Raw genomic sequence first — 140,591 nt, 5'->3', positions numbered from 1 at the left:
TTTGGCCTCATGTAACTTTCTGCAGCTGGATACCTGCAAAAATTGGTGCTGGCACCCTTCTGCATATAGTAGTGCCGTTTTGTGATAAGTTCAGCAACAGAGGTGCTGCATTGCTTTTTCCAGGGGTTTTATATGGATGGGAAATAAGATCTTGTGAATAGATGATTTCTACAGTAAATATTTCTTCTAAGGCTTAAGTGATGTCTACAGCATTTTACTCTGGGTTAATTTTCACCTGAATTGTTACCTTTCACTACCCTCTTATCTCCTATCTTCTTTTTCTTTTTTTTTCCCAAGCATATATTTTCTAAGTAACAGTTGGTCAAATTATAAACTGCTGCAGAGTACCAGAAAGTCTGGAACATCATGGTGCTGCTTGCTCTGAGGCAAAGAGAAGCTGTAGCTGGCTCTATGTGTTATGGCTCTCTGCCTGCTCATCACTCCTCCTGCTTTGTACCTGAGCTACCTGCTTAGTCTCAGCAGAAAGCAAGGAGAGAAAAAAAAAATTTAAATCAAAATAAAATGTTTCCAGAGGTCTACAAAACACATGGGCCTGATAGCTAATATTCTGATTAATATAGAACCATAGCAAATTTAAGAACACTATAGGTGAATGAATCACCCTGTGGAATATATTATGTGATAATATAATAAATATGTATAATAAATAAATACATAAATAATCATTTTTTTCTGTATTATAAATATATATTATATCTAATAATTGGGTTGCAAGACCTGACAGCACTGTGCCTAACTTAAGTTGTAGTAATGAAATGTTTATTCCACATCATTAATATTTGAGTTCAACGAGGGTCCTAAGATGAAAGTTACACAGAGATTTTCCAGATAACAATATTTAAGCAGACATTTTAAAGAGGATGGACTGTTAGCTTTAAGAATGCTGTCTCTACCAGGACAAGTTCTTTTCTTTTGTCAAAACCATAAGTCCAAGGATTAAAACCACACTAAATATCTAAATGCCTACCTTTAGATGCTTGGTGAGCCTAGGGAAACTATTAATCTCTCCATGCTCTTTATCCACCAAGTCCTACAAGATGGCCCAACTGCTCAGCCTGTCAAAAGTTTGTCAGTCTTCCACTTCTCTTGCCAGTGTCATAAGATTTCCATTAAAAATAAAAACCTCAAATGTTCACTGCATGCTTGAAATACTCTTACATGGTGAAGCAGAAGCCAGAGGCTTGTGAATTGCCCCCATCACTTCCATCTGACTAGCAGGGTCCCGTTCTCCCTTCCTGTGTTTTCACTACAGGCATTACTAGACCCTGCCTGTACTTGGCCAAATCTACGTACTGTTAACTACCACTATTTCTCTTCTGTTGAAGTTTCCTTTTGTTGTGTGTCATCCTTCTTTGGCTTTTTCCCTCAGCCCAAATAATATAAAGTTACTTTCCCCTGTGCAAAGAGTGTCTTTATGTGTTCCTCTTGGTGCACCAATCTTCTGAACTAACCTCCATCTATTGTTTTAAACAATTGATCTACAGCTAAAATGGGAAAACAGAATAATCCCTCATTTAAATGATCAATGGAAAGGAATGACTAGGGGGAAATGTTGATCGCTGCTGCAGCCCTAATCATCTAAAGTGTTAGTGCAATTCGGAGGGGAGGAGGGGAAGAGATTTACAACATTGGGAGCTCCCAGGGAAGGAGATCTGTAAGGAATGGCTCCCATATGGAACTGGAATGCTTTGTACACCCTGGCTTAGCAATTAAATTTACAAGGTGTTGCTAAGTAGCAGTACCCCTGTAAACTCAGCAAACGTTGGAAATGCTATTACAAAACTAGGGACTTCTTTTATTGCTTCTCACATTTCAATAGAGAGAAAGTCATTAGCAGAAGGCAGTTCTTTGTACAGACTTCCCATTTGGAGAGTTGGGAGGTGTATTCTGATAAAAGATTTGTGAGCGGGTACAACATGGCCCATTGGCAAAGGCAGGTTTTTCAGCAGGGAGGACAAAAGATAGAAGAAAACAAGTATTTGGACCTAAATTAGAAAGTATATGTCTAAAATGACTGTGCAGTCATTTACTTACACACACACATATATACATATATATATGTGCATTTCCCCTTGGAACAAAAACTGCCTTTTAAATTCTTCTCAGTCAAGTTTCACTGACAAACTTGCTTGATGGGCATCAGGGACCTGAAGCAAGCTTCAAGGGAAAAAGTAGCCATCACTCATGCTTCATTGGATTTCTATGACAGAATGATCAAATCCTGTAGAACCTGGCATAAGCACATCATTATCAAACCCTGCTTTAGCATTTCTTAACTGATCACGGAGGCTGAGGTCCTTGGTGACTCCTGTTTTCTGGCACTGTTTGTAGTTATTTGACCTTTTCTCAGTGGATAATCCACACAAAAAGCCCTAATTACTTCCCCAGCTTTGAGCGGTCCAGCACTGTGAATAATCAATGACACTGATTTAGGTATTGCACAATCAGATGCTTATGGTGTTTAAAGAACATTTTTCCATTGACCTGCCACAGCCGTAGGACAATACCAAGCGCTGAAGTTGCTGTTGTAATCACAAGCTGGCCAAGTGACCTTGGGGGTCTGAAGTTGATTACTAGGGCCTTGATTTGAACAGATACAACACATTTTTAATGATTTCTTTATTTTTATTTTCTTAAAACAGCACTTAGTCAGGATGCATCTAACAAGATACTGGTGCACTGACAGAATATCAGAGCAATATTTGTCTATAAACATAGATGAGTATTTTTTTCTTTCTTAATATCACCTTAATTTTTGTTTTGGCTGTTAGAAAGAACAGTGCCAGGGATATTATTTCAACATTTTATTTTACATTTGTCTTTAAAAAAAATAACACAGTTAGGCACTTGAATATCTACTTACTTCAGAAGTATTCAAGGATGAAACCAGGACAGGAGAAAAGGAAAACAGAAGTTGCCTAGAAACTGCTATAGACTGAAATGTCTGTGAGAGGAATAGGGTGAGGATTCTTAGAAATCAAACAGTCTCTCATTTGCTGGGTCTTCTTCCCTGTTCACATAACATGAAAATGCAGTTTATTAGCCTGGGTTATTAGGTTTAAGTCCACCACCTGCTCAGTTATTTCAGCTTTAAAAACTAAAAAGAGGGAGCAGTCCAGTTTTTGCCCTAGTTTTATTTAGAATTAAAGCTTTGCAGAGATTTTTTGTAAGGAGCCATTTGCCCAGGCAAAATTTATGACAGCATATCAGATAATTTTGGGGTAACTTTAAATTCCACCAATGAGATAGAAAATAAAAAGTGTTTGGTGGAGATAGGCATAAAAAGAGAAAAAAAAAGGGATCCTCTTCCCAGAAGAAATTTCAATCAGTCAAAAGAAAACTTTCCTCATGCGTTTTTTTTTAAACGAAACCTATTTGTCCCATTGAAAGGAGTATATTTCAGCAAAAGACTTAAAGGTTTACTTAACTGAGAATTTTGCAAAAATCAACGTGCTTCCTCAGAGAAATCAAAAGCAATTAGAAGCAAACACAGAACAGGGGAAGCACAGCATCTGTACCTGCACAGTTTGAAGGAGGTCTGTGGATAGCTCCACCACCTTTCCTCTTCCAAAGCAGGGAGGAAGCCAGGGGGATCACTCCTAGCATGAGAGCCTCTGAAGCAGAAGCAACAGGAAGAAATACTTTTATTGTGGAGTTTTTTGTTCTTCCAAACTTCCCGCCAGGCCATGAGGGGGAAGATAAACAGAAGCATATAATAGGAGCTAACATAAAGTTTATCAAACAAGAACTTGTGTTTGTCTCTTCTATAGGAAAGCCAATTTCCTAACCAATTTCCTCTCCTTGGAGGACACTACTGCACTTCTGTCCTCCCTCAAATAAAATCTCTTCTTAAGACACCTCCTTATGTTTGCATCCACCCTGATCAAGCCTAAGCAATAATGTCTGAGAGAGTGGTTGGGGAAGCACTTGTTGTAGAAAGTTTATATTGTGGAGGCATCATGTGGGCACAGCCTGCTTTGAGCCCACTTTGGTAGATGCTGGACAAGCAGCATAAATACAATAACTGCCCTGAAGAGCTGGAGCTCTCCACCTGTGTGGGTCTGCTGCAGATGGCTGGGGAAGAGGAACCAAAGGACAGGCTTCATCTTTTTTCTGAGAGCTTTTTCCTCACTCAAAGACAGAACAGGAAAGAAAACGCTTACCGCAGAAGAGGAAAAACATAATGCTGAAGTTAGTATGGGTAGTGAAGTGAAAACAGGCATTGCGGTAAGCTCATAAAGAGGGTGAAGCAGAGTTGTTGGGGCAACCATCTTCTGTCCTGCTACATTCACATCCTTTCAGGTTACATCATAGTCTCCTTAAATATACAAATTGCTGTTGGATGTACTTGTGTGATCAGAGACTACACAATCCAGACAGGCGTTGCAGGATGGCAGGAACAGAATGGCACAATTTATAGGCAGAAAAATCCTGGAAAGGAGCAGTAGAAAGTGTTTTGAATAACTCAACGTTCAAGATTTATAATGCTCCTGGTGATTTCAGTTTGCATACCTAAGCTCTTGAGGCAAATAAACTATCTTTCCAGTGATCTTTGCCAGTTTAATTTGGTAATATTTTTAGAACAAGCTGGCTTTGAACACTGTCTACAATGAACTGGACACAAACATGCAAAGTATGCATGACTGTTTCATAAATATTTTCTACATGAAGAATATTTAAGCTCAACAAATGTTTTTTTTTAGGGTGTCACAAACAGTACTAAAACTTTTTTTTTTTAATTGCCTCAAGTGGTCAACACACTAATTACAAATGGGTTTAGTCTGCAGTCAAAATTGCCTTTTTTTGGAAAAGATCTCTCTAATACTAGTTAATCTGAGCTGAAATGGTGTGCAGCAGCGCAACCTCTTTTTTCTAATGATTGACTGAATCTGCGTGCTGTCAGCCTGCTAGGATATCGGTAGACTTCATTTCACCTCTCATTTGACACAACGTCCCTTCAGATGGTTGTACCATGGGCAGAGACCAACTGTGCCCCAGATTCCCCGGAGACGTTCAGCTCTGGGTGAGGATTAAGCTGCACTTGCTTTTCAGCAGTTGCTAACCAGGGAGAGTTTGAAAACAGGCTGTTGATCTTTCTCTGCAGTGACTTCATTTCTTTGTACCATATGGTTATGTTTATGTGCTCTGTTGAGGGAGCTTTTAAGTCGGCAGTGGTGTCAGTGCCAGAGAAGGAGCAGTTTTCTAATCAGGCAAGGGGGCTGAGCTTGATTTTGGAGAAATGTCGTTGTTTCTAAATGCCATTTGCAGTTCTTAAAGTCTTCTCACTTGGAAACTGCTCAGCCTAGTATTACAAATAGGGGATGGTTACAGTAGTTAGGGTTGACTAGGTGAACCTTTTCTTTGTTAATATATAGACAAATTGTCTTTCTTCTCTGCTGAATTCACTGCTATTAAACCAAGCTGAGCTGAAACTTAATTGAAATAAGTATTCCTCCTCCCAGTCTCGCAATTGTTCTTTTCTCTTCTAAATCAGACAAAAATGTGAATGAGGCACTTTTAGCCTTATTTCCTCCAATATCAGAAATTCTCAAGTATTTTAATTTCTCATGTCTTCAAATTATGGGTAGCCCACCACCTTCAGTAATTTCCTGAGATGAAAGAAGAATTAGCTCTCTCACAGACTGCCGTGGTGGGTGTTGACCTGAACATCTGAGCAGCTGAGGACCAGGTGGCTGTTCAGCAGACTTCCTTAGGAAGGGTTTTTCAGAAGGTCTGAAAATCAAACAAAACCTTGCTAATAAAAAAAAAAACCACTTGCCAAGCTGTGAGTGGTCTTCTCCATGTAACTTTGCTATTAAGGAAATGATAGCTAAATAGCAGGCACTTCACGATCACATTCTGTGTTAGTGGTCAAGAGATACAGTCGCAGAGTGTTTACATACACTGATAAGACTGTTGATTCTGCTGAAAAATAACATGTTAAGTAGTAACTCAGATGAATAACATATTTTCGATTTATTGATTCCAGTCAAATAAAAGCTGTGTGATTCATAATGGAAATGCAAATACAGTGGTACATCTCGGGAATTCACGTGGGGTCAGATCCGAACTCTTACGCAGGTCGGTAGGCACCCTGAGGTTAGATGATGGCACTTCATTCTGTGATAATCCTTGTTCATTTACACCATGATTCTTAAAAGGTGAAATAAAAGGTGCTGTTTGGATTTTTCAAAATTGTCGTGCAGTTAAACATACATGGAGACCCTGGCCCGCAGGAGTCAGAGGGGAGTTTATGCCTCTGTTCAGTGACAAAAATCTGATGGAAGAGCCAGCTTTGTTATTTTATACCAAAAGCAAAGACAAATCTCTCAAATGCCTCCTTCCCTTTACACCTCCTGTCCTCTGCTTTGTTCTGCTTTGAGTCTTAATGGAGAACAGCACGTGTCTTATGTCTCGTGACACATCTACAGCTGCTGAAAAAGGCCTTAAAAAAAGCCTTTTGCCATTTTATGCCTAATTTACATTTCTAAAAAATGCTTTTGAATCCTTTCAGAAAATAAATACTTTAAAAGAATGCATGCGTCCTAAATGCAACATTAGGAAGTATATGCTTCCTAAATGTAATATCCTCATTTTTCTCCTGTGCATGAAATTTATTGTATCATCAGATCTGACTGAAATTTACAGTTACCCATAATGTTATTTTGATATATTTGATTTTTTTTTTATTGCATTGTGGAATAGAAAATGTGTTTATGGCTTTGTCCTATGAATATTTTCACAGAAATTTAATCAATAAAGATTTTAACCAAGAAAGTTTGCAGTTCTATTTTGACAGTCATCTCCCCAAATGCTTAATCATCTTGGCAAAAATAATTTTTCCTCCAGATAAATTTCCCTTTCAAAGCTCATATAGCTGCTGCTTACTCAGACAAACCAGTCCTGAGAATCATTTCATTTGCATGAGAATTCATATACATTTCTCCAACATGAGTTTAAGTACAGACTTGCTGTGAAAGATTATTGTTTGTATGCCTTTTTAAAAAAGCAAAATGTACTTAGCAAGTGGCCTGGGCTTCATTTCTAGTTTAGTTGATGTTGAATTTTTTAATTTTCTCAGACAGTAAAAAATCCCTTTTTCTGTAGAGATCAGTTTCTGTCTAAAATTAGACAGTAGAATTTATAGAGCATTTATGCTACAATGTAAAGGAGAAAATCAAAGGAAAAGAGCTGTATAGCCCCTCTCAAATCCAGAGTATTGTAATGGTTGTTATTGTGGAAACCCATGTAAATGATCCAAGCAAGACTGCTTACTACTGTCGCACAGGGATGTCCTTCAGCACAGACAGGATCATTCTGTGAAGATTTTAAATCAGGATAAGGCCATGTATTAAGGCTGTAATGAAAAAAATTTTAAAAGAGGGAAAAAAAAGAGAAAAGCTCATTACTTCAGAATTCTTATACATTTTTAAAAAACACATTTTTAATATTATAATTTGGGCTCTTATTTCTGACTCTTTTACTCACATGGGTAGCCATTTATTCCACAGGCATTGAAATCAATAGGACCAGCTGTATAATATTTTTGAGTTGGGCTGTTGCCAGGATGCATATAAATATTTTATTGTACTCAAAGCTTGGGGAAGGAGACGGAAGTAATAAGGCAATTTAGAGAGGGACTATTCAGTTTATCAGTGACTCCAATCTTGGAAACTTCCTTTTCGTAACCAAAGATGGGAAATTCCTGGCTTTTTATTAGTTGTACTTGCAGAAATTCAGAGAGAAACAGTCAGGTTGCAATGCCACTTCACAAGCTGGCTTTGAGGGAAGCGGGACAAAGAAAGAGCTGTCTGTGGGGTGATGTATACCTTCTAGGCTTGTGCTTTGAGTTTTACTCACTTTCTAATTATGGCTTTTCATTCCAGAATTTCTTTTAAATGTACCAATAAAAATACATCTCAAGAAAAATGGTGCAGGTTTAATGCAATCCAGCATTATTCCATATAATGTCTGCTTTGCCTTCAGCAAGGTTTGCTCTGCCATTTTTATTTTTATTCGTTATGGCCAATTTTTACATGATACTCTAGGACACACCATTCTTTTCAGAGTTGTAGAAATTTATAGTAGTGAATTCAATCTGAAGCTTAAGCTAAATTTAGTTTTAGGTTGGGGGTACTTCTTTAGTATAGCAACATGAGAACAGAGAGAAGCTGAGGAAGATGGACATCAGCGACACAGAAATAGGGCACAACTTACTGGCAAGGGGAGAACAGTGAGTGCCTTTTAGGATAAATGGTGGAATTGTTGTATGTGGCTGGTTGTCACGTGTGGTGCACTGATCCCAGATGATTGCTAGCATGTCCATGAAAAGAAGCTAAAAGAAGCGAATCATGTTTTCTGTCTGTCGGCTTACTGGTCAGCCCCCCATCTGTCTGTCCTTCCTTCTTCTCTGAGCTCCCCAATTAATTTCATCCAAATCTGAGAGACAGATAAAGGTCTCAAAGATAGTAAATTCTTGAAAGACTCCTGAAAAGGATCAATCATGTAAAGGAGGGAAAACACATAACCGCATCTGTGTGAGGAAGGGACATGCTCAGCCCTTGTTAGAGAGCCCAGGCACCAGCCACAGGGCTGTGGAGCAGGAGGGCTCAGCTGTCTTGCAGGTCATTGCTGTTATCCACATGACGGGAACTCACAGCTCATTCTCATAAAAAACATTCACAGATCCTTGACAAGGTCGTGCCTATATTCTACTATGATGCTCCCAAATCACCACATCATTCTCACACTGTATTTGACTTGCAGCTTACTTATGACCAGCCATATGTTGTGGATTCCTGGTGACTGTGCATTTTACCAAAGGTAGCTGGAAAAAACAGCCAGCGAACTAATACTAACTCTCTTTCACCTGTTAAGTTATGCAATGCCAATGCCTCCTGGATCTCTCTTCCATCATCCCATACCTATTAGTCACTCTTTGCTTGCTCAACACTACTCGCCAAACACCATTTTTCTGTATTCTTGAACATATCAGGATTGTTCATTTCTTTCAGGGAGATCTTCTTTATCGTGTTTTATTAGTAGAAAGAGCACCGGCAGGTATTCGTGTTAATAGAGCTAAGAAAACTGATTTTACAGTCTGCAAGCTGAATGAAAATACTGCCTCACCCAAAAGTGCTCTCAGTTTTCACTGTGAAGTTACACCCTTCACCCTTGAAAAATAAAAAATGCCAAACAAGAATCGACTTTGTATAATTAAGATGTTTCATTTAGACACCAGGGTTCAGGGGAGAGAGGATTAGACCTTCTCTTTCCTTGTTAAATTAAGGCAGAACAGTCAAGACAACAGATAAAATGTCTTCACTGTTCTGGGAAAAGAAAAAACTTGGCACGAATTTGTCAGTTTTTTCAGCTGGACCAAAACTGCTTTTTGTAGTGAAGAAATACTTTCTTTGAAAATTCTGACCGGTTGTATTCAGTGCTTCACTCTGTAGGAGCATCAGGCCTTGATGGCAATGGTATAACTAGCCAAACCACTTTCTGTCATTATTGGGAATGATAGCATATGGGCGGCTCAACCCTGGTGGTAAGCTTGCAAGGGAGGGAGTGGTGCCTAAATGCACCAGACCCCAGATATCTGTCCTAGCCAGATATAGGGAGGTCCCAGATAAGCCTGTCATCCTGACAGGGCAAATCAGTGCTGAAAAACCTTTGCACTCAGCCAGGCTCAGGCTGGTTGATAGGACAGACTCATCTTCTGATAAGCAGAAGCACTCTGCTTCCTCTGACTCCCCAGGGCCCCGCTCGGACCTCCTGCACCTCATCACCCCAGGGTGGGCCACTGCACACCAGCAGGCATTGCTGCCGCTGCTGGGCTATGATCCGGCATGTTTATGCAATGGTACCGATTCTGACAATATTTTATATTGAAATGGCTAGGCTGGCATGCTCCCTGCTACTGATGCAGAAGGAGTGTTGCAGTCCATTCCCTTTCCTGACTATCAGTCATTCATATCAAAATGAAGCACTTTTATCCTAATAAAACTACACCTCTGTTGGCATGAGAAGGGGAGGTGGACTGTACTGCATTTTCAGTAGCAATATGGTTCAAGTGACACATGTTTTCTGTGTGGTCAAAACACAGAATGTGCAATGCCAATGCATTACTCTTACTCAGTTCACACTCAAGGTTATACCTGTTTAACTGGAAAGGCAGATGCAAAAACTGTGTCTTAAACAGACCCTTAATGTCTGGAACCTGTTAAACATTTCAGGCAGTGGTAGTAATTAAACTGCAAGTTTGAAAGGTTTGCATGATTTCAATAGAGAACAGGGATTTGTAATCCTGTCTGTAAACATGAGAGTAGTAAAAGACACAGCCTTCTGCATATGATCTTCTTAATGGTTGCCTATATTAAGAATACTTTACATGTCTTCAAATGAGATACATTTAACTTCAAAAGGGCCTGATAATGGTGATCACTTTGACTTTTTTCTCAAACTGTTATCATCATTGTGAATTATTTTCTAGCATTTTGAACAGAAGCATTCCCAAAGGGATGACAAATTAGTTGATGGTGCTGCAAGAGAGGCTTTGCAGTCCTCCTCTTTTGAAGTTCCTAATGATGTGAGTTCCTCGGTGTTTCAGTCCTGGCTGCTGCTCACCCCATTCATTTAAAAGTTATGTGAAGTGAAAATTATCCATAGGCTTTTCTTCCTTTATGCCTGCTCCCCAGTGCTGTGACCAGATGCAAATGTGATGATGTGCCTGTGCATGCCACTGTTGCTAAATTGTAAGCAAAGCAAGAGGAAAGGCTGATTTAGAAAATAAACCCAAGGTGCTTGATGAGTGAAATGTCAAGTAGATTCATGTCTGGCAAAGGACTCTTCCTTGTCCATCATCATCCAATCAATGACACTTGAACCTGGGTTGACCAGGTCACCATGCCACCTCTGCTCAAAGCAGGGGGAAATTTATAGGTCACCTTTTTGAATGACAATTAGTACAAGAGGATATGGTAATCCTGCTGCCTTTTCAAAGTGTTATTGTTTTGCCATGCAAAAGTCTCAGTGTACCATGCACAGCAGCATACCTGCTCTCTGTGTTCTTTACATGAGGAGAAACAAAAGACCTTTAGGAAACTATCTCCCTAGTGGCTCTTGTCTGATTAGAAAGTCCTCAGGGGATTAACAGTATGAATTTCACAGTTTGCCCCCACACACTCCCTCCCACCCCTCTGCATTAAGGTTAGAAGGATGTGCTTAGATCAAATCAGAAGGAGATTAAAGGAAAAGAAACCCCAAAGCAATTCTCTTTTGCATTTGAATGAATATTTGTAGTCTATAGTCATTTACCAGTTCTTTTTAAATATCCTTGAGTTTTAGCGAAACAAAGTTCAAATGCTGCCATAAGACAGTAATATCTTATACTTCCATTTTAGATTAGTTATATCATTTACAGTTAATTTGTTATACTTGTACATATTTGCTGTTGCATGTAATCCTTCAATTTGCTCAAGAGATTTCATCAAGTCCCCAAGAAGATCAAAAGCTTTAAAGGTTTTGTTTGCATTTCCATGTAAGACTTACTACTTTCTCACTGCAAAATGGCCTAGAGAGCATTCTTTAAACCCATGTTAACTGCCAACAGACAGAGCCTGCAGGGGACATCTTTGAGGTGTGCACGATCAAACAGAAATAAATTTTAACCTTTTGTACAACAAAGTGAGGAAAAAAATTCAATTTCCTATGAAACCCTCACTACATTGCCTGTGAAATCTATTTCACCAAAGATGGTCTTTAAAGAGGCAAATGATGCAGATGGGTTTCCTTAGCAAGGAGTTGTAAAGGATGTTTTAAAAAGCACAATATGGTACTAAAAGGAGAAAGATGGGAAAACGCTGTTCTAAGGTATATTCATTTATATCTGCATCTGTTACCAGATTGCTGTAATAAGAGCTGGTCCCTGCACTAGCATCATCATGCTAAGTAATATCATAAGTCAAACCACTGATTCTTCACAAAGGGAAAAATAAATCCCACTTAATGCAAGCAGGGAGAGTCATGGCTGCAGGACTGATATGCAAGTAAAACCACTCTGGATTCATTTTTGCTCCCTTCTACAGCTGGGTAATGCTGTTTCTGTGACGGGGTACAAATGAAAACCAAACTTAATCCAGCACTCTTTAGAACTTAAATAATCAGCTGGTGTAAAGGTAAAATAGAAGCATAGATCATGGAGCAGAAGGTGCTCTGAGAGTAGATCAGATTTTTGAAAGTGCTTGCCTTTCCACACAGGCACCTAGTGATATTGGCCACTTTCCAATGGGAAATGCTCAGTTGGAAGCACTATGTGTATTTTATTATGGGAGAAATCGCTAAAGGAAGCCTTTAGAAATAATGCATGCAAACAGCAAAGCAATTGTTTATTGCAGCCTTCCTAACTCAGATGTGTGAAGTTAGTCCATTAAGTGCTTTGCCTCACCATGGGTTGAGCATGTAGCCCACCACAAAAAACAAAAACAAAGTGATGGTGTATGCAGTGCTTAAAATAGTAACTCACACGCAGCTCTGTATCTATAAGTCTGTAGCGACCAGAGTAAGCTTCAGACATCTGAGGGCCTTTGGAAAGTGAAAAGTCCCTCTTTCTCTGGCAGCCACCACCAGAGACTGGCACAGCTTCCTAACTTGGTGTGTAGTTATATAAACATTTTCCCTGGCAGTAAAGCCTGCTAAAGAGCTTTCTGCAGCATCTGTTTCTCCCTCTTTTCCTGCTCCCAGAGGTCAGTGGTCTCTTAACGGTGCTGTTTTAGCTGTTTGTGAGATTGTGTCCTAAACTGGATCAGTGCAATGACTGGAGGAGCTTGCTGTTCTTTCTGATTTTCTTTGTTAATGTTGTTTTTGGAGGTATTTAATCTAAAAGAACTCACCGATTGACCATATAGCAAAATTGCACTAATGGCTGCCCTTAAGCAACTGCTGGAGTGAATAACAGAGAGACAAAGGAGAAAATGAGCAACGAGGCTGGAACCCCTCAAACTGCCTTTGCTGCCAGAGAAAAATGCTCCCCTTTCACATTCCTAAATTTAGCAGTTACCATGATTGCTCGCCTTTAACACCGTCTCTGCAGCAAACATACATCTGCCTACAAATAACGTTAGCAATATGGCTTCCAGCTAGTGTTCAGGTCAGATAGGAAGCACGGCACAGCAAACAAGTGCAATCAATGCAGATTAATGATGCCTGCTTTCATTCATGTCTAGGTATTTCAGAGATGCCGCTGATAGCCAATCTTTCTTGCTTGTATTTATGCAAGCCACATTTATTTGGTTAGCTTTTGGTTGATTGATTTTGTACTTCTGCTTGTTTGGGTTTTGTTAGGTTTATTTCATTTCATGACAATATGGCTGATTTATTTCTGACAACAGTAGCAGTTTAATGCAAAACATTATTGAAAGCTTCATATAACTTATGTTTTTAATTTCTGCAAATACCACCTAGATGCTGTAGGGAAAGACACTATATAAATCTTAAAGTTAAATAAATATTTACTGTACAAGTGACTTGTGTTAATGAATATTGCAGAGGGAGCAGAGCACACAGATTCACCAGGAAACAACTGCACAGTATAAAATATCTTCTTTGGGTGAGAGCAGATTTGACACACGTTCAGACTCTGTATGGCTTTATTTGCTCTGCTAGTTCCAGCTGGGTGGTGGTGCTCACTGGCATTCACTGGTGGGTGATGGCAGGACAGCCTTCACCAAAGGATGGTCATCATGAAAGGTCGAGTTCACATCTTAAAAGGAGAAGTACAGAGAGCGGCATGGAAGGAAACAGTGGGTAAAGTCCTCTCAGTAAAATCAATACAAAGCAGACCTGTAAAAAAAATTATGGTTGAAGTACAAGACCAAACGTACAGATCTCCTTTTCTTATGAACGTTCCTGCTCATTTGTCTGTCTGTCTGCATTTTGGTACCCCATTCTGCAGTGAAGTATCTTAAAACCTTCCATAAGTTAAGAGAAAAAAACCTGATTTGAGTTATGTATCTCTTCTCTCATCTTCATCAGAGGAATGAAACAAAGAGGCCTAAACTGCTGAGTCTTGTTTTCATCAGTCTTGTTTCATAAATTATAGCCTGTGTGGCCAGTACCTCAAAAAATGTTCCATTCTCTTTTTTTTATCCTTTGTGTGCTTTTGTTGCATGGTTATAGGGAATATAATACCCTTTCATTCAATTGCTCAATCTACTAACAGTAAAACACCTGAGTTTATGTAATTATCATTATTTTGAATTTTATTGCTCCACTTCATTTACCCTCAATTTATCTGAATTTCTTCACTTCCTTGGCACATCCTTCCCCCTAATTTAGAAGATGAATAAAATGTGATTCTTGTGGGGTTTTTCTTCGCCCTTTCATGTGCTTTGAACTTTCAACAACGAACAACAAAAACTGGGGCATTTTTGTTACCTGTGCCATTCTCTCACATGTCCCCTGAGGTTTGGTTGGTTGGTTGGTTGGTTGGGGGTTTTTGCCATGCTTGCAGGTGAAGCAGTGTATCTAAATGATTTAAAATCAATCACTAAAGTCTGGAGTTATCTCATGACTAGTAAAACTGTACATTTCATTATTTCATTATTTAGTCTAGCAATACTCAGAAGTGAGATTTTTTTTTTTATTGGTACATGAAGATACAAAATAAAAGATCATTCAGTAAAAATGAAGGTTGTAAGGTGTGAGGATTTTCATCTTTGAAAGCATTTTGTGGAGCCTTTGTTCCAAGACCTTGCGTTTCTGGTGTTAATTTAGTGGAACAAACAATGGTAAAGTATTTGTGAAGTCAGAGGGAGTCTAATCAGCAGCTTTTTACATGCCCTACCATGAGAAGTAGTTCAAAGTATTCGCTGCCATTGTCTCAGATTGGAAGCTGGCATTGGGTAGGTGGTGAAACATCCCTTGGATAAAATTTGGCCTGTATCTGCATCTTTGATGTAGAACTTTTATGACTCCTGTAATGCTGAGTAACAAGCTCGATTTGCATTCCAAGGCACTCAGCCCTGCTGCTGATATCTCAAGTAGGAGTTCAAGCCCCATTGAAGGAATCTCACTTAACATCGGTGTGAGCTTTAACATGCATTCCTTTTTCCTGTTGACCTCCTCTTGGGGTTAAAGTTGAGTAGCTGAACTTTAGCTGCTGCCTAGATATGTGCTGAGTGTTTGATACACGTTGTCATCATAAGTCCATAAGGAACAGTTGTGCGCATTGTCTCTGAGTATTTTTACACATGTTTTCTGATAAGTTATTGAGGATGCAAACACTTTTCTAAGCTCCTTTACCAGATACTAGGTGTAAGGGTAAGTAATACTTGAAGCAAAGCTAGAGAACCATTTCCTGAAAAATGTCCTGAAGATTTTAAGAAGCACAAGTCCCCCTTACATCTTTGTATTTTAAAAGTCATGGTTAAAAATTATTATTTTATAATTTTAAACTATGTAACACATTTTTAAATTGGTCTTTTGCACTAGTTTGATTACAAAGGCCAGATCAAAGGCATTTTCCACTTCTTCAGACATGTTGATCCTGAGAATGTCTCAGTATTAGTACAAAACCCAATTTACTACTAAAGAGTCAAGCTAGTTAATTAACTACAGCAGTAGCGCCTTGCAGCCCTGACCAGTGTAGGTTCTGTTATGTTGTTCTACAAACACATAGTGACATTCAGACTTGAAGCATTTTCAGCTATATTGACAAAATCTACAAAGGGACTGGGAAACACAGAGCATCACAGGTATAAAATTCATACCAGGTGAAAGCTGCTTATGAGGGGTGGTGGGAGAGAATATTTTGAAGGTGATAGAGGCAGGAAGAAAGGAAATAAGAAGATACTACTTTGCTACAGCTATCTCCCATTTAGGACCAGGCACTTAAAGGGGTGAATAGTTACTGTCTACTGCATCCCAGGTAACACCTTTTGTTAGAACTGGTACAAGAATTTAAAGACTTGCTTAAATAATAGCAGACATTTTCAAAGGTCCAGGGAAAGTTAGACCCAATTTCCTGAAGATCGGTAAGAACTCAATACCTCATCCCCTGTGAAAGTCCCAGAAGGGGAAAGCAGTACAGCAACATGTTAAATCAGCCACCTTGGTAGCCAACCTCTTAACATTTATCACCTACAGTTATGCAATAAACCTCCAACAGCCCCCTCCCCCCAGTCTATGAGATTTTATGCCCACAGCTTACTCACTGAAGTTACTAGTTACTACTACTATCTTTTTCAAGGCCATCTGAATCTTGGATGTTGGGAAGAGCCAGATGCTGATGCTGCTTCTCCAAACTCTTGCCCTGGGAGCAAATGAGAAGAGCCGAGAGAAGAATTGCCTGTGTCAGAACAACAGAGGAAGTGGAAGTATCATGAACAATGCTTGGAAAGAGGAAATGAGGATGAAGGAAACAGTGAATTCTTAAAGTAGATAAAACTCATAAGTGAAGAGAGGCAAACTGGAGAGAGTGATTAAAAGTTCAGGGTTCAGGAGTCAGAAAGCAAACAGCCATGCTCTCAGATATGTCCATTCCCATCAGTAAAGCTCTCTACAGACAGATAAAGTATCACTGAGAGGGCTTGTTCATCTGAGCACTACAAAGGTTTTCAGGATTGATCCTGAAGAAATTTATGCCTATAGTGATATAAGGCTACCCTGCCATTCAGTGGCCTCTAGCACTGAATTGATGTAATTGGATTTTTTCTAAGTGTGGAGCAATTGTTGCTTGAAGTGCTATGTTTGATTTGAACCATTGCTGCTTATATGTATGGGAAAACAATATTCTGTGTTAAGTGAGAGAGCACATTTAAACCAGAAAGGAAGTGGGATTTCCCTTAATCTTATTGTCCCATCTGATATTCTGCCAAGAAGCTATGCTATAAGAGGTACGGCATTTTCTTGAGTTGCTGAGCATCTTGACTCCTTATTGGGATAGCTTCATTCTCATTTAGACCAGTTTTCCACTGGTCTGACTTAACTGGCTTCAACAGAGTTACACTACAGTGGCATTGTATAAGAGCAGAGAATTTAGTTCATTGACCTGAGTATCTGGTGAAATCATTCAGCTCCTTGCATGCTGAGTCCATTATAAGGAAGAAATGGAGTATCAGGGGAGGGTTTTTTCTTCTATTGAGACCACTCCTCTGCCCCTGCCTTGGATGAAGTTAATTTATTCATTGCAATGAAATGTTAACTATGGAATCTAATGAGCTTCTAATTTGCTGCTGATCAGTTAGATAAAGCATGTAGCTACAGAGAGACTGGAAATGGAGTTGGAGTATTATCTCTTTATTTTCCAGACTTATCCCTGAATCCATTATGATTTGTGTAATTGTTTTTCTTACTCTGGTCCACATACTAGGCTCCATAAAGCCCATGGCAGGACAGTCATTAATTTCAGTGCTGATGGTTTCTCTTTTTGTTTCCAATTACTTGCTAGAAATCTCCCTTGTCATTCTTTCATTTTATCCCTTTAAATGCACACATATTGTCTTATCCCTCTTCACTTAACATAGTTCTCAGTAGAAAAAGTCATGTAAACATGAACAGATATTTTTTGAGCTTATGGACAAACAAGATCAGTAAGCAGAAATGCAAATATTAGTTCAGTTTTCCTTCCTGATCTTTACAGAAAGCTATGACTTCACTGTTGTACAGCTTAAACACAAAAAAAAAAAAAATCTAGGAGATATACTATGAATATGTTAACATTAAATAACAAAGGTGGAAGAGGGGCTTCTCCTTTGAGTTTCAGGTGGATGATGGATGATGCTCTTACTATATTTCCCAGTTAATTCTAAAATATCTTCTAGGTTTTTTAAATAAGAAACTACATATATTGCTTGCACTTTTCATCATTAAAGGCTTATAATGTAGAATGTTATTCTTTTCTCTTGCCTGTAAAAGAGGTTTTCCAAATTAGACACTGAAGACTTCAACATATCTAGAAAGATATGGCAGTTTTTATGTCAAAAGAGGTATAAATCTTTCCACTCTGAGCACATTTGTTTATATCATGTCCAGTTGTAGCCATTTTGCTTCAAATTTATCGATACAACCTGGCTAAGTTACTCATTTATTACCTTTGGCAATCAAAACCACAATAAAATCAATTTGTGAGGTCATCCATCTGTGATTCTCACTGTTGTAAAGTTTTTAGGAGAATGTTACCATTCTTCTACCGTCTACTTCTGTCGTGATGGTAATTATAAACCAAAATTATGTTATGCTTGGACAAAGAGTATAGAACAATAGGACTTCTGTCCATCACAGAGCTTATATACACCACAATATTCTCAATAATAATTCCACCACAGTATCCTAAATAATAGTTCCAGATTTATTTATTTAGTGACAAATGAGACTGTACAGATACTTAGGCCAGAATTTTGTAAGGCCTTCATAAAATCTGAGCACCTGTAATATATATCTTTCTTAAAACTGAGCCCGAGTTTGAAGATGCTTAATGTTAATCTAATTGGTATATCTTGTTGCCCTCCATTCAAACTTTTAATTTTTTTTCAGCAAAGGAGAGGATACCTAAGTATATTGAAAACAGGTTTGGTTTTTAGTAACCTTTTATAGGCACTTTAGAAGTAGTCCAGAAACCTCCAGAGGCCAGTGGGCAAGAGCATGAAATCCACCTGTCTAATCTAGCCTTTTCCAAACATCTGCACTCTAAGATGCACATGCCTTCTAGACTGTGAGTAAGCTAGTTTAGTCCTGGGTGTAGATGATCATGAAATTGTTGACTTTCATAGAGCTACATATATTTTTATTTGTGGCAAAGATGATCTCATGCCTTTCATTATATCTGTGTGTACAATTGCAACGTCTTTTAAATTACATTGTAGGTATATCAACCAGTTTGGCTTTGGCACAGACTATAAGGGCTTTTAAAGTCCCTTCAACAAAGACATTCATAATCCAAAAGAAAACTCTTCCTAAATCTCATACAAGATACAACCCTGAGCTTTAATAGCTTGAGGAAGGAGGAGAAGATTATAATGATGTGACTGTAGTTAGTCATCCCAGTGTAGTCCTAAGGACACACCTGCAAATTCTGCACACGCTTCTTAGTAGCTTCAGGTAGCCTTTACGACAACATCTGTACCACTCAATCAGTGTTCTTTAGACAACAGTCACCGAACAAGACCATACCAGGGACCTTCTAACAATTTATCAGTAGTGCTAACAGATGTCCAGTGCTGGGAACACACCCAGCGGCATTTACACATCTAGCAGTACATTGTCTCTAAAAACTCACCCATGGGAAAACAAAACAATTCCAATAGGATTTCAGTGTTGTCCAGCAAGGTGCTACATTACTGAGTTCCAGTGCTGAGATTCATTTGAGAGATGGAAGAGAGCTTTCTTTGCTTGCTGTCCACTTTCAGCTGTTATTAAATCTTCTTATGTTATTTAGTCTATTTATATCAATCCCTACAAGCACAATTCCAATCCATAAAAAGCCTGTATATTATCTAAAGCAATTTCAAACTGAAAAGCTTTAGTCTTCATAACATTTATCTGAAAGTATTATGAAAACTGTGATTATTTTAGTATCTGATTTTTCTTAACATCCATTTAGTCATTTTACAGGGCTTCTTGTTTCAATTAATAGCAATTTTTTTTATTATTGATTAAGGTGGTTGTGAATTCATCAACAGAGGACAGATTGTAAAGTTATGCCCTAAAGGAAAGCTTTAAAGTAGTGGGATTATATTATGCAGATAATTCAAAAATATTTTTAGGCAGGCATTACTTCAGCATTTAGATATTGGCTAAAGCAGCTTTAATATGCAAGACAGGATGTTAGGTGCTTAGCTGATCCAAATGCCAGTCTATAGATTTGAAAGACTAAAGATCACATCCCTGGGAGGTTGACAGAAGTGACACTTTGCAAAGTGCCAATGATTTATGCCAATGTCTTGCTTGATGATACTGTTATAGACAGCACTGTCATTACAAAGTCCCTAACGACTTCAGTCTACATTTATGGTGCACAAATTATAGGTGAGCCCAAAGATCGAAACCTTCCTGACTTTTAGATTTCAATGACCAAGTAATTCTCACTAGGTTCGCTTCTTCTGTGTTGCCTGATGCTTTACACTCACTTTTCTGTTTCAGCATTGTAATTAAATCGCCTCAACAAGGGCAAAATATACATTCATTATACGTTACCAAGCCTTTCTTAGCCTTTTTTAGCACACACCATGCAAAATACACTAAACTTTATACTTCAGCAGTGAGCAGGAATATATCTCTGGCTTTTTCATCAACAGAAATGCTGCAGCCAGTTGGGCAAGGTACCAAGGGCCTCATGTAAGATGTCTGGGTCCTCTGGTTCCCAGTTATGTCAGTGCTGGGGAAAAGGGGTGCTCAAGGTCAGGAAGGACTACACGTCCTGCTAAAGAGTGCCTGTTTGGCTAGACTCTAGAGAAAGCTTTCCATGCTGTTATAGACTGACCAGCTATGATCCTGTGATGTGTATAACGTTCTGATTTTGTACATTTAAAATACTATTCCCGTGCAATATTATTCCCCCTTTAGTCAGGCCTGAAATGATTGCTGATACTAAAGCAAATTACAATGTTTGGGTTTGTTATTCTCCTCCATCAATTCTGTTACTTTAAGAAGACAAAAATCGAGGAATTAATTGCATGAAACATACAGAAGCTCCCACGTAACACTGACAATATCAGAGGATATCAGTTTAAATCAGGAGATAAATTAGTTTCCCGTGGCCATTTAAAATGAAGGAGTAAACCTTCCTGAGCTAGTCCTAGCCCTTCTTCTACTCTAGCACTGACAAAGCCAACCACAAAGGGAAAGAGAAGCAGCTGGGACCCTTGATAGATCTAGAAATAGTGGGATGGTAGGACACGGAGGGAGGCTTCAGAAGCAAAGCTACAGTTAGGTGAGCCATAAGATTCCACACCTCCCAAATAAAGTTCTCTCTGTTATTCCAAATCAGACATATAATCTTCCTGAGGGAATAATAATTTAAAAACATTGAGTGAAATTCTGCAAGTTATTTTAAAATAAGTCAGTCCTTTCTGTGCCCATCCAGCAACCTACTGCAGTGTCTAAGAGCTGCCTAAGAGCTGAACCGGAGCACGTATGTCCTACTGTAAAAGCCATTCAGTGCAAACATGCTAGAAAGCGTCTTGTGGTTTGCTCTGTAACCACAAATCCTCCAGAAAAATACAGCCTCATATTACACAATAGGATATATTCATGTCTGAGCTAGGACTTCCTTCAGTTTCCATCCCAGTCACTGCAATTCCCTCCTGACTCTGAGGACATAAATGTAACACACAAAACCAGCCAAGCAAACATATAAATGATGAATGTCTAGATAGAAACAATGTCCTTCTCAGTGAATTTTTGTGGTGCAGCTGGCAGTATTCTGCAAATTGTTCACTCAAACAACATGTCATCCCAAGGTCAAATTAGAGTTTAACCAGAAAGTTATGTGTCCAAAAACGTGTTTTCCTGACTGCCCTGAATAAAGCTTGTGTGTGTCAAGCTTATTACTATCCATAGCAATGTTAAATATAGGGTTTGACTGCCTGTTTAATCTGCAAGAGAAATGGATTCCCTAGGAAAAACAGTATAAAACCGAGTGCACTGGTGTCTTTAGATCCACTTCAGGAAAGGCAGATAAAAAAGTAGTCATTCAGTCAAGAAAAGAGGATCATTGATACATGAAGTCTTCTCTGGCAGACTCTGGCAGACAAATAACTTCATAAAAGCTTTGATTCAACAACCATCCCTTATACAGATCTCCTTTTCAGTTCAGACAGGAGTCTCAAGCAGTGTGTTGCAAGCATGCTGTGTTAATACAGTTAATAGCATAATTTATATAAAAAGAAATATCAAAAAATGTTAATTAGCTATTCTTGCTATAGTACATATGTATAAGTTTAATGCTGCTATTCAGTCAGATTAAGGAGTATTTAAAGCATCTGTAGTGTTTGTATTTTTTAAAATTTCTGAAAAAATATAAAGTCACCAGTTGAAATTCTTTATTCTTATATTCTGGTAACTTCATAAAAGGAAGTTCTAGGCAGTTAAGTTAATCTTTGCAAGACTAAAAGCTTAAAAGAAGGCTGAAAAGACCATTGAAGGTCAGAATTTACATATTGATCAAACTGTAAGTTTATACTCTTGCAAACATGTAATTAACTTTGCTGTTATTGAATTTTTGCTCACAACCAATTTTATTAGTTATAGTTTCACCAGTAATTCCACTGGACTGAGTCATGAGTGACAGACATCCGTAATAAGGTAGAGTGCATACTAAAGGTGTTATGTTTAAAAATAGATATAAACCATCTGAAACATTTGTTATTTTGAAGAAAATGTCCTTCATAAAAACACAACTCTTGGCAATAAAATGAAGCCATCTTCTGAGTACTGTTGATGAGAAATTGAAATGAAGACTTGTATAAAAGTTATGTTTCAGAATTCCAAACTACTGGACCTTTCTCTATGCAATTTAATTTTGTAAGCTAATAGTCATAAATTCAGCAATAAAACAGCTAAAGGGGTTTTTAACCCTTTGTTTTCTGACCACCAAATAGCTACAAGCTGATAAGTTATCTGGGAGGTTCAACCTCAATTGTATTGAAGGGATGGTTCCTGTCCAGACAGCAAGCAAAGCATGTGGGTGAATACATGTTGCTACATTTAAGAATTGCTCTAGAACAGTTGATGAACAACCTGGGATCTGTTCTCATTTATGCATCAGCAGCAGAAATGGTCATTTATATTCCAGCTGGATGAGCAAATGCAAGATTTGCTCCCTGAGACAAGAGAATACACAGGAATCAACCATGTCATCTCAAAGGACTATTCCTTTTCATCCTATCACCAAAATTGCACCACAGCCAGGGATATTACAGTCATTTAAATGAAGATTAAGGTTTCACATTCTTAAAGTTAATCATAATGGATAGTAACAATGGTCAATCATAAGTCACTGATCTCAGTGGTCCTTTCACCTTAGGACGAAGAAAGACCAGAGGGCAAGGTTTGCCCTTCAGTGTCTGTCTGAACTGACAGCCTTCTGCACAATCAGGATTTCTGTGCCATGTTCCTGCTGGTGGACACACAGTGAATCTGGATCCTTCTTATCAGATCTTGTCTATCCTTCTTATCTGGGTACCCTGGGAGCTGGGTACCCAGAAGAAGCAGTAGTTTCTCCCTTCTTGGAGACTAATGATGCCTTTTAGATAATGGGAGATCTGAGTTTGGACTTTGCTGCATACTCACATGCAGGGGACTCACATGCAGGTGGACTCGCGCTTTTAGGAAGAGAAATCCCACACAGCTTGAAGCCAAATGTAAAGATGATGCCTTTTCCACTTATTTTGCTGAGTAAGAGGACCTGGATACAAGGAAAAACTTCAGGAGTCTGCACATGTGCTCTTCATGTCTAAAAGATGTATAAAACAAAGCTAGGTTCAGACCTGAACTCTTGAAATTATGACATCTTCCAACCAAGCATGTCCTTGCTTGACAAAATAGTGAAAAATTTAAGTTTATATCAAGCATTTCAGGAATGACTATCACCAATCTCAGCAGGCTGCTGTGCCTTCAATACACATTACCCTCAGCCATCATCTTCATGTCAATACAACCATCAGCAGCGAAGGCTTCACTCTGAGAAGGGAATTCCTGATTTCACTTGTTGTAGCAGGACCCAGAAGCACAATATCATACAACACTCTGGAAAAAAATGACAGGATCATTGACAGTATAAGCAAAGCAATGTTATGTCTAGTGGCAAAATGTAGCTGGTTGAAATGTGTTTTATTTCTGTTGAAGACAGGTAAGTTTACACTGCAAGACAGTGTGTCACTGGATAAATGTCTACTGAAAACTGAATAAAAACATAGAAGTGTTATGGCCTATCATTAGGCAGAGCTAACCAGAAATGGCAATATTGCTCAGTGTTCATCTGACCACATGCTCTCTAGATGCAGAGAGGTGGTGTGTTTAGTTAGGCTTCAGTTCCAAGATACGAGCTGTTTGCTTGTGGCTTCAGTGGTGGCAGTGGCAGTAGACTTCTTGTTGTTTTAGCATTTGGTTTGAACAAATTACTGTGTCCACAAGCAGCTGTCAATATTTATTATTTTTTTTTATTACAGAGAAAATGTGATATCTGGTTACATCAACTACCATGTTCATCAACCATCACATCTGAAATCACTGCATTTCATTACAATCTCAGGCTAGAACCTTTTATTTAAACTTCCCCATACCTAAACACATGAAGCAAGCCAGCAAAAAGAGAGGACAGTCAAGGATACCTCTTTTCTCCATGTCTGAGCTCCATCTTACCATCTTTCAGAAATTACTCAGTGTGATAGCTGTGAAAACTGCGTGGCTGCCCCAGCTATTATTCTGAACAAACTCCTAGTAAAAACTAGTTTGCTGCTGCAGCATCTATTTACACTCCCAAAGTGATCTACCAGCCTAGAGCTGTAGCAAGAAGTTTTCTTAATTATGTGCTAGCTGTAAGCATTTGATTAGTTATAACTATAAGGTGTTTAAAATTATTTAGTAGCTATTGTACATTTCAGAACTCATTCTACAACTTTAGAGTACCAAGAAATCCAAATTCAGAGTACAGTGTAAGATGACCTTTTGTATGCAAGCTAAATCAATTTTATACTCCTTAGAATTTGGCCCACTGAATATAAAAGAGTCCAAGCTGTCAAAAAGAGAAAGCTATATTAAAAAAATAAAGGGGGGGGGGGGAGTATCTCAGCAGTGCCTTGTAAATAGGTAGTTCAAGAATCTCTGTGAGGTTATAGCATAGACCTTCCTCCCTTTCAGCAGTTCCCAGTTAGTATGTGGTGCCTGGCTTGTGAAGTGAGAGCACTTTATGGGTGAAGAACAGAACCCAGTCTAACAAGCTCTGCTGAACCTCTCTGGAGACAGCAGGAAGGCAGTGGAGGCGGCTGGTGGAAGGCCAGCAGCAGGGAAGGAGCTGAACCTAGTCTTTTCTCACTTTTCTCAAGTGAGGCTTAAGCGTGGTAAATTAAGGAACGACTGTTGCAACTCCCTGCTTCATGTTATACTTCATGGTCACCTCAGTGATTTACACTACACTGGTGGGAACTGTCTTATACTGGGAATGCTGCGAACTGGCTCATTGAGCATCTGATGCTGGAGCATGCTTTCTGATGGCACAGCTCAGCTCCTGCAGTTGAACCTCTGGCTGCTAGGGGAAAACAGCTTTACATCTGCCACCCTAGAAGCCATTTGTATCCCTGAGGATCCCTGTAGGAGCATAGGGTGTCCTTATACTGTGGATTGCCCATCACTTGCCCATCCATACTGCGGATCAGGCCCATCACTTGCCTGGCAGAGTGTGCATAACACTGGTAAATAAGCCCTGGAAGGAACTTACCCTATACTTATGCCTTCAGCAGAAAAGCCAGATCCACAGGGTTGTGCTGTGTCTTCTAAGCTTCTTTTTCTCTTTTTCTTTTTAGTAGAATCAACAATAGATGGCAGGAGCCAGAGGGGATGGTTTTATTTAAAAGTTCCATGAAGTTGGAAGAGCTGGGATTTTTATGACTTCATTTTTACAAAATTCAGGATTAAATTCTTCTTTTGGTAACAATTGGGTGACTTCAGAGGAATCAGCAGGCATATCAGAGGGCTAAATCTGGTTCTTAATCATTAAAATATTATGTAAAGGAACATGAATAGAAACAAAGGCAAGAGAGTCTCCACTTCCATATCAATGTTCCAGATACTTTGCATTCATACAGAGCAGAGTTCATGAACTCTCTCTAACCATGTTAACAATCCTCTGGGTTTCTAAAGGAGCAGCAGGGGTTGGAATGAGAAGTCTCCCTATATACATCAATAACATCAGTCTTGACACACTGATGGGATTTCCAGGGGGTTCTTTGCTAACTGTGCTTGCTAAATCCTCTGCACCACTCAGCAGTGGTAGCTCAGTATGCCTCGCAGGGAGAAAAAAAACTCTGAAGTTTGTAGTTGAAAACAGAATGTGCATCTGTGGCATGTGATTTCTTGTGCAAAAGCAAGTCAGAGCCTAGACATTTTACATGCATTCTTTTCAGTGACTGATGTCACTTGGAGTGTCTTAAATGGATATTTTTACAGAAAGTAAGTACAGCAATGTTTTGCACCACACAATACGTATTTGACAAGATATATGTAAATAAAGTTAAGCATGGCTTCATTTGAAAATCAGAGAAATACAGTAGTCTCTACGATATGAAAGAGATCTGTGTGACTGATGATAGCCAGCATGTTGTTAGTTTTGAGGAAGTAAAAAGAAAATCAGAGTGACAGAACTGTGCCAGACCAAGTATCCACGTAGTTCAGTCCAGTCTTGCTCGGTGTCTGACACCTAATGATTGGAGAACATTATCAGAATAGGACAAGACTACTTTTATTCAGTAAATCCTTTTAGTACCTAGAAATCCACAGTATAAGGACACCCTATGCACCTACATCCTTTTTGTGGAATTGCTCTTGATGGCCCTTTCACCATGATTTTTTCTAATTGTTTTTTGAATGTATTTATACTTTTTTTATACTGGGAGATTGCATTCAGGATCAGATTGTCAGCTGCAGTTGTTGTGATGTTGGCATGCCAGTTTCTATTGAATAAGGATCCATCCCTTAGAAAACTGAACATTAACGTAACAGCAGCTTCAGCTTCATAAACTTTTTAACTGACTCATCTTTCAATGTAAGCATTTTTTTCATAATGGAAAAATAACTATGTGTTGAAATCTGGCATTTTGATAGAGTTTCCCACAGTGATTCAACAGATTTTTTTGAAAAATAAGCCTTTGTCTTGAAAATAACTTTAAAGTTTTCTAATTCTGAATTTTTAAAAAATTAACCAAATGGTAGATTTTGTAGATCTATACATTGCAAATTTGACTGATATAAAAGAAAATGTCTCAGAATAGCAGCAGTACTCTGTAAGTTTTATGTGCTTTGAAACTAATTCTGTATATCTCTGTATAACTAATTTATGGGCTTTGAGATTCTAATTCTGTATATCTCTTTTAAAAAATTCCAGTATTACCAAAATCCAAAAGATAGTAACAAACTAATACAATCTGCTGTAGGCACATCCAATAAAGTTTTCTTTGTGACATTTTCACAAAGCTGAAAGTGAAGCAAAACTTCACTGTGCCTGTGATTAGGCACAAAATAAAACTTAATGCAGGTAGTGCTATTGTAGCTGATGCTTTTCTGCCTTCATCCTGGACACATGAAATTCCATGCTGGACCACCTAATACAAAGAAGACATCAATAAGCTGGAGCGAGCTCAGCAGAGGACCACTGAGGTAGTCAGGGCTGAAACACTTGCCCAGTGAGAACTGGGCTTGTTCGGCCTGGGGAAGAGGTAGCTATGGGAGGACATAAGGGCAGCCCCTCAGCCCCTCGGCATCTACAGGGAAGTTGTTGAGAAAATGAAGTTAGGATTTTCACAGAGATGCGTGGCAGCAGAATGAGGAGCAATGGTTATGAATTGAAACAAGAGGTTCAGAACGGATGTCAGCTTTTTCACAATGCGAACAGTTGAATACTGGAAGTCGCTGCCCAGAGAGGCTGTGCGGTCACCATCCTGGGAGGTTTTCAAGACCCAGCTGGATAAAGCCTTGAGCTATCTGATCTGCTCTCATAGCTGACCTTGCTGTGAGCAGGAGGTTGGACTGGAGCCTGCCTTTGGTCTCTTTCAGCCTCAGCTTTGCTATGATTCTGTGATTCTACATGTATCTGTGGTGCCAATGGGATTTTACGTAACATGGACGCTCCATCAGCTCACTTTACTAAGCCCAGCCTGTCTCCCGCACATACATGGCAACATCGTGGAGAGCACTGGGTTGAGCTGTGAGGGGAAATTTCCTTGTTGTGTCTTCCACACCTTCAGTAGAAGTCCCCAGGAGAAAGGGACCACTGATTACACCCACAGTCTCCTGGCCATTTTGGGGTGTAACAGTTGCATCAGCCCCACATGTGCAGGCAGGAAGTGACTTGCCCACCAGCACCTTCTCCACCCTCCATCCTTCCGCTGAAGAAGCTGGCTTGTGTGCATCAGAGCCAAGCTGGAGAAGGCTGTGACATGGTTAGAGAGGACAAACAGAGGCATCTGGGGCTCAACTATGGTCAGGAGCACAGTGGTGTGACAGTGCAGACATAGCTTGGCCTGCTGAGGGGGGCAGGCCTACAAAGGGGGACCTGAAGCACTCCAGCACGTGAGCAACTCTGCTGTTTTCTCCCAGGCTCTCTCTGGAGCTTCAAATCTTGAGCCTGCAAGAAGCACCTTGTTTTCTCAATTCCTGCAGTCACAGGGACAGCCAAGGACATCAGGGTGGTACTGGATAGCCCTAAGAGCTCACCTGCTTCAAAGTCTTTGCAAGTTCACAGCTTAAGCAGTAGTCTCTTCTGTCACCTTCATTTTAATCATCTTCACTTCTCTAAACACACCAGTGACAGGGTAGAAATGCATCTCCGCAATCTCCTCCTTGGTTTGCTGTGCAGCTCTCTGAGCTACTTGCCAGAACGTGACCAAATGCCAGGATTTCCACTTTGCTTTGCCTTAAATGCTTATTTAAACAAACAGAAACAATCTTAAGTAAAAAGTGAAGGAAGTCCTCAGGCTCTGGGTGACTACAGTGGATTGATTGTACATATGGGAAATGTTGTCATAACAAAACAGGTGTTATATGGTAATTGTGCTAAGTATCCTAACAAACAAGGTTCATCTGGCACAATTCACCCAAAGCCTTCAGGGAACTTACAAAATTTATTTATAAGTGAGAAAGAAAAAATATTCTCCTTAAGCTAAGTCAGTGTGGAAAAATGGAAGCCAGCCATACGCATCCTTCATGTGATGGCAAGCAAAACTATTTAAACAGAGGGTGATCCTCCTTGGCACTTCTGCAGAAAGGATTGGCCTCTGTGCCCTACCAGGTCTCCTGTCCACACACCCTGGTTGGAAACTGGTTCTCTTAACCTTAAACAACAGGGAGGAGAGAAAGAACTGGGGAAAAAATTACAAACCTAACTTCACCCTGGTGAGTCTCAGCAGTGTGTTTCATGTAGATTTGGGGTAACTCAGTAATGGGGTGTATGAAACAGGTGACCAAGGGAAATGTTACGAAGGAAGCAACTTTACAAGTAGATGTGGAAAAAAATATTTACAAGCAAAATATGTAACAAGTGAAAGGAGAAATAAAGAAATTCACCAGCTCAGGGACAAAGATCAGTAATGTAGATAGATACGTTCGTGTTTGTATATTTTCTTACAGTTAAAACCCAAAATGTACTCAGCAGCATATCATCATAAATCCTGACTGGATCAGACAAGTGTTTTTCATTGTTCGATCACCCTTCCACCAAAGAGAGTGCTGACAGCTTTTGTAACAGGTGGCACTTGCTCTATTATGTGCTACTAAAGAGTGAAACGGTATGGGCTGTCATCCTATTCCCAAGTATCATGCCTTAGATGTGAAAGGGCTTTCAGTGTCTGACTCGAACTGGCAGTGTGATCTTCAATCTTACATCATAAACCTGCCTAAAAAAACATTTTGGACTAAGTTTAAATAGGTGTATTTTTATAGATGATTTGTGGGTCTGTATGTCCACAGTAAAATTCTAGCTCTGCTGAAATCAATGATAAAATTCATACCAACTGTAATAAAGCCAAGTTTTACTGAACTTTTATAAAGCCAGGCATTTTTAAGTGTCAGAAATAATGCATTCAGGAAACATTAGTACCTCTGCTTAGCTGAAAGTGGGAATCTCACTCACAAAAGATTTGGCTGTTCTTCCAGCTTCACTGGTTGCTGAACATACTTTGTTGACTCCTACACATCACACAGCAGTGTTGAAACTGGCAGAGAATAGGATCTTTCTTTCCCTCCTGAAAGCTTCACATGCCCGTCCTCCTGGTGAGCCCAGGGTAACAGCTGGGATCTCAAAAAACACATCGCTGATGGTAGATTCAATCAGCAGTGCTCAGGTTGTTGGACACTTGGAAGCGGGTTGCTGGAGCATGGCTAGACTAGTGTTGGATCTGTTCCTAGGTACGGGTTTGAATTTGCTCTCCCGGGGTAATGAACCCTTACCCTGTCATGCAAGAAATGCTGACATCGCCAACAGTGTCTGTGGGTAAAATACCATCTGAATTAGAGTCATTAAACCCAGACATATCTCTTTAGGGTCAAGGAGGCAAGGAATTGCAATTCATACTTATGGGTGAGTGAGCACATAAATTATAGCTATTTAACTAATTCCTTACCTTACAAAGATGAATTGGACAAGGCTTTCCCAGAAACCAGAAACCATTTTGGACGTGTTTTGTATATGGGAACACTTTCCCAGTCCTCACTCAAAACGCTACAAGGTCATTTCTCATTACCTAAACTTTCCGAACTATTTCAAGCTGTTTAATGGACCCAGTATATCCACTGCCTTTCTCTATAGCAAGGATAGTACAATTCCTTGTGGTTCCCTCAGAGATGCAGCAGGCTCTCAAATAGCACAGGCAGCAGCCTTGTGGATTGGCATAGGAACAGTTAAGGACCACATAAATGAACTCTGGTCCAACCTCTAGTTAAGTGAAACTGGGTGTTCCCCATCCAGTCCAGCCCTGGGGACAAACTACAAGACACTAAGCCAGTTCTCTGTGGCTGTATTTCCCTACAATATTTGTATTTTTCCAAACCTAGTGAATTTCCATAAGAATAGGACCTGCCCCAGATGACAGGAGTCAAGAGTTTGTATTTTATTTTCACAGGAACTGAGCATGAGAAGTTATTTACTCTAGAAGGTGATGTGCAGTAACGGGTATGAACCAGCACTACTTAGCCCCGGGAAGAAAGTATGAAGTCATAAGTTCTGAATTTAAAAGAAGAAAAAAAGCTACAGGAATCAAAGACTTTATTTGTGAACAGAGGACGCCTGCCAGAAGCAGAAATAGTTCTGTTGCCTGATGCTTTCTTTCCTCAGGCTCACAAACCCCAGAGGTGTCTTGGGGAGTGGGTGGAGTTGCAATGTTTTAATAAAGTACTCTGGAATTTTATTAATGTGAAGGGTTGCAAATGCCTGCAGTTCTGGTCATGTGAGCATCTGCATTCAGCTGTCCTGGATTTTAATGAGGTGGTGAAGATCATTAGCTATGTAATTCATGAGGCTGTTCTTTTGACCTATAACAGGGTTAGCAAGGTTAACATTATGTTCACATTCAGATTTTAGTGTTTGGCTTCCTGGAAAATAAAAATAAGCAAAAAAAATTCCTATGTATCGAAGGGGATCAGAAGGACACTTGGAAATTAAAGGAGTGGTTTGCAAATGTAGAGCTCATGGAGTGCAGAGGAAGGTTAGCCAGGAGAGACAAGGGACAGGGTTTTAGAGTTTCATACTGAGACTTCACTGCGGGTCTCAGACTCAGAGAAAGCGATGACTGTCCTATTTCATGCCCAGTTAGGAAGAAATGAAAGCTGAAGTGAGTTTTTCCTTTCAAGAGCAAATTAGGTCAAATATATTTCTCAGAAAGAAAAAATGCATACTGTCTGGGGGTTTCTTTATTAGGACATATAGTTTGCTCCTGGTCCCAGTCCAGCTCTGACTGGAGATCAGTCCCTGTGAAAGGTCTGCCTGTGCATTGATGCCTTCCTCGGAGAAGCCCTATGTCAGCCCAGGAGCAGGGCACTGCTACAGAGGTACTTCTTGCAGCCCAAAGACAGCAGCTCCCTCCCAGGAAGCAGATTTAATTCCTCTGTGTGCCACTGTTCAGATTTCTGGCCATAAATATGGGGCAGCCTTCAGAGTATGGACTGATCAGTTGTCCCATATTCTGAAGTTGTATCTGTGCTCCTTCAGCATACTTAGAAGCGGGAAGAGAGCAATTCCATATGTGAATCCTACTCTGTACATCAGCTTCCTTTATGGCTACGGTCAAGTTACATGGCTTTTCTGCCCTGGTTTTCTTCCTCCCCCAAAACCCAGCCCCATCATTGGATCTGATGTAGTGCTCCTTTCCTGCTCCCAGAGGAGTACTTGGCGTTCAAAAGGAAGTACGCTGTGAAATCATTCAGCACACAAGCACTCATCCACTGCATACAGCCCTTACTCTGGTCAGTTATCTGTTCTCAAGTGTTTTGGGGTGGAGAGAGGTCCTAGCCCACTTCTGCCACTGCTTGCTGAAGAGTCATCACCCCAGTCACAACATGTGATACTCCAGCAGACGTGCCAAGGACTCCCTCTCTATGGCAAGACCGTTAGAAGGGTCTGGTCAGACTTTCAAGATCAGGCAAGGGTATCTGTTGAATACTTCTCAGAAATTGTCTTTCCAGCTTCTCTCCAGCTCCTCAGGAACTGGGGTGTCACAGCTCAGGAGAGAGACTAGGCAAGCCAGGCCAAGGCTGTTGTGCAGTGCCTCTCCCGTAAATGCAAAAGCCAGCTTGCCTGTGAAGATACTTGAATAACATTTTTCCCCTGTGCCAGATTGTGAGCTGTATGTCATGCTGTCAAGGCTAGCAATCAGCCTGATTGTTGCAGACTTGACAAACACGCTTATTTTTAGAACTGCTAGATATTACACATTGCACCAGATCTCTCTTTCATGTTAAAGACTTTAATCTTCTGCTGGAGTTTCTTATTGGACATCTGCCCAGAATATAAAGACTGATCTTTCTTCCCTCGCCCCTCTTTGATAAAGTGTCAGAGCCTCACTGAAAGGTGTAGATGGCAGTCAAAGGATCTCAGCTGAAGTCATGCCTCTCCCACCTCTCATCCAAATTATATGTAGGGCTTATTGGCAGTATGTTGAAATAACTTTACCTTGGGATAATAGCCTTTTGCTTATCTTCCATCTATCTGTCACACTGTCTAACTTCTGTATTAACAGAGTCTACCTTTGGGCAGCTCACACAGTACAGTAGCTGTCATTCTGTCCTCACTCCTGGGTATTTAATGTAAACTGAACTAAAGTATGTTAAAGGTGTACCAGGAAAGACAGTCATTTTTCCATCTCTCTCCCCAGCAAAGTGAGAGGTAGCCAAAAGAGCGGCCCTGCAGCACTCCAGATGTGAAGTAGCACAGTACATATCATTACAGAAGAAACATTTTCTGCCTCGGGGGTCTATTAGTAATTTTGACAGCAGAGGCACTCTAATCCCGCACAGAAGAGAACAAGAATAAAATAAACTGGGACCTAGTGAGTTCCCAAAATCAAGCCCTAACTGAGAAACTCAGTCCCTGCCCTCAGACCAGAGATTGCTGCAGACTATATTCCAGAGTGTAGGACTCAATATTGCCTGACTGTGATGGCTGAGAATAAAGTGAGAGTTGAAAAGACAGGGAAGTTCACTTAAAAGGCTCATTTCTTTCATCTCGAATGTAAGGCTAGGTGACAAATGGCCCACAAGGACAATGTACTCTGAGAAGCCGAGGCCACAGGAGGCATGTGAGCACCTCCTTGATCAGCAAGCTTCCCCCTCACTGCAGGAGGTCCTATCCAAACACAACAAGAGGAGGCAGAAAGGAGCTGACACAACAAAAAAACCTGACTGAAGCACCAAGAGTAGCCATTTCTCAGAAGCAGAGATCCCAGCAGCTCAGCGTCCTCCTCCCCAGGCTCACTTCTCCTCTGCGCTGTGCAACGAGCTCGATCTTTGTCTTCTCTGAAAGTTAAAAAGAAGGTATCTAAAAAGAAAAAGTGTTTCACGTAAGAATAAGCGAAGATGCTTATCATTAGCTTTCATAAAATAGTTTTTCCCCTATCATTTCCACTCTTATTTTTTTCTAAACATCATTCATTTGTTGTTCTATTTTTTGCTCCATGCCCTTGTTCGGTGGGGTTGTAGACTTTTGATCCCTCTTTATTACTTTGAATTTTAAAAGGGGGATATGTACCAAAAGTCTGTGGCATTTGAGTGAAAATATAAATCTATCATGTTCAAGGGAGTCTAAAAATCAAGGCAAAAACTGTCAAAACATGGCATAGCTTTTCCACAGGATAGAATATGTCCAGTTCTTCAAAGAGGAAATACATGTAACTCTCCTTAATGATGAATCATTATACCTTTACAAGGTATATGATCTTTAGTGCTGCAAAGCTAAAACCTCCTAAGCCTTTGTGCATTTAATCATATTCAAAACTCACCACAACTGTATCTGTCCCTCCTAGCCTGCTGTCCAACTGATCCAGCTGGTGGCATGAGCTGCCAGGACATGCTCCACACAGAACAAAGATCAGTGCATTGCCTCATGAACAAGTGTGACAAAAGGTAGGACAGCCACAAACAAGAGGGAATTGGCCTGAGGCAGTTCTGCTTGTTAGCAGAGAGAGTGGAGCGGCCCTGAAACAGATGTAACCAACACCCTTCATCTGTAATCACTGTACAGTTCTCATGTCAGGAGAGTCTGGGCAATATGAGGATCTCAACTGCTGTCAACGTCCAGTCCATGAGAAAACAGAAGATGTGGCAAATCTCCAAGCATAGCTTGGCTCAGTGGTCCAGCAAGTTAGTGTTATACTGGAGAGACACTTGCTTTCCAGCTACTGAGCTCAGTTCCACCTTTTTTTTTTTTTTTAGTGACAGGTGGGAATTAGTGTAACTAGCCAATATATTTAATCTCTGGAGAGCAGGAAACATTTTATGCCACTCAACAGGAGGCTTTACGGATGCTAGAGGTCAAATTCACAATGATATCTGAAAACCTAAATCCTACAGGGGTACTTGACTTCCCTCTGGCCTTGGTGGGAATTTAACCACTGGAGAGTTAGACCTTAAATACCTTTGGGAAACTGAGCCTAGACAGCTGACGTTTAACCAATTTCTTGGGGAGTTACTTCTTGAGCTGTTCTCAAGTTTCAAGAATCCCTACTTCAGTTATAAAACTGGGGGGGAACAGATTATAGCAGTATTTACACAGTGAGTCAGTAATCCTGCAAGTAGCAAGACAGCTACCTGATGTAGAAAAAGTACTGGCAAGTTTGTACTTTTAACCATAGCGTTGGCCTTTCCCCCTTAACTGCATAGCTGGGAAGCTGTTTAGTGAGTGATATACCTGCAGTCACAGACCCTGAGAGTCTAATAACCCATTCATTCTGTTTAGCTGTAATGGCATTGAAGAAACTGAATTTTATATCAGACCTGTCAATAATTCCGCAACACTGGCATTTTTCCACATTTGTTAGTACCGTGCCTCTCTCATATACCACAGGCATTACTTTAAAATGTTTGCTATGTCATCTCACCTGCAGGAAAAAAATGAGTCCTGGATTTCACTTTGAAATGAGGATGTCCAATATGTGTCAAAACATGTTGCCTCTTTTATTAATTCCTTCCCATAAGCATTTCAACCACCATGGTTTAAATTAAAATTCAAGAGTGAAACAACTTAGAATAAGGTATCGCCAGTACCTGCAAGGACACTGTCCCTTTAAGGCCTTGCAGTCGGCCCCAATTAACATTCCAGTTTTATTGCATGTACCTGGTCTGAAGAGAGTCGGTAGCCACTGGGTATGGCATAAATTGTTGGCCTTCAGCAAAATGAACAGCTGAAACGCATGCAGTACCTGACCATGCTTGTTAGGCTATTTGCTCCTTTAATCACCTGCTGCAGTCACGAATGCCTGCCATTCAATTATCTTCAAAACCTTCATCATGTCGCTAGACAATAAAACGTGACAAGACACGTCACGTCACATCAGATGTGTTAAGGTCATCTGATATCTAGAAGTGTCTCATTATTCCCTTCAGTGATTAGCTACAATTGATGCTTTAACCCAAGTATTTAAGACCATAACTAAGTATTTCAAATATTCATCATAGGATGCCTTATGAGCTGGAGGAGTGTTCATGGAGGAAGGACCAGCGGTTCCCAGCTGACTGTCCCCAGAAGAGCAGCAACCCCAGAGAGGGTGCTCCCAAAATATTTTGAACCCCAGTTTGCTCCTAAGATGTGGCACTTGCTAGCCTAAGGATAGGCAGCCTACATCTTGCCTGTACTGATTGCAAGTGGTACCAGACCTTTTAGGAAGGATCCGTGTGTGAGACCAACCTTGAGTCATCTTTCTGGCCCTCAATCACTCCAGGCAGGGCTGATGGGATAGTTGGAGGCCAGAGATTAATCTGAAGCACTCAAAACATCTACCACAGGAGGTGCCACAGAAGCTACTAGAAGGTTGCACCTGTATATGCAGGCTACGTTGGTCACAAGGAAGTAATGTTACCCCTCTCTGCTAACACAGGCACACCTGGCCCCAAAGTTCCTGCAGTTTCTGTATTTCAGTTGAGAATTTGCAGTTAGATTTAAGATTAGGCCATCTTGTTTGTTAAACCAATGCAGTCCTATCCTAACAAAGCCCCTTCAACCAATTTAGGACCAAGACAAGTTTTTGTTCCTGACGCCTGAAAACAGCAAGTTGTGAGAGTCAGAACCAATAAAAGATTATGCAAACCCACATTCCTCGAGTTTGGGTAAATTAGGTATTACCCTGAATTCAAAATATTTGTTTCCTTCAGGCCACACCATTTATGGTGAGCAATGGGCAATGGAGAGTTCCTTCCAAGAAGGGAGAATCCTACAGGCAAGCAGAGATGAATGAGGCAGGGCTGGCGTTGGCGCAATAGGAATGATGATTGTCAAGGAGAAGGCAGGACAGACCTAGGGCTTAACATTTGTCAGTAACGCTAAATTACATCCAGGATCAAACTAAGGCTGCCTCTATCCCTTTCACCCTGTCCAACCTAAGTCAGAGTCTGGTGAAAGGGAGAATTTATCCTGATCTTTGAGTTCAAAGGCAAGACACACATTTCACAGTGGTGCTGCGGGAGGTGGAAATAATACCTGCATAAAGTAGTAAACAAGAACAGCCACTTTCACTGGGGGAAAGGCAGTTTTACAGGCTCATTGCCAATCGAAACCTCTCTCCCACTGTGGCTCAGAGCAGCCCTGGTATTCACTCTGCCTTCCACATTGCAGTCAACAGGACAAACTAATAACCACAGCTGGCACCGCCGCTGGCAAAGTCAGCAGTTATCTCAAGCAAATGACTAGTAGGAACGGCAAAATAGCTTTTGCGTTACCTACCAGCAGAGCCCTGGAAAGTCAAATAAAGGGATGTGGCAGATGTCCCACCCCGGTGGCGCGGAGTAGCAAGCCTGGCTCTCCAGGACTCGCCTCCATTCCAGCCCTTCTTCGTCCTTTCCCATCCAGCATCAGAATGAGCCCAGTCCTCCAACTCTGGGACTGTGAAATTCAATCCTGCCAACAGTGCTGAGAAGCTTTGAGCTGGCCCTGCAGACAACGCGGCTCATTGCAAGAGAATGAGTTGCCAATTTTGTTTCTTGTGGTACAATGAAACTTATTTAAATAAAATCCTGATTAAGACAGGAAGCCATGGATTTGATTCACAGCAGGGAAAGCTGAAAACTGCTTGCTACATGCCGTTAAATTACCGATTTCTACCATTTTATTTTTAAAGCAGAGTGCTGTTTCTTTGAAATAGGAACAACACGGCATGCACAACATTTTGGATAATGTGTATGCAAGGTCACTTTGTTCATTTGATGCTATTGAGCCCAGAGTAAGCAATGTGGGGGATTTTTTCCTCTCCAGTTGAGGAGTGTCTTTTTGTATGTGGAAGTCAGTGACCCTATGGCAGCAAAAGACCTGTCCCAATCTGCAAATGGTAAAGCAACGTGGCCCACCCCACTGTAAGGATCATGCAGCTTTCACCAGTCATTGTCCTATGCTAGGGATGCATCAGTGACAAAAAACAAACTTTGTAGCTCTCTCCTCTGTTCCTCTTATTTAAGTCATCACTTCTACAGGACACAGTATTTGCAGATCATTGCTTTCTGTCTGAGTTACAGAGGACCTGTTACACATACCAGGCACAGCTGGCAAAAGTTCAATTAGACACACATTAAGATAGCCTATAACAATGTACCAAAAATTTAATTTAATGCTAAGTGTGAATAATTTGGCTCATTTTGGCCATATTTCCATCTAAATCTTATTCAACTAATCACTTATCGAATTTTTCATTGCCTGGCTGTGACTATTCTCATGTTAGTCCATGCAGCTATGTAGTAGTTGATCATTTCAGATCATTTCCATTTCCTATTGGGATAAGTATGTGAGCAATCCCGAAACAAATACTCAAGTGTACTTCATATGGATAGTTGTATCCCCATAGAGATAGGAATGCAAGAACTTCCATGGAAAATGGCTATAAATAGAGCCTGGTCGTGATAAAGAAAATACAGTTACTGGAATTCGTATTTGTTCGTCCTTTGAGCTCTTTTCCTAGATCTTCTTGAAGGAAATATTTTATCTCCCATCAGCTAACCCAGCTATGAGTTTGGGGCACTATATCAGCTTACACCACCTGAGAATCTGGTCCTTTTTGTACTGCCTGTATTCAGCTATGGCAGAAAGTCACAGAAAACATGTCCAATACTTAACTGCTTTGTGTTCATCTGCAGATTGGAGGAATGTGTCATATATATTAGCCACCATAACTGTTGTGTTTGTTTTCAGTACCCAGACAGAGATTTAATGGCATTGATTTTTAGGTATCTACACTTTAGATGAGGGTGCACTGCACAACATAGATGAGTTTGCATCATTGTGAGAATGAGCACTCGCCCATTTTAGAGCATCCTTTTGAAATTTGTCTCTGGCCTTCTATAATGACAAAAGCGTATATATGTAGCTGTATCCTGTAATAACAATTTTCAGTGAAACCAACTTCTTTCAGCAATGCCTGTTTTAAGGGATCCAGCTATGCTAGCCACATTCCCTTCCTCTGCAGAGCTGCAAGGGGACGGTGATAGCCCACTGTCACTTCTCTGCTGCAATTCCTCTTTAGGCTGTGATGGAGAATCATCAGACCTGGCAGCTGCCGCCAGGATAAGCTTTCAGGTTTCAATCATGTTAGATCTTTCAGCAGTTACATCCAGGGTTGCATGAACAGCACTGATAAAATGCTGGAGAAATCTAAGGCAGATAGATTAAGAAGTGCTGTGCTGAAACTGTTTCAACTTATCAGGGTTTTTTTACTGGATTCTGGGGAGTATTTGTACATCTCTTCTGTGATGCATGTCATTGCTACCTGCCCGCCCCCAAGCGCTTATCTCCAAACAATCTTACATAGCCGTTAGTGCAAAATACCATTTATTCCACAACATAAGTGCTCAGGTAACATGCAGCTACGTGTCCATCACTACCTAGGAAACCCTCTCTTCATCACCAAAATGTCCCTCCTCTTGTGTGAGATAAGCAGACAGATGGAGGTATGAGAACATAAATGTTGAGCTAGGAAAGCAGGGACAGTGAGGTAAAGAAGGCAGGTGAACTTGCCAATGCATTGGTCTCTTAGTCCAGAGGCCAATAGGGCATTGCAAAGCCTCCAGGTCCTACTAGACACGTGGATGCACATCACTACTTAATGAGGAAAGTTGTTTTCAGCTGACTGCACTGTGGCTTCGTCTCTTCACCATAAGCATCAGTATAGTAGCAGCAGTAGAGATTATTTCAACTTCAATTATTTAGTTTCTGTGGCCAGGTGTTTGGCCATGATGAAGCTTTGTGCTTGCTGCACCTGGTCATGTGAGCCCCCTGGACAGACCAGAGGGTGCTTAGTTTCCAAAGCAGGCCACAATCAAATTCGTTCAGCTAAGGCTTACTGAATTCGTTATTATAGAAGTCCTTCAGTGGGACCCCAAAGCTCTAAGTGACTCCCACCTATGGACTCTGCTTATATGTCACTACTGAGACTTGTATTACAATAATAGGCCATTGGAGAGATTATTCATTATATGTAATTAAGATGTTGGTTAACCGTGACACCCAGAATTAACATTAGAGCAAAGACACTTTGTTAAATCTGTAGCAGTATTCCAAGCCATCAAGATATCAGTTTGACTGACAGATCAGATAATCTCTTTAGTAATCCTCTGAATTCTAAACACAGAAACCCATAACTCATCATCAGATACAAATATGCTGTGGTTATACTCTACAGTAATGGAGAGCAGTTTCAGTTGGCTGGGTTTATCCACTCACTGTTTGCACAAGGTTCTTAGAGCATCTCTGTTTCAAAATAAAGTTTATATTTAAATTTACTAACATCACACATATTCGTTAATGGCAATGATGAGTTCTTGCAGAGGTTCTGCTTTTTTTTTTTTACAAGGCACTAATGATGTAATAAAGATTAATTAGTGTAAGTTATAGTGTCTGAAGTGTATACCTTCAAGCTGTTAAATGTGTCAATGGAGATCCATTATGACGACAACGGGCATATTATTCTCAATGGGGATTGCTCTATTTGCCAGTTTGAGATGTGCACTCATTATTAAAACAAAACCAGTGAGAAGAGCCCAGATTTGAATGCAGCTGAAATAAGAGCCTTGCTTTACGCAGCATGATAAGCCTTGATTTTCTAAACACTATTACTTTGCTTTCATTACATATTCCTGCTGGTATTATTTCATGATATCAGCTATTTTACAGGTTTTTATTTGTCATCATACAAAATCGGGCCAACAGAACATGGTTAGCACTTCACAGTTTAAAAAACCAAAATAAACTTGGTGATTTATGAAAGATAAGTACTTGGATTTCAGATAGAATCTCTGTATCCTTATCAATATCTGCCAGGTCTAGATGGCCCATCAGATGAAAAAGGTTAAAGCTCACCAAATTTCTACACCAATAGCACACAAAGGAGCGTTGTGGCTAACAGCACATCTATATGCTTGGACATGTCATAGTCCAGTTAAGCAGGCATCCACTCACTACTGGATCAGAGAGGGGTGATTACCACTGCAAAGACCAAATCCATCTGTGTCTATGGATCTATACTGACAATTGAGATATACTCCCACCATCTCTTCATTCAAACACCTCTTTAATTTGTTAGAAGATTTAAACTGATTTTAAGGCCATTATCAACATATTTTAAAATAAATGTGAAATGTAACAGTAGGATATTTGCTTCAAACTTACTGTTTAAATGTTACAAACAGCAGTAACAAAGGCATTGCTTGAAACATTTTGAGTGCATAAACCAGTTATTAAAATTCAGTGCTTGAACTGGTTTTCAAAAAGGCCAGTTGTTGCATGGGATGGGCAAGTCCCCACTGTGCTGAGATGGGTACATCTGAAGAAACTTCCAAATCCCCCACAGCAGCTTGGCCCCAGTGTGGTATTCCAGCCAAATGGAATAGACAGCTCTTCTCACTTCCCACGCTGTCACGCTAGAGGGTTTTCCTTTGATTGTATTTCTTAAAGGAATATTTTTCCCATGCACACTTAGAAATCGTTTCTCAACATTCTGTTTTCCAAACTTGAGATTTTACCCAGGATTCTTATGTGCATGGCATTCCGTGAATTTTGTGCGACTGCAGCTGGGCTAGGACATTGGCCTTTACAGAAGAACATTCAGACATCAAAATTAGATATCATTTTCTCCAGGGTATTTTTGTTTGCTTGCTTGCTTGCTTGTTTTTAAGTTGTAGCCTGTAAGAAGGTCTCACTCTTCTGTGACTTAAAGTTGGATCAAAGAATTTTCCTCAAAACTTCAGCACAAAAAAAGGTCTTTTATGAGCTGAGATCAAGCATCAAATCTTTCAGCCCTAGAAAATCTTGGAAGGAATTTACAAGTAGTTGAAATTGAGGAAAAAAAAAAAAATGCCAAGAGTGACTTCTCTGACATCCAGGGAAATGCAGTTCCTCTCTTCCTGTCATGGCCTCCAGTTGAATCAAGCTTCAACTTTTTCAGAGCAACTTGAGTAGGGCTCAAGGCTAGATCTTCCACTCACTTTTCACTGGCTTTCTGCTAGCTGTCTCATTCAGGTTCACCTTAATACAAGAGAAGGAAAGCAAGGAGAGAGATATGGGAAAAGGAAAGATCTCTCCTTCCTCTCTTAAATGTAAGTAAATGATGGTGCTGAACCTCCAACACAGAAATTCTCATCTCATCCACTCTGATGTCCAAGGGAACTTTTCAAGAAACTTGAGGGGTTCACAACACCCCATGCACACAATCTCTGCCTGAAGTCTTTTGCTCTTGCAGTCATGCTGGCCCAGAGCTGGGCTCAGCTGTCACCTGAGCATTCAGCTGGCACTGAAGCAGCAGGGGATGACTGTTCATAGTTTTGCTCTGATCCTAGAAATCCAGAGTAATGCCTATGCTGAGCTTTATACACCTGGGACAGAATCACAAGTGCATGCAATGTCAGAGCCTAAGCAAGTCAGTAATATCAAGTAGCACACCAAAAACTGTTTCCCATTGCTGTCAGGGATTGAAATATTAGTGGACTATGCCTCAAGAGAGGCATGAAAATGCAAAACATTGTCTGTATATCACTGACTGTGATCTGCTTGTTTGATTAAGATCTCAAGATTAAAGCTGGATAAGGGAGAAAACCCTTTCCACAAAACCTTCAATTTCTCAGAAACAAAGAAGATATTCTGCCCAGTATGTAATAAAATCACAATTTCCTGAAATAACATAAAGTGTCAGGACAACCCACCCTACACAAGCACAGACAGCTACACTGAGGGAGTAGGCAGCTTTTGTAGGTGAGGGGCCCTTCAGTCGCAGCTCCTGCTGATGACCCCTATACCACAGATCAGGAATTCTACCTAAGTGCCAGTGTCTGGTTTTGCTTTCTGTAAATGAAAAACAGTAGAAATTACTACCGCGCTGTTGATCAGCATCCCCTTTGTGGAAGGTGTTGAAAAAAGACCTAAAGAGCCTTTGCTTTATAAGTTTGAATTCAGAACTAAGACTAAGCTGTCATAAGGTTTCCTGCCTTGGAATCCGAACTCTGGATCTTAACACATCTAAACTACAGCTCATGTTACTTTCCATACATTAATCATTCCTAGAGTTCAAAATATGTTCATTTGCTTAATATGAATCCATTAATGTGTGGTATGAACATGTATTTACTGAAGATCACATCTGTGCTTTGGCATATTTATAATTGGATGCACAGTTCATCAGGCAGTTACAGAAGATATGTATCTGACTGTGACCCACTTAAGGATTCCAGCCATGTAATTTTCTTTTTTTTATATATATAAACTAATTACTGCTACTATTTGGAACTATATATTAAAAATTACTCAATTATGTGTGTTTCACTATGAATGAACCTTTTTCTAATAACAGCATTGCACCTGAAGTAATTAAATAGCTGTAGAGCTTATAATCACAACAGAAATTGAATTCTCAGTTAACATTTTTAAAGTCCTATTGATGAAGATTCCTACTGATTACGATTCCTATTGATTGAAAGTGATTTTAATCAGTTCAGTTGTTTTTTTAGAGGATTGATCACAAAATAAATACTCTTTTCCCACATGAGAATATTTGCATTACTAGGATCCATACAGGGATGAAGCTTAAAATTCGTTGTTGGTTTAGTTTGCCTATATGCCTCCCCTGAAAAGAGAAAAACAACTCTTGCTTGAAGACACTCTGCACCATAACTTCAAATGCATGGGCATATCTACCTTTATGGGTAAGACTTCAGAAAATTTTTAAAACTCCATTTCTGAGACTGCCATATAGCTCAGCCCATTCAAACATCTACTTGCTTGAGTTCTTAAGCACTGAGAAAGCATGAGAATCAACTGTAAAAAATGAAAGTTAACAGTTTATCAAATGTAAAATCTGAATACTTAATTTCACTACATAACAAATTAGCTTTCTAAAAGACTATTAATTTGTTCATATTATGTACCTGTAGTATTTTCCATTGTTCTTTTTTTTTCTGAGATATATAAACCTTATATTCATGGCAAAATTAACCAGTGGTGTGAAATAAGTAATATGAGCCATTCAGACTAATTCAGCCTTCAGAGGGGTTGTGATCTAGGATTTCTCAAACCTCATATCAGTGACAGCCTCAGCCAGATCAGCTGCCCCTATCCATGTTTCCACCCCATAGTGGTTATTGGTATTTTAGCACAGATTTTAATGTCCTAAAGGAGAATTTCAGTGGGGAGAGCATGAGCTAGTGACTCTGAAAGCATCTTTGTGGCATTGCACAAACCAAAAAACTGCCTGGGTGGGGACTGTGAGAAAACTCAGTGACTGGCTCCATTTCAGAGGCATGAATTTCACTCCAGGAGTGGAAGTCCTGCCACCAGGTATGCATGGCAATGAGCTTCATTAAAATCATTAAAGAATCAGCACTGAAGCCTCCATCCAAACAAAAATTCAGTTGAAAGTCAGTCAGGTCTGACCTATGTAAGTATAGTATAAGTTAAGAGTATAAGTCGTATCTAAGTCAATATTGTCCTAAACCACAACACCTTCCTCATTTTTATATGATCCATAAGAGCACAGTCAAGTCAAAAATTCCATCACAGCAGGGAGTACTCACTTTCTCTCACTGTCATGCATAGTATGGACAGGCTTACAAAAAATGGCCGTAACTGGAGCCCTGAACACCTGAACTTCAATAAAGGCCAATTGTGAAAATACTGCAAGTTCATCCCCAAATCTAATATCCTAAATGGTTCCTTTCTACAGAAAAGTATCTTTGTTTAGGCATCATAATGTACAAGTCTTCCTGGAAGGATCTTGGTTAAGATGAACTGATGTTCTATCTTTTAATCTTTTAGCACCTTGACTCTATGTTGCTATTTACTGTCAGCCCCAAAATCCTACAATATTGTGACTTCATCTTAGTGTCTAACATCAGGTGGGGGATGCACTTTGCTCCCCTGGCATTGTAAAGCTATAGCTGAGGACCAAAGGTATAACATCTGCAAGTGTTTTGATAAAACAGATTGCCTAAAGATTTTTTTTTAATTAAAAAAAAAAAATCAAGTGAATTGAAACCATTTGGATAGTGTGATAGATAAATTATCAGAGAAACTTCAACATACAGAAAAGATTCAGAACCCAGAGTCTGGCAATTTCTTTAAAATTTCACACCAGTCGAGATGACAAACAGATGGCACAGTTAGGAAAATCTAGAAGGCAAAATATAGCCCCCATGTCACTTTAATGATGCCTCTGCTTATCACAGCCTATATTTTAGATCAACTTATAAAGTATTTTTCTAAATCATAAAACTCTCTTGAGCTCTATTTTCTAAAGACAAACTGGTCTGTAAAGATGCATCAGTCAAGCGGAAGATTAATTCCTGTTGTACCAAGTTGTTGTTTTTGGCACAGAAGTCAATATTTATAAGACAGAAAGCAGCTGTAGTATGCAAGTTAGCATAGTGCATAAATCTTTGCAGCAGGTTATAGCAAGATGATGATACTATCCACAGGTAACACGATGGAAGCACTGCCACAACAGAGCCTTCCTAATGGTGGTCATCCATTTACCAGTGTGAGCCAGGCTAATGAGGTCACACTGATTCACTTCATGTCATTTCCCCTTTGGAAGCAATCAGCCCAAATATAAACCAGTAATACATTAGAAAAGGTCACCCAGTGCAGTAGCTCAGTAAAGAGTGAGCTGTTTGTATAGGACTCAGAGCCAGATCCAAGCCTGCCTGGAGCAATAGGGTGTGCGGCTACTGACAACAGGGCCTGGGAAGCAGATTAACCCCCCGTCCCCTCGAAAGCTGGCTGAGGTAAAGTGCTGCTCTCGGCTTCGCCTGTGGTGCAGTACTTCATCCTGCCTCTCTCATCACTCCACCACATCAGCCGTGGGGGCAGCAGGGAAGGCGGGGGGTTAACTCTCAATTTTCCTTCTGCTGATTGAAGCTTTGGCCTCTTGCCCAGTGATGCTGGACAGCAGCTTTGGGACAGCAGAGGGATCAGGACATACCACTGCTAGGAGCTGTGGCAGATGTGGTACTGCCTCCCTCGCAGGGGGACAAGAGACTTGTCCTCTGACAGACATGCTGCCTCCCTTCCCCATCTCTCCACCTCTTGCCCACCACACGAGCAGCTTAACCGCTGGAGGCTGGAGGGAGTGTTACTAACCACTCTGGTTTGGGGGTTGGGTTTTTTTTCAGGAGACAAGACATGATGTGAAGCCCGCTGAGGACCACAGGACCATTCCTGTGCTTGCAGAGGGTTTCTCACCAGTGCCATTGCTCCTAGGTTCAACTGAGGGGCTTGGTGGGGACCATGCAGCACTGCATTCCCCCTCAGTGCTGAGTGCTGCCTCTGGGGCAATGAGACACCCATCCTCCCTTTCCTCCACATCAGAGACCTGGTGTGGTCAGCGGCAGGGTCAGGGCACAGAGGCTGGTGACTGACTAGCCAAGTGGCTCAGGCAAGCCCCTTCCCTGCCCAGCCTCAGCTTCCACATCTTCAGACCAGCAATCATACAATGAGCAGAGGAGAGGCTAGAGCTGATCTAATTTTTGATGCACAGTGTTAAACAGATTACCCGTATCTCCATCAGCCTTTTTCCCTGTGCTGAAATTGAGGATATCAGATCTCTTGCCACAATGTTATCCCTAAGACTAGATGTGAAGGAAGTTCAGCCTGGAAAGGTATTCAGGTATTTCTCTCCCTTCTTGAGAACCCTGTCACACCACATTTTGGTCTCCTGGCACTGTTCACATGCGTGCGGTTACTCACATACAAGACTGTATGCAGTTTCAAGCCCGTGGCTTTCTCTGTAACCACTGCTGCGCTCATTCTGACATTTCCAGCCTCACTTGACCAAATTATATGTGGTTTTAGGTGAAGATGTTCAAAATTCAATGTCGAATAGATGCAGATTGAGCCCACATGGGAAGCAGGAAATACAATAGAAATGTACAACTCCATTATATGAATTTATCACTGTACATTCTGCATGCTTTATAAATTTCACTAGCATGATCATCTGTTTCGTTCCTAGAAGAGAAAAAGCTAGCAAATGTGAGTTTCCTGAAACAGGCAGCAGAAAGAGATTGACTTGAAATAAACAAAATAGTTGAAATTAAATTTTCTTGGCAAGATTTGCTTGTGTTGTTCATCAAATAAATGTACATTATGTCTTGCACTGTTACTCAGCTGTGATCCTATAATGTGTTCTCTGCATCCTGTCAGACATATGATCCTTTGTCCCATAATAGACCCAACTATCTCACAACCAGCTGAGCTCAGGGTCATCCCAGGGTCAGGCTGGTTAAAGATGGCTGTCAGTTCACTGCCTGACTCACAGACGCACTTTAAATCACCTTTATCTTACTTGTTCTGATGCTTTCCAGCCATCACTGTAGCAGGAGCTGTAGCGTCTATGTACAGTGTAGGGAAATGTCTTGTAGCATCCCTGAAAATTTCTCCGTGGATATGTAATGTGCAATGTACCCAATATAAAGAAAGTGCAGCTTGATGTATAATGTGAAATGAGAACTGTTTCAAATACCTTTATGCAAGGTAGCTAACAATATGGTTCTCATCCATCTTGCAAATGAAAACAAAAATTCAGAGGATGAAATATCACCTTTCAGATCCAAAATATAATTATTTCTCAGCAAATTTCCAGCAAAAAGAATATTTGCATAAGAAGGACAGATAATCTGGGAAATGCATCACCTGATGTTTTTATTGTGATAAATACCTCCCTTCAGCTCCTGATGCTATACAACTTCTTAATGTTTGTCACTAGTCTCCAAGGTATAGAAGAAAGACAGGCCTTAATTGTAAATTTACACATGCTTTATTGCCGGTGCAATGGCATGAACACATTTAACAGGATTGTCATTCCAGTTAATTATGCTGATTCTGACATGTACCTATCACGTCTAAAATTGATAGTGCCTTTCGACCAGTTAGTAGCATCACAATATGTTGTGTCTTTCTCTCTAAGGTTAAGCATGTTAGGGGCCAGAGAATGGCAGGAGAAAAGAGTCCCTGCATACTAAGTAAGTGCTGCTAGCTCAACAGCCAAACCTCCTTTTAAGAGAGCTGTAGATAGCTCAACCCCAGCACATGTTCTGCATTTCTATGTGTGCTCCAGCCCCAGCCCACCTGCCCCAGGCAAAGACAACCATCTTCATTATGCCTAATAGTAAACAACACTGTCCCAGCCCCTCGGAAACTTTTGGCCTTGTTCATGTAATACCAGGCACCCAAGCAGATGGTAACACTTATTAAAGATATTAAAGCAGAAGAAAAGAAGGCAGAAAAGGAGGCAACTATTAGAAAACACTTTGTGGCAAGGGAAAAAACAATTTCCATGTTTTCCCTGCAGCAGAAGTCTGAGTCTGTGAATTCCAGACTGAAGAAATTGGGGGAAGACTTGAAATCAACAGCAAACCACAAATGAATATCAAATGAGAGTAAAACACCACCCTTACCCTCAGCAGAGTTATCATTGCTCAGATCAAAGCTTCACTTTAAAACCTCACACTGAAAAGGCAGATAGAAATCTGGGGAAACCATACATCCTCCTTTTCTTCCCACACACCCCAGTATGAATCTTGTGGGGCATTTCAGAAGGGAAATGGAGGTACATATATCTTACAGTCACACCTGGCTGACAAGGGCAATATGTTTAGATTGTCTGGAAGGAAGGAAGGAAGGAAGGAAGGAAGGAAGGAAGGAAGGAAGGAAGGAAGGAAGGAAGGAAGGAAGGAAGGAAGGAAGGAAGGAAGGAAGGAAGGAAGGAAGGAAGGAAGGAAGGAAGGAAGGAAGGAAGGAAGGAAGGAAGGAAGGAAGGAAGGAAGGAAGGAAGGAAGGAAGGAAGGAAGGAAGGACATGTCTGCTTTTGTAAAAATTGATTTAAAAATCTTCAAGTCATTCATTTTCTATCCCATGACCCACGTACCTTTTAAAGAAAAACAAGCTTTTGTGCTACACCCAAAAGCACAAAACCATGGGTGATGGGATCCAAGCTAGAGTAAACAGTGCAGAAACCTGGAAGAAAGAACCTAGAGGAATTATAAAATACATTAGAGAATAGCAACTCTGTTGGATGGTCATATGAAATGCAACTTGGAACTGCATTATAACAATTTCACGTTGTACCTGGGAAAGGAAGAGATATCACCAATGAAGTCTTTCTTCCTTGTGCTGTCCCCCTGCTCCTGCCCCGCCTGGGCAACAGTCTCTCCTTCCAGCTACCCCACTGCCCTATAGCAAATATCCTTGGGGACAGTGGCAGCAATGGCCAGCAGAGCCCCTGCACGGCTGTCCCTCTTCTTTCCTCACATCAACCTTGCCCTTTTGACCACCCTCATCCTAACCCAGATTAAAGCAACAGAAGGGCTGCCTGCACCAAGGAGTGGAGAATGTAAGTTCATGGAGTGTGGAAAACTGGAAAGGCTTGGAGCACCAGTGAACAGATACTGAAGAGCTTGTCTCATAGGTGTGGATAAGCATCTGGGAAACATCTAGATAAAGCTTTATTTTTTAAATTCTTAGAAATAAGAGAGTAAGCTGTATGCAAGGAAGAATTCCTTCCCTCTGTTTTCCTAATATGAACTTTTGCAGCTCTTCATCTTTCGAGCATGTCCAGAATTCATTGTGTTGTTCAAGAAAAAGCAGTATTTTCAGTAGTGGCATTCTGGCTAAGTACACATACTCCTACTCACAAGTAAAGGGACGTTCACATGTGACAACTCGAGGAATGTCCTTCAGTTCAGATCTAGCTGACAGGATCTCTAGGGCAGAGCGTGGTGCCTGCTTTCAGACAAACTCAGATCGAGCAGGTATGTCTCAAGACAGAGCTGCTGACAGGCTTCATTCCTTTCTCCTTTGAGCTCAGACAGTGTTAACCCCACAGGTAGTGACTTTTGGGGCTACTTCCACAATCCTTTTTCTGAGAAACCCTCCATTGAAACTGCTAGGGCATTTATACAGCATAAATATGGCAGGAGTTAACCTTTTGTGATGAAAGGGAATTTTCTGTTTGATGCCTGCTGGCATTTTTTTACTTTAAAGGTTTTACTGCAATAAAAAAAAAAAGTCCTACTCTCTGAGATGTGAACAATAAATCTTAGATTATTTAATCTTCACTTAAATGCAGATTGCTTTTTTTTTCCAAAGGCTGATATATATTCCTTGCCCTGGAGAATACTGAGAGACAAACAAACCTAATTTTAAGGCTCAGGCTGGACTCCATCACCTTTAGTGCTGCTGCTCCAAACTGATGGGGAGTTGCACTAAACAAAAGACCTGCTATAAGGATTAAAAACATGAAAAAACGTGCCTCATTCTCATGAATCCCATGCACCCATACACCACTCTCTTCCTTCAACATGGACACTTCAGACATGTTAGCACACAAGGCAGCTCTCAAAGGTGCTTCACCGAGGAGAATGGATGTTTGAATTTCCTATATGAAGTAACAGCATCCTTCTGACTCTGAGGCTACACACTGCGTGCAGGCACCAGGGGTACAGGGGACCCCGTACAGCTGTGCAGTGGTCGCCGTCCCACGTGGCTGAACACGCATGCTGCCCTCGAGGAAGGGGCCGGGTTCCTGTCATCTCCTCTCAGCCAACACACACCTGAATGCAGTTAATATTGCTCAGCTCTTCCATTCATCTCCTGGATGTTTTTTCAGTCTCTAAGAGGAAAGGAATTTTATGAAATAAAGATCTAAGGGTTGAAAATGTGTGTACAAAAGAGGGGGGAGTGTGACAAACTTCCCAGCCCATGTGAAAGGTTGTTTTGCTTCTAGACCAAAGGGGAGGAGGCCTGATCCTGCTCCCGTGCTAGATAAGCAGATATCCTGCAGGCAAGCAAATCTGGCAACAGGCTGAAATCGTGGTGAGAGTTGAAAAGCTTGTTTTTCTATATGCACAACAAACCAGAAATGTTGACAGAAAAGCAAAAGAACATCTGCTCGTGCTGATCTATGAATGCTTTCCCTGGCTCCATTAACGTCCCTTGTTTCTCTGTCTCTCTTTTTTTCCTAAACTGAAAATTACAATTTTAAATGTTCGAGGCTTTCATTTCTCTATTAATCAAATTAAATCTCCTTAGACACAGTTAAAATACTCTGTGAGGTGCTTCGACCAGAGATCATTTGCCTTGCAATTAGAACTCATTTTTAATACAACAGGGGGGAAATAGAGAACCACAGCTTTAGAATCAATATAGCTATAAATTACATGGAAAAGGAAATGGTAGCATCCTAGCTTGAAACAACAGATTTATTATCCAAGTGGGTAGTATTGTATCGACAGAGTACATAAGTTTTATAAAGAAAGAGAGAAGGAGACACACAGAGAGAAATCAATGTTAACATGGGCTCACTGTTGCTTTAAATGCTGCATTTGTGGTAACTAATTTTCACTTATTATTTTAAATTGTAAAATGTCATATTGAAAAATGGTTAGTGGCTAAAAAAAAATCCTGTCTGCAGTATTTTCTGAGGCAAAACTCCACTGATTTTAATGAAAAAGGTCTGCAGAAGAGAGTCCCATTATGTGTTCTGTATTTAATCCTGGTTAAGACGGGTTACTAAAGGGCCTCCTCCATTCCTGTATTTCGAACAGGATCATAGTTAAGGTTGCAGCTAAGATTTGTATTCAAGCCTCAATGGTTTGCATTTAATTTGATTCACACCTACTGGTTAGGGTGAGCAAAATTGTTCTTTCTGATAGCCGCAAATATTTTAAACATGTCATCTTCCCCTTCCACAAGCAGGATTCCCCTGTTTGCTCACATATACAATACAAAAAACCCTTGAATGTCTGACCAGAAGATTTCTTGTTAGGTTTCCACTGCTTTCAGCACACAGTCTGCCCTGCCATCTTCTCAGTGAAAAGCAGAGGGGAAATTTTTGCCCACTGTTGAACAGAGTTTGCAGTTAGGGCCTGATCCAGAGCTCAGGGTAATGGGTGTGCCTCCTTCTGTTTCAGCTCCAGCAAAAGTGGGAGTCAACCTGTATGGTTGACCGGTCTCAAAACACATCACCGTGTTCAAAAAGGGGATTACATGGAGATTATCTGGGTTTCTAGAGTCTTATGTCTGATTTACAATGAAGCCGTTTTGTTAGTGGAGCCTCAGCAGAATTTTCAGTGGGTTTTGCCTATGTTCTCTATGTGCTTTACTATGCTATTCAAACCCTGGGGTGAGAAAGGTGTGGTCTGAAGAGAGAAAAGTTATCTTTATTGGTGGATTACCAGGTTCAATGAGCCTAATCTTTTGATTTGTAGACCTGTGGGTCTCAGATGAGCTGAATCTCCCCAGGCAATGAGCTGCAGTAGGTCACACTCAAAACCGATGTATGCGTCGAGTCAGCTACAAGCCTCTGCTAACACTCAGGTCTTCCAGTTTGTGAGCTGACTTGAAAGAACCTCGGGTGATGCCTCTTTAAATGAATCTAAGTTCTAGGGTAACATACATGTTCCCGTGAATAAAGACGTTGCGTGTTTCCTGTGCAGCATGAGCTGAGGTGTGTCACTGAGGATAAGTCTTCTCAGACCCTTTTTGCCTCACCCTCTATTTTTGTGATCATTGCCTTGCCTCCTAGCACTGTCAAAAATACGGAAAATAAAATATACAAGGGGGCATGCAATAAACTACAGACCCCCACGGGGTCCTGCCTGCCTGCAATACCCAGTTCCATGTCTAAACATATTGTTCATGCTAATGCTGTTTGCTGGAAGGAGTGTTTCTCCAAGATAACATTTTTGCACAGTGAAATATGTGTGGCTCTTCGATGGCTCAGCTCGGATGGTATCACCTTTCAGTTTCTAGAGAGTGTTATTTTTTTTCTACTTTCTTTTTTTTTTCCCGGCACAGCATGAAGAACACAACACTACCCCAACCAATGGATTTTGTTTTATGATCTATCTGTCCTCAGAACCGTGCATGGAAGTTAAATCCACTGATACTACAGAGCAGTGCTGCAGGGATTTTATTTCCTGCAAAATAGACTAGTCTGCTTAAAGTCTCCATCTCTGCTGGGTGCTAGTGGGAATATTTTACAACTACACTAAGAAAATAAGTTGAGGCTTGGATGGCATTTCCACTGCAACTGATGTTTTGCATAGGAGATAGCTGAGGTAGTAGACATGTCACAAAAGTCAGGAAAAAGCTTTGCTATATTGGTACGGAGGAGTTTCAATTAAAACTGTGTAGAAATCCCCACCCCTGTGGCTTACCCCCTTCCATAACCTTTCACATTCTTATGAAGGCAGCGAGAAGTCTGGACAAGTGGTTATTCTCTGAGACTCCTCCGATGTTCTCCCCCTGATCTGTCCCCAGCTGGAGTCTGTGATTTACACAGATGTGCTTTGCACCTGAACGCTCGCTGGTGTGCAGCAGAGGAGAGATTCCCACTCCCCCACCGCCCCCCATTTCCACCGCCAGCCTCGTCCTCACCCCCATCTCTTTTCATTACTTAACGAACCTGGTCTCCTGTGTTTTCTCTGCTCTTTATTCCATGTCACCGGGGCTGAGTGACTGCTGAAGATGAGAGGGCATGAGGAGTGTGAAGAGGGAAGTTTCTGCCTTTGGTCTGAGCCTGACGGGGAATGATGAAAACCACATGGGCTATGAAAAAGTCCAGTCCAACTTTCTGTTTACCGAGCTCCCTAGAAACGTCAACATCTGTCACCAAGTTACCCCTAAAAGGGGCACCCCCTTGCTACAGGACCCCGACGGCAGGTCCCATCCCTCTTCCCCCAGCACGGGCTGGAGCGGAGGGGTGTTGACAGAGGGAAAAGGAGGTTATCCGGAGGTTATCCGGGATTTGGTGATGGCTGTATTAATAGGCAAAGGAGATCAGAAGCGATGCCCCTGGCTCGGCGTTGCGATGCCACCGCCGGCGCGGCCAGCCGGCCCCCAGCCTCTCCCAGCGGCTCGCAGCCAGCAGGCAGGGCGGAGGGGGCTGCCGGGGGCACCCCCCGGCGGGGCTCTCCCTTTGACCCCCCTGCAGCCGAGGGCCCGAAGGAGGGACCCGCGGAGCTGGGTGCGGAGGAGCGCGGCCGCCGGGCACGGCGCCCCCGCCGTCCCCCCCCCACCTCCGGGCGAGGCGCGGAGAGGTGCGGAGCGGTGCGGAGCGACCCGGCGGCCGCAGTCCCGCTTCGTTGTTATTACAAAGCACACAACGAATTTTCTTCGTATTAGTCATTTCCCGAAGATCAAACCCGAAGACAGCTGCGAATGCAATCGATCCCTACAAAATGCGTTAGGGAAGCGTTCAATCAAAGTAGTTATTTCCTTGGAATTTTTTTTATTATTATTTTTTAATAATCGATAGCATATTGCTGCTTTTTTTTTTTTTTTCTAGCGACGAGTGGCCCGCCGAGTTACAACCCCGCGTAGGCTAGAATTAGTAAAGGTATAAATTCTTATAGGCAAAGAGTAGCGGAGGCAAAGCGCGAGCGGTGCGCAGCGCCGGGAGGCCGGGCAGGCACCGGGGCGGGCACCGGGGCAGGGCGGGCACCGGGGCAGAGCGGGTGGGTCCCCCGGCTCCCGACCGCTCGGACACTTCCTACAGCTGTTGTGAGAGAAACGCTCCATGAGCCCCTGTATTTTCCTAATCCCTCCCGCTTCCCGCTGGCTACACCACGTCTTAGACCGATGTGAACACAGGCAAAAGAGTTGGTGGCCGAGAGTGGCTTCGTGTTCTCTCGCCGTCCCTCGTTTGGGCTTGTATTTGGTTTTGATTTGTGTCTTTTTGCTACTTTTACTTTCTTGAACGGGGAGAATTTTTGCAAAAGAGAATTTTTGCAAAACGTTGAGTTTGCATTTATGAACTGAGCACCCAAAAACTGGCTATTGGTTTCATCGTAAACGAGGTTCGTCACTATTCGGCCACGTTTTTGTAAGAATCATTAGTCCCGATTTAACTTCACGAGACACACACTTTCAGGGAAAGCAGATCAGAAAGCCAAAATAATTGTAACAGTAATGGCTGAAACATTCTCCGTGTGGAAATGCTTAAAATATGTCACTGCCTTATAAAAAATAGTGCGGAAGCATTTTCCGGGCCAATTTCTGCTCGTATTACTGAAATGTGTAATCCTTTTGAAGTTATATGGCAAAGAGGACTCCTCGCATGATCAAAATCAACAGTTTGCCCCCAAATTCTTAGGCATGAGGGAAGACTTCTTTTCCCCAAGCTCCCATTGATTTCAATGGTTTTTCTGAGTCTGAAACAGGAGTAACTGTGACCTGTAATATTTCATGACACATAAACCATAAAAGAATAATGTTAACAGTGAAAGTCGGCCAAGTAGTGTGCCTGGGGGAGAAAAGGAATGTTTGCCTTGGAAAGGGAGAAAGGGGAAAACGAGAGAGAAAGAGAGAGAGAAAGAGAGAAAAAGTGAGAGAGAAGGAGAAGGAGAAAAAGGCAGAAAGAAGGGGAAGGAAGGAAGGAAGGAAGGAAGGAAGGAAGGAAGGAAGGAAGGAAGGAAGGAAGGAAGGAAGGAAGGAAGGAAGGAAGGAAGGAAGGAAGGAAGGAAGGAAGGAAGGAAGGAAGGAAGGAAGGAAGGAAGGAAGGAAGGAAGGAAGGAAGGAAGGAAGGAAAAGAAAGAAAGAAAGAAAGAAAGAAAGAAAGAAAGAAAGAAAGAAAGAAAGAAAGAAAGAAAGAAAGAAAGAAAGAAAGAAAGAAAGAAAGAAAGAAAGAAAGAAAGAAAGAAAGAAAGAAAGAAAGAAAGAAAGAAAGAAAGAAAGAAAGAAAGAAAGAAATTGCTATTTATTCATATATTATTCGTTGAATTATTTATGTATTCCCTTTTTGTGGTTACCAATTCACTGCGATCTCACGGAGCCAGTTGCTAAGGGAAAACAAACAAGAGATCTTGCTCCTAAGCTTACACGGAAAAACATTCCGAAACGATTCTTTTCCCCAAAAGATTACAGATCCCTCGTCCCCGCCGTGACGCGGGTGGCGAGCGGCTCCCCCAGGCTCTCCCGCGGGCGGCCCCGGGGCCCGGCCCGGGTCGGAGCCTCCCCGGGGCCCAGCCAGGAGCTCATCGCCTTTAGTGCCCGGGCCCCCCCGACAGTGCCTGGGTGGGAGGGGGGCAACTCCTGAGAAGCGATTTGCGGGTGAAAACCCGCTCGACTCTAGAGCCCGAACGTGAGTTGCCATTAGAGAGGTGCTAATAAATCCCTATTACGCATGCATTTATGCAGTGATTACGTGAACTTTGGCCTCTGAAGAGTCCCTGCAATTAGCAGCGACGTCCATCGCGTTTTGCCCGGATTTCTCTCCTCTCTTTTCCCATAAAGGATGGAGCAGGGAACACAGCCCCGCGGCTCCGCCAGCGCCTCCAGCCGCCGGGAGCGGCTCCAGCCGCGTCCCCCCCCCCGCCGCTGCCGGGGAGAAAGCTCCAAGCACCGCTCTCCCTTTGCCCCCGGGCCCCCCCGCCTTCAAAATGCCGGATCCCTTGCGGGAGGGTTTGTTTCCCGCACCCCCGGTACCTCTCGCAGGGGGGTCCCCGCCTTTACGCCGGCGTCGGCTGCAGCGCGGGCGCGGGGGAGATGCTGGGGGGTTGCTGTCTCCGCAAAATAGCGGCAAGCGGATAAGATTTAGTAAAAACTGCTGGGCAAAAATGAGAGGAAAGTTGCCGCTGCCGGGGAGACAGCGAGAGGGAGAGGAGAGGGATGACTCTGTAATTGTTGCCTTTACCAAGGCTGTGAGATTAACCACTGGGACTTATTCTAAAGTGACCCATCACCGAATTCATTTCTGCTTGAACTTTCGGTGAACCTGAGATTAAAGAGGGGAGAGCAGCTAAGCAGTTTGTTGTTAGCTGCCTTTTCAACAGCCCTTTCAGACTGAGTAAATATTGATCGGTTTCAATCTGATTGCCCCAGAGGAAAACACCAAAGCATCTCAATAGCCTCCAAAAGTAAACTTTAAAGGTGAACAGCAGAAATGGCCTTAAGTATGATAGGAAGATGCTAAACTCCGTTTGACGTTTGGACGCGGTTCGGGTTAAGGCTTTTTGGTGGTGGTTTTTTTTTTTTTTCTTCATTTTTTCCCCTGAGACTCTAGAGAGAAAATTTTAAAGAAATTTTAAAAGGTGTAAAAACAAAAGGATCCTTACGACCTGAGAGGCAAATTAGTGTTTCCGTCAGGCCAAAGCACGCCATGATTTTTTTTCCAGCGGTATTCTTGTGGTAGAAACTCTAAGCTAGAGATTTTCATTTCTCTTCCGCACACCCCCTGACCCGAAAGGCTGATCGTATCGAAATAATAGTAACGCGAACAAAATGAGGCAGGATCGGGAGGTTTGGGGTGTCTTTGCTTGAAATCGATGAGGGCTGCGGGCGGGGGGGGGAGAAAGAAAGAAAGAAAAAAAGAGAAGATACCCCGGAATTTAGACTTGGAAGGAGACGGGATTCTTTGCCGATGAATCGCTCACCGCAGATTGACGCACTGACAAGTGTCTTGTCTCTCACATTTAGGCTATAATTTATGGCCGCTCTTTCTAAGGCATTAAGTCAACACCGGGGGAGCCGGGTTGCAGATCCGGATTCCGGCAATGTTTAGATCCAGATTTCGATATTGAAATGCCCTCATTGGCATGCAAATGCCACTTTAACACATCCAAGTCTCTGGAAGAAGGCCATCTGTTTTGCTTTGTGGCTTTACACTAATAAACAAAAGGTAAAGTATATGGCAGGCGGGGAAATGAAAGAAATAGAGGCATCGGCGGGAGCCTTTGGAGACAGCCCTGCTCCCTTGCAGATAGCTCAGCTCTTGATATGGCCGCCGCGCCTTGCAAATCAGGGCTTGTCTCTTTTGACACCGAAGTGAAGAAAATTGCGTTGACTCTCTGCGGGTCCCGCAAAACCAAACCTGCGTGGGTAGCCCGGCCCGGGAGCAGCCCGGGAGCAGCGCGGCAGCTCTCCCCCGCAGCTGGGCCGGGTGACGGAGACGTTGCGCGTGTTTGCGCTGAAATTCAAGAGGCATCCGTGACTTGAGACACCCCCCATCCAGCTGAGCATGTCTCTGCTCCATCATGCCACCCGCTTTCTCCGCACACACGCTCCCCCCCGCTCCCCGAGCCGCTGTTCATTTGACACCTCTTGGAAATCTTATGATATTTACCTGCGAGAACTTGCTCTTTTTCCCGGGGGAAAAAAAAAAAAAAAGGGGGGGGGGGGGGGAAGGCGGGGGGGAGAGAATGGACAGGGTTTAATGCCAGAAACACACTGCCAAGCACCTGGGAGCCATCTCGCACCTTGGTACCCACCAGCCGCTGGGGATCACAGCCTGGGACCGGGCGGGGGGAGAGAAGCAGGACCAGCTCAGTGCCCGGGCTAGCTAAATGTGCAGCCCTTGGCGAGGGGCCTGCGATGGGAGGAAAGACTGGTTGAGGACAGTTTCTGCTTTTGAAGGGTGCTCTGTTTGTGTAAGTGTCATCATCCATCCCGAGGTGAAAAGGTTAGCACCTGACCCAGGAAGTTCTCGTGTTTGTGCCTCAGAAATAGATCGGGATCATAAATTCCTCCCAGTTACGGTGGAAGGAGAGGAGGGCCTTATATTTTCTAAAAATAATATTATTTGAGCATAGGACAGGAAGAGGGTTTGTGTTATGAGTGAGGCTGGGCAGACAGAGCTCTGACACCAGCAAAACAACACATAAGGAGTAGTGCTGGGAGACTCTTCCTCCCTTTCTCCATGGAAAGGCCCCAGCAGTAGGAAATAAGGGAAACCAAACCACTGAGACCAGCCTGTGCATCAGCACTGACGTCACGCAGAGGTAGGCAGACGAGGGCTACCTGAAAGTGAAATATATTTATTACAGACATTATAAGGACCCGTAAATCCTGCCCTGGCTTCCATCACCAGCGGAATCCCAGAGCCTTTCATGATTGTACAGAAAATCAGGAGGACATTTCGCTCACACACGACAACTGATAGAACTCAGTGTACCCGCAGTACAGCAAAGCACGGTGCGTCATGCAATGGTCCAGACACCAACCACAGAAATGATACATTCATTTGGCCATTCGTCACATTCACGAGTAGGTTGAAAAGACATCGAGTCTAGAGGAAGCTTAATATGAAAATAGGAAGAGGTGAGGTCTTTTGGACGGTTATACCCTTCGGTTGAGTATAATCCAGCACATTGGGGGGGGGGGAGGGGGGGGAGGGGGGCAAGCACACCGGATAAGGTTTACAAAACCTAGTGCAATTGAAGCCTTGTTCGTCACGTTTAAAGAAATAGCGCTACTTTTTTGAGGTATCTGCTTGAGCTTAAGACGTTTACTTGATGCGGTCGTCGGCTTTACCAATATAAAAGTGGATCCAGTTTGGCGAATGCGCTCACCCTGCTTAACCTGATAATCGAAACGTCATTTCTAGAAAAATCTGTAAAAAGATAAATCTCTCGGACAAAGTATTTACAAGCAACAAACTCATAGACACGAACAAAGAATACATTAAATTAAGGGGATGAAAGTCCTATAAGTCGTGTAAACACTTGCAATAGTGCATCTCTTCGTGAGGTTATGTACCCTAGATAACCTGTCTTTCACTCAGGGAAACTCGGAGGAGCGTCCTTGCAGCGGAGGAGGGAGACCCTTACGCGTGTGCCAACACAGCTCCTCCAGCAGAAGCGGGGGGGGCGGGTGGGTGGCGAAAGAAAATCCTCCGGCACCAAGGCGCCGGGACCCGGTGGTTGGGAGGCGAGCGGGCGGCAGAGCCGGCAACCCCGGGGCCGGGCGGCTGGGGGCGGGGGGGGGGGCGCTGGCGCGGCGGGACCTCTCGGGGAGACCGACCGAGCGAGGGACCGAGCGAGGGACGGACATAACCGCGGCGAGCGGAGGCGAGCTGCGGTGGCGGGGCGGTGGCGACGAGCGGCCGTCGGGGCGCGTCGGGGCTCAGTTGGAGGCAGCGAGCGTGTCGGAGGCGGAGGAGGCGGGCGAGGCGCTGCAGGGCGAGGAGCAGGACTTCTCCGAGGACTCCTCCGCCTTCTCCTCGCAGCCCGTGGGGGTGGCGGGGGAGATGGGCAGCAGCCCCTCTTTCTCCCGTTTCTTTTGCTTCATCCGCCTGTTCTGGAACCAGATCTTCACCTGCGTCTCGTTGAGCTGGAGGGAGGCGGCGATCTCCACCCGCCTGGCCCGGGTCAGGTACTTGTTGAAGTGAAACTCCTTCTCCAGCTCGGTGAGCTGCTTGGTGGTGAAGTTAGTTCTGACGGTGTTGGGCTGCCCCACGAAGCCGTACTCGCCAGCCTTGCCTGCGAGGGGACATGCAGCGGTAAGTAAGCGCAAATGATTTATAGGCGACGTAATCAATATGTCCACACCGGCTCAGCGATAGGGAGCGAGAACTTCTCAGGATAAGAGGGAAGCCCCGGCAGGGTGAGTGATGGAGTGCGAGGTGCTAAACCGGAGTCAGCCTCTAGTGTCAGAGGAAACTTGATAAGTGGTTTATGAATTACAAGAAATATGACCGCGAGAGAGGCGGAGAGGGGGAGCCGGGAATAAGCGGTGCTGGGCGCCAGCGCCGCGGGCAGACGGCCGCGGCTGCTCCCCGAGGTGCGGGTCGCCCCACCCGCCCCGCGCCCCGCGGGGACCGCGCCGCTGTCCCCGCACCCACGGCAGAGGGAGGGAGAGAGAGAGAGAGAGAGACGGAGAGCAGCGGCCCCCGCCCCGGCCCTCCCGCCGGCCACTGACCTGTTTTGGGTGGGTTTCTTTTCACTTTCATCCAGTCGAAGGTTTGCGCCGGCGGCGAGGTCTCGGCGGAGGGGGAGCGGGCGTTTTCGCGGTGGCCGGCGTGGAGGGGAGACAGGGCATGGTTGTAGGTGCCCAGGGGCAGGCTCTGCTGCTCCTGCCCGTAGGGGGGAGGCACGTACTGAGCGGGGCCCCCCGCGTAGCCCTGGTGCGGGTGCTGCGCGGCGGCGGAGGAGGAGATGCTCCCCGAGTACACGGCGGGGGCGCACGGGGGGAACCCGCCGCCCAGCTCCGCGTCCTGCCCCAGGGGGTAGGGGCCGTACGCAGGTCCGAAGCCCTGCGCGCCGTAGGTCGGGCCGCAGCCGGGGTGCGCGTAGGACACCCCCAGGCCGCCGTGGTGCTGGTAGGCGGCGGGCTGGGCCGGGGGGTGGTGGTGGTGGCGGTGGGGGCTGATGGGCACCCCGCGGCCCGCGAGGAAGCGGTCCTCCCCGCTGCAGCTGCCGGCGCTGACGGCGCAGGGCTGGAAAGTTGTAATCCCGTGGTCGGGGTGGTAGGCGCGGGCGGCGCAGCCCCCCGCCTCCCCGCCGAGGACGGGGTACTCGAGGAAGGAGCTCATCCTCGCCGCGTCCCTCTGTCACGCCGCCACCGGGTCTTCAGCGTCCGGCGGGGCCGCGCCAACTTTCCCACTTCCTCCATGGGGCCGGCAGGAAAATGACACGAAGGTACAGGCAGCGGGCAGGCACGTGGGGGGCGGCAGCCAATGGCTGCGGCGCCTGCGGGACTTTCCCGGCTCCTGCCGCTGATAGATCGCCGCGTCGGGGGCATTTAAACGCCGAGCGCTCCGACGGCGCGGCACGGCGCGGCGCGGCACCGCGGGGCAGGGCGGCGGCGGCCCCCCGGGGAGGGGGGGAAGGGGGGGCAGGGCTGGGCTGGGCTGGGCTGGGCTGTCGCCCCGCCGCCACCGCCGCCGGGGTCCCGCCCGCCGGCCGAGAGGGGAAGGCAGGAGACACCCGGAGGCTGCGCCCGGCCCGCCGAGCCCACCGGCCGTCCCCTCCAGGGTGAGTGCGTGCTGCTACAGCCAGGGTGCCCCGGCGCCTCCCCGGCTGTCGGCGCTGTCAAGCTGGTGCTGGGCACCTCCGCTGCCCCCCGCCCCCCGTCTCCCGGCCGGAGCCGCGGGTCGGGGGGGAGGGGTTCTGGATCCGCGGTACGGGCCGGAGGGGTCGGGGGCGGCGGCGGGGACAGCGCTGAGAGCATTGGGAGGGGGATGAGGATGGGACCGCGGATGTGGCTGGGGACTGCTATGGGGACGGGGATGGAGATGGGGATGAGAATAAGGCGGAAAACAGGGATGGGGCCGAGGATATGGGTGGGGATGGGGATGGGGAACGGGGATGGGGATGGGAACGGGGCCGAGGGATCTCGCTGGTCCTGCCCCATCGCAGTCCCAGCGCGACGCGACGCCAAGAGTTAAAGGGGCTTGTCCAGCCGCATCACCAGGCGGCCGCGGACATTAGCATGGAAATGAGCCGCTTTTGGGACTGACGGCTATTGTGCTCTCCCAGGCCCACCGGCCTCCCCTTGGCCCGCGTCCCCGCTCCCCCCGCACCTCCGCCGGGCTCACCCGCGCCAGCCCGGGGCTGGGGTAGGGGAGGAGGCGCCGGGGGCAGGGGGACGGGTGGTTGGGCGGGGTCCCGCGGGCTCCGCAGCCCATCTGCTGGGTCTCCGCGGAGTCGCTGCCCCCCTGGGACCGGGCGGGGGGAAGGCTGCCCGGGGTGCCGCGGGTCGCAGGCCGGCGGCCCGGGGAGGCGGCCCGGGGCAGGGGCAGAGGAGCGCCGGGAGGCGCAGGGCCCGCCGCCCCGGCCCCTTTGTCCCTGCGCTCCGCCACCCGGCCCGGCGGCGGAGGGAGGTGGCAGATGGCCAGTGGCAGAGGCGGCCCCAGGACCCTCGGGAACCGCGCTGAGCATCGACTCAAACCTACCCCTCCCCACCCCCACGGGAAGAAAAAAAAATAAATGGTCCGTGGTGGGATGTGGGTTGCGACCTCATATTCGGTTTCCGTGTGTGGAAAAGGAAAGGGAAGGTAAAGGCCGGGCAGCCCTCCGTCCCGGGGCACCCAGTCGTCTGCAGGGAGAGAGGACGGCACCAACACGCTTCAGAGAGGCGTCCTGCGAAGCGTTAACCTCGGGGATAGGTGGATGGAAAGTCACGTCCCCTGCCACCAGCCCCAGGAGGGGCTGCCCCCTCTATTTCTGCAGGTGCATTTCCAGCCGGCGCCTTCGTCTCTCTGTTCTCACTCTAGGTTCTTGTTTTAAAATCCAAAAGGCTCTTCTACCCCGCCACCTCTCCCTGCTCATGAACACACACACACACACACACACACACAGAAACACTCAAGCTCCTCCCTCCCACATGAACTACAACATCCTCTCCTAGGTGCAAAGCTCTCCTACCACTACTAGGTCAGCCCTTACCCCATGCCACCTCCATGGCCTCTCTACTACCAGCCAAAATCGAAGGGCTGCTCTCTCCACCACGCGTCTATCCGTATGCCCTCAGTATTTTTATTTGTTCTGATTTACTACGCAAACACGGGTGGTTAACAGCCCTCTGGAAAGGTTCAGTTTCTTAAACTCCAGGGGGGCGGGGTGGAGGACAAGAGCAACAACACTCTAGAGGCATTTATGGCATTATACTGCACCAATTTTGGCTACGGTTACAGCTGTAAACACATTTATTTCATTCTTGTAAACCAGTTGTGATAAATACTGCATAAGGCAGAGAAAAAAGACAGGCCGCTGGGACTGTTTACTAATAAAAGAGCTGGCATCTTTTCAGCGCTTTTTCAGCCAGCCAAGAAAAAATGTATATTTTACTATAAATAGAACCGGTTTACCCGTTAACTCCGCCGAATCACAGCACCTCTCTTACAGTCTCCAGTATCCTGAAATCCTTTTTTCTCTCCCTTTTTCGTGCCATTGTCTCTTTTGTTGCATTGTGTCTCTGGTGGGGTTTTGGGGGTTTGCTGCCTGTACTGTGCGTGGGGGCAGCATCACTGAGAAGGGCCAGAGCAGAGGGGACACACACCCCCCGCCCGCTTCCGCGGCCCGGCGAGGCGGAGCTGCCGCCCCTTCCCTCTGCCCGCAGGCCGGCCCGACCCCTCCGCGCCCCTCCGCGGCTCCGCTCCGCGTTTCCTGCCCCGGGACTGGGGCCGAGGGGGCGATCCCGGCTCTTCAGGCTTTTCTGTGGGAGTGTGCCCCCGCTATGCCCCCAGGGCTCGCCGGGAGACTCGGAGGCGACTCCTGGTCGCCGAACCCCCTCATTTATTTAAATGGAGTTTGCGAGAAGTTTAAATCTTGTAGCGTATTTTCCTTCTCCTTTTTTTTTTTAAAAAAAAAAAGCTTTGTCAGCATCCAGAAATCTGGGCACAAAAGAAACCTCAACCCGTACGTGCACGTTGCGATCCAGTTTAACCCAGTGGCAGAGGAGTTAAAATGCCGGTGAGGCTGCTCGCTTTCCGCAGGGACAGGGCTGGAGCGGAGAGAAGGAGGAGAAGAAGCAGGGCCGAGGTTTCGCCTCGTCCGCAGCTCAGCCAAGCTGTTGTTTTAAAAGAGCAATAAAAATGAATTATGACTAAACGCCTTCTCACTTAATGGTTTTAGACGGGGATCCCCAGCCCCGGCAAATACGTAAGAGGATTTTTATTTGTGCATGTGTTCCTGCAATTGATCTCTTTGATGACATTCTCATTCATAGAAAGAGTTTGATTTATGACTTTCGGAAGAATTGCGTTCAGCCCTTCCAGCTATAACCCACGCATCCCAGCTCCACAACGTGTTGCAGGGCTGGGAGACAACACTCCCCGCATGGACGGGCAGCAGAGCCCCGTCCACAAACCCCCCGCTCCAGCCCCTCTCGCCTGTGCGATGGAGCCACACGCGCTCACACGCACACGGGGACCCGCGATCGCACCCACCCGGGATCCGCTGGCCCCGAGCGGCAGAGCCCCGCTGGCATCTGTTGCTCGGTTTTAGCCCGAAGGACGGGGCTCACCCTCCGCTTTGGGGTTCGTGTGGCAGGCGATTCGGTGGAGATTTCTGAAAGCCCATCTTCGCTGGCGCCAGCAGAGAGTGGGGAGCCCCGAGGAAATTGTAACTTTAAAGTCAGAGGTTCCCCTTTTCGTTATCAGTCCTTCGTCCCGCAAGAAGGTTTGAACAGAAAAATACCTTCGGCTGTGTCCCCGCACCGCCCCTCTAAAGGACCGAGCGGAGGGGCGGATTCCTGCCTAAATGCTCCTTTCCCCCCCCCCCGCGTTTCTGCCACCCTTTTGATTTTACAGGCACTAACTTCTCCGTTTCCTCTCCTTCCAGGGCTGATTTCTTGGACCGCTCAGCAAGTGAGAAGTAATCAAGCGCATTCTCTGTGAGCTCTGATATTTTTTAAGATACACTTCCTGAAACAGCTTGCTGGCTGCTAAGCACTACTTTCTAGAAAAACAGGATTATTTCCCCAAAAGAGCTTTTCGTGTATGGAGCAGGCTAGTTTCTGCAGGAGACGCTTATCCTACTGAGTCTCTCTTATGTTTTGCCTGTAACAGAGAAAGTGCTCGTTCGTGCTTTTGTTACAGCTCAGCATCTCCAAGCTTTGTATCCTCACAGAGATAAAATGCTACACTTATACATTAAAAGGAAGAGGTCTCCATCAAAGCTGTGAAAGGCTTTAGTTTCTTTGGTTTGGTGGTCTGGTTTTTTTTTTCCCCTTGTGAGAACCCTCGCAATAAAGCATTCAAACATGTTTTTCCTCTCTAATAAATGTCCTAAATTGCCAAAAGGCGAGAGCTTGTAGTCAGAATGTTGGATTTTGATTATTAGTAAATTAAGAGTAGGAGAGAGGGGAAGAAACACCCATCATGTTATCAGTCTTGAAAGGAGAGAGAAAGAAAGAGGGAGAAAGAGAAAGAAAAAAGAGAAAGCTCCTTGTAGCAAACAAGAATTTATTCTACCAAAAATACTTATGACAACGCATCCTAATGCAATACAAAAATAAAAAGAAAGTGAAGATACAATTCCTATATGATCACTTTCTTACAGACCTCATATATTGCTTTCATAGAAGGACCTAGAATGTGGCTAGGTTAAAATTGAACACAACTAAAACTTCGTAAGAAACGGCAAAATAGCACAGCAGAGGGAGGTAATAAACAGAAAATACTGACCAGGAAGAAGGAGGGGGAAAAAATAAAATTAATTCACAGGGAAAATAAAGAAGAATAAGGAGGAGAAAGCAGGACCCTTGGAGAGGACGTCTTTAATTTCTCAGTAATTCAGATGCTGCAAGTCAATTGTAGTGAGTGTGTCTGTAAAAAAGTCAAAACTGTCAGCAGAAATATCTACGGGACTGTCCAGAGATCCTGGCAAACTGGGGGAAACTGCATCTGAAAGCTGTAGGCAGGAATCTGTGGAGAAAACGTTAAAGTCCTGTAAAGAAGGGACATCTAGGGCCTCAGGACTGTCATTGTTCAGGCCAGCTGCACAGTTCTGGGCCATTGTTGAGAGGCAGTTTTGAACAGTGGGTGACTGATGTTGAAAATGTTTCAGATTTTTCTCATTGCTCGTTAAAGGCGAAACGGGGAAAGTTTGGGACTCGCCATTGTGCGCATTCTGCGCCTGCTGCTGGGAGAGGGCATTCTGCTGGAAAGCGTAGCCTTCCCGCTCCAAGAGAGCGCCGGAGACGTTGCTGAGGGCTTGCTCGAAGAGGGATTTCTCCTCCTCCTCCTCCTCCGTCGCCTTCTCGGGGTCCTCTAGGCTCTTAAATTTCCCCTCGCTGTTTTGGTTCTCCTTGCACTGGGTCTGTCTCTTGTGCTTCATCCTCCTGTTCTGGAACCAGACTTTGACTTGTCTCTCGGTCAGATCCAGCAAGGCTGCAATCTCAACCCTCCTTGGTCTACAGAGATACTTGTTGAAATGAAATTCTTTCTCTAGCTCCAAAAGCTGGGTGTTGGTGTAAGCCGTCCTCAGCCGCCTAGATCCAGCGCTACCGCTATCGGGGATTTCAAGGGGGTCTGTTAAAAAAGAAAAAAAAGAAAAAGAAAACCACCACCACCACAGGCACACGCACCCCAAAGCAGCACCGCCAGAACAGCGAAAGCAAAACCACACGCACGCACCCACAAAACAGATAAATGCACGGATTGAATTTCAGCACCCGAGCACATCGCATCCCGGGGGGGGGGGGGGGCGGTGGGGGGGGGGCAGTGCTCTCTCCACACGTCTGTGTCTATATCTATATGTCCATATAGCATAAAATAGGAACTGCAACAAAATGGCCGCCTCTGGATGCAGTAAACCCATTGTGCTGCGCTGCTTGAGCGCCCGGTGCTGCGTGTGCCCCTCGGCCACCTCCGCAAAATCACCGCCTCCAGCTCCCCAACCTCCCCACACCAGAGCAAACTTTATATTAGCCATACCGCAATTTATAATTAATGCATCAGCTGCTTAGCTGAGCGGGAGCAATCTATCACTCTTCATTACTGTCAAATATCCCAACTCTAGGACGGCGAGACAAGAGAGGTCAGCTCCAACTCAAATAAATCATCCCGCATTAGGCAAGTTTGGGGAAAGTTCGGGTTTCCAGAGAGCCCCGCCAGCTCCGTCCTCCCCGCCCGCCCGCCCCTCCGCCTCGTCCCCCCGCGAAGCCGGGGGGCTGCGGGGAGCCAAAAAAGCGGCCCGGCGGGGCCGGCGGCGAGTCTTTGGACTGACCTTTGTGGCTGAGGCAGGCAGGTCCAGCGGCTGAGGCGGAGGCCGAGGCGGGCGGCAGCGCGGATCGCTTGGACGCCTTTTTCTCTTTCATCCAGGGGTACTCCGGGGGCGGCGGGGCGCCGGCGGGGCCCGGGCTGCCGCTGCGGCCGCGGGGGCTCGCCTTGGGGCGACCGCCGCCGCTGTGGCGAGGGTGGCTGCCGGGGTTCAGGCTGGGGATGGTCTGCTCGAAAGGAGGAGGAATCAGTGTCGAGTGTGAAAGCGTCGAGTTCTTGATTGATGAACTTTGAAATGTATCACCGACAGGGGGAAAAGATGTCAGGCACTCAGCAAGCGATGGCTGGCTATTGATAAAACCGATCTCTCGCTCAAATGCGAAATTCATGGCCTTCAACTGGCAGCCCCCGCGGAGAAAAAGTTCCCTCGGATTCAGGGGGCTCGGGGGGGGGAAGGCCCAGGAAAAAGGAGAGAGAGGAGAAAAAAATATAGCATAGAAGATCGCTGGTGGGGTGTTTTTTTTCTAATTCACTGATTACAGCCGTATGGGGACCGTGCTACTATTAAACTATTGAATTCATGGAGACAAGGTTGAAATTGGACCGAATTGGCTGTCACATGATTGCCTCTGCCCAATGACAATTTGGGCTTTAATCAAAAGAAGCCACTGTCTGTTTGATTGATCCAAAAAAGTCGGGAAGGAACGCCTCATTGGGGGCCAGAAAGGCTTTATTTACACTTTTTTTAAAGAGGGAAATGATATCTCGAGTATCTATCCCCTTGGCGTCCTAATCTGAAATGATCGGGGGCGAGGGGGAGGGTGCGTGTGCGTGGATATGTTTGTGTGCGAGGCTGCGAGTGTGTGTGTGTGTGTGCGCGAGAGAGCGAGTGTGTGTGTGTGTGTGCGTGTGTGTGTGTGTGTGTCTGCTTGTCCTGCAGCCTGCTGCCTCCCTCGCCTCCACCCGCACACTCTTCTCTCATTGTTTGGGACTGTCAGGAAAACGCTTTGCACCTCACAAATCATTTAAGCACCTCAATCTGACGCCTTGAGTCATTAACAAAGTAATCCATTAATCTTCAAAGTTTTGACACCGCCAGGCCCCCGCATAAGAAGTTGCACCCAGGCAGAAGTCTGAAGCAGAGGGTCTTGATTTTTTCCTAGGAATAGCACTTCCTCCAAAACTAGTTTCTCCTTCCCGACTCAGCCTCGATGGGCTCCTTTTTATTTCCTTTTTTTTCTTGTTTGTTTCTTTTTTCTTTTTTCTCCTTTTTTTTTCCTTTTTTTTATTTTTTTCCCCCTTTTTTGGTGGCTATCGGGTGTACAGTACGGAGAACAATTGGCCGCCGGTGCCGAGCCATTGTTTCACAGGATCTTCCTCAGCAACCTTGCTTCTAGGGGAAGAATCACATAGGCAGCAGCCCTTGTGCTTCATGACTTCCCTCTCCAGTTGGCTTCCCGGGATTGGATCGTAAAACATAACCCTAGGAGTACCTCTCTGGGCGAGCCAAATCGCGAGGCTGCAAACGCGTCTGGCTGTTGCCTCTTTAAAAAAAAACCCAAATCCTGTGCCTTAGCTTGCAAACGATACTCCCGTCTGCTGGCATAATTTGCTTAATAACCGTAGTAGGCTGGGTCTGGTGAGTATTTTCGATTACCAGGAACTATATGGGCTGGTAGCGGGTTTGTTTTCACGGGGCCAGGCAGAGCGAAAATGCCGCCGGGTTATGACTTGAGAGACGGCACTCGCCTCCGACGCTTGGCTCTCGCCGCCGCCGTCTCCAGTCGCCCCTGCTAGGTCGAGGCAAGTCCCGAATTTGGATGCTTTGGGCACAGTTCTCCACCCAGACTGAGGCGAGAGGGCGATGACAATGACGGCCACAGTCACCAGACCGATGAATCCTATGGTCAGAGCCGCCCCGGGCAGCCCGGACGGGGCTCGCCTTCCCTCGGAGCCCGGGGTGCCCGGCGGGGTGGGGTGGGGTGCGCCGGGGGGCCGGGGGGGAAGGCGCTTCCGAGCCGCTCGCCGCGTCCTCGAGGAGCCAGGGACCATCGCCAGCGCGATGCGGTGCCGTCTCGATTTATTTTTGGAGTTGCCAAAAAGGGGTCGGCTAGCGTCTTCGTAATTAAAAAAAAAAAAAAAAAAAAAAAAAGAAGAAGAAGAAGAAGAAGAAGGGGGGGGGGGGGGGGAGAAAACAAGACCACAAGCACTCAGCGGATCAGTCTGCATCCAGACTGCACGAAGTGCATTTAAAAAAATCGGTTTTAAGTTAATGCACCCACAAGATGTAGCATATCTGCGAAGGCATTGGAGAGAGGGGGAGGGGAGGGGCCGGGAGGCTTTAAATGGGCTTTTTGGTGGTTGCTTGTTTAAATAAAATATAGAACGAGACTTGTCATTTAATCCCTCAAAAGGGATGCCTTACAAATATCGATGCTGTTGGAAAATGCAAGGGGTTTAATTTTCTTGCTTTTAGTCCAAACAAAGCTCTGGTGGTGTCTGCGCGCGATCAATCTTGGCCGCCAAAAGGTTTGACAGCTACTGGCCCTTAAGAACACATTTAAAGCTTCTTGCTCTTTCCAAGATCAAATGTGGCCGAGAAAAGAGGCAGAGCAAGAAAAGCAAGTAAACAAGGAAAAAAGCTGCTTTTAAAATATGCTGGCAGAGGACTGGGCTGCTTGTGGGAAAAGTCCGGTTTTATTTTGCTTCTCAGTGCCTACCTCGGGGTCGGGCTTTTCTTTTTCTTTTCTTTAATTTTTTTTTCCTCCCTCTGGAAAATATTGGGATTAACAGCAGGATGACAAATAATAAAGAGAGAGGTTTGGACTTTAACCAGGCTTTGTGAGTAAAACCTGTGTGGGTGTCTCTATTCTGCACATTTGTTTCTTGCGGTCAGTGTAATACAAAAACCACCTGGAACGAAACCTTTGGCGAGAGGACGCGAAATTCTTGGGCAAATCAATTACTTCTGCCTCCAGAGGGATCTTTTAATCGTGCGAATCTTAAATGCAAAAATACAAATTCTTATTTACAACCTACAAGCTCCGAAGAAGGCGCTGAGCACGGTCTCTGGACAGGGGGCAAATTCGCCTGTATTTTTCTTTCTTCGAAGTGGGAGGGGGGTGGAACGCCAAATTCCTTCTCTTTGAAGATTTTTCTAAATGTAATTCGTGGTGCTAAAGGAGCCACACAATAAGAATCACCGATTGTACCGTTACCTTTTGTTGTAGCTAACCTAACCGATCCGAGGGGTGGGGGGCCGGCTGGAATTTTATACGGGAGCTCATTTGAAACGAGCAACGTCTTGCAATGTTGCAAAAACGCTTCCTTCGCCTGCAAAATAATAATCAGTCGTTGGTCCGTTTTGGGTTATAACCAGGTTTCAATGAAAAATAGCAGACTACATAACCTTTCCTTCCACGGTTACATATCTCTCTATAGAATAAACAGCACGGTATAAATATATTTGCAATCCCTTTCTTTGACTGAGCATGCTTTATCTATTTATGCAGAAAAGCTCTATATAGATTCATGGATGCATGACAATGTTTCAGCATCAGGCAAGGATGGTTCTGGGAACAAGATAAAGCCCAAAGATTAATAATATTTCAGCATGAGACCAAAATGGCGACATTTTTTGCTGTGCTCTAAAAGATACAGATGGTGAACAGCGTGCGTTATTATCTACACAGCATATGAATATGTCTTTATAAACGTGCAGGGGTATATTTTACCTAGTCTATTAAGGTCCGTTTTGATTTATCTTTCAAGTTTCAATCTAAAAATTACAGACATTTCGCCTGAAAGGAAGAAAAATCGGATTCAAGCACACGCTTGCGGGTTTCTGCCTTCCTCCTCGAGCCGAGTCGGACCGGAGACCCCCGCGGGTGCCGGTTTGGGGCCGGGATAGTCGCCCTTCTGCAGTACCGTGTGTGCCCCCCCCGCCCCCAACACACACACACATACACACACACACACACGCACACACACCCACACCCCCCCCCGGGAAGAGAGGGAACACAAGGCGCCCCTCCCCCACAGCTTCAGACTGCGGTGGGGAGGGAAGGCAGCTCAGCAAGAATGAAACAAGCCCAAAATAAAATAAAAAAGAATATTTAAAAAAAAAAAAAAAAAAGAAAGAAAAAAAAAGGAGAAAAAGAAAAAATAGAAAATCCATTTCTTTAAGGAAAAGGGCAGACGCGGCAGCGGGGCTGGTGGGAAGGAGCCGTATCCGGAGGCAGCGGTGCTCGGCACCCACCCCCCAGCCGCCTTTGGGGTTTGGCCGGGGCCCCCGCTCCCGAGTGCCGCCGGGGCTCCGCCACCGCCCGGCTCCCCTCCGGCCTCCGCGGGAGAGCCCGGGGACGAGGCGGCCCCTCCGCGTCCGCGCCCGCACCCACGCGGGGCTTTAGCGGCTCCCATGTGCTACAGACACTCACCCGTACACACCCCCACACACACACCCCCCCACCCGGCTGGCCTGCGCGGGAGGCAGGGACGCTCCCTGCGCTGCTCCGCGGCCGGTCCCCCCACCGGACCCGCGGGGAGGGGGCGATCCGCGCCCGCCTGCCCTCCGCGCCGGGCGGGCACCGCGCAGCGGGCGCGGGAGGAGGCGACCGCAGCCGCGGGCCCTGAAACCCCACGGGGGGGGGGGGGAAGAAAAAAAAAAAAAAAAAAAAAAGTCCCTCAGTCCCTCTCCCTGACTATGAAATGCTGAAAAGGCGTCGCGGGGCCCTCGGGTGGGCGAGCGGATCCTCGTGTGAGTTTACAGACGAGTTTCCCAACTCCCCACGTCATGAAGGGCTCTCCCTTCCCTTGCGCTGCGAAGAACGTGTTCTTAACTCTTTATTATTCAGAATAAAAACTTTATTTTTTTTTCAGAACGTGAGCAGCAAGGAATGTATAACTTTCAAAACAAATCTAGCCTTTTCAGCTTCACACGCTTTCCGCCTAGCTGGATGTTACAAGCATAAAGTATTCAAACCGTGATCTTTTTTCCCAGCTTTTATTGCATCGTCATCATCATTGTTATCACCATTTTTAATAAAAGGAGTTATAGTTTCCTTTCAAATGATATTTCCTACGCGTGCCGATATGCCATCTAACATATGGCCAGGTAAATACTTCCTGAATATTCAGGGTACAGATTTTTTATATATATATAAATATGAACAAATGGGGATAAATAAAATTTTAAACACTTAGATTATTCAATGTTTGCAAAAAAAAATATAAATAAATCTGAATGTTCACCAGCATACACACATTGAAAGACTTACACGTATTAATAATTGTCCAGGGAGTCCCTGTCCAAGCGCTTTTGATGTCTTTCTCGCTATTTAAAAGAAGTGCAATAAAAAAAATTGCTTCCCCGTGGGATCAATCATGTACGAACAAATTCACATTTAAGAATTCCTTTTATAGAAAATTTGTTCATATACCCTGTTTTGATAAAAGTGTAGAAGGTAAAGTATAAAGCCTCTGCATACTCCCAAAGTGAGACACAAGGCTACAGTTCAAAAAGATAAATATCCACTAGTGAAACTATAGAGCAATTCAAGCAACAAATATTGCTACGTCACATAAACTAGAAAACGCTTTTAGCAAAGGAAACAAAACAAACCCAAACGAACAAAAGAAATGAGAAGGGGAGGGGACGGCACATGGCGGGGGAAGGAGAGAGAGAAGGGGCGGGGGGGAGTACTTTCCAAAAGTTGGGGGCTTGGTGTTCCACTTAGTGATTCCTGTCTCTTACAGATGGGTGAGTTTGGGCGCTTCCTGAATTCTTCCCTGAGAAGGATGGTGAGCGGTAAGGTCTGTGTATGTTGGGTGCGGATCGCAAGGTCCATGGTGGTGATTGTTGGCCATTGGCCCAGCCCCGCTGTAGTCCATGTTGGCAGAGGGAGGGTGAGGGAGATGAGTTAGACCAAAGATGGAAGGCCCAGAATTGGTCATGGTCTCCACGTAGTTGCCCCCTACGTAGACGGGGCTTCCCTGTATGTGTGGATTCCCATAACCGTTGCCTTGAAGAGGATGAGTATCGTATTCAGGTGTCACAGCTGCCGTCCCCGTGTATCTCTTTTGAGGAGGTGGGCAATTATTAAGAGGAGCGGTATACGATGCAGGGATGCCATAGGTGTTTTGATGAGGCTTGTTAAATGGCGGAGGCGACTGGGGCTCGTAGGGGACACTGTTTACTAAAGAATGCATAGAGTTTAGATATCCCCCAGCAGCTGGAGGGACAGGGCTTCTGCTCGGGGACTGTCCTCCTGAAGAGGTCATCATGCCCTTGCCCTTTTGATCCTTTTTGTATTTCATTCTGCGGTTCTGAAACCAGATTTTGATCTGTCTTTCTGTGAGATTGAGCAAATTAGCCATCTCTACCCTTCGTGGCCTGCAAAGGTACCTATTGAAGTGGAACTCCTTTTCCAGTTCTACCAGCTGGGCACTTGTGTAAGCTGTACGGGCTCGCTTAGAGGAGGCTTGCCCCGGAGGGCTTTTATCACCAGCACAACTCTCACCTATGTAAATCACACAAAGAACACAATCAGCATGGCGAACCCCAACACAGCAACCACACACAATGGCCAACAACACCAGCACCCAGAGAGTCCAGCTCTCAGACGCGAGATGGACGCCCACATGCAAAACGAGTACTCCCCCGTGGCACCAGCTCAGTCGTGCCAACCTACAAGCCTCGATAGACTCCTTCACCTCATTAGTGCCACTATATGACTATGCTTGCTTCCTTTAAGGGTGACAGCATACACCCCACCTTGAGCTTTGCATAAAGGAATAAGAAAGGTTCAAGGAAACACAAGAGGGTTTAGAAACTGAAGGCGAACCTAGGGCTCTGCTAACATAGTGGCATCAGGGTCTTCAAGAACTAGCTCTTCTCCATTGCTGTAAAGATCCGCGGCCCTCTTTTTCCCAAAACCCTGATATATACACATCAGCTAGAGATGCCTGAAGGTTAGGTATCTACATGTAACATTATAACATATAAGCATAGAATTGACAGTATAGCATTTCTGTCACACCTAACATATAGCATAAACATATGGTAGTGATTGGGAAGTACAATATACATAAGAAGAACATACGGTGGCTAGGCTTGCGTGGAGGCATACAGGCATATTTGAATGTTACTACTTTTTAATAAAATAAATACATTATATGGAAGGCTGTAAACAGCAGTGTTACCAGAGCTTTAAATAGCACTCTGGCAAAGACATTCACTAAAGTTTTGGACTCTATTTCCAAGGCACATTTAAGAGAAAAAGAGGAAGAGGTTAGTATAAGCACAACTACTGAGCATTGGAGCTAGCACCGGTGTTATTGATTTGGGTTTCTTCCGGTAATAAAAGCGTTAATATACACTTCCATCCCTCAGATATTATTTTATGGGCTGAAGTTTATGGCACTCCAGAATGATTTTTGTTTACCAAGCTTGTAACTTTGCCAATCAGCTTGTTAAAATAGGAAGAGGTTCTGTCTGCACGCAGGGCATTGATCCTGCCTGCACATGATTATGAGCTATTTTATTCCTGTTACACTTCAGCAGAGATAGGTCACTGTCTTATTAATCTAACAGCACCGTGCCAACAAAGTACTTGGGACAGGCCTCTGGCTTAAGGCCTGAGCTGCTTCGCACTGACATGATTTACTGGAGGGGGATTACCTAGGAAATGTGATAGATGCACAAGTGGTTCAGCCACCAGGAAAAAAATACCACTTCAGACCCATCCTGCAAGGCTGGGAAAGTTTTGCAGGGGGTGGTTTGTTCACTGAGTTGGCAACCCCTTTCCAAAAGCTTGAGGGGGTCAAATCAGAGAGGAAAAAATCCCCCTCCCTCCCTTGCCTGAAGTGAAGGTGGGCAGGGCTGCCCTCCTCCCCGCCAGATGCGTGGCCAGCCCAGGGGTACCCAGGGAGAGGGGGGAGCGTGTTTCATACCTGAACTGGAACTGCTGTTTTTCTGCTTTGTGTTTTGCCGAGACTCTTTCATCCACGGGAATATCTGTTTGGACATGGTGGGCGAGTTAAGAGCCGGGCTCTTGGTGGGGTTGGCCGGGGCAGGGTTGCTGCTGGCATTTTGAGATGGTGAGGCAGAGGATGGAGGTGGAGGTTGTGCCTGCTGGGCCGGAGGTGGTTGTGGTGGGGCCTGCGGGTCGGCGAGGCCAGGGGGCTGGAGAGGCTGGCTGGGGAGGGTCCTCATGCAACTCTCACTGATGTCATTGGCCTTGTGGTGGGACACGGAGCTGCCAGGAGACTGGAGGGAGCACGCGGGGCGGTGGTACTCAGTTTCCACAAGTGATGAAGATGGAGGATATTGCTGCTGACTCGCATTATAAGTGAAACCATTTGCTCCTTGGTAGGGGTAGGCACCATAGATTGCAGAGCTGTCGTAGTAGGTCGCTTTTTGCATTTCGTTGTTTCCCAATATTTATTTCGCAAACTGACAGGGTCTTGACACCCTTGGAGAATAACATTGGCACCCCTCTGTCACGTGGCGCTCTTCCTCCAATGGCCTCTCCGGGCAGACCTGGGGTGTGGGGAGAGCAGAGCAGGGTGAAGAAATGGTACAAATCCATCTTACTTTCAATAGCTAAGTGACATGAAAGCCATAAAAGAAAAAGTGGTCAGCAATATTTAGCAGCATGACTTGGCCTCAGGCACAGAGCATTTCGATATAAAAGCTGCTTGGATTTACTGGCAGCTACAAATATGTGCTTTGCTGTACCAGGATAGGGGCTTTCTAGGTTTTTTTCTTTCTTTCTTCTTAAGAAACAGAGTAGGGCACCATGCTGCAAGGGGGTTGACCGTTTATCACCGAGAGGCTGTTTTAATACCAGTCTCTGAGATAAGGGTGATCGAGGAATCAGTGATGCGAAGGGGCTGGGCTGTTCCTTCATTCCAGCTCTAGGATCAAACCCTCTCCTGTAATCGGCGAAATTTTATTTTTAGCCTTTCTCTCTAGGTTGCCGCTCTCCGTACAACTTCGATACATGAAGTATTTCGTACAACGAAACACATGAGATCGTTCCTGCCTACGTGTGGCGGGGGCAGGAGAGGGGTGGAAAGGTTTCCTACCCGGGGGTGTTTACCCACCCCGATCCCGAGTGACGGATTTTGGCTTGCCTGTGAGATGCTCGATAGGCAAATAAACAAAGGCAGCGCCTTCTCGCCTCCGTGCTCTCACAGCACCCCGAGCCGCCCAGGTCATGCACCCCGGCAGCTCCGGCTTCTGCCCGGGCGAGCCCCAGCCGCCACCCGCGGCCGCTCCCGCTCGGCCCCGCAGCGCGGCGGGGCCGCCCCACGCACCCCTCGCGCCCGCCTCCCACCCGCCAGCGGGGCTGGAGCCTCAGCGGTCCCCGGCGCCGCCGAAGCCCCTTCGGCGAGGCCAGCAGGGGCAGGTTGGGCGCTTTGGCGCTGTTGGTTTGGGGGGTTTTCAGCAGTTATTTTCAAGACACTAACTTTTCGTGGAATCAGCCAGATCCTACCTGTTAAAACATGATGGATTGGGGGAAAAAAACACACCAGGAACCTGAAAAACCAGCGTTCATCTCCATGACCACGGCTTGAACTTTCCTTCCAACTTAGCGATAATAGGTTCTGTCTTGGAAACTGCTATGTAATTTGATGTATGAGGGTCACTTGGCTGGGGAGAGGGTGGACACAAACCCAGAGAATGCTTCTCCTGCCCGGGCGAATCCCTTTCTCCACCCCTCCCCTTTTTGTCCCCCGTCCTTCTTTCTTTCTGGGATTTTGTTGTTTCCCAGATTAAAGTGTACTGCTCACCTGCCTGAAAATAACCAGTTAAACAATCGCCCGCATTAATGAGAGAGGAGACCTGTGCGTAATCTCCGATCTAGGGGCTCTTTCCACACGCGCTCACATTGTTCTCAGAAATTAAAGTGTGTTCCTCACCGTGCCCCTACCCCCTTGCTAACAAACAACCACGTCTTTTCGGATCAGAAGAACTCTCGTTTCTTTTGCCACTTTCCCTGTACTTAAGCAGCTGGATATTCCCTCCCCCCCCCCGCCCCCCGCAACATCTAACGAGGACAAATGCTTAGGGGCGAAAAGCCTTACACAACACATGCACCAAACGAGCTCATTCTACGCCTTTCAAGTTATACAAGTTCTTAGAAAACAGTATTCCCTTTGTTAGAGCGTAACAAAATGAAGGTAACACACCTACAGCAGGGCGGCAACCCTGTTATTGCACTAATCAAGCTTTTTGGATGTTATTAAGCTAATAAGCCAATGGAGATCTGAGGCGCGCACACAATTTCCACCTCCTCGCCTCTCCTTCCTGATGCTATCGAGGCCTGGTGTGATTTTTCTCAATTCCTTTGAAAGAGAGAATATAGACACCACTACCAGAGGAGAAGGAGGAAATAATGAGCCAGCAGTAATTTTACAAAGGCACCCGCCTTTCATGGTCGCGACATCAAATATTTCGCCTTCCCCGGGCCGCTTGGAAGTTTGCTGGCGCAGGCAGGACGGGCAGCGCTGAGCGAGGATGTGGGGTGCGCAGCTCCCGCGGCCGCCTGCCCGCAGACAATAGGCAACTGTAATCGGAAGGCAAAATATTATTGAAGCGTCAGCCGCCTTCCAGAGAGGAAAGGGAAAAAAGGAAAAAAAAGGGGGGAAAAAAACAGCTCCCGCCTTTGGCTTCGCCAAGTTAATCACTTCCTACAAAGTTATAGAGAAACGAGGGTAACCTGAGGAGTGCCCGGCCATTCCTGGCGAAAGCGGGAATAGAGGCATTAAGAGCGACAACGATCACGATAATAACAGCTCCCTAACGGGGGGGGGGGGGCGGGGAGAGGTTTGCCACCCCAGCCGGTGCCTGGGATGGGAAAAGCTCTCCTCTCTCCCTCGGAGACAAAAGGCCAGGTCTCACAAACACGGATGGGCCCCCAATATTTCCAGCGCCCATTTAATCGGCTCCATCTCCATTTGCGCAATACACCTCTATGCCCTTTATCAACTTCTCTCCCCCCACCCAGACAGCCCGGAGACAGCAGATGAAACCTGCTTGGGTGACGCGAGTCCCCCCCGTTTCCCCCACTCCCCACTTCAGCTCTCCTCTACTGTCTCCTTCCCTCCGCTCTCCCCCCCACCAAACACACCAGATCTTTGCCCTGTAACTTTCAGCCGAGCCCCAAAGTCTGACTCTAGGACGAAAAAGCAGGCAGCCCCCCTGAAAGATTTCCTGAAAGATAAAGACAAAGTTGAGAGAAGGTTGGGGGGGGGGGGGGGGGGGGGAAGAGAGGAGAGAGAGCTGCCTGAACACGAAGTGTAAGGGTATCAGTCACTGCCTGGAAGGAAGCCCCAGCTTGTGAACTCTTCTTGAACCGACATTTAAGTCTACGGTCATAAATCACTGGGACATAAACTCCGCCATTCACGACTGATAGCAGCGTATTTGTGGCCTGCTTACCTTAACTTCTGACGACTGAGGCGGAAGCCAGCATGCTCTCTCTCTCCTTTTTTTTTTTTTTTTTTTTGGAGGCGACACAACCCAGGGAGCAGGAGCTGCCTGCCCCTGCCCGGTCCCTGCGGCCGCGAGGTGGGCACCGGCTCAGCTCCTCCGCACCCGGCACCCCCCGGCCGGGAGGGGCGAGCCCTGCCCCGCAGGGGATGGGGACGGTCGCTCCGGACACCCGCCTCTCCCGCTCCCCTCCCGCTTCAGGCTGCCCACCCTGCCCCGAGCCGGTCCCCGGCGCGCCGGGCTCCCCCTGTGCGGGGCACGGAGGACGGGGATGTTTCCCAGGGCTGCTCTGGGAAGGGAAAGAGAGAGAGGAAAGGAGAAAGGGGGGTGGGGGGGAGTGGAGGGGGAAAAAAAAAAAAAAAAAAAGAAGGAAAAATAAAAAAAAAAAAAAGGAAGGAAGAAAGAAAGGCGGCCGCCTGGGGAAGCCTGGGGCAGGGTGGGGGCTGGGGAGGGAGCGGAGGAGCGCGGCAGTGAAGGAGTGCGGCCCCCCCCGTACCCGGGCGTCACCAAAGTCCAGGAAAATTATGCTAATGAAGACAAACGGCGCTCACAAAGGGTCTCTCTCACCAGCCTCCGGGGGTGCTGCTGGGGGGGCCTTGGGTTTGTCCCTCTTACCGGTGGGCTTGGGGGGCGGCTGCGGAATAGCCCCTCTGCCGCTCCCCGCCGCCGGGAGCCCCTCAAAGCCCCGGGCTGAGTCCCGGGGAGGGGAGCAAAGCCCGAAGAGCCGGGGCTGGGTCCGGAGAGCCAACCGAAGCCCACCAGGATCCCCGCTCTGGGCAATGCTTTCAGAGCCACACTGGAAATCATTAGAGTTACTAATTATTAACTCATGCATGCGTGAGCGCACACACACACAGATGTACACACAGACACCCCCCCCTCCGCCCCCCAAATATTCCCAGCGCCCGGGACGAGCACAGAGGCGCTCCCACATACACACATGTGCTGCACAGGCGGGTCGGGGTGCCCGCAGCCCCCCGTGGGGACGCGTGGGAGGCAGCCCCGCGTGGACGCGGGCCCGGCGCCGCGCAGCTCGCCTTCGCCTCCCCCCCTCGGCCGTACCGGGGAAGGCACTCGCCTCTTTCACCAGCGCCCCGAGTTTGGGGGGGGGGGGGAGTGTCCCCCCCTTTCCCCGCAATAGAAACACAGCAGCCACCGTGCAAACGAGAACTTAAATAAAGTTGCAGTCCCTGCTCCCCTGGCAGACGGTGGCTCGGCTATGGGCTCCGAATAATGCCTAGGTGTAAATTTGACGTTACTTCGTTAATTAAGGCATTAAAAATATAACTAGTCCGTTTAAAGCACGGGGGAGCCCGGCGTCATCTTAAAGCACAAACAAAGCGAGGGGGAAGCGAGAAATAAAAAGCACTATAAGGCTGGGGTGGCCTCTTACGCATACCAATGGTTTTTGTCATTTATGGCTATGCAAGATTTATGACTTCATGCACCAAAGCTGTAAACAGAGCACTAAAACAGAAAACACTTGCTCCTTATGGCATAAGTGAGAAGGCACCACATGAAAGGGGAAGCGGGCAGCGTAGGAGGAGAGAAGAGGCAAAAATCCCGCGTATGCGTTTTGCTTCAAACAATCCCTTGAATGTTGCATCGGAAGAAAAAAAGTCTTTTTAGTCAATAATCAACCCCACACTTTCTTCTGAAACTGCTGAGTTGCCGTTCGCCCTCTTGCCCGACCAAATAGCGAGAGGCAGCGCTGCGCCCCGACGGAGCCCCCCGGACCGGAGCGGAGGATTTGGCAAGCGAGAGAGAGCTGGGGACTGCGGAAACCTGCGGCCGCCGGGCAGCCTGCCTCTTCGGGGAGCCCTGCCGAAAACCGGGGCGATCCCTTCCTGGGAGCGCGCTTAAACTTTGGAGCGATCTCCGGCGGAATATTCTGACTCCATGTCTGTATTTAAGAGCTGGGACGGGGAGCGGGGGGAGGGGGTCTTTTTAAAACTGAAGGGATTTGCGAGGGACTTTAATCGTGAGAACCGAAGTGGTTCATAGGAATACTCAAGTGTTTCCTCCATTCGTCTTGCTGCCTGCAAAGAGTATTTTGCGAGATTTCGCCTATTAGTCCCCTTTCCCCACGCCCCCTTCTCTCCCCAAAGAGGTAATTTTAAACATGAGAAGATGATTTTTTTTTTTTAATGTCTCCTATGATGTCGGGATAAGTGTCCCAACGCACAGATCCCCGCTGCTTTTATCTGTCTTTCCCTCCCAGAGGCCGAATATTTTCTTTCTGCTCCATTCCTCGGAGAGCGATAGGGCTCAGCTCGGGGAGGGACCGGCAGCATTTGGGGCTGATTCCCGGGTCAGAAATGAGCTGCCTTTTCTTCCCGAAGGTTCCCACTCGGCGGGACTCAGTCCCTTTCATGGAATTACTCTTCGTTTCCGAGTAAAATAATGCCTGTAGAGCGCTTTGTCCTTGGATGCACTGAAATGGAAGCAGGCAGCACCATAATTCAGGCTGATTTGGGGGGGATCTCTTAGGGATAAAATAGCAAGGTGGGGAGTTGCTGGAGAAGGGGGACCAATTCTGGAAGTGGTGCCTGTTCAAGTCGTTAGAGAGTTAGGAGGGGATATTAGCTACCTTAGAGAAGAACTGGACTATCGAAGCAAGCCGTGCTTAATCTGAATTACTGTTTATATTCTCTAACACTAAAGAACGGCAACGGACTCTGCTATTTGCTCAGCAGGCTGAGGTTATTTACACAACTCGCCGAAATCCCCCTCTCCTCCAAAACTCTTCTTGCTTTCTTTTGCTCTAGAGCTGGACTGTGTTATTTATGAGTGTTCTAACTGGGTCAATATGCATCCGAACTGGGTCATAAATCAGAGGAAACGCTGCCAAGTAATTGAGCTGCAATTAAAGCTTGCACTTTATTTTTGAGGCGCGTTTTGGCTCATTTCAAAAGACGGCAAAGCCAACCTTGGCTTTTAGACACACAGCTGGGTGCGAAAGAGCTCTCCTCCCCTGGCCGAAGAGAGAGAAACGCCGGGTCTAAGAAAGGACAACGTGCTTCAGTATGGCGAGAAGGGGAAATAGCATTTATTTGGGTCAGTTCTGCTCTGAGAGCGGCTTAAAGAGCAGGAAAGCGAGAAACCAGTCCCAACATCTCCGCCCTGCAGGTCTCTGCAGAACGGCCGCGAATAGCTCCGAGTGGAAATAACCTCGTTTATTTGTTTTCAGCGGAGTTTTTATCATCGTTCGCTTTTCTTCCTTTCTCCCTCCCTCCCCCCCTCCCTTTCTGACCCCTTAGAAGATGAGTAATTGCAGGCACCCGGTAACTGGGCACAAAATGGTACAGCAGGAATAGGCGAGAGGCACAGAGGACACTGGAGGAAAGCGAGCCCCAGCGCTCCGACCTTTCCCAGAGCCGGGACACACCGGGGAAATGTCGTTTTATAGGGCATTTTGGCCTCCTTGGACAGCCAAGTAATCTTTCATTTTCGTCGTTTAAAGTGCATTTTTTTGTATCTAGCTACGCACACAGATTTATAACTATATGCAAATACTTACATATTTATACGTACGGATATATCTGTATTTATGTAAACGACGATATGCATACGAATTTAGGACTAGTATAGGTTTTCCTAGAAGATAATTCCCACTCCTCTCCTTTTTATCATCGCCTTCCAGATCCCCATTCAGAGCGACAGGAAAAAAACCCACATTTCTAAGGCTGATTTACTGATAGAAGCCGTGGCTGGCTCTTGATTCAGCTCCTTCTCACAGAGGAGAAATAAAGAAAAGAGCCCCTCGGCTCATTTGGGAAGGGGAAGCTTTGCCACAGAGCTGAGCGCCCATGCAGCCCTCCGCGCACGGTAAACAAAGTACCACTAAAGCATCATAAATAAAATGGCAGCACGATCGCACGCTCATCGATTTACGGAGCGGCAGCGGCCGAACAAACACCCATAAAACAACAACCGCCGCCGCCGCCGCACACTCGAGCACGACCCCGACCGAGGAGCATCCCCCCCCCCCTCCTCCCCCTCATCGTTTTCTCCGACTTCCCCAAATACATAAATAAATAAACACACAAGCACACAAATAAAATAAAATAATAAAATAAAATTAAGGGGGGGGGGGGGGGGGGGAATCCGAACACGACAGTAAAAGACGCTTCCCATCTCCAGCCGATCATAAATAACGATAAGATGGCAATGGAGGGGCTGGAGCTGAGGCAGCTGGCCATCAACAGCAGTGTGGGATCTCTATGGAGAAAAATAAATAAAGAAGCAAACTCTCCCTGCTCTGCTCGCTGCGAGGGGAGAGTTGAATATTTACCGCAGCAAATTGAAACAAAGGGGGAAGCAGCCTGGCTCCGGGTGCACACACACACCCGCACGCACACACACGCACTCACTCCAGCCTCTGCTACTGACCTTTGCCTGGAACAGCAATAACTCACCACATAAATGAACAATCAACGGAAATACCTTAAAATAAAATCCATCCTTTCTAACGAAGCATTTCGTCCTCTCGGCTCGACAATAACCTTTCCATAAGGAATGAAAGCTGTCAGCGAAATGGCCAGCTCTTGCGGGGACGGTGATGGGGGCAGGAGGGAAAAAAAAAAAAAATAATAGAAAGCAGTGCTTGCGCTGAACAGAAACTGGAAAAGCGTAATCGCAGACGGAGCCAGACCGGGTCTCCACTCCAAATGCCACAATAATGCGCTGTATTATGTGCTCACGTGGTCATACGTCAACTTAAATCCTTTTATTTGAAATAGGGAATCATTGAAGGAACAGGGTTTCTTCGCGCTAGCCTTTCGTTTTTAAAGCCTTAACCCAATATGTTAAAGAAGAGTTTTAAGGGAGGGGGAAAAAAAAAAAAATCCACGCGATGGAGATGACGGGGGGGAAGATTGGTTTGATTCTTTTTCCTCCCACACCAATATTTCCTTACACAAAGCCCATTGGAAGGTAAAAGGAATTCTCATAATATGGGATTACACTGCACTTTGATACTTAGTCTAATTAACTGGCATTTACTCCCCAGGCCCGCCACGCTGCTCAACGTCGCATGTCCTCTGCAACCCCCGAAGAAAGCCCAAATCTTAATACTATTATTTCCAGCCCCCTTCTAAATGGGACGATTACCAGCCTTCCCCCCACCCCCAGCCGCCTCTACCCTGCCATTGTACGGGGCTTGCTCAACTCCCACACGCTACATCAGGGCTCCTGTAGAAACTAAAAAGACCTATAATTACCTGACAAAGGCAAAAAAGAGTCTCTTCTAAGAGGCTAGTTGATTTTTGTCCTTGTAACACACTATGAAGAATACACCTTCCTTCACTGGCGTGGCTCTGAATTTTGCAAAACCTTTTGGGACCTTGCTGTTAAACCTGTGCTTACGCATTTCCTATACAGCTAGTTTGAGTGATGCACAAAATTATAGGTTTCTAACGATGAAAAAAAAAATGGGGAGGGGGAGCTCTGCCTAAAGGCGAAAAAAAAAATAAAGAAAAAAAAAAAAAGAGCAATGTTGTATGCAGCCCCCGAGCCAGGCAGCTTCGCCTGTGTGCGAACACACCACATCTTCCCTGTAAGATTGTTTAACTTGTGCTATTGACACAATAAGCTAAACAAACAAAAGAAACCCCCAACTCACATAACTTTTCTGGAAGGAGTCAAAGAAAAGCAGATAGTTCACGCTTTTAACGTGTTCCTGGTCCAGTTGTGTGACTCCAGCATTTTGCATCCTGATGTGTATACACCCTTGCCTAAATCTTTCCACCATCCCCCACGAGCTCAAAGAAAACTTTCAGCTAACTGCATAGCCCCTCTTACTGTTTCACCTGCACTTCACTGAAGCGAATAAAAGGGGATTTCTTTTTAAAGGTGATATCCAGTGTTATGGGCAAGCCTTATACACTCTCGCTTGGATGGCAGAAGTGGGCCACTGGAACTTAAACCCACCAGTAACAGTGTATAGCAGTGGACATTGCAGTGAAGTCAGCGTGACATTACAACAGAGGAAGAATTTGCAATTTTTCATATAGAAGTGACTAAGCTAGTAGCAAGGCATACATATATTATCCCTCACTAAGGGCTGGAATAAAAACTCTATACCTTTGAAAAAGAGAGAGCGTTAGCCACGCACGAGGTGCCCAAGTCTGTAACTCTCAGCAGGACTGGTAACTCCTCAGCTCTGGTGCTTAACGTAAACCAAGGCTGATATTTACTCGAGAAGGCTCTTTTAAATACGGTGCGTTTAGATCCCGTAAAAGAAACACACAGAGAAGTTATTCAGCAACAATGAAACTGAAATTAATGGGGAATGGAGAAGATGTTGAAAAAAGCAGAGCAAGACTTTCTCGGGGCTGTTGTAAAAAGTTATCGACTGCTTTGCGTCAAAAGCAGAAAGATGGCTTTAGAAGTTACAGTCCTGAGCAAATAGAAACTACTAAAGCAATAAATCACAATCATAAGTCAGCTTAAATGCCTTAACGCTAGGTATGGCTATTGGCTTCAAAACCCTGTTTCTATGAACGTCTTTATTAGTATTAATGGTCAAGTTAATCCTAAAACTACTGTTTAACAATTAACTTCGTGTATGTAGTGGGGAAACTAATTCATTCTTAAGAAAAGTAACTTCTTGACGTGTGAATACCTTCCACAGGGTGTGCTTTGGGCGGGCGGAAGGGGAAGTCTGCCTAACTTTATACTGTCCTGGATCGCAGCTGAAAATTATAGCCTTCCGCCGAATTTGGAGAAAGCTTTCTTTGGTCTAGTATCGTGATTCCGAGTTTTCAAATACAAATTCAAATAATCTCGCGAGTCGCAGACTCTAGATTTCCTCCGCCACCCCATATATTGCTTTGTTCCTGTTTCTGGACGTTCAACATTGTGTTTTATTACCTCGATGATTTGGAGACCTGAAACCCGGTTTCTAGCAGAAAAATGTGGAATTTATCAGTAGGTCTGCTACTGATTTTTCTGCGCTTGATACACATGGCTTTGAGCTGAGCTGAAATTCCAGGCTCGGTAACAACAAACAGATCTGAGTTCATAACGTGCCTTCATTAAGAGAGACCCTTTGTGCCAGCTCTGGCATTGATAGCCACTCTTAGCACTTACGCTATTTAAAGTTACCTTCAATATAATTAGATTTAGAATTTTTACTGTCTTTCAAGTTTGCTTTTATACCAGTTGTTAAGAGGTAAGCCTATCACTCCCATGTGGAGACGAAATGGGAATCACGGTACGATCTAAGCATTTATTTCCTCACTTCCTCGAAAGATTTGAAATCTGCTGGGGCGCAGAGTTGTTTACCTACATCTGTGCGTCTGATAGAGATAAAGTTGGTCTTTGATCATTTCCAAACAGATAAAAAGAATGGAGCTATCGACTGTGCCCTTGTGGGAGAAGTTCTGCTCAGACTCAGCTGAGTCTGCCAGTGTTGGGTCAGTTCAGCAATCCCAAATATCTCTGCACGCAGTGCTGTGGGTACCTGCCACTCGAGGAAGGTTCCTTCGTACCGCGTTTTCGCTTTTAATTTCCTAACACAAGAGTGAATAGACATTCGCAGCGACTTTTTGTAGTTAAGATTTAAGCAGCCCATTAAGTCAACACAAAGAGCCCTTGTAGTCCTGTAATTTATGGCCGTTTTTAAAAGGTAGTAAAATATACTAATTGTACAGCAGCGTCCAAAAATAAGCAGGTAAATCTACAAGGAATTTGAGCTAATTCTCTGTAATCCTCCCCTCTCGGCGGCCGGCGTAAGAAAATGGTCACTATGAGAAGCACTGCATTTCTCCTGCCAAAGGACCCAGCGCATCAAGGACTCCAGCAACTCCGAACCACCAAACACCGACCTCCGCCCCGTGCAAAGCAGGCCAGGACGGACAAATACCCGAAACTTATTCGCGATCCGTTCTGGTGCATGCACTCGGACAAAAATCAGGTTTTCTAACATCCCCACATGCACTCCACGTTTGCAGGACCGGCTGCGGAACTCCTCGAGGAGGAGGCAAACAGACAAGCCGCGATAAGCCATTCAACACCGACATGGCTCCAGCCCGCTCTCCCTCGCTTACGCCTTTGATTTGGGAAGGAGCTAAGAATGGACAAAGAAATTCTCAACCTCTTTCGCTCTTCAAATGTCTTTGCATCCTTCCTGTCCCCTCGCCTTTATAAGGATGGCGATCACTCAGGTCCCGTACATTCTTTGTCTGCCCAGACACGCGCCTTCACTACCCACGGAAGATGAATAGAGCCAAGCCAGGGGAAAAAAAAAAAAAAATCCAGCTAGGTTAAATATTTATCACAACAGCAACACCACCAACAAACTCTCATTCCAGCAGGCTTGTTCTGCATGCAGGTACGGGGCAAATGGCTCGCTTGCAGCTGCGATCGGCGCAAAACCCGCGGCCGGCAGCGCGGCCGCTTCCCGGCTCTTACCTCCTCCAGCTGCGCGGAGTTGGGCTGGAGCGCTCCCGCCTTCCGCCGCCCCCGCCGAGCGGGTTTTTTTCGGGGCTCCCTGCAAACAAGCAACAAACAGTGCCTTACCGGGGAGCGCAGGGGGAGGTATTTTGCTCCTTCATAGGCAATACATGGTTTGCCGGGTGCGCGGGGAGAGGGCAGGGATGGAGCGGGAGCTGGCTCCCTGCGCGGAGCGTGGGTTCCCACCCGGGTGAAGAGCACGGGGAGCCGAGAAATAAAAGCGTGTGGTTGTGTGGTTGGTTTGGTTGGGGTTGTTGTTTTTTTTTTTTTTCCGCTTCCCATAGACAGCTATGCCTTCTGTCTCCAAGTGTTTGGAAATATTGTCATTCCAAACTCTTGTTACATGAATGTCTGCTTTATTTTCCTCTGGGAAACCTTTGTTTAGGATCATTTAATCAAGAACAGACATTAAACACAAGTCGTGGTGTTCATCTCTGCTGAATAAAACGCGGAAAGGGTTCCAGTTTAAATGCGGGGCGTATTGTGGTTGGTCTTTTATTCAAACAGTTAGCCGGGGCCCGATTCTGCCACCACTAGCGCAATAAGAGACTAACAATTGACCTCACTGAAGCGGGATCGGGCCCAAAGCCCGATTTTTTTTTTTTTTTTTTTTTTTAAACACACACTGCAAGCCATTGAAGGAGGGAAAAAAACTGGACGGCTTCTCTTCCCCTAAAATAAACAATATTGCACAATCCAAAAAGACAATAGCCAGATTATTCGCATGCCACTTACTGAATCACGTTTACATATGAATTTGTCAGATATAATAATGTACCCCCCGTATTCATTCTCGCTAATAAAAGCCATCTAACGCATCTTAAAATTGTCAGTAAATGTAAATGCTAATAATTGAATAACGCAGTTCTTGCGGAAGGGTGTCATCTAAGCCTTGGAAATATTAAGTCTGTCTTGGGAGAACTTTTCGAGCAGAGGCTTTGCTTTGGTAATTTAGTAGTTCCATAATTACGCTAATAATTTTAAATTTGGTGTTGAACTCCAGTCTACATAAAATCATGCAATAATAGCCTACTAAGCTGTTTATTGCCGTCTCATAAATTTGAGAGCGCTGTTAAAATCTCCTGGCAAACACAAAAGAAATTGGAAAGTTCAATCTGCAATCGCAGAGCCCGGGCGCTGCTGCCTGGGGTTATTCTTAGCTCTACCTTTTGCTCCGCTCGGCTTCGGCACTGGGGGAACCCCCTGGCATTTTAGGCTCAAACTCATACCTTAGCCGTTTTGATCCCTAATCAATAGTCATGTTACAAACGGCAATAATCATCGATCAAGCGTGTCGTGACTGGTTGCCCCACTCGTGTTAAATATGGAGCATGTATCTGAAAATGGTGCCAGCTACTTTCTGTTATTTATTTTGGAGCTATTAAGTCACGCCACCATATTTTACACTGCCACAGTCCTTTAAACTATGCTGCTTCTTGAAAGAGTTGCTAAGTAGCAATAAAGCACTTTACAAACGCTATGACATTTTTTTTTTAATTTGTTGTTATCCCAAACTCTAATATTCATTGCGGCACTTTAAGTTCGTACATAAATCGTTCAGACTAATGAGTCATAGAGAAATTCGCCCATGACTTTTCCTTTACAACGCTCACTGCCTTTCCATTGCTTTTTTGGCCCTGCATTAGGAGCCGGTGATTTATTAACGCCAGGAAAATTGAACAAAGCAGGTCCTCCTGCACTGTGGCACCCAGCCTTCCACAGTGTGAATTAGAACATTATCGAATGTGTTTGCCTCGGTAACACTTAATCACCAAAAGCCGTAATGTGACCACAAGGCAGCTAAAACAAAGATTTAACATTTCTAAATATTAAACTTGTTAAGCAAATGCTCAGAAGACAAAGCAAGCACAAACAATTAAAGTCATCAAGCTAGAAATACACACTACCTACTTACCAACACAGACCCTACTGCTTGCTTAAGAAGTTTAGAATCTTTCAAGATAAATCAGGTGGGCTTTTTTTGAAGGGAAGAAAAAAAAGAAAGAAAGAAAAACAAACTCCAGTAATAAGGAGTTGAGTTTCACTTCTGAGAGAATCACTCCTAGTGAGGACTGACGGCCACGGATCCATTCCTGACTATCTGCATTAATTATTTAATGAGTCACGTGACCCTAAAGATTAAAATTTCAATATCTCTCCCAGAACAGACGCAACACCTTTATCTGCGAGCGCAGGGATCCTCGCATTTGGGTCCCCTAATCTCTGCTGGCTTTGACAGCTCCTCAGTTTCTAGGGAGAGTGCTTGGGCATTAATTACACGGTGCTGTCCCGCTCTGTACAGCGAGATGGGGCAGCTTTACACCCCCCACCCCATCCCCAAATTAGCCACTTGAACTCAGATCCTTATTGTCTGCAGCGGGGAGGGGGTGTCTGAGCGCTGCTGGCAGGGGGACAGGGGAGCATCAGGGGCGGCATTCCCCGGGCTGCCCTCCGTGGGTTGGTACCGCCTGTCCGCGGGCCCGGGCGGAGCCGGGAAGGCTGCCCGGGGCTGAGGGGAGGCGGCCGCGGAGCTTCCCCTGCCCACGCGGGGAGCCCCGACCCCACCGGGACCCGCGTGGGCTGGGCTTGGGGAGACATAGAGGGTCCCACCCCGTCGTGGCCCGACCAGGCCGTGAGGCTCCGGTCCCAGCAAGAGCCTCCGCCTCCCCGGGGCCGCGACGTGCGGGGGCCCCCGGGGCCGCGCCGGCTCCAGCGGGGGTGTGGGAACGGCGGGCGGGCCCGGGATCGGGCCGCAGTTCTGGGCGGGGGGGGGGGACCGGGGGGGCTGGAGTTTCATGTCTGTCAAAATCTCTGCCTGTGTGAGGGCTCCCCCCACCCCTTCCTCGTTTACAAACACGGGGCAAGAAGGCCACGGGACGGCAAGCACCCTGAAGGAAAAAAAAAAAAAAAAAAAAAAAAAACCAAACAGTCCCAGCACTGGATAGTCCTCCAATACAGGATGGCTCCAGTTATTAAATACCACAAGGCGTTTGTCACAGCTGAGTTCCCCGTGTAATAAAACACCAGATATAGCAAGAGCTTGCAGGAGAAACGAGGAGGGGGATCTTGGCAAAGGAACATATTTCTTGGTGGGTGGAGGGGAGGTGGGTACCGGGGTTAACGGCGTGGCGTTCCCTGCGGCCAGCAAATTGACTCCGAGGTGATTTGGTCTTTCTTTGAAATATTGACAAACTTCCACTTCCAGCGTTCTGGGCCGCGCTCGCCTTTGTGGCCAGAGCAGATAAATCCGTGTGTGAGAGACACGGGGAGAGCGGGAGAGAGGAGGGGGGGGAAGAGACATTTAGGTCCAAGTGCCGGATTAAAAAGAATACTGTCTTTAAAGGTCAAGGGTTTGAAGGGTCAGTCTGCTCCTCTAAAAAAAACAATTAATGGGATAGAAAATTTGTCCTCTCGGTGAACTCCCGGTTGCCTTAGCAAAGGGAGCACAATGCGAGAATTTAAACTGGACGATGTAATTTTCGAAGTTATTGTAAAGACGGGCGGTATCGGACGGGGAGCAGAGGGCTCCCAGCCTCAGAGCAGCGTCCCGCTCCCAGCACAGGCAGAGGGGGAAAGGGGGAAAAAGGAAAATTTACCTTAAACGACGATAATCTGCCATGGGGTATTTTGCAGTCCGCGGTTCAATCTCCAACAAGAGAGTGTACATTTTTTTAGCAGACAGCCAAGATGCTGTGTCTTTACACATGACCACTTTTTTTTTTTTTTTTTTCCAGGAAAATCCTTTGCGTCTTCACAGACTTTTCCAAGAGAATGCCTTTCAGAACCGCTGTTGAATTACAAAGAAGTATTTATTGTAGGAGGTGATTAATGATTCTCGCTAAAATTGCTATTTGCAGCGTGATTTCATTTCTCTTTACAATGGGAGCAAACCAGGTTTATACGCAGAGGCTGCACACTAAAGAAATCCTGCATTGCCAGTTAATACGTTTCAGCTGGAATTTTGCTCTGTCGTGCTAATTTTGGCTCTAAATTTATTGAGGGATTCTGAAGCAATAAACAAAACGAAGAGTTACGCGCTTGCGGATAGTAGTTACCTCACTTACAGCCATATTTTTCTCCCTTGATAAGGAGGCAGCTGGCAGTTCAGGATTCAGTAAACAGCAATATGTGAGTGGAAGCGTGTTTTTCAGGCCTGCTCCTTGGTCAGGTTTGGAGACAGCAGTGTTTGCTGTGGGTATTTACAGCTGCCACCTCCCTGATGCTGACCGCGCTCTGCCAGTGGCACAATACACTTTCCTCCGGGAGGGTCTGGTCTGTGTTGGGTGGCCGGGTAGGGGTGCTGGCAGCACCCTTAGGGCCTGGGGCTACCTCACCCAGAGGGTGATGATGCACCCGGTCCTGGTGGCCTCACTCACATGAAGAGAAGCACTGATTCAAAAAATCCTTCTCAGATATATTTGGGTGAGTAAGTCTTGGCCTTCAGGCCTTCCCTGGAAGATTTACTAGCACTTGAGCTGCTTTCCAAGCCCTTTCCTACCCGGCTCAGTGCTATTCTGTGTTGGGAAGCCCTGAGAAAGGCTCCCCATTAGCAGCTCCGCTTTGCCTGCGCTCCTTAGCCGCCTGGAAGCAGTGAGATGCGCAGCCTGAGCTGGAACCACTTGAATCCCATTTTGCCACAGCCGTTTTGACAAGCTCGGTCAAATAAACCTCCTGAGTTGCACCCAAATTCATGTTTCTGCCGGGGCTTTCTCAACACATTTTGAAATATTCTTAAAAAGAAAATAAAAGGAAACAGAAACAGAAAAGGCAGCTTAGAGAAACTCTATGTTACCGCCCATGTATTCCCCCTGAAAAGTGCTAGCCAACTGAGAAATCATCATCGGGCGAAAATGAACAAATAAATCACGACTGGCTACAGATTGAAAGTGTTAGCACGGGGAGCATGTGTGACTTCTCCTCCAGCAAAACCCGTCGTGGGAGCTTATTGGTTCCCAGTAGAAGCACAGTTTCTCTGTAACGCAGATGAAAACAGTCAGACGGACAGTGATGGACAGCGATGGACAGTCGGGCTGGTTCTGTCCCATGTCCACCGAAGAGAATATCACTCACCTATACAGAGAAGCACCTTTCCTCGTCCTACAGCGCTCTTTTTCCCAGCCAGGCGATTAGGAGTCAGGACGTTTTTCACTATATTTAAAGCAACCATTACCTTAGTGACAAGATGAATCCAAGTTAAAACAATATGTTAAACCGTTGTTTTCCATTCCTGGTGCCAACACCAGCCAAGCACAAGGTGGATGAAACAGCACTGAGTGGACTTGTGTTTCAAGCGTTTAATTCTTTTGTACAGAATAATCTTTATTACCAGCATTTGGCACTGTTATACATTACACCAAAAATCCACAAATTGTACATGGACCCAAACGATTTAGACGGTGCCAAATATGAAGACAGCAACAGCCTTTATAGCAATATTTCTTTAAATAAATGCAATAGGGAATGTGGAGAAAAACTAATAGATCACAGCTACTGCGGGGGCTACACTTAAAACCAGTTAAGTTACCTTTGATACAGAAAACGTTTTCCTTTAGACAGCGTAAGGGGACATTTTTCGAAAGTCTTTCACCTCCCGTGGACGTGTTCGTTCTCTCTCCCGTGTTGGTGTGTGTACATACGTGCGTGTGCACCCTCACACACACACACGCACACGGGAATCCACGAACACGCCTCGAAACAGCGCTATTCAAGTCAATGCCTTACACAAGTGTCTCACGAGGTCTTTGCTTTGTTTTAACCGTCTTTTATTTTTAAAGTGTTCTCTAAAAAAAAAAAAAAAAAAAAAAAAAAAAGAACAAAAAAAGAAAAAAGAGTCCGTCTTAGGTACAGAGAATTCGTCCGCGACAGCATCCAGCCCTCTCTTACACCGAGGGCAAGAGAGTGTTTCCATAAATAGAAAAAAAATGATGGGCATGGAACCATTATCTATATACAATGTAGACAATCGTCCGGGTTTTGGTTTAAACATGTGCCCGTTCTTGGGCACGTCTCGTCTTCCTTTCCCGCTCCTGTTTTGTTTTACACAGTTGTTTGGTCCAAACGGCCAGCCCCCACCACGGGGCAGCTGGAAAACCCCAATAGATAGGTAAATATATATATATATATTTAAAAAACAAACCATATCAAACCAAAACCGTATTTATAGCGCGGCTGCGTTGGGTGTAGCCCCATCGAGCGGATGGGGGTGGCCCTGTGTCTGTGCTTTGGACTGCTGGCTCAGTGTGGACTGGTTTGAGGAGCGCATCTTTGTGTTAGGCAGTTTATGGTCTTTCTTCCACTTCATGCGCCGGTTCTGGAACCAGATCTTGACCTGGCGCTCGGAGAGGCAGAGGGTGTGCGCGATCTCGATGCGTCGCCTCCTGGTCAGGTAGCGGTTGAAGTGGAACTCCTTCTCCAGCTCCAGGACCTGCTGTCTGGTGTAGGCAGTGCGAGACCTCTTGGGCTCCCCTCCGTTGTAATTGGGATTGACTGAAACGTGCACACACAGGCACACACGCGGAGGGGAAAGGAAGGGGGGGGGGGGGGGGGGGAGCGATGGAACATAATCATTATATAATAACTTGACACCAGGTTCACATAAGATACATAAACGGCAAGAAAAATTGTTTCACAGCCTATCGACAGTGGGGACAATCGAGGAGCAATAAAAAATGGTGATGGGCATTTGGGTTAGAAGAAAAGCTTCAAAGACACATGGCCCAGAGCCACTGCAGGGCAATTAAATTTATGGGGGCTATAATTACTGCCCTAACAGTTTGGCGTCTCGTAAATCTTTTGATAAAGGACCCCGGATACAAAAGGTTTCTCACTTTTTTTTTTTTATTAGGAAACGCGGAGGGAGAAGGAGAGAAAGAAAGAAAGAAAGAAAGAAAGGAAGAAAGAAAGGAAGAAAGAAAGGAAGAAAGAAAGGAAGAAAGGAAGAAAGGAAGAAAGGAAGAAAGGAAGAAAGGAAGAAAGAAAGAAAGAAAGAAAGAAAGAAAGAAAGAAAGAAAGAAAGAAAGAAAGAAAGAAAGAAAGAAAGAAAGAAAGAAAGAAAGAAAGAAAGAAAGAAAGAAAGAAAGAAAGAAAGAAAGAAAGAAAGAAAGAAAAGAAAAGAAAGAAAGAAAAGCCACACACGCAACGACCCATCCCGGCCCCTGGAGCACCCTCCCCCCTTCCCTCCTCTGCAGGCGCATCCCCACCTCCCCCCCCCCGGCAGGGGCAACTCACCCGTGCTCACATGGATCTTCTTCATCCAGGGGTAGACCACCGGCTCCTTCCCCTTCAGCCCGGGCAGGCTCTTGTCGGGCAGCAGCGGGCAGCCGGGCCCGGTGCCGGCCCCGGCGGCGGGGGCCGCTTCGCAGCGGCGCTGCAGGGCATGGCCCGGGAGCAGGGGCTGGGCCGGGCCGGGGTGGCCCTTGGCGGGCGGCGGCGGCGGCGGCGGCGGCGGCGAGGAGCCCGGGGGCGGCTGCTCGGGGCCCGGGGCCGCGCTGCCGGCGCTGCTGTAGCTGTAGGGCGCCTGGGGGTAGGAGGGTGCCTGCGCCGGGTAGAGCGCCTCGGGAGGCGGCCCCGGCGGCCCTGGCGGCGCCGCGGGAGCCTGGTAGCCCGGTTCCCGGCGCGGCCGCGGGAAGTACTCGGGCAGCGCCGGGCCCGGGTGCGCGGCGTGCAGGTGCGGCGGCGGCGGCGGCGGCGGCGGCGGGGCGTGCGGGTGGTGCGGGTGGTGCGGGTGGTAGCTGGCGGAGCTGCCGGCGCTGCCGCTGTGCTGCGTGTACTCCTCGCAGGGAGGGAATTTGGGCTCGATGTAGTTGGAGTTTATCAAAAACGAACTCATGGTCATTAATTTGTGAAGTGCAAAAATACTAATTTTTCTCGCGTTGTCGTTTTTCTGGGCTCGGCGAGGCCCCTCCCCTTCCCCCCCTCCCTCCCCTCCCTCCCTCTCCCCCTCCCGCTGCTGTCAAGTGCTCGCCGCTGCCAAAGTTTGGGCCTCCAGCTTCCCCCCCCGCCGCCTTCCCCGCCGCACTCCCCTCCCTTCCTCTCTTCCCACCCCTGGAGCGCCTACAACACACACAACACACACCCGCGCACACCCCCCCCCCACCTCCCCCTCGCACCCCCCGCCACCCCATCACCACCTGACCGCCAGCGCCAATTACCGCGCGGGGCCGCGGACCCCGGATCAGGAAATGGAAGGAGGGCGAGCGACCGCGGGGCAGCTCCGCGCCCGCGTAGCCACCGCGGGGGCCACTGCCGCCGGGCCTCCTGCCCGCCGAGGGGGCGCCCCGACGGGGGAACCGGACGCCCCTGCCCCGCCGCCGCTCCTCACCAGCATCCCCGGCTCCTCCCGCCCGCCGGGCCGGGCCGCACCCGGCAGTCGCGGTGTCAAGCACGATAAAACTAATGCAGCTCTGACAGCCTTTCCCTGCCCCACCCCCCCACCCCCCCTCCAGCACTTTTTGTTCCTCCGTTCCCCCGCGGGAGAGCGTAGGAAGCGGGGCGAGGAAGCGGAGCGCAGCCCAGCTGCGCGATCCGGGGGGAGGCAGGCAGGCATTGCACAAGGCGGCCGTTGCACAATCCTTCTCGAAGCAGCCCGTCTCCCAGCGCCTGGAGCCGGGGCTGCGCGCAGGCAGGCAGAGGGCGGCCGCGGCCCCCGGGCACAGGCCACCGGTAGCCCCTCGGGGTCTGCCCCCAGCGCCCCGCTGCTGCGGACCGCGGGCGGGCGGCGGCCCGAGGGCTAGCAGCCCTTGGCACCGCTGGAGCCGTGCTGCCCGGAGGAACGGATGCAAAAGTTAGCGTGAAGGTGGCGGGGAGGCCGAGGAAAGTCCTCAAGGGGCTTGCGGGGCGTGGGGGATATAGTGAGCCTGAAAATAACGGGGAAGAGAGGGGGAAGGGAGAGGGGGGAAGGCGGACACGACGGTATCAAATACTTCCTACCGGCAGTCGCAGGGCTCACTGCCAGCATCCCTCCCCGCGGAGGAGCCGTTTTCCAAACTACGAATTTAAGCCCGTCCGTTTGGTATGCCTCGTCTTGGGTTTATTTCTTAATTATCTCTTCCACGAGAAATCGCTAGCGCCTTCGCAGAAGTAACTCGCAAACCCTGGCGTAGGAGGGAGAGGGCACTCGGGCACTTCTGCGCTGCTAAAACTGACACTGTTAACGATATTTGCAGCTCAGAGGGAAAAGAGGCAACCGCCCTGACCTTAGGTAATTGAAATTTGATGGTTAAACTAATTACGCTCTTATTCTAAGGGGAAAAAAAAAAAAACTTATTGAACGTCAGCTAGTCTGGTAGATTCGGAGTTGGAGGCGAACTTTTCGGATTTTTTTTGCTCCTTTTCAGGAAAGCATATAAACACATAGAAATGTTTACTGCACCCTTCGAGAATATAATTGCTGAGTGCGTAATCTCCTCTGCCGGTATGGGAAAATACATCCAATATATCAAGCGTAAATATGATACGGTTTAGATCTTGCCCTCCTAAAGATATTACATTAACAGTTACCCTGGTTTAAATTCAGATTATTGTCTTTTGCAGTTTTATAGATAATGGATACATGCAATAAAATTCTATTTGAATATATATTCTATCTAACAAGACACACACCGTATCGATTTATATTTTACACACACACACACACACACACACGCACTCACATTGCAGGCGGCTTGTAATATGTTAGAACATTTCCAGCACTTGGGTATACTGGGGTACTTATCTAAACAATCACTCATTTCCTCCTCCTATCGAATGTCTAATTTGTAAAGAGAGTTAAAACACATTTACTTACTCATTTCCAACGGCACATCTATGGAACTCTTTAACTGGGGTAATAGATAAGTTTCTCTATTTACTCTGCGTGGAGAGGAAATGCGGTTACACACACGCACACAGAGGCAGCCGCAACAGCTCAACAACACGCATTTGACAGGAGAAGAGAGACCGCTTTGTTTATATTTTTTAAAAAGCAAACAAACCCTAAACCTACAGCAACCCATGTTGTAAAAGAATAAAACTCCCACCTACATGACCGTAAAAAAAAAAAAAAAAAAAAGAAAGGTTTGCCAAAGTCCACCACAAGCAGAGAGCATTTTCCCGGCGTAGAGAGATACATGCACACATACAGACACATATGTACAAATACCTGCCGGCCAGCACCAGATGAATTACACCGGGTTATCGTAAATATTATCCTCGGCGTAAGTCCTGAGCCCCCGTGGCTGGAGCACTACAGGAGGCTGCCGTGCTCCCAAGCCGCGGTAAAACACAACGAAAAGTGGTGTCTCGGTTTGTAAGCTCAGCGCTATATTGGGCGAGCTGACCAGGCTCTGTTTCGTATTATTTACCGTGATTAGATCTCAAAGTATACTTGTTTCACCGCGGCTCTCTCTACCGTGGGGCTCTGGCGCTCGGTTACAGAGAGAGAGATGCAATTTTGTATACGACTGTAAATCTGCAAGGTGACCTGAGCTGCTCGGCTCAAGTCTGTTTTTTTCGTGTGGTTCTATTAGCCTGTGAAGATGTGCTGAGGCAGGACCTCCAAAAGGCCTGTTCCATGTCTTTGTGGTTTTGTTATCATAAACAAGAACCCAGCCAAGACCACCAAGTGTTATCTTGCACACGGCCATTTCGACATTTTACTGCAAGATTTATGACTGTAATAAACAATCTCAGAAACCCTTTTTTTCCCCGGTACTTCCCTTTAACAAACTTGTAGCATCATCCTAAGCTCTCAAAGAAAGAAAAGGAGAGGAAAAAATAGGCCAGCTCCCTTATTTTTCCAGAAGGACTCAAGGTTCGATTTCACTGGCAAAGGAGACTTTAATCAGTTAATAAAGGAGCGAGAGTTTCCTGGCCGAGGCTGGCCGAGGAGGAGATTAAGTTGAGAGGGAGAGAGTCAATTTTCATGCACCAAGAAGAGGCAACCTCATACATACCCAAAGAGGGGGAAAAGGGGGATCCCCTTTTTCTTGTGAAACAGGCAAGCACTCCTGCTACCCTCCACATGCGCGGCTAGGTCGTAATTACCCCGAAAGAGAAAATAATAATAACAACGGCAAGAATAGTAATAGTGATAGTAATAGTAATAATAATAATACTTCAAGTCAACCTTTCGCCATGCCCGGGCATCCTCCACCGAGAGCGGTAGGAGGAGGAAGAATCGCACTAGCAGCCTGGTTTGAATTTGATTTGAACCATTTTGAATATATTTAGCCCCAGCTTTCCCCTATTGAATGCGAGGCTGTCCCAAGTTTCAAAGTGACCGAAAAGTGACACCGTGTGCATTTTGTTTCTTATTAATCTTACACATTGACAGTCTTTGTTAAATAACAAGGCGTGCCCTTCACCAGGCGACATTTTCATATTTGTTAGACGCGGTGACCTGAAGTTCACCTCGGCCTTGGACTTAGTTTTTCTAAAAGGTCTATAACAGTGTCTTTTAGATAGCGGGGTGCTTTGCCCAGGTCACTACTTCTAAGGGAAAATTAAGAAAAAATCGCGGGAAAATGTAAACGTTATGGAATGTACCGACTGTATTCCCTCCTTTGTTCCCGGGAATGATACAGCCCCCAAGGCTGCTCCTGCCTCCGCGGGCGGGAGCGCTCCTTTCCTATCCTCGCTGCCGGGGCAATGCTGGCAGTTTTACCCCAAGTTCAGCATTTGGTAAAAACGGTGACTTCTCCGACACTGGAGCTCCTCGTAACCACGGGGTGATTGGCGAGATTTGCTGGCTCTGTCCTGGCGCGGTTAAATAAACACACGTAAAATGTGATTTGTGCCCGGATTTTAAATGAATGGTCTTTTGAGCAGACCTTCCACGCCAGAGAACAGTGTGCTGAATGCAGGGAGTGAAAGGACAAAAAGAGTTCGTCTCAAATTGTTAACTGTTCTGCTCCAGGTTGTTGCCGTTTTTAAAAAAAAAAAAAAAAAAAAAAAAAGGAATAATTTAAACGAGAGTTCAGAAGAGTCAATATTTACTGAAGTCGCAGTTTCAATATTCTCACTGATATTTTTATTCTAAACCAGACTGAAAATATGAAATTCGAGCCACTGATTGTTTTGGTGAGGAAACAAATGGATTTCAGTCACCTACTCTTGAGTAAGCCAGTTATAGCAACAGCTTTCGTTCTGGGTATATCAAAGACGCATTGTTATTCTTGGAAACAATCCGCCTGCTATTCTCTAAGAAAATAGATATTTGGCTACGGTTTTTAGCTTGTTATCAGGCTTCGCTCTTACACCAAATAAATACTCTGGATGTGAAAGGTTATATACTATCTCCAGCGAGGGTAGGCTCCCCAAAAGTGCAATGCCAGGGCTCGCTGCAAGTGAGCAACAGCAGCAACTTGTGACCAACGTCTACACGCCGAGCAAACGCTTGCATTATATACTTGCCAGGCTTCGGAAGGTACTTGAGGCAAAATCTCCAATAATCACTTTGGCTAATCTGAAATTGAACCTCTCGCATATTTGCTTCCAAGAAATAGCGCTCGCCCGCCACGATCCAGCTGTGTCTCTGGCAAATAATTCACGCGGACCAGCTACACGGAGGCCGGGGTAGCCTCCTGCCTTGGGGGTGGGAAGGCAGCAACGCACGGTTGGGGTGAGGTGCGCTCTGTCTCGGGCTTCCTCGTTGCCCAGTCCCCTCCTCCACACTTTTTCATATCTGCTTATGAATATTTGGGAATATCCTCTCCCTCATCCTCATCATTTCAGGTTGAATCCGATTTGCAGTGGTCTCCCCCAGAATGAAACTCCCCGTGCCATATTAGCCAGTTCTCCCTACATACACGCCTGACCGAGGGAGCTGAAACTTCGACGCCGAGACGGCCCCGGGAACAAAAAATCCCAGCGGTGTGGGAATAACTCCCTGCGCAAAAAAAAATGCCACGAAACTTTTCCTCGGGGGGGCCGGGGGATGGGGGTGGGGTGGGAGCAGGGGGATGGAGGGAGGGAAAAATCCCTCCCCGCTCCCCATTTCGCTGGGAACTGCTGCCCCGGGTAGTTCCAGGGGTCTGTGAGGACCCCCCAAATCACGGAGCGGCTCAAGGCGCCAGCTTCTCCGCAACATTTGCCATGGGTAGTACAACACGGCCCCACCGCTCCGCATTTTGAACGAGCTCCTTCGGACCAGACATATAACCCGCATTATCTCCAGCATGTCCTGTTTAAGCACAGTTTAGCGGTCGCTACAGAAATGAGAGCGAAAACAAAGACGCGGCTGGGATCGATACACGCGTTATTAGCGTCGCTCCTATCTTATCTTCCTGCCATTTTGCAAAGTGAGAAGGCTTAACATTAAACCTCTTAAAGCATGTTATTATATAATAAACAAGGGTGAAACATTTTGCTACCTGACTCTCGGAGGAGGCAGCATCAGCGGCTGCTGTGGGGGTAACACGCGTGTTTACCTGCCGCGGCTGAACCCGAGATATTCAGACACAAATGTGGCCGATAATTCACGATGAAATACAACGTGTATTACTCTTGAAAAGAGGAATTTTCTATCCTTTCCTCGGTAATTGAGGTCATTCAGCCAGTAGGGTTCACCTGGAGTCCATACTGTGATACACACGTAACTCAAAGCTATTTTATCTTTTGTGCTGATAGTCAAGATCTCGGCTATAACATTGACATCAAACTCTGTCTGGGCGAATGACTAAGAGTGGTGCAAAACGTAAACTTTTGACCCTCAACTTTTTGACCTGCAGTTGTAACGCCCTTAACCACAAAGATATACAAAAGCTATGCAGCTTCTTTTAGGAGTAAGAGACTCGCACTGTTTGTTTCAATAGTTCTGCCGTTTCCCCCAGCTTTCTAAGGGCTTTTTTTTTTTTCTTTTTCCTTCTTCTTGCTGTTGAGAAATCGGATACTTTTGCATTTTTAATTATTGCCTTTTCTTTTTTTTTTTTTTTCTTTCCCCTTTCCTTTTCTTTTCTTTAATCTCTCAGCTTTGTAAAGTGCTGTTAGATCAGTGCGCACAGCCTTTCGGCAGCGTTGGAGGGAAGCCTGTTACTCAAAGGCGCTATATGGTTACAATTGCAGGTGAAATGCTGGGTAAGTTCTGGGCGTGAGGTTGGAAGGAATGTGGCGACGAGCGTTGGGGGAAAAGCTGCAGCTCTCTGCTGCGAGGGGCTTAGTCATTTCTCCTTGATTTAAACATAAAGAAACAACTCTAATTGTTTGCGAAGCCTTGTCTAGGCAAACGAGTTGACTGTGAACTTGGTCTAAAGCGAGCTCTGCTGGTGATTCCTAGGGTGTGCAGATTTATCTTTTCTGCATTTACTTAACCTGGCAGTGAACTGCACGGGCTGCCATTTGTTATCCAGAGACAGACTTCACCTCAAGCAAGGACTGTTCCACAAAATTGCAATAATTACCCAATAACCTTCATAGCAAATATTATTATTGAAAAGACATTTTTTTGGGGGAGAGGATATAGAAAAGATTCCTTATGCGTGCTATAAGGCGAAATCCCTGTAAAATTTTGCACGCTCTCTGTGTCAGATTTGGTACTGTTTGTGCATGTAGCTACAGGAACATGTGACTGTGGTGGTCCATGAGTATTTGCCTTCCAGAGAGACGTTGGTGAGGATGCTTTAATTTGAAAGGGATAATATTTTTAAAGATGACCAGGCGGCTGTGGGAGCTCTGGTTTTGCGCTCTGGCTAGCAACTCTAGCAACAAATCGGGGAGATTTTAAGGGCGGGAAAGAGGTAGAGCTAAGAAAGCAAAGCGACGTCTTAACTTGGTCAGGAGATTTACTTATGTCTGCATTCAATGCGTTAAATCTGTATTTGCGGGGAGGGAAAAGGCATTGCTCCAGTATGCAGGGTTTGAAATCGAAACCTCCAGATCCGCCCCTCATGATCTGTTCCATTCAATTTCCCATGGAGCAGATTGCAAACCCCTCTATTGTCACCCTTCCACAGATACATACTTATTAAATGTAAGGAAATGGCAGAATAATAATTTCCCCGTAATGTTCTGCAATTAGGGCGTTTGCAGGGTTTAAGCAAGGCTGCAGAGCTGTAATTTACGGATGACTTTCCATCGGATTGTTCTACTTCTGGTTTAGAGAAAGTTATGTCTTGCAAAGTCACTAGTTAACACACATTAAGAGAGTTGCCTAATCTTTAATTGGCTTTACGCTTAGACATGACACACTGCACTCAAGTATTTCTTTCAAAGGATAAGGTAAACTACATTTCAAATCGCAGAACGCCACTTGCCATGCCTAAAGGAAAACAAACTCGCACGCATTAATCCCCCAAACACAGCAGAAAAATAATGTGCGCAGATAAGACCTCTCTCCTGATTCCCAGCGATTATTCTCCATGACATTTTCCCTCGGAAAACAATTAGGACCTGGGAATATTTTGGTGGAGTTCGGCAGTCTGGGGTTGTTTGAATTTCAAATTTCAAAGCGGATTAGAAAATCTTAATGCGTTTCTGGATTTGAATGGCTTCAACTATGCTGCTTAGGAAAGAGCAGGGCCAGGAATCTGGAGAAATTGTCATTTCTAGCTAACTTTCTTTTGTTGTTAGAGAGTTTCTTGCAGTACGGGAGGGTTTATATGCTTGTGGGTTCGGGGATATTATTCTTTTCTGTAGTTCTTGAATCTCTGTACACTGCTTTACGTGGAATAAGCTCTAGAAGTCACATTCAAAAATGTGAAAATATGTAGTAGCAAATCTTTTCGCTCTAGACAATGAAAAATTACAATCCGCGATGATATCCAGGTTCCAAAAATATTAGTCGAACGGGGGTGTGTGTGTGTGTATGTGTTTGTGTGTTCGCCAGGCAATCCAAATAATGCAGTCTTGTTGAGCAATCGCGAACGGTTTGTGTCTAGTATCATTCCCGTTTACGGGCGAAGGATTTTCCTTGGAAAAGGACCCGTATATAAACGAAGCCCAAACTTTTAAAGGGTTTTCATGCCTTTGTCTCAGACTATAAAATTTTATGGCATTTAATATAATATAGTACGCGCCTATCATATATAACTTTCTGGTATTCCTATTGACAGCTAGTGTACTATAAAATCTCCAGCTGTTTATTACGGAAATGGTTTTCAAATGTGCATTTGGATATGCACTTTTAAAGCCTTTCCAATTTTTTTAATATAAAGTATATGCATATGTGTTTGTTCAGTGTTCATAGGAAGGATACACAGACACAAAGGCTTCGGACTCCATTTATCTTATGCAGGGGGTTGACTCTAAATATTAAATATTTGTAAAACTGTGAGATCTTTGAGCTGAGCCAACCTTATATACTACCGTTTCTTTAGTGTTAAAGACAAATAAATTAAAAATAGGAATCAGTCAGCAATGTGCAGACCTTGCAGAGGTACAAGACAACCTTACCCTCCTGCACCCCTGTGCCTTTCTCTCATTTTTGCTTGCAGTAGCAGATACAGCCTAAACCACAATATTCAAACGGGATAGCACTAGCAAAATAAAACAAAGCCCATCTCCCAGCTCGCATCAAACCACCCCATTCTTTTGCAAACCCGACTTTATCACACATGAAGGAAAACAATGCAATCCGCCAAGTCCCTGCTACTCCAAACCTGAGCAGGGAAAGAGATTCTCACAGCTGGTTTGAAGAGATATATATATGTGCGTATATATATGTATGTGTGTGTGTATACATATATATATATATTTTGGAGGCAATTCTCAAATCTCTTACCTAGCCCCCGACTAGTCTGTCTGCACCCCCTGAGATCACTCGCCTAAGTAACAGCTCTGAGGGTAAGGATCAGGCCTTAATGCTACCCAGAGAAAGACAGAGTTCCTTTCACCCTTTCATTCAAGTCCTGGAAATTCAAAGACTAAAGTTAAATCCGGCCATAAAGTTTATTGCTGAGTAATCACACTCTAGTGAGAACAGTCCACTTAAATAAAAAGAATGTTGAAGTAAACACGCAGCTGGGGCCTACCCCACAATGGCAGCCAGCAATATAAAGCAGAGAGGGAGAGAGCAGAACTAGGGGGATATTTACAATCTTCAATAAACCAAGCCCGTATTTCATAATTTGCAGCACTCTAATGACCTGTAGTCTCTTGTATTAATGCTACAAGTTACAGTCAATTGGTTCGCTTTAAAAAAAAAAAAAAAAAAAAAGTCATGGAAATGTATATATGTACACACATATACACACCCCTTGTATACATAAATACACCAATATTAGACACACATGTGCATGTGCACGGCTTTATACAGGCGTATACATCGGTCTGTACATGCATGCACTCATGCTCATGTGTATATATATATAATATACATATAAATATATTTATATTTATGCAGTTACATATAGGATCTGGAAAAAGTTACAGCAACATTATAAATGCACATCCCTGAAACACACTACGCGCTCGCAGATGGACATATATACATAGCTAAATCTTTCTGCACAACCCAATGCAGAAAATAGGAATCTTAAGCACTCCAGTACAGTCTGTGCCATTTTAATACTAGCTCTGATGTGCAACATATTTCACCAGTCCAAAGATTATTACCATATCAGCACGCCTCCATCTCTATCATGCCTACAGAAGACACTGCCCAGATAATATCAAGCCCTATCTATTTTGTTTCCCCTTTTTTTAATCGCCTGCAGTAACCACTCCTTGCTAAACAAAACCTCTCCAAACTTGGAGAGTCTATTGGAGCAAAGGAAGTAATTATCTTCTGCGGTAGTCAAAGTGATTAAAGCTAGGCCCCAAAATCCATCTCTGCCAAAGTCGCTTATTGTGGTTTACTTTGATTTGATCGTTAAAATAGAGAGCTAGCTGCTGCGAGTGAAGGGATGGGGGGGATTTGCAGCGCAACCTGGATCATTAGTGGTTGATCCTGCCTCGCGGGCTCGGTGGGACCGTCCTGAAAAGCTCCAGGCGGAGAGGAAGGGAAAGGGAAAGAGAAAGAGAAAGAAAGAGAGAGGCGAGAGGCAGCCAGAGCGAGCGGGAGCCTCGGCTTCCCCACTGTACAAATAAACTTTAAGGAACTTGTGCACAAAACTTACCTTTGACTTGCAAGGAGCCATTTTTCATACAGTATTGAGAACTTGTGGTTTGGATACTTCTGTCCCTAAACCTGACAATTTGAATGGCCAGGAGGCACACGTAGCCTGCAAAAGAGTCAAATGAAGTCCAGCGTCAGTGAGATTATATGTTATGTGGTATATAATGTTGGATGTCAACTCCCCAAAACCATAAAACTTACTTTAATGGCACCACGTGACTTTTTATAGCCAGTGAGCCTATCTGTCTGTGCTATGGATGATTTTACGATCTAATTCATAGACAAAACCCTATTCATTTGGCACCCAAATGTCATATAGCCGGAACTGGGGCTTATAAAGTTTACTGTTTTATAACTTTTAAGGGAAGGCATCAATGTAACCAGTCAGTAAATGTGCAAATCTTTAGTTGCTCTTAGAAGCTCAGAAGAGTTAACCATTCAAGCTCTGATGGGGTAAGTAACATTACGCTTATAGCAAACTAACTGTAGCGAAGAAAACCAAAAATCTTTGAAGGGTGAAAAGTGGGAACGTGGCTAGCGAGGGTTACTAATAGACGCAGAGGGCTCGAACGTGGCTGTCCTGCAAATATACTTAATGAAACCACAGGAGAAATTCTAGAGCGATGCAAACACGTCTTGGAGTTAGCAGCGTGTTTTAACAAAGCACATGGGGTTTTTTTTCAACCATCAGCAAACAGCTAACAGTTGATTCACCCACAAAGGGTGTTGATTGTGGTCCTGCGATGCAGCTTTCCACCTAGCGAGAAACCAGTAAGGAGGAACTTATGGTCAAACTTTCAATTAAAAATAGTGGTAGCGGACAATCGCACCATTTGCAACGTGCAGCAGGAACCAGGTAAAATATTATTACAAACTCTGCACGGGTGTTTTTTTGTTTTGGTTTTTTTTTTTTTTTTTTTTTTTTTTTTGTTCAGAGGCAAATCAGGAACCACAACTTCTTGCTTTGCACAAACCAGATCACGAAAACTTTACAATAGAAAGTTTATTTTTTTTGTTGATTTCCAGTCAGTTTTTTTTAAAAACAAATACAAAAAAAAAAAAAAGCTGATCACAGTTTGCTCAAACAGCCAGACTTTGACTATATTTGTAACTTTGTTCACAAAAAACATACATCACAGAAGCTGCGCTTAATAAGAGCCACTTCTAAGAGTTCGTGCAAAGAGTCATATACAAAGGCACAGCAAGGACATACTGCTTGGAATCACAGTTTTCGTCACAGATTCACTATTCACTACACGTAGGACAAGTTCAGTTGATTTCATCATTTCACCTCTACAACAGCATTAATTACACAGGAATTATATAGGTAGTTTGAATAAAAATATTTTTAACAGCTTGGAGCTATACAGACATTAACACTTGACCACACATGCACAGTTAAGCAGGTTGAGTGCAACACATAACATTTGTACTAAACCGGGGGAGGGTTTCTTTCTCTCTCTCCTTTTTTTTACCTTGCTTTTTTTTGTTCCTTTTTGTTTAGTTTTGTTTTGTTTTAACAGTTACTTCAAGTAACACAGCTCGCTTCATATAAATAAGTTAAAACATCTATTATTTTTTTCAAGACAAAGCCATTCAAGACAAAGAAATGTACGATAAAAGCAGATCTACTTATACACGCGAGAGAATGGTAATAAACAGGCTCATGATTAAAAGATGAATAAGGGCGACAAGAACAGGGTTTCTTCACAGAAGTAACACAAGGAAGTTTTAGAAAGTCAACTTAGTACTGACATGAGACGCAGGGTCAGCTAATACTGCTCAGTACTTTTAATTGATCAAACGCTTAGGGACGGAATGCCCCTCCTGCAGCTGCCATGCTCATACTTTTCAGCTTATTATCCTTTTTCCATTTCATTCTCCTGTTTTGGAACCAGATCTTTATTTGTCTCTCTGAGAGGCAAAGAGCATGTGCTATTTCAATCCTTCTTCTGCGGGTCAGGTATCTATTGAAGTGAAATTCCTTTTCCAGCTCCAAGGTCTGATAGCGGGTGTAAGCAGTCCGAGCCCTTTTCCCTTCTGGTCCCCCTATGTTGTCTGGAAGAGAAAAGTACATGATTTAGATTCTCAGCAGCCACTCGGAGCCTTCGTCGTGTCTTATTGCAGCTACCACCGACCAGGACCGTTATTCTCGGTCCTGCCTGGTTTTGTTTCTGGCTTGGATAAACGCTCAACAAGTTTTTCCCTCCAGCCCCTTTTAGGAAAGGCTTGGGGGAGGGGGATTTGGTGGTCTCGGTAAGTTTTCGCTTGAATTGGGGGGTTCGATTTTTTTTTTTTTAATTGAATTTTTTATTTTATTTTTTGGAAGGCTGATCCCCCCCCGCCCCCTCCGCCTCCCCCAGATAAGCTGCCTTGGAGGATGCCTCTGCTGCTCACTGGGGTTGCAGGGCTGGGAGAGCAGAGCTGCAGCGTGCAGCCCTTTCCCACGGCTGAGCTGGGGAAGGCTCTGGGAGGCAGCGAGCCCCCGGCTGCTCCCCCAGCAGCGAGGGCAGGGCAAGTACCCGGGGCTGAAAGTTGCTCCGCTTCCCCGCGCCCCGCAAGCCCTCTCCCCGGAGTTTAGGGCGACCTCGCCGCCCCCCCGCCCCCCACCCCGGCTTCCCAGCGGTGAAACCTGCCCTCCTCGCCCTCTCCTATTCTCTTTTTAATACGGCTCGGCGAAATAAATGGGGTCAGCCGCGCCGTTCCCACTGGAGGGTCCCCCTTCCAGGGGAGAGCCGGGAGCAGCCCCCGCTCCCCCTTCGGGAAGGCGCTTTCTGCTCCCCGCTTGCTGCTCGCCGGGGCCGGCGCCGGGAGCCGGGCGGGCGGCGGTTTTGGGGCCGGGCCGTTGTTTTTTTTTTTTTTTCTTTGGGCGGGGGGGGACGACGACGACTCGCCCAAAGAAGGGAGCGTGCTTCCCTGCGAGCGGAGTTGTGCTGTGCGCGGAGCCTGCCCGCTCTCACGCCCTCCACTCCCCCTCTCCCCGACCTTGCTCGGCGCAGCCACCCGGTTTACATTAAATCCTCCTTTTCCTCCAGAGAAATAAAGAAAGAACAGGGTATTTGCTTTACCATGACTTATGTGCAGTTTTCGCATCCAGGGGTAGATCTGGGGCTGTGAAGGCTGGGCTGTGCTTTGGTCGGTCGGGGCACTTGCCTGCTCGCTGCTCGCTGGAGTGTCTTCCTCAGTCCCAGACGAGGTGCCAACCCCGTCTCTGCTGATGTGCGTGTTGCTGCTGGAATTGGACGAAGTGCTGGTGGAGTTGGCGAGGGAGTTTTTCACCCCGTGGTGACTCTCGCTGACGGGCGAACCGGCCACGGCGGTGCAGGGCAGAGGGTCAGGGGGAGGCGAGTGGGAAGACGTCGCGGGCTGGTTGTACCTGGGCTCTGTCGAGGCAGAGGTGGCGTTGGCCGGGTAACTGCGGGGTCTCTCGCTGGCACCAAAGTGGGTGGAAGCAGAGCGCCCGACGCTGAGGTCCATGCCATTGTAGCCGTATCCGTACCTGCCGGAGTGCATGCTGGCGGAGTCCCTGTATTGCTCGCTCACCGAGCTGTGATCTCCATAATTATGTAACTGGTAGTCCGGGCCATTTGGATAGCGACCGCAAAATGAGTTTACAAAATAAGAGCTCATTTGTTTTTTGATATGTGTGCTTGATTTGTGGCTCTTGGTCGTTTTGTGCGTCTATAGCACCCTTGCACAATTTATGATGAATTATGGAAATGACTGGGACATGTACTTGGTTCCCTCCTACGTAGGCACCCAAATATGGGGTACGGCTTCACATCACGTGCTTTTGTTGTCCAGTCGTAAATCCTGCCTGATGACCTCTAGAGGTAAACTCGTGCACTGGTGGGGGAGCTGGGAGGGCGCGGGCGGCCCGGGGCGCGCCGCCGAGGCGCGCCGCCGCCGCCGCCGCCCGCCCGTCCGCCGGCCTCCAGCGCCACCCGCTGGCGGCGGGGGGGACGGCGGCGGCTCCGCGGGGTCGGCCCGGGGTGATGGCCCCCGACGGCGGCGCGGAGCGGCGCGGGGAGGCGCGGAGCGGCGCGGAGCGGAGCCGAGCGGGGCACGCCGCCGCCGCCAGCGGCAACCGGGAGCGGGCGGCGGGGCCGGCTGGGCCGGCGGGGCTTGCTCCCCCGGGGCGGCCGCCGGGGAGCCTGGCGTGCAGAGAGCGCTCCGCTTTGTGCCTCTGCTCTCCTCCGTGCGAGGCTTGGTGACGCCAGTTCACAAATCCGGTATGATCCGTCCCCGGACGCTGGCAACGCTTAGCTCCTTTCCACATACATACATACATACACATAGAAATAGATATAAAATTGATTTTCCCTCCCTTTTCCCCGTGCCGGAGGTTTCGAGAGGCACCCGGGTCCTGCCGATGTGAAATGGCAGGTACCTATGAAAGATAAATACCGTGCAGCGTTTTTCCAACTAGGGGGTCAAATTCCAAGCGGCTGTACGGCCGCCGTTATTTTTCCGCCTCTCGGGAAAAAAAAAAAAAAAAAAAAAAAAACAAAAAAACCACCCTACTCTAAATGCGGCGGTAGCCATTTTGCATTAGTATTTTCCAGATTTGGCTTTTAAAATATTTAGAGCGGTAGCCCAAATTGCGCTGCCTTCCAAACAAAAGAGCCTTGATACATATACAAGTGGATTTGTACACAGCTTCACACGCACACTCACGCACACACACTATAATAGAGATATAACGTATATATTAATCAGTATTTTCGCTGCGCTTATTTTACTTACACAGAACTCGAGGTGGAAGCATTTTATGGCAGCTAATTTTCTTTAGAGTATCTATTTATTTTTTCCAGTGCTAAGAAACGCGAATGTGAATTAAGATACCACAAAACGGGGAGGAAGATCCCCGAGATAATATGATAGACACTTTTCTTTTAATAAAACATTAAAAAGAAATTTTAAAAAAGAAAGGAAGATCGACCCAAGCCCACGGAGCCCCAAGAAATGTAGTCCATAATTCAAAGCCCCTTCAGTGTAGAGCTGAGCTCACCGAAACCTCGGTGTAAGCTCGACGGGAACCACAGAAATTCGCCCGCTTTGAAACCTCTTCCCTCGCTTCCCCTGAAGTTTAACGCCGAGTTTTTACTTTGATACTAGTAGTGCAGATTAGGCAGTTTAGCGGCATTTTTAAAAATCTCCCTGCAATTCATCTTCGCTTTAACTGCAAGTTTATACCCAGGGTTCTATATAACGATTTTTAAAAAGGATTTTTCTTCTTTTTGCTATTTAAATATCTTATACATGTGTAAAACTTTTTTTTCTCCCCTGCAGACCATAAGCTCCCACACACAGCATAAAGAGACGGCCCGACATAAGCGGGAGTTAGCAAAAACATAAACCCAAGATTTTCTAAAATCTCTCGTATTCCTACAATATGAACATTTCTAATTTAAAAAAAAAAAAAAATCACTCGCTCATCTCTTCTCACACAGGCACGCCAGGGACGCTCACCCACACACAGATGCACAGATGCTCACCTCAAATATTAAAAAATCTGGGCCATTAGATCTCTAATACTTTAAGCAACGTCATCTACGCTTTGGAAAGTGGTTATATACATACACGCCTGTAGCTCGAAAGCTAGGAACTTCCACGTATATTAAAGTCACAGATGATTGCAGATGTACATCTTTTAACCAAGCCTTTTGGGAATTAATAGACTGTGACAAACCTATAGGATTTTAGTAGCAGAAGGAACACAAGGTAAATAATAATAGTAAGAGTATGCACTAAGGAAAGGCCTGGTAGCGTTTATTAAACGTGGTTCTACTCCCCTGACTTTTCCTCTGTTTCTTCGCTGCTGGGCTGTGTGGAATTTATGAATTTGTTTTCCTTTTTCCATTTCATCCGCCTGTTTTGAAACCATATTTTAATCTGGCGTTCAGTAAGGCAGAGAGCGTTTGCAATCTCAATACGTCGTCTTCGGGTTAAGTATCTGTTAAAATGAAATTCCTTCTCTAACTCTAGCGTTTGGTATCTGGTGTAAGTTTGCCTCCCTCGTCTCCCATGAGTTCCATATACTGTACCTGTAGAAGTAAAGACAAAACGATCGCATTGGACAGGGCCCAGTGATTTTAGACCAGAAAGAGCGGTTAGTATATTCTGCCTCCTTTTGCAGGCACAATCACGGGGCGGGGGGGCTGCTCTGGTTTCCTGGAGGCGGTTTTTTTTTTGGGTTTTTTTTTTTTGTCCCCCTTTTCCTTTTCTCCTGCCTGACCAGCTGTAAACGCGGATGTGCAGTGTGCTTGCGGTGGTGGGGTAACTGGGATACAAGGAGGCTTTAAGCTGGACCTAGGGAACATAGGGTGGGGAGCACGCGTGTGAATCGCTGAGCAGTGTCTCCCCTCGGCGTGTTGAGAGCCTGTGCGCGCACACACACACAGGCACACGCACACACACAGGCACACGCGTGCGAAACGGGGGGGCTGCACGCCTCTGTGTGTGCGTGTGTGTGTGTGTGCGCCCGCATACACGGGGGTGTTTACACAAACACACTCTATCGCCATGGCTGTGACTACAGAGGGTCTGTAATTTAGGTATAATTATAGACATCAGCTAAAGATCATAGAAGAGCCTTTGCCATTTGCTCCGGAATTTATTGCCCTCGAATGCAAAGCAGCACCAGAATGGTCTTGCTAAAAGTTTAACTTTCCAAAAAAGAAATGCGACCCACAGCCCAGAAAACCCAAAACTCGGGAGAAGGGGAGAGGAGGGGAGTTATTAGCAAACACTGGAAGGAAACGTCTTAATATGGGATTATTAAAACTAAGTGCCACACCAGTACAACCCTTCCCCCCAGCACCACTCCTGGACAGAATAGTTCAATTATGTGAAGTTCACTTGTAAGTCAGAGAAAATTCGCGATGCCATGGAAGTGCGCCCACGGCCCCAGAAACGTGCTCTCAATATCCAATACTTACAGGCTAATGAGCGGGGGGAGGGGGGCGAGGAGGAATGTGCCACAAATGCATTGGATCCTCAGTGCAGAGGGCATATTCCCTGCATCGCTCTCTGACAATGAAGGAACGGAGCAGAGGCTTTGGGGTGGCTTTAGGAGGGTGGTAAAACTGCCCTGCTCCTTTTTTTTCCCTCTCTCTTTTTTTTTTTTTTTTTTTCTTTTTTGCCTGCTTCCTAAGGATTCCCCAGTAACTTTCACCGGCGGACCCACAAGCTGGGCTCTCGGCCACCGCTCCCAGGGCGCCAACGTGCCAGATCTAAAATAACCTGGGAAGGTTTCATGTTACACGTTGCCCTGCAGGAACCGTGGCTTTCCAGCAGCCTGGACTTTATCTAAGAACCAAAAAAAAAAAAAAAAAAAAAAAATCTCGGGAAAGAAACTTTTCCTTCCTGCCAGCCCCCCCCCGCCCCGATTGCATCGCAGTGCCTTACCAGCGCAGGAGTTCATCCGCTGCATCCAGGGGTAAACAGGGCTCGTGTACTTCCGGTCGGTGCCTTCGTCATTTACAATTTTGGCTTGGCCGGCGCTGGGTTTGTACTGTTGCTCGGGAGAGAAGTGCAGGTAGTCCCCGGGCCCCCTCTGTTTGCCACTGCCGGAGGGAGAGGCGCTACTAATTTCCTTGTCCGAGTAAAAACAAGAGGCTCCGTACTCATAGGAAGCCCGATTGCAAGCAATGACGGTGTTGGACTGTTGGTAGAAGCAAGGTGAGGTGTAAGTCTTGTCCTGCAGGCTGCTTGCCCCGTACGAAGCCGGAAAATGCCTGAGAGCATCATAGCCCGCCGGGTACAGGGGGATCTGCCCGAGGAAAGAGTCCTGGCCCCCGGGCAGGCTCCCCGGGAAAGTGGGATTCACGAAATAGGAACTCATTTGCTCTCCCCCTCTCCCAGACCGTGATTTGTTGTGTATTAGTACATCTGGCGATAACTATTAGGAGTCATCGAAGTGGTTTGTTTCTGGATGGCCGAGCGCCAAAAGCGACAGCAGAAAATAGGAGCAGCTGACGGCGGGGCGGCCAATGGGAGCGCGCGCGGCGCCCGCTCCCCCGGGGCCGCCGCCACCGCGCCGCCAACTTACCGGCAGCCCCGGCCCCGCCGCGCCGCCCCGCGCAACGCCGCGCAGCGCCGCGGGGACCGGCCGCGCCCCCGGGGCGGCACCGCCCCTCCGCGGGAAAAAGATTCCAACAGCAATAATAATAATAATAATAATAAGAAGAACAGCAATAATTCCCGGCAGGAGCAGGCAGCGCGGGCGGTGTGACAGCGGCGGATGGGGGCACACCCCCCCCACCCCCCCAGCGGCTGGAGGGGGGGGGACTGGAGGGGGGCGCCCGTAAAAGTTGGCGGCCCCAGGCCCGGCGCGTCTCCCCCGAGGGAGCGGCGCAGCCCCGCGGGCAGGGCGGGCGAGCAGCCCCCGGGCCTCGGGCGGAGAGAGGCGGCGGTGGGTGCTGCGGAGCGAAAGTTTGGAGCGGAGGGAGCACGTGAAAGGGGGAGCGGGGAGGAGGGGGGGGAGGGCGGCCCGGCCTCTCTCCGTTTTCCCACCGCGATGCCACAACCGCATCCAGGAGTTTTTAGCCGATTTTTGTTTTCTTGTTTCTTCCCCCTCCCCCCCCCGCCCCAAATCGCCCCTCCGCTGAGGCTTCCCGTCGGAGCTCGGGGAGCCCGCCTCAGCGCTGAACCCAGCTTTTGTGAGAGAGGCTAATGCGTCCTGCGCGGAAGAGGTCTCATATCTTAATGAACACCCCCATAATTAACGCGGAGGTTGTGGCTGGGGCAGGAAACAGCGGCCTTCTGGGGAGGGGAATTTTTGGTTTGCACCAAATGCCCGAGAAGGCCCCGGGAAGGGCTGGGTGGGCTGCCGGCGCCCCCCGAGCAGCCCAGATAAAGTTCCACGTGTCCCTTCTTCCCGAGTTCCCCCCGCCAGAGCCGAGCCAAGGGAATCAAACATTCAAATTCAACAAGGAGCCAGTAGGACTATTCCTAATTAATACAGCCCCTCTAATGAGTCAGCAGAAGCCAATCGGTTTCGTTGTTGCTCCGAATAATTTGATTAAACGCGGATGTGTGTCTTTAAGAGGGAAAGAACACTAATACATGAAACAAACATTTCCACCTTCATTTTTCAACATGGCAGTTACCCCATAGCGGAAATATAATTCTTGGCCCAGGGCAGGGACAGTAACAGTGCTGATGAAATTCGCTGAGGCGCTTTTATTTCAGCCGTAACCCTGCAGTTCCTGGAGATAACGTGAGGTTGTTCATTCCAAGCTGTGTTTACTCATAATCCGCGCCATTACAACAGATTGAATAGCCTAATTTTAAACGCGCTCTGACGGAAAGTGACATTCGTACGAGCCCCGTTTCCTAAAGTAGCTTTCAAAGGAGTTTTGTTGTTGTTGGGAGACTATTTGTCTCATTTCCGGGGCCAGATTACGATACCTATAAAACAGTAGTGAGTTAAAACATCGCTCCACAATAGTTTGTATTGTTCACAGTCTCAGCTGGACTTTCACATTCAGATGTTGATTGCCTCCAATTTTATCTTTTTTTTTTTTTTCTCTCCTTTCCCACTTCCTTAACCTCTTCAGCCCGGCTAATCCATAAACACACCTGGTAGAATTACAGCTCACTAACTGCAACGCGTTGAGAGGTCGTTTCAGAAACGTGTATTTCCTGAAAACCAGCCTTCCGCAGAAAAAGTTTTTTTACTCGGTGCGAATAGAGTTTAAAAAGGAAGCAACACCAGCAAACAAGCACACAGCAGGCTAAATACCAAGCTTTTTAAAAAAGAGCAGATTTTTGCCAACATAGGTCAGAACGAAAACGCACCGCTGAAAATTAATACTCGGGGCAAGCGAAACCCACCGGCCTCACTTTCAAAAGTTGTGGCCAGACGGTCTTTTGTTTGAATCCATCACACAGAGACCAAAATTAAAAAATCGCGCCAGGCTTAGTTATATTTACATTTTATAACATCGGTTACAGCCTGATTTTTTTTTTCCGCCTCTCTTTTTGTTTCTTTCTTCTTTTTAAAGTTATTGTTTGCGTCCAAACCAAACTGTCGAAAGCCCAGCCACAGGCAGCGGAAACGTTTCTTCGTTGATCCCATAATATTAAAAGGAATGAAACGTGCACGTTTGCCCGGCTGGGTCGTGTTAGAGTAGTTACAGTGACAGCTAAACAATCTGCACTGCAATCTCCGCTTCAGTCACATTCAGGCATCCTCTCCGCTCCTCCCCCTACCCCCAGAAAACCCCGAATTACAATAATCTGTTACCCCCCAGCTCTACCGAGGAAATGCCCGGCCCGGACATATTTCTCAGCAGTTTCCCTTCACCATTTCCCCCCCTCTGGAAAGCAGAAAGCCAGCCGCTGCATTTTGCCACCGCAACAAAGTCACACTTTGCGATACCCGTGTATTTCATCCGCCTTTTATTTGTTTTCGGAATTCGCCGCACCCCCAGCACCTCCTCCAGCAAACACTTCGCCTTCCTCCTCCCGCGGAAAACCCGGCCGGCAGCCCCAGCCGCCCTCGGACACAGGTGCGGGGGCAGTTACCCTCTTAAGCTTAAAAGCCTCCTTCTCCTCGTATCGAAAACCACTTACAAATCCTTCTCATGCTCGGCAGCGTCACCAAAACCAACCTTTAGCTAATAGCTCCTAATCCAAACAGTTCGGGCAAGGCGAACCGTTGTTTAGACTGGCAGGGTATCGGGAGCCTGGCCGGGGGGACGCGGGCGGGTCCTCCCCATCCAGCTCCCACGGTGATATTTTACAGTTGACACACACCGAGGTGGAAGGGGAGGGGGCAGAGCCGGTCCTGCCGGAATATCTTGCCCGGAGGCGAGCTCCGATGCTCCCGTAGAAAAAGGTAGGCCAGATTTTTGTTGTTGTTGTTGTTGTTGATTTTAATTTGGGGGGGGGGGGGGGAGGTGGGGGGGGGTGTGTGTCTTTTATTTGGGTTTCCTCCCGAGCAGCGTAGGCTCCCTCCCAGCGCTGCCCTTCCCAGGGGCTGCGGGGGCCGCTCCGCTCCGCGCCCGCCTCCGCCGTCCCGCCACGCCGTGGCAGCACTGAGCACCCGCGGCCCCGCAATAAATAATCCGGCGCCCGCTGCAGCTCCAGTCCGGCGGATACCGCAGTGCAATGCAAATGCTGAGCTTTATCGGCCCGGCGGCACGGCCAGGGCCGCCGCCGCCGCCAGTCCTTCCAGCGCCCCGAGCCGCGCATTCGCCATCAGGAGGCGGGAGCCGAGGTCCGGCGGCGGGAGCCGGGCGGGGGGGCGGGGGGGGGATCTCCGGGGTGCCGTCCCCGGGGCCTCGCTCCCCCCCGCCGCCACACACCGCGGGGCACCGGCCCGCCAGCCGCCGCTGCCCCCGCCCCAGCCGCCGCACCGTAACAGTCACAACAAGGAGAGAAAGGGGGGGGGGAGAGAGGGGGGAGAAAAAAAAAAAAAGCTCCGTCTCCGGCGCTGAAATCGGTTTAGCCGCCGCTAAGCCCGCTCCGCGCAGCCGAGGCGCGCAAGCTACCCACGCCGGAAAGCGCCGCGAAGGCTGTTCCGACGGACCCACGGCGGGGCACGGGGATTTTGCAGGCAGCGCTTGAGCTGATAAAGAAAACCAAAGGCACGTTCGCGCTGTTTCCCCCGTCTAGAAATAACCTTCCTCCTGGACGTGCCAGGGGAGCCAGGAGATATTCTGCTGACTGGTGGTTTTTGCTTTGCCTTTTTTTTTTTTTTTCTGCAATAGTAAAAAATAAATTACATATAAATTTCAGCTGTCGCAAATGAACTTTAAGTTAATGCTGCGAAATAAAAAATATATTAATGTTTGGGGGGGTTAATTTTTTTCCCCCTCGTGCTGGAAAAAAAAAAAATCCCCTCGGATTGATGCTGCAAAACCTGAATTCTTAGAAAATAACGTGTATGTCACAGCAATCTCCCGGCAAATGCAAACAGAAATAAACTTCGTGGAAAAAAAAAAAAATCCACAGCTTCCTTGCTAAATAATAGAAAGTAGACATTTTATTTAGACATATTTTTGCATGCACTGGTTAAGTCGAAATCAACTGAGCTGCAGCCACCTCTATTTTTGGCCGGCAACATTTCCATTTGGTTTAATTGCACATGTCTAATATTTAAACGTATTAAACCATGTTTCCCTGCTTACGGTAGTGTCATATACATTTCTCACCTTTTAGGTTCTGGCTCACAGGAGCCCCTGCGACTTTGACAGCTGTCGCTTTGGCTGCACAGGAGACGAATCGCCCTCCTTTTGGTGCCAGAAGAAGCAGGAAATTAGCCAGGTTGCAAGTTGAAAATCTGCCACGCCAGTGCTTTGAATCCAATATGCCACACCTTCCAGCGGGGGAACTGGAAATTGCCATCCCGGATCTGTGTTCTAGGCGGCTGCTTATGCCGAACCTCCGCACACTTTGTTCACTATTGCCTTACAAAGAACAAATGAAATGGGGATTGAAAGCCAGAGAGATCCGAAGCAGGACAGAGCTCAGCAAAAGAATGCGGCTCTATTCTCGCAAGGGAAATTATAAAAAAGTTCATGTTCACGGTTACCATCCACATGACCGACAACGACCAATGGAAAAACCGAACAACTCATAAAGTTGTATTGCAAAGTTGTAAATTTTCATAAACAACAACGGATTTATGGCCTTTTCCTCATCACTAAGAAGAGGCAGGTCTTAGAGAGGCGCCATCTTACCACAGAGGCAGCCCTGGAGTTTTTTAAAAGACCTGGAGTTTGTACTAATTTTATTAAAATTACAATTAGTACGTTGACCAGGAACGGAGTGTAGTAGAAAAAGGGAACTTCTGCGCAAATGATGCACTGCTTCTACCTGTATTTATCCGGACGAATAAAGGGACTTTTGGGGCGAGCTTTTTTTTTTTCTTTTTACAAAATTTTTTTAAAAGATTGAAAATATTAGATCTCCTTGACATTACGTGATACCTGGCAAAAATGACACATTTTCTAAAGCGGGGCGATTTTTCCCCTTTTTAATGCTACCCTGATGCCCCCCGCTCCCCGACAGCCGCATGCACAAACCCCACACGTACCCGACCAGATCATTTACACTTGGAAGTTTCGCATCTCACTTTCTGTTCATTATAAAATATTATTTCGCTACATGCGATTTCGGCTTGATCGCCGGCCGCCTGGACTGGGGTTATGATTGCAAGACGACACGGGAACAGGGTGAAAGGAAGCCCTCCCATAAAGAAGGCTTTCCGCTTTATTAATCAACTGCGCTAGGGAAAAAAAAAAAATAATCACGAAGTCGAGATAGAGAAATTGACTGATTCCTATCAATTCATCACCTTAGATTTTTTTTTTTCCCTTCCGATTACGGGGGGGGGGGGGGAGATTTATATGGTCTAATTTCTTTATTTGTCTGTGTAAATTATTTTTTGATGCTTCCTTCGAACTGTTTCCCTAATAAAGAAACACAATTCATTGTCAACAAGCATATTTATTTTCTGTGTAACATAAAACACATTTATCGTGGGAGATACTTGTACACGGTATCACTTCCAAAGAGAGTTCACAGACATTTTTTTTTTCCACTTCCAATACTTACACGGCATACCCAAATGTTCACAACGAACACATCGAAACACATTGTAACATACAATTTTTGAATAAACTTTAGCCAAACCTTCAAGACGGATTTATACAGAGTTCTTAACAATACATCATGCTACAAAGTTTCCAAATTAATTACATACTTCCCAATTTATGACATGATCTTACAAATGAGCTCCAAGACGAATATAAATGACAAAAAAAAAATCGTTCAAATATACAGTATCTGCTATTGTAGGAAAATTCACGGTATTACATATTAACATGTTCCGATAATCAGGACAGGTTTTTTTTTAAAGGTGGTTACATGGTAATTTAAATTCACTTTTCAAAGAATACTTTCCGCTATATTAAGATCAACCTAGAATAAGAAAACGGCCTTTAGCAGAGGCAGCCGAAGGTAGAAGCCAACGGGAGATATTAAACCGCTTTGTACAATATTGGCGTGTGTTTGCTTCCTCACTCGGAATAGTAAAGAATCGAGAACAAAGATATATTGCAGCATATGGTTTTCATTTATAATTGCTTTGGAATAAATATATTATTTTAAATTTAAATATATTCAGCCTTTTCGGTACCAAATTCTATACCAAAGCTATTGATGCGTGCTTTTCGAACGACTACACTTACATTTCTAAAAGCATTTTGCGATTCACATTAGTAATGTTATCTTCTTTTGACTACTAAAATACAGTATACTTTCGAAGATAGGTAGGCGGAGCAAGATATATAGGTAGTCTGGAAAATAGGTAGTACAAATCATTGCTGTAGATTGTAGTGGTTTGTGGAACATTCCCCCCCCCCCCCCCCCCCCCCTTGCTGTTTAACCTTTTGTTAGTGTAGTTGCTAGTTATGATACTTTTCTAACAATAATTACAAAAAAAAAAAAAAAGAAAAAAGAGAAGTGCAGAGCTACTTATTAAAAATTAGGTAGTTTTTCTTGATGTGAGCCTAATGCACTTTTCCCCTTAGACACGATTGGGACTACTGAGTCAGGTAGTTACTTCGGAAGGTCACGGTTTACAATCTGTGCAAGCAGCAGTTCTCCCACTGAAATGTCCCCTGGACAAACCCACCCAGGTTTGGGTGAATGAAAAAAACAAATGATTGTAGGATGCTCTTAGGAGATATTACCGAAAGGTTCGGCACAGGGCAGGTTTGGGGAGTACGGGAGAGTGGAGGGAAGGCTGGAAAACCACCCTAAGAAACGTTTTCATGTTTGGAAACGCTCGCTTGCAAGATGATTATTAAAGGGAAATGATTTTTTTTTTTAAATAAAAACAGTGAGTCTCTCTCTTTTTTTTTTTTTTTCTTTTAAGGGAGCTTTTCCAACTGTCATGTGCATACATTATACTAAGAGATCGCTTCCTCGAGTGGGACTCCTTAGTCCTCCTCCTCCTCGTCTTCTTCCACTTTCTCGACAGAGGCTGCTGCTGACGTGGGCTCGTTGGGAGCCGGGGTGCTGGAGCTCTCTTCCTTGTGCTCCTTCTTCCACTTCATCCTCCGGTTTTGGAACCAGATTTTGATCTGCCTCTCCGTCAGGCAGAGGGCATGGGCGATCTCTATCCGCCGCCGCCGAGTCAGATAACGATTGAAGTGGAATTCCTTCTCCAGCTCCAGCGTCTGGTAGCGGGTGTAGGTCTGGCGCCCTCGCTTCCTATCTGGACCTGAAAGCAGGCACACACGGCCAGGAGTTAGGCAAGGAGAGGTGGAAAGTTTTCTCTTTTTAGTTTTTTTCCCCTTAATATTATTATTATTATTTAAATAAACAAACAAACAAACCAAAAGCGGCCGAGCCAGAGTGAATGATCCCGTTCTCTCACTTCCACCCGCCCCCCCACTTTGCCCTAACAAAGACATTTCAGCCACACGACCTGCCCTGCTCAGGCAGGGAAAAAATTAAGTTGCTCGAGACCTAGAAAAAGTGGAGAGAAAGCATTCAGGAGAGGAGGTGGGGGAGGAAATTGCTTTTGGGAGGAGGAACTTTCTCCCCAGGCGATGTATTTCCCTAAAACCTTCCAGACTTTCGCGTTTCGCAAGGGGAAATAAAAAGCTGGAAGGCTGGGCTGTATTTATTTTATTTTAATGTCGGGGGCTCCCTCCACGCTACCACCACCACCACCACCCCCCCCCCCGCCCGGATCGTAAACAATACATCGCATTTAGCTCCAGAAGAGAGCTCTCCATTTTCACACACTCTCGCCCCCAGTGCACCCCCTCCCCCTCCCCGTTTTCCTGTTTAGTACATTTCTATAGATCCTTATCTCAGTGGAAAGGGCAGGGGGGACGAGAGTGGCACGTCTCGGCAGCGTGGGCTGGCAAAGTCCTCAGCAGCCCGTCCCCCGCTCCTGAACGCCCCTCTCCCCTCCGCCTTCCCCAGCCAGCGGGATTTTTTTGCCCAACTTCAGCAGAGGGCAGGGGAGACGTTCGCCCATGGGGGCTGTAGGAGCCCGCAGCCAACTCTCCACATTTCTATAGCGAACAGCGCAAAGCAGCTCAATGCTAAAATTCCATAGCAAATGGAGTTAAATAAATTTACGAGGCTAGAACCCATTAATTGGGCAATAAAAAGTTTTATGATACTCATTTACATACAATGCCACGGGCTTTCTACGCAATGGCGCCTCGGCTATAATTAAAACCATAAAGGCTGTGCTGACAGTAATTCTGGCGACACGCTTTGCCTGGCTGCCACAGCTCCGAGCCCTCTCCGCTCGCCCCTACCTGAAGACCTCATCCAGGGGTATATCCGGAAATTAGGCTCAGCCTGGTTGTGCAGGTTGCTTTCCTCCGCTTTCTCACAGCTGGGTTTGGTTAGCTCATTGCAGAGGACGGGAATGTTCTGATCAAAAGAGGAACAATGCAGGTTGTAGGCATCAGAGCCCAGGCTGTATCCGGAAGAGAACGGGCTTTGATATATGGTACTGTTCACATTGTACAAGCCGGGCATGGAGGAGGCGAAGGCACCCGCGCCTGGTCCATAGCCGCTTCTCTGGGAGTTGCTTGCAAAGGAGCAAGAAGTAGGCTCTGCATTTTGGAAAAGAGAAGCCCCCGCCGTATATTTGCTAAAAAGCGCATTCACATAATACGAAGAGCTCATAATTTTGACCTGTGATTTGTTGTCCGGCAGGCTTCAGTGTCGGTTTTACGAGGTAGCGTGATATATGATAACATTACACCCCCAGATTTACACCAAACCCCATTTTCTTTTGGACTGAGCTGCCTTGAGCACGTGACCGGTCATATGACGCCGCCCGCCAATCCCCGCCCGCCTCACAGGTGGTGCCGGCCGCGGCCCGCCGGTGCCCGGCCATGGACGGGCCGGGGACGCCGCTGCCGCCGCCGCGCCCGGCAGCGCCCTCCAGCCGCCGCCGCCCCCTCGCCCCCCGACGGCGCCGCCGCGGGGGGGGCGGGCGCTCGGGCCCCCCGAGGGAGGACACGCACACACCATGTGGTCCTTTAGACGGACCGGGTGGGTGTTGCGAAAAAATCAAATAATAGAATATAAACTTTAAAGGAGGCTGCTCGTCACCCTCGCGTGGTTTTTCCGCGAGGAAAATAAACGGGGGGGGGGGGGGGGAGTGTAAGCCCCAGCCGCCGGGCCCCGCCACGCATGGCCCCCGCCGCACCCCCGGCGGCCCCGAAGGGCTGCCCGAGCCGGGAAAATCAAGGCGCCCCCCTGGAGTAAACCCCGCCGTTAGCCCCCCTAGGAGAAAACACTCCTCGGAAAACAAAAAACAAACAAAAAAACACCACCAAAAATGGGGGGGGGGAATATGTGAGGTCTCAACTTTCTGAACGTGTCAAAAAGAAAAGAAAAAAAAAAAAAAACAACAAAATAAACCAAAACCCCCAGAGTTGAAGAAATCGCCTACAAACGGCTTCACATCTCAGCCGCCTGTTTAATGCCCCTGTTACCTTTCCATCCCACCTACCTTACAGTCCTAAGCGTGAGGCGGCAGCGGTACGCTCAGATGCCGGGGAGCTTTGCTGCTTTTCTAAACACTGGGCTCCCCAACAATGCGAATGGCTCTCCATTGAGGATGCTGCACCGTGCCCTTCCTTTAAACGGATCGTAAAATGAGTTTCCTTCCCTCAGACAGGGAGTCCTGGTAAAGACAGCTTTTACTGCCTGCCTGTATTGCACATCATAAACTGGAAGGAGCACAATGGAATTGCCCCGGAAATTCTCCTTTCAATTATAGTTTGGTGCCCCGTGTACAAAGACTTTCTCACCAGTTAAAATTGTTCTTGGCGATATTTCGCACGGACCCTAAACTTTACATTTTGTAAACGTGGGACACCCTCTCCCCCCCCCGCCCCACACACCCCTCCAACACACACGCACACACACACACACGCACCCTTTGGGACTCTTTATGCGCGGTTATTGCAGCCCCATGAATATAGGTTACTGAGAGAAGCAAGTAAATTCTCTAAAGCCAGATCCCTGAGATCTTGGTGCTTCAGACCATGCAAAGGTGGCGGCTATACGTAGATATTTTCCAAGTGTTAAGTACGGGAAAACGCAGTTGTTATTCGCAGACGTAAGGGAGAAGCTGGCGAAAGAGCTCCTTTGGGTTATTTCTTCCAATTCGCCAATATTAGACAATATCCCTGCGGTCGCAATCGCGATGTGGGAACACGCCGGCAGAAGAGGCTGCTGGAAAGGAATAAAGGCCCAAGAAGTTAAACGAATGCGATGCAAACAAGACGACGACCAAGAAGATCAAAGAGGCTGAAGTAGATGACATTAGACCAATAAATTGCTCCTCTGGTGACAACATACCAAGATGCAAGAAGAAAGAAACAGCAAATATAACCAATGTCTAGACTTAAATATGGATAGCATAGGACCGAATAGATTAGCCGGGTGGTTGTATTTCGAGCTCTCTGATTCCGTACAATTCGCACGTTTATGTATTTTTCTTTGCGTGTGTTTGTTTACTGCCGCCACCTTTTTTTATACATATATTTTTTGCTTGCAGCTTTTTTTCCTGCCCACCCTCAAGATTTCTCAAAGTCTTCACCGAATAAATCTTAAAAGGACCCCCAGACATGGGTCCCCGCCACCTTGTTTACTTCCCCCACCCTCTGCGTGCTAGGCATAACGCTGCCTCTGAAATCTCTCGTTTTGTTGCTCAGAAAACCAGGCTGGATCCCCGCGCCTTGAAAACGCACGAATTAATTTTTTTCCAGTCGAGGAAACGGCGAACGGGCGCAGATTGCAAGATTTCGGTCACCGCAGTATTCTCACACGCTTTACACTTCATCCTCTAGGCGGGATTCACTGTATTTATTTTTTTCGTGTGAGCTCTGGACTACCTCTCGTTGCCTTCTGAGCTTTTCCGGGAAGTAAAAGGTTGTGATAAAACGGTCCTCATAAGTTACAAGCGACCTGGGAGCACTACATGATTATGGCTCGTGTATTAAGCAATATCTTGATGTGGTTCATACTAGAGAAGATTTTGTTGTTTTGGAGTCTGTTCTCGCCGTAATTTATCCACGATTATAATGGAACGCACTGTGCCAAGTTATTACTTAGTATGACGACGCATAAACACTTTTTAATTTCAATATAATTTTACTGCCCAAGGAAAAAAATAATTAATCATAATAAGTTTAGCAATGCCATTGTAGACAAACATTTGATAGGAAGGCTCTTGTTAGAAAGCAGGGAGTGGCTGTTACTCTTTATCCCTAGAAAGAATTAAATCTTTGAAACACTGCGGGGAAAAAATAGCTCAGTGCTCACATTCCTTCCCGATGCAGAATTTCGATATCAAGAGGTTGGCTTTGATTTAAGGAAATGTAAATAAAACGCAGAGAAAGTAGTTCTGTTACGGGGTACTATGCAGCGATTTGTTTACTTGTCTGGCTTAAACTTGAAAAACACAACGTTCATACTGCAGCTCACATTTTATGCTTCCTTTCCTCCTGCCTTTATTTTCCTTCCAATTACTTTTCCCCCCTCTCTTTTGGCAACTGTCATCTGAAAATACTTCACAATCCACCACTAAAACTCTTTCTTAGGACGCGAAAGCCAACAAAAGCAAAACGGGGGAAAAAAAAACCACGAAAACGACTCGAGGAAATCAAAATAGAAGGCGAGGAGAAGTTAGGAATGACTTTGAGAGACACGTCAAGTTTGCAGAGCATCAGCCTGCTCGCATCTGTCTCATATAATTACAACGGGTCCCACAGAGCTGAAATTGCTGGGGACACAAGCAGGGCTTTTTATTTGTATCATAGACAGCTGTTGAGGAATTTTACTCGCCGGTAAATAATTTTCAAACGAGAGGTTTGCGGCGCTGCCGTTTCCCCGCACGGCCGTGCCTCCAGCTACGCGGGCGCGGAGAAGGACGTTGGGAAATCCGGCGCTTCGCCCCCCGCTCCGAGGGCGAAGTTATTGGGGCGCTCTCTCCTCCCCGAGCTGATGGGGGGAGACCCTCTTCCACCCTGCCCCAACCCTTCGATTCCCCCTTTCTCCAAACACTTCGTTCCTCCTTCGGGAGGTCAGGGCACCCCGTTTGCAGGCTCAGAGCCTCGCCAGAGAAGGGGTGAAGATTTGGGGCGCGGGACAGAGGAGCCGGCGGTTCGGGGCCAGGGCTCCGGCCGTCCCTGGTAGCTGATATGAAACGCCTCGGTCTTTTGAGAAGAATAAATGCACGGTACGTCCTGGGTGCAGAGCAAGCTTTACTTTTGCCATGAGAGCCCCGAGCGCGGCCAGGCGGAAACACCGCCCTGACCGCGCCCGGTGCCAGCGGGGCACCCCTCACCCTACGCCCGGGATACGGGGGGGGGGGGGGGGGGGGGAAACAAACACCACCACCGAAAACTCAAACCTATGGGCCTTTGTTGAAACCCAAGCAGCGGTTTCAACCCCAGTTATGCTCCCGCAAAGTCGACATTTTAGGAGCTTTCGGGGAGGTGGCCGAGCGCTTGATGGCGGGCGGGCGGGCGCGCTCTCTTTCGCGGGCTCACAGCGCCACCTGCCGCCGCGCGGCCGCCACCGCCGCCGCCGCAGCCGCCGCCGCCGCGGAGCCAGCGCCGCGGCCCGCCAGCGCCCGGGAAGATAAATGTCCACCTCCCAGCCTGGATTTAAGCAGGGGAAGGCCAATAAAAGGTTGTTATTTCCGCTCGCCCGCTTTATCTAAAACAGCCAGACAAAACAAATGAAAAGGCTTTTGTAGAAAATCTTAATTGTGGCTGGACAGTTGTAAACTCATTAAGGGCCGAATTCCAGACAGTTTGCAGACCCGTCATTTATTACACACTCTTAATGCTGATTCTTTGAAGTTGCCTCTGTCTGCAACAACAGAGGGCGTCCCAGCATCCCCAAATACTGGCTCAGGGATCAATTAGGGGCTTTTTGTGTGTGTGCACACCAGAACGAGCTCCCTTTCACTAATTAGAACTCATCAAATCTTACCCCGGATTTCTTTCCTTTTTTTTTTTTTTTAAGGTGAAGCCGAAAGCTGCTTTTTTTTTTTTTTTCCTCCCGCAGTTCTGCACATCTGTAAACTTCTTACCGGCTCCCTAAGTTTTGTCTTTAGCCCTGCAGCGTTTTACACCCCATAAACGGTTACAGCAGTCATTTTCTTTTATTGCACTGTATGGCTCTGAATTTTCCTAACAACATCTTCTGCCAAGACCATAAGTGTGTTCCGTCTTATTTTGCTTTAGATACATATATATATGTTAGTGTACCTCCTTAAAACAGAAGGCTTTTATTGTTATTCGACATATTTGCAAACAAGGGTCGGTGTGGTGCAGAAGTGTGCTGCGCCTCGTATTATGGAGGATATCTACTGTGAGCAATAAGATGTCCGCCCAAAAAAAGGGTAAATTTCAGCAAGCTCACAGACTTCGCTATTTTCTTTTGTTGCCGAGCTTGGTTTGGCTTGGGGCGGCGGGGGAGGGGTGGGCGCAATGGGGGTGTGTGTGAAAATCTTCCACTCCAAAGAAACCTTCTTTCTGTTTTTAAAAATAAGTCCTATTTAGTCTTCTCTGCTCTAGTCAGTCCAGCTCTTTCCTTCGGCTAAATCAGCGAGTAAAATTGACACCATAAATTCTGCCATAATTGTCAGTAAATTTTTATCTGTATCTATATCTATCTATACATACATATACATATAAGCCGAGGCGCTAGTAAAATGCAACGGGTTGTTTTTATTTGCCACGGGACATTTAAAAGGGAGGAAAAAAATCCCAAACGTGAAGGCAAGGGAAGGAAAAAATGGGTGACGTTTGAAATAACATATTTTGCATGCGCGATTATCTCTAGAAGGGAATTTAAAATGAACGCCCTGGTAAGGAGAGCCTTCTCCCAGAGCTTGTCGAAGCACACTTAGTGCTAGACATTTTCTGGGGAGGCTAATTAACCATCTCAGCTTAAATGTCGCTGTCCGAGCTGATTTACATTATTGTCCGCACTAAAGAACGTCGGACATTTTGATTTGGTCCTAAATCCCCCCCTCCCCGCCCCACCAGGCGAATTTATTAAAACCGCGTTAACTCGGGACCGTGCCCCCGCTGCCATCCGAATGGGCTCCCCCCTCGCACTGCTAAGCGCCAGTTTACCAAATTATATCTGGGAGGGGGGAGCTGTGCCTCCTCTCAGGGAAGCCATGACATTTAGAAACCGAATCAGCCCATTTAGGATGAAAATAAGCCCAAATTTTTATCACCTGGCGCCTGCCTTTCTAGAACCGTGGGTTTGCTCAGAAATTGCTCAGAAATAATACTGCTGCTCGCCTCGCCTCTGCAGCTGCCCTAGCCCTGCCACGTCTGCTGGTGGGATTCGGTGAGCCGTGGAAGATCCCCTCCTTAATAATCTTAAAACATCACAAAATATAAAAGAATCAATATATTTTATTTGGCAAAAAGTTAAATATCATTTCAACACAACGATTTGGTCAGTAGGCCATGAGGTAACTATTTCAAAATAGACAGTGTACGTTCTGCATCAACATAACTTCCCAGATTTATTTTTTTAAATCGATACAAATTTACAATAACCAAATGTAGGTTTTTATAGTGTATAATTTATTATCAATAAAATTCACCTTCATTACAATAACCATCAAATCATTCGATTAAAATTAAAACGTAAACCATAGGTAGTTACCCTTTTCACATATACGTATAGCTCCGAAATCTGATAACTGCTCACTGGTGCAAAAACAATATTTAAGCTAGTCTGTTTATTTACTTTTTTTAATATATAGATTATATATACAACCGACAAAGACAGTACTATATATATATCAACTGTGCATACTAAAATGACTTGCTTCAACATTTTGAGAACCGTAATTCCCAGACATCCCGGACGAACTTTTTTTCTACTTTTTTTTTTTTTTTTTTTTGCGTTGGGATATATATATAATATATATTTTACAATCAAAGGTTAACTGTCTAATTATACAGAAAAGACTTAATACACTACAGAGCTATACTCTATGCAATTTTTATAATAAACAACCTGAGTTCAAATTGAATTCTAGCTTACACCATTACATCCGGTACAGCACCCAAGCACATAAATTGAGTCACAAACATAATTACCACAATAAAACACAGTGTTCAAGTATTAGAGCAGAGATCTCTCTGCCGCGCAAAGAGCGAATAAAATTAGCTACGTAGACTAAACTATACAGTCCGTAAATAGTTGTGCATTATGAAAAGGTAGTTTTTTCTTTTTTTTTTTTTTGTTCTTTTTTCTTTCCGTAAGTGAAGAAACAGGTAGATTTATACAAGCCAGCTAAACAGCCTTTTCGTGCTAATGCCCCCTTTTTCTTTCCTATTAGAAAATTAAAAGTCTTACTGTACCTCTCCTGGCAAACTGGCCTCTGTGACAATCAAGGTACAATCATAATCTGAATTTGCCATGGGGAAAAAAATGAGGCCTGGACCCAGACGCATTGCATGGCAGGGCTCGAGGGGAGGATTTTTTTGTTTTGTTTTTAACTTTTTTCTTTTTTTTTTTTTACTTTATGCATTTTCATTTTAACCCGCGTGTCGCCATCATTCGTCCTTTGCTCGATCTTTGTTGATTTTCTTCATTTTCATCCTCCTGTTCTGAAACCAGATTTTCACTTGTCTCTCAGTTAAATTGAGGAGTCTGGCCACCTCGTATCTACGGTCCCTAGTGAGATACATATTGAACAGAAACTCCTTCTCCAGTTCCAGCGTCTGATGCTTGGTGTAAGGGCATCGCTTTTTCCTGGTGGACCTTGCGTGGAGCCAGTTTGCAGCTGGATTATCTACAACGAAAACGACAGAAGTTCAGGCTCGGGGAGGGGGGAGGGGGGTAAAGGGAGGGGGCTGGGGAGAGAGACCCACGCAGGACCAGCCGCGTGGCTGTCCCGATATTGGGGTTTAGGACGTGGCTCTCACGTCCCCAGGCACAGAGGATGGTGAGGCACAATGGACTCCAAAATACAGACACATGGAGAGGTCACACGCAACCACACGCGGCAAAGCCCCGCCGCCCCCGCCTCCCCTCGCCTTTTTTATTGTTTGTAGGATGCAATTTTAAAATACGCTTTCTCCTCCTCTCTCTCTCTTTGCTAGCTCCCTCCCTCCTCCCTGGCATCCCCACGCACACCCCCCTGGAACTGCCAGCCCGGGGACTGACCGGCCAGACCAATATGTCATCGAAATTGTTTCACTTTTTAATTTCGACCTTCTCCCGTGTCATGACTGGCAAGAGCCAGGGAGCTGGCGAGTCAGTCTACAGCTGGCATAAGCAAAACCTCGCCGGTTTAGGACCCTTATTCGCACGGCGTTAATCGCGATAGCAATCCCGAGCCACTCTGCCACCAGTCCCGCAGCCCGGGGAGCATCCAGCCAGCCCGGGGGTTTTCCACCGAGGAGACGCCGGGGGGAGGGGAAGGGACACCAAGTCAGCGGCGAGGTTTCTGCTCTGAGCCCAGCAGTAGCCGCCCCGGCCTGCGAGCCGTCTCAAAAAGATCCCATTAACATCCAGTGCTTCCCAGGCACCCTCTCCTCGGGGTCTGCCCACGCCGGGGAGTGCGGCGAGGCAGGAGGATGCGAGCACGTCCTGCGGAGTTTGCTGGGGTGGCTGGGACGGGGGGTGGGCGGCTTTTGCCTTTCTCTCTCTCTCTTTTTTTTTTTTTTTTTTTTTTGCTTAAGTTGCAGTTGTAGGGTGGGTTTTTGTTTTCCTTTCAGCCTGGAAAGCCCGAGCCGTCCTAGATCCCGTTCGAGGCTGCGAAAGGCAGCGCTGGCTGTTGCGGATGGCAGAGCCCGGCGAGCTGGAGGAGCAGCAGCGGCGGCACGGCCGGTGCTCGGCCGCGTAATGAGCCCCAGCGCCTCGGCACCTCCCCGCGGCCGGCGCAGCGCCCCGAAATCCATTACCCCTCGCAGTCCCACTTACTTGGATCGATCTGCGGTTTCTCTCCGTTTGCCTCACTTTCTCCATTGCTTTCAGAGAATGCGCCTTCGTGGCTTTGCTTATCCCTATCAACTGGAGGAGAACCACAAGCATAATCAGAGAGAGACAAAGTGTGAGTGTCAAACGTGGTACAGTCAGCCCTCCTGGCCGCCAGCGGTTCAGGTTTAATGCCGTAATGCCTGCCGGTAGGTAACCCGGGGAAAGACAAGGAGCCCGGCACAGGCTCAAGCCACGAACGCATGTACCTGCCGTCGGGCGGTGCCACGGGCGCCTGGTGGTGCGCGTAGGGGTGGTAGACGGCGGGGACGCCGCTGGCGCCGGCGGGGTGCGCGGGGCTCCAGGGGGGGCCGAAGACGGGCGCCTTGGGCTGGAAGCTGCAGGGGGCCAGCTCGGGGTGCTCGGCCAGCGCCGCCGGCCGCGGCGGCGGCCCCAGCGGGGCGGGGGCGTAGCGGGGCGCCGCCAGCTCGTCCCCCTCCGGCACCAGGAAGGAGTCCACGTAGTAATTGCTGAGGGTCCCGGGAGCCGACATGGCGGGCGCGGGCGGCGGACCCGCCGCGGTTCGGGGCTGCGGGTTTCACGTAACAACTTGGTGCTGGCGGGGAAGTAGAGTCAGTAATAAGTTGAGGGCAGCCCGGGCGCCCATTGGCTGCCCCGGTCACGTGGCGGGGGAGCAGAACAATAAAGTATAAATCAGTCCGCGGGCTATTAATGGGTCACTGTTTTCCAGCCATAATTTTTATAGCGAGGCCATATGTTTTTATGCAAAGGGATATTTGAGTTATACGGCGGGGTTTGTTTTAATTGCGGCCAACTGAGATTAAAAGATCGGATTCTGTATTACAGCCCCCCCTTCCCTCTTTCTCGCTCGCTCTCTCCTCTCCCTTCCCCCCCCCGCCCCCCCCCCGTTTAAGCGGACTATTTTATATCATAATTAATCATCCCATCAGTGGGTCGTGTTCCCCGCGAAAAAAAAAAACCCAACCACCACCCTTCTGATCGGAGGCCTTCACATAAAATTATACAATAACCGAAGCAATAAAAAAGGCAAAATAGCAGTTGCGGTATACTGTATTTAAATATATATTTATTATATTTCATAAGGAGTTATTGTTTCGGGAGCCACGGGGTTGTTATTAAGTCAGTAACTATGAGCGCGCTCATTTGCATCGTTGTGTTTCACAGCAGTAAAAATTTACGAGTGCTTGGAAAGGTTAAATTATACTATTGTGTTTAGTTTGGGAGCTCACTGTAAATAATACCGTTCCGTTCGGCTCGGAGCTGGCAGCGGAAAGTCAAATTCAACGTATCCCCTCTCCGAACCTCCGCTGCCGAGCCAGCCCTCCCCGCCCGGCCGGAGGAGGACCGGGGCCGGGGCCGGCGCCGGCTCGGTATTTAGGCTGGCCCGCACCAAACTGCACTTCACCACCCCACCCGGCCGGGCAGAGCGCGGCAGTGACCGAAACACCCTCCTCGTCCTCCGTGCCCGCCCCTGCCCTTGGACGGGGCGGTGGCGGCCGGGGACCCCCTCGCCAGGCCGGGGAGAGGAGCCGGGGCCGGGGCTGGGCGGCGCGGAGGGGAGCGGAGGGCAGCGGAGCAGCCGTCCTGGCCGGGAGGGAAGGAGGGCGGGCAGAGCCGGGCGGCGGTATTTATCACGACGATTAATTCTTTAACTATGCAGGGAAGCAGCGGGGGGAAAGGGGAGAAAAAGCCCCGTCTCCCCGCTGCCGAAAGGCACCCTGCTTCTCCGGGCGGCTATCAAAGGGGCGCTCGCAGTCGGCCGTCCCGCATTCTGGTGAATCAAATTTATGTGCAAATATAGTTATTTATTTGCTGGCACCTCCTTTGACTGCAGGACACACGCTAGCGGCATCGGAAACCGAGCGGAGGGTTACAGTCCTCCGCAGAAGGAGGGGAGGGTGCGCGGGGGGAAAAGTAAGAGGCGGCCAGATCCAAGTCCAGTGTTAGGAATTAAAGTGGTGGCTGAGCGCTTTGCAAATATGCCTGGGAGTCCCGGCTTTTTCTCCGGCGGACGCTCACGCTGTTTATCCCCGTGGCTGGCGAAGGAGAGCGGTCAATGGGATGCAGGGGGCACAAAAAATCTCCGCGAGAGGCTCAATTTACTCGAAATATCTTTTATTGAACATAGAGCCCAGCAAATGGTAGGGACGGCTGAGTAATAATTAAAATCACGTGTAAATATTGTGCATGCGAAAGTGTGGTTCTAATTAGTTTTACATCGCTATGTGGGCTGTCTCTCTCCCTCTCCCTCTCTCTCCCCCCCCTCCTTCTCTCTTTCTTTTTCTTTTCATGTCTTCCCAACAGTTTAATCCGAAATCTTACAGAGATCCTATTTTAACAACGCTCTCTCCCCCCCTCTTCAGCATTACAAAGGCCCATAATGAAACTATTAACTCCCATTAGGGTTCGAAAATTACGGAACAGTTGCAGGATCTCCACAAACAAGGAGCCCGTTATTTTCTAACAATTTAAAAAATGCAAATAAAGCTCTCCTCTGCTATTTTTTGTGGCCATTGTATAGACACGCCGTAATAGAAAAAAATAATTGTATTTCTTTCCTGGAAAGACGGAACTCGACGTCATTTGTATTTATTATTAAGAGTCAGCTGTGGTGAAATGTGATTGTAGAACTTCCTTTTTCCATTCAGAAAAAATAATCTTAGCTGCAGGAGTCCTGGATGTTTATATTCGAATTTGGGTTCTCAACTTGCAGCGGGTTTCATTTTTTTGGTTCCCCACCAAAAATAATAGCAAATGAATAACAATAACAATACCGTTTAAAAGAACGTGCCTGCTTTTTTATTTCCCTGTAAAATTCTGCATTTGTTCACTGCCGGCGTCCAAGCGGCAGGAGAGGGTGTGCAGAAAGCAAGAGATAAAATATAGCGAATAATTACAGACATTTTTCACGCGGTCACGTTGTTGATAAGAACGCTGGAGCATTCGCCTCTCTTTTCGTCCTTTTAGACCCATTTTTCCCGCAATGTACATTTCGCATCCGAGCCCCGAAGGCTGGTGGAGGCAGCGTGGGCTTCGTACAATTTGCGTTGCAAATTACTGAAGGTTTTGGCGGTTTACACCCTCGGAGGCAAAAGACCCCCAAACAGGGTAGAAAGAGGCGTTCACACCAAATTGCGCTATGAAATCGGAATTCCCAGCAACGAAGCACCGCTGGAGCGATCGTGCCTGGATAAAAAGACTCCCTGCCCTCCATCCCGGTATAACCAAAACAGCAGGGCTCCCGTTCCGCTAGCTCTCACCCCCGGCTGCAACAGGAGGCACCCCGTCGGTTTTTAAGCGAGGGGCATCTGCAAGCCCCGCTTCATTAGCCACGCACCGCGGAGGCGCGGAGCGTACGCGGGCGCGGGGCAGAATCGGCGGGCGTTGGCGAGCTCTCCTGAACGGGAAGTTCAGGATCGCCTTTCCCCAGGGTTTCCTGCCGCTGCGAACCTCTCTCACGGAATCGCCAGTGCTGCGAATGCACGGAGGTGTTTTGGCACAGCGGAGAGAAAAAATTATTCAGAACTGGGGGGAAGCCGTCCAAAAGCAGGATCATGCGATTCGAATGGGAAATTAAGGGCAGAGACAAGGCTAGGTACAAACGCCCTAACGGCACGCACAGCCATATACACTGTAAATACACTCCCCGTATGGACACAGACCCAGCAGATAGCCCGTCAGACGCGCGGGGTGTGTGTGGAGGCAGACACAAGCACTTCAATTTGACTGCAACGGAGAGCTCTGCTCCTGCCCCAGCCGTGGACGTCTCCTTCTCTAAGGAACCGGCTGGGATGGATCTAGCCAAAATCTGCTACCCCAATTCCTCTGAGTTCCTGCAGCCCCGTCTGGACTTCCGAAAAACTTCGTGGGGATTTTTAAAATTCTTATAACGTTTTAGGCCAAAATAACCACGGTCGCTATAAAAAATAAAGAGAAAGAACGCCCCAACGAGTGAGTTTCCTGCCCTTTCCCCTGGCTGCTGCTCCGCTGCCGGGGGTGCCCCGCTCCGCTGCCGCGCCGGCTGCCGGGCGGAGGGCCCGGCGGGAGCCGCCCCTGCCCGCGGTCGCGCTGCGGACACAAAAGGCGGCGGCGGCGGCGGTGCCGGCGGGCCCGGAGAGGTCGCTGTTGCCCGTTCCGCCGCCGCGGAGAGCGCCCGCGCCCGCGCCGCAATCGTGATCGTAACCGAGGCCTTGCGGGCCGCGGGGCAGCCGGAGCCCCCGAGCAGCCCCGGGGGAGCGGGCCCGACGGGCGGCGGTGAGGGGAACGGTGGAGCCCTGCGACAGGCCCCGGTGGGCACTAGCCACCCCCAGCCCCCCCTGCCACAGGGGACGAGAGCCGCCGACGGGGCCGGGCACCCCCGCCGCGAGTGGGGTGCGCCCGGGCGCGGGCGCCTCGCTCCGGGGCCTGGTTTGTGACAGGGCGCGGAGCGGGGCTTGATCTCTCCCCACCCCCTCCCCCAGGGAGGGTTTTGGGTCTCTGTTTTTTCATAAATCCAGACAGAAAAATAAAAACAGCCCACCCCCCCGCCCCCCTCCCCGAGCTCGACCCACGCCGAGCAGAATGCAAAAACGCACCTGACCTTGAATGCAGCCTAGGAGATATATTAAAATCCCGCAAGCAGGCAGGGACTCGCTTAGGAGCTAGCTAACCTTGAAGAACTTGTCAAGCTTCCCCCCTCGGCTGCCGTGTTTATCTGAGGAATCAAAGGAGGCTCCGTTGCAGATGGGGAACAATGGCATTGGGACTTGACGCCTACAGATCACTTCAGCGCTAAGATTTCTTCGGGCAGAAAGGACCCTCGCACCAAGCATACCTGGTGATGATATCAACTGAAGTAATTAAGGCAGTTTCGTGCTGTAGAGAGAAAGGTGGAGCCCCAACAACATGAAACTACCTAAACCACAGAGCAGTTCTCAGGCGCTAATTATTACTTTCCCCATTGCCGTGGTCCTTAACACAAGGATCCCGCTACGAAAATAAAACCAGAAACGTGACTAAAACATCCCTCTCGCCCGCCCGACCGCCCCGCCGGCGCCCCTCCGCGCACCCCGGCCAGCCTCGGGTGGGTTAATGAAAACAAGAGAAAAATATAATAACAACCGCCACCTCCCCCTCCCCGGGCAGCTTTCGCCTCTACATGCAGATGCAATCGGGAAGAAAAAGGCCGTGCACGACAATGTTACATCATGAAAAGCTAACGGCTCCCAAGAAGCCCGGGTTCAAAGTCTGTTCCCCCTCCTCCCGGCGTACACAGACCCTGCGAGGAAGCATTAGTTCTCGCTCCTCTCCCAGCTCTCCTTTTGCCTTCCCTTTGTGCAAGACTCTGTTAGCTAAACATGCAGCAAGAAAGGGAGGATGCAAAAAAAGCAGCCTGGGTGAAATAAGCTCTTCCGCATGCAGCCAGGTAGGGAATAGACTCGTCTGGAGGGGCCCGCTGGCAGGGAGGCGAGGCTGGGGTCCCCCCCTCCCCATGCGCTCACCTTGACGATTTCTTCTCAGCCCTGAGATAAAGCTAGAATTTTGTCATCGTCCTCTGGAGTTAAAGATCTCTGCACACTTGTAGGTGTTTGATACAAAAAAAAAAAAAAAAAAAAAAATCGTTTCCCTACCCTCAAGAAATAGTAATTTGCTTCCTCAGTCTATGCAGCTCCTCAGTCAACTGAAACCACTCGTTCAAGACAGCAACAATCCAGATATACTAGCAAGTCATAAAACTGAACAAAAGCCGACAAACCTTAGAGCACCATCGCTATATGGCCCAGACAAATTACGACCGTCTAGGTAATATTTAAATAGATTCCTAAAGTAATTGCAGGGGGTTTAGGCAACTATTCCTGTTGTAAAAGTTCTCGAAGACATAAAGTAGAACCTGAGGATAAACAGTCACAAAAAGAGGTAAAATTAAAAGGATTCATTCCACGTTTTTTTATTCTTCTATGAGAACATAAACATCGTCTTTTTCACGCACAGCAGCATTACAATATTAATTTATTCCGATTTAAGGTAAGAACTAGATATAGCTAGAACTAACATTTATAATAACGATAGAATGCATTTGCTTAAAACAGTATCGGCATTTTAATAATAATAGACATTTATACATATCTGTATTTATAGCTTTTCCCCTTCTTTCTTTTTTTTTCTCTTTTTAAATTTTTCCACCTATATGTTTGACCCTTTAATGCATGTAACTTCACAGTATAAAGGAAGACGGACATATTCTCCCTCGCAATCTCAGACTCTGGCTCAGAAAGTCTTTCTGATGTTCAGGATATATACTTTTCAGTGAAATTAGTGAGGAAAAAGTGACTACTTTCTTCTCAAGGGGGAATTTCTGTGTGCTTGTCATGCGTTACCAACGGTAACGTTATTTATAGACAAAAAAAAATCACTAATTCCACATATTTAAGCAAAACTACAATAAGTAAATATCTACAACCAGAAAGAGCGAGAGAATTTCAGAGGTAAGTGTCATAATTTAGTCCATGAGCAACACGAACTCTTTTATACCTTTAAAGAGAAGAGATTTCATTTTCCTGGCCAATTTTAAAGCTGTAATATTGACTTTCAAGGTAAAGGGGAAAAAAAATCGCTCTTAACACCCGTTCCCATGAAGCCTTTTTAAAGGATGCCTGCATTTCATTATTGTAACTCCTGCTTTTCGAAGGAAAAAGGGGGGAGGGGGCAGAAAAGGAAAACAGAGGGGGTGGGGGGAAGCTCCCAATATATAGAAATATGGCAAGGCTTAAATTCTTCATTCTGAAGCTACGTACAGTCCAAGTTACACCGCTTATAATTTAAAAGAATGCGCCTTTAACCAAGCTTGTTTACTTTTCAGAGAGAGATATGGGGGGGAAGAGATGTGCAGCTCCTGAAATGGTGTTTCTGTGTTTCAAAGCTTAAAGGAACAAATCGGCCCCGGGGAAGGCTGAAGGAAGCGGGAAGGTTCACGCACGGCATTTTGTGCATTAGCGTGGCTTTAGTCCGCACCCCATTCCCCCCCCCCCCCCCCCCCCCCAAGTAGCTCTTAAGAGGTTAAGGACATATTGAGAACGTCTAAAATCGTTAATCCATACAGGTGCGGATGACTACAGCCTAGGAAAATGATACTGGCTCTTTAAACCATAAAGATGTGTTTATAGGTTCATCAAGAGAAATTAAAGTTGGCTGTGAGCTCCCGAATCCTATTCTCTCTGTTCATTTTCTTCAGTTTCATTCTGCGGTTCTGAAACCAGATTTTAACTTGTCTGTCTGTGAGGTGGACTGTGCGGCTGATCTCTAGGCGACGCTCACGAGTCAGGTACATATTGAATAGAAACTCCTTTTCCAGCTCGAGAGTTTGATGCTTGGTATAGGGGCACCGTTTCTTTCTGCCACTTTTTGCCGTGAGCCAGTTTGCTGCATTTTCTCCTTTTGAATTGCCTAGTTTTGAGAAAGTAAAAAAGGGACGTTACCAGCGGGTAGGAGGCAAAGAGCGGGGGAGGGGGGAGAAGAGGGTGGAAGGAGCATCTCTGCGTGTGTCTGTGTGTGTGTGCGGGGGCCTCGCTCCGCCAGCTGCGGAGAGTTGGAATATGCGGTGTCCTTGTGGGAACCGAGACCTTTAAAGCGGTTTCCCAAAAGTCCCGGAGCCGCCCTGGAAAATCTCTCTCTGCTCAAAAAGCTCCGGGAAGCCTCCGGCGGGGCAGCGTGCCCCGCTGGGTAGTTCATCTCCGACCCCCCGAAACAGGCTTTTACCCGCTCCCCCTCGGCCGCTCCGAGCCACCGGTACTGGGGGGCGGCTTGGTGAATAGTCTGGAGTCTTATTCCCCCCCTCCAGGCACCTGCTTCCCAAAAAAACCGCTAAAGCCTGCGGATCTGAACTTTGTAAGTGTGTTCTGGAGGTGGAAAACAAGGTGAGCTGGGGAGCCGGAGCCTTCCCGCTCCAGCCCCTGCCTTCCCGGTGAGCTTCGCCCCAGCCCTCTCCTTTCCAACCATTTCGGGGGAGGGGGGGGGAAAAAAAAAATTAAAAATCCCCAGTTACAGGGTGTTTATTCCTATCGGTGGCACCGGCTGGGAAAGAGGTAACACCGATCCCTCGATGGCTCGGAGTGGTTCGTGGTTTGGGGTTGGCTCTCTAGTAGTTTTCCGCTTTCTTTTTTGTTTTGATCTTATTATTTTCCAACGGGGCGCCTGAAGGAATAACAGGGGGTCTGAAACGCGTCCGGAGAGAAGCGCCTGAAAAGTCTGCCGCCCAGGGAAGGGGAGTTCTTTTTTTTTTTTTTTTTTTTTTTTTTTTTTGCCACGGGGACCCGAAAGGGAAATAAATAAGCAAATGAATAAATAACAACCCTGTTATCTAGTGTAGACGCTGAAGGATATTCGCGGTGCATTCATCAGTCTAATTTGATAGCAGTTCATAGATGGCACATTTCAGCGCGGCTGTTATTCCGAAAAGCATTCTGGATCGTAAAATATAACTTACCGCGTTAATAGGTTTATTTATTGGCACTGCCTATTGCTTATTTTGGATGCTTTACAAACATCTCTGTTATCTGGTAGGCACCTTCACATCACAGGGGAAAGATTGATCTTGTTTTTCTATATGTTTAAGCAGCATGCAGGCTAAAGTTGCCCAGAGCGAAGGCTCTAAGGGTTTTAAACTATAGGATGGACATTAATTTTTACTGCAACCCCATGCCCGAATATTACAAAGTTCAGAAGGTCAATCTGAGCAGCGCTTCTTGGCAGCCCCGCGGGGCAGCTGGGATCCTCCTTTCGCATCGCGATGCCACTATGATCCTCGACCGCTTTTTTTTTTTTCTTTCTTTCTTTTTTTTTTTTTTTTTTTAAATCATCACCACCACCATCACCATCATCGTTCGCTTACCTACGGGCTCTTTCTCGGGAGAGGCTTTGCTGCTCTCCGACGGAGCTGGAGAGAGCTCCTCTGCGGTGGAAGATGAAGCCTGAGTCTCGTCCTCCCTCTGGGAGACGCACGCCAAGGGGCTGGGGGAGCGCTCCTCGTCCTCCTTCCTCCCCGCGTCCGGGACGGGAGGCAAAGATGGAGGCGTTTGGAAGCGGCCGGGGGGCTGCGGAGGGAAGGGGGCAGCCCCGGCCGGCCCCGCGCCGTAGCTCTTGGAGGTGCCATAAGCCTGGGAGAGGCGGAAGTAGCCCGGGACGGGGACCCCGCCGCCGCCGCCACCGCCGCCGCCACCGCTGGCGGCCGGGCTGACCTCGGAGCTCAGGCGGGGGAAGGGAGCGAGGTCTGCGGCGGCCGAGCCCTTGGGGCATTTCTCAGAGTCATAGAGGCAGTAGGAGCTCTCCTCCTTAATGCTTGGAGCGAAGGAGCACGAGGTGGCCTGCTGGCTCTCCGGCTCTTCCATGCGGCAGGACCGGGGCGGGTCTAGCCACACTTCCATCCCTGACACGTAGGGGTGCGAGCCGGGGACCATGCTTTGAGAAGTACCTTCATTGCGTTTGCCCAAAACGGGGAAAAGTCCGCAGCTTTGCAGCCCGTAGGACAGATCGGCCGGTTGTGGCAGGTAGATCCCACTGTTGGGATAGTAGCCGCCTCCGCCTCCGCCTCCGCCTCCTGCTCCCGCCGCTTCCCCTCTGCCCGAGCTGATCAAGGAGTCTACCAAAAAAGAGTTCGCGGCCGGGCTCTCGGAGCATGACATTGTTGTGGAATAATTTGGCGAAGGGAGCAGATAGCCCTTTCTGGCTGACATTTCTTGTGCAAAACATGCTGAATATGATTAGAGATACCCCCGCACCACGGCAGACGCTTGCAGCCAATGGAAGCCCGGGCCTCCCCAGCAACCCCTCCCCGTCTGGTTTCGTATGCACCGAGCTGCTCTCAGGTCGACCTCTGAATTTGGGAGATAGATGTATATTAATGTGTAATATGGATTTCCATACACACAGGCGCGCACGCTTCGCCCACATGGGCGAGTGCCTGCGCCTGGGCGGGAGCCGCGCTCCCGGGAAGGGGAAGGAGCGGGCTTTGCTAGTACCGGCTCCAAGTTTTGCTCCCCTCTTATCACACGCACCGCTATAAAATAGCCCGGCGGTCCTGATGTTTATTATACCTAGGCTGAAGCGGTGTCCAGATGAAGCTTTTACTATCACTCCTCTCTCCCCGCGGTTGGGCTTTCCGGCAGCAACGCCTGCTCACCTCCCTGCACAGCCTGTGTGTCTCACGAAATTAATAAAGCCGCGGCTCGCCCGGTGTTTTATGCTCAGGCTCCGCTCATTTTATTTGATTGTCTCGTTTTTTAAGAAATAAAAG

The 140,591-nt window shown here is 46.5% G+C and overlaps 9 protein-coding genes and 1 long non-coding RNA gene across 15 annotated transcripts; 1 reads left to right on the top strand and 9 right to left on the bottom strand.

Moving 5' to 3' along the window:
• Window positions 1-59,718: 59,718 nt before the first annotated feature.
• On the bottom strand, window positions 59,719-61,199 carry HOXA1 (homeobox A1). Its single transcript, XM_074891956.1, has 2 exons — window positions 60,587-61,199; window positions 59,719-60,147 (listed from the first exon to the last, which is right to left on the bottom strand). The coding sequence occupies exons 1-2, from the start codon at window positions 61,197-61,199 to the stop codon at window positions 59,792-59,794; spliced, it is 969 nt and encodes a 322-aa protein (XP_074748057.1). The 3' UTR covers window positions 59,719-59,791.
• Window positions 60,479-65,376, top strand: LOC141953416 (uncharacterized). The gene is made up of 2 exons (XR_012631916.1): window positions 60,479-60,595; window positions 64,951-65,376. It is a non-coding gene; the product is annotated as an uncharacterized LOC141953416 (long non-coding RNA).
• Window positions 65,377-65,554: 178 nt separating this feature from the next.
• On the bottom strand, window positions 65,555-67,720 carry HOXA2 (homeobox A2). The gene is made up of 2 exons (XM_074891944.1): window positions 67,339-67,720; window positions 65,555-66,641 (listed from the first exon to the last, which is right to left on the bottom strand). The coding sequence occupies exons 1-2, from the start codon at window positions 67,718-67,720 to the stop codon at window positions 65,896-65,898; spliced, it is 1,128 nt and encodes a 375-aa protein (XP_074748045.1). The 3' UTR covers window positions 65,555-65,895.
• A 4,452-nt stretch (window positions 67,721-72,172) lies between these two features.
• On the bottom strand, window positions 72,173-119,669 carry HOXA3 (homeobox A3). Of its 6 annotated transcripts, XM_074862149.1 has the most exons (7): window positions 117,478-119,669; window positions 112,724-112,881; window positions 105,315-105,419; window positions 90,882-91,072; window positions 87,244-87,322; window positions 75,282-75,870; window positions 72,173-73,849 (listed from the first exon to the last, which is right to left on the bottom strand). In XM_074862149.1, the coding sequence occupies exons 6-7, from the start codon at window positions 75,751-75,753 to the stop codon at window positions 73,080-73,082; spliced, it is 1,242 nt and encodes a 413-aa protein (XP_074718250.1). In that variant the 5' UTR covers window positions 75,754-75,870; window positions 87,244-87,322; window positions 90,882-91,072; window positions 105,315-105,419; window positions 112,724-112,881; window positions 117,478-119,669; the 3' UTR covers window positions 72,173-73,079. The 6 variants fall into 6 exon arrangements, with proteins under 6 accessions (XP_074718250.1, XP_074718230.1, XP_074718239.1 ...); XM_074862129.1 differs by lacking the exon at window positions 112,724-112,881; XM_074862138.1 differs by lacking the exons at window positions 87,244-87,322; window positions 112,724-112,881.
• Window positions 92,565-95,162, bottom strand: HOXA4 (homeobox A4). Its single transcript, XM_074891932.1, has 2 exons — window positions 94,513-95,162; window positions 92,565-93,771 (listed from the first exon to the last, which is right to left on the bottom strand). The coding sequence occupies exons 1-2, from the start codon at window positions 95,117-95,119 to the stop codon at window positions 93,443-93,445; spliced, it is 936 nt and encodes a 311-aa protein (XP_074748033.1). The 5' UTR covers window positions 95,120-95,162; the 3' UTR covers window positions 92,565-93,442.
• Window positions 106,302-109,176, bottom strand: HOXA5 (homeobox A5). The gene is made up of 2 exons (XM_074891922.1): window positions 108,382-109,176; window positions 106,302-107,371 (listed from the first exon to the last, which is right to left on the bottom strand). Exons 1-2 carry the CDS (start codon window positions 108,941-108,943, stop codon window positions 107,121-107,123), a joined length of 813 nt encoding a protein of 270 aa, XP_074748023.1. The 5' UTR covers window positions 108,944-109,176; the 3' UTR covers window positions 106,302-107,120.
• HOXA6 (homeobox A6) lies at window positions 110,190-113,248 on the bottom strand. The gene is made up of 2 exons (XM_074862191.1): window positions 112,724-113,248; window positions 110,190-111,360 (listed from the first exon to the last, which is right to left on the bottom strand). The coding sequence occupies exons 1-2, from the start codon at window positions 113,157-113,159 to the stop codon at window positions 111,101-111,103; spliced, it is 696 nt and encodes a 231-aa protein (XP_074718292.1). The 5' UTR covers window positions 113,160-113,248; the 3' UTR covers window positions 110,190-111,100.
• Window positions 119,670-119,716: 47 nt separating the features above from the next.
• Window positions 119,717-122,058, bottom strand: HOXA7 (homeobox A7). The gene is made up of 2 exons (XM_074891915.1): window positions 121,612-122,058; window positions 119,717-120,554 (listed from the first exon to the last, which is right to left on the bottom strand). Exons 1-2 carry the CDS (start codon window positions 121,985-121,987, stop codon window positions 120,271-120,273), a joined length of 660 nt encoding a protein of 219 aa, XP_074748016.1. The 5' UTR covers window positions 121,988-122,058; the 3' UTR covers window positions 119,717-120,270.
• Window positions 122,059-127,743: 5,685 nt separating this feature from the next.
• On the bottom strand, window positions 127,744-130,893 carry HOXA9 (homeobox A9). Its single transcript, XM_074862115.1, has 2 exons — window positions 130,289-130,893; window positions 127,744-129,155 (listed from the first exon to the last, which is right to left on the bottom strand). Exons 1-2 carry the CDS (start codon window positions 130,833-130,835, stop codon window positions 128,917-128,919), a joined length of 786 nt encoding a protein of 261 aa, XP_074718216.1. The 5' UTR covers window positions 130,836-130,893; the 3' UTR covers window positions 127,744-128,916.
• Window positions 130,894-137,357: 6,464 nt separating this feature from the next.
• Window positions 137,358-140,031, bottom strand: HOXA10 (homeobox A10). The gene is made up of 2 exons (XM_074862077.1): window positions 139,191-140,031; window positions 137,358-137,746 (listed from the first exon to the last, which is right to left on the bottom strand). The coding sequence occupies exons 1-2, from the start codon at window positions 140,029-140,031 to the stop codon at window positions 137,472-137,474; spliced, it is 1,116 nt and encodes a 371-aa protein (XP_074718178.1). The 3' UTR covers window positions 137,358-137,471.
• Between the last annotated feature and the right edge of the window lie 560 nt (window positions 140,032-140,591).

This window comes from Strix uralensis, chromosome 1, assembly GCF_047716275.1.
Source record: "Strix uralensis isolate ZFMK-TIS-50842 chromosome 1, bStrUra1, whole genome shotgun sequence".
In the NCBI taxonomy this organism is placed as follows: domain Eukaryota; kingdom Metazoa; phylum Chordata; class Aves; order Strigiformes; family Strigidae; genus Strix; species Strix uralensis.
The sequence above is the reverse complement of the archived record's forward strand: the minus strand, read 5'-3'. Positions and strand labels throughout refer to the sequence as shown.

Bases quoted from the DNA above. Each gene is read 5' to 3' on its own strand.
- HOXA2 (XM_074891944.1), bottom strand. From the start codon at position 67,720: ATGAATTTCGCATTTGAGCGAGAGATCGGTTTTATCAATAGCCAGCCA. The intron at 66,642-67,338 runs GTCAGTCCAAAG...CTTTTTTAACAG, and splicing joins TGCCTGCCTCAGCCACAAAG to ACCCCCTTGAAATCCCCGAT.
- HOXA10 (XM_074862077.1), bottom strand. From the start codon at position 140,031: ATGTCAGCCAGAAAGGGCTATCTGCTCCCTTCGCCAAATTATTCCACA. The intron at 137,747-139,190 runs GTAAGCGAACGA...TCTCAAAACTAG, and splicing joins TCCCGAGAAAGAGCCCGTAG to GCAATTCAAAAGGAGAAAAT.
- HOXA3 (XM_074862149.1), bottom strand. From the start codon at position 75,753: ATGCAAAAAGCGACCTACTACGACAGCTCTGCAATCTATGGTGCCTAC. The intron at 73,850-75,281 runs GTATGAAACACG...TGATTTACATAG, and splicing joins AAACAGCAGTTCCAGTTCAG to GTGAGAGTTGTGCTGGTGAT.
- HOXA9 (XM_074862115.1), bottom strand. From the start codon at position 130,835: ATGTCGGCTCCCGGGACCCTCAGCAATTACTACGTGGACTCCTTCCTG. The intron at 129,156-130,288 runs GTAAGTGGGACT...TTTTCGTTGTAG, and splicing joins GAAACCGCAGATCGATCCAA to ATAATCCAGCTGCAAACTGG.
- HOXA1 (XM_074891956.1), bottom strand. From the start codon at position 61,199: ATGAGCTCCTTCCTCGAGTACCCCGTCCTCGGCGGGGAGGCGGGGGGC. The intron at 60,148-60,586 runs GTCAGTGGCCGG...GTCCCCTCGCAG, and splicing joins AAGAAACCCACCCAAAACAG to GCAAGGCTGGCGAGTACGGC.
- HOXA6 (XM_074862191.1), bottom strand. From the start codon at position 113,159: ATGAGTTCCTATTTCGTGAATCCCACTTTCCCGGGGAGCCTGCCCGGG. The intron at 111,361-112,723 runs GTAAGGCACTGC...TTACTTCTACAG, and splicing joins GCGGATGAACTCCTGCGCTG to GTACAGTATATGGAACTCAT.
- HOXA5 (XM_074891922.1), bottom strand. From the start codon at position 108,943: ATGAGCTCTTATTTTGTAAACTCATTTTGCGGTCGCTATCCAAATGGC. The intron at 107,372-108,381 runs GTAAAGCAAATA...TTTCTCTTCCAG, and splicing joins AAAACTGCACATAAGTCATG to ACAACATAGGGGGACCAGAA.
- HOXA7 (XM_074891915.1), bottom strand. From the start codon at position 121,987: ATGAGCTCTTCGTATTATGTGAATGCGCTTTTTAGCAAATATACGGCG. The intron at 120,555-121,611 runs GTAGGGGCGAGC...GCCTGCTTTCAG, and splicing joins CCCCTGGATGAGGTCTTCAG to GTCCAGATAGGAAGCGAGGG.
- HOXA4 (XM_074891932.1), bottom strand. From the start codon at position 95,119: ATGACCATGAGTTCGTTTTTGATAAACTCCAACTACATCGAGCCCAAA. The intron at 93,772-94,512 runs GTGAGTTGCCCC...TGCACGTTTCAG, and splicing joins GAAGATCCATGTGAGCACGG to TCAATCCCAATTACAACGGA.